The sequence below is a fragment of the Symsagittifera roscoffensis genome, chromosome 4 (assembly GCF_963678635.1).
Source record: "Symsagittifera roscoffensis chromosome 4, txSymRosc1.1, whole genome shotgun sequence".
Lineage (NCBI taxonomy): Eukaryota > Metazoa > Xenacoelomorpha > Acoela > Convolutidae > Symsagittifera > Symsagittifera roscoffensis.
In genome coordinates, this window is record NC_087065.1 from 3,972,004 (window position 1) to 4,073,219 (window position 101,216).

Sequence of the window (101,216 nt, forward strand, 5' to 3'; positions counted from 1 at the left end):
GACCCATCTGATCATGTGAACGAAAGAGCAATTCGGTCTGGTACAACTGTGGTAACACTATTGAATTGTATTTATAAAGGACCTTGTCCTCCTCTTTTCGTTTGCAGGCTACGATTCCGTCCTTGTTCAGGTACAACAAGTTGTTTCGCTTCAGGTAGAATTGCTTCAGGATTTTGTAGCTGTCTTCTTCCAAATCTCCCTTGTCTGGTGCTCCATTCTCGATCCATCTCTTCAGACTGCTCGTCATTCTGTCATTTCGTTGAGCCCTTAGGAGAACCGACAGCCTGTACCTGGCTTTCAAATACGTCTTCACCACGTTCATTTGCCCACTCATTATCTCCGGAGCATGAGCATCGTCCATCAGCTTGACACACCATATCTTTTTCAAAGGCGTCGCTTCCTGCACAGATGGTTCCAGATTGGTACGGACGACCATACCATGTGGCAGCAATCTGGTTGGGCGTTTCGAAACTGCTATCAGCTCGAGCTCGTCCGCGGCATTATCTACCACAGTGCCCTCTTCATCTGAGGTGTATCTGTCCCTGTCTGGATCCTGATGTGTTTCCCGGTCCAGCCCACGCTGCTTCCAGTCTACCAATAAGGAGTGGATTGCGATTTCTGACATATCGGAATTGGAAGTTGTTTCAGACGTGTTGTCCCAGGACTGGGGTCCCGAGTCAACACTTGAGTCGACTGATTCTCCAACATCATACTCCAAGTTGTTTGAGATGTTTCTCGACTCCCCGGACAAAACTCTGTCCATCGGTCGCTTTGAACCCGACTCCCCGGACAAAATGTTGCCCCTAGGTGGTCTAGTCAACCTCTCCCCGGACAAGTCGTCCTGCACGGGCTCAAAGGTGTCCGACTCCTCAGCCGAGTCGTCCTTGACTGGCTCGAAGGTATCAGACTCCCCGGACATTGTCTCGTCCACGGACGAACAATCTGGGCTCGGCTCGTATTCCTCTTTTGCATCCGTGAAGTGCACTCTCCTCGTGAAGCTAGATTTCGACCTGATCCTGACTTTCTCAGTAGTTTGGTTCTGATTCAGTGTTCCATATTCAGTGAACGAAGTTCTCAACAAGACTTCTTTCGGCATCGAGCTCACCAGCTGGTTGACGATCGACCTGCAATCCCGTTCAACGCCTCGGCTGCGAATGGACACTGGCCTCTTCTCTGTTCTCTCGGTGACAGTCAACCGCTGCATTGTCTCCATCCATTCACGATCATGCCTATCCACTTCCTTGTCCAACAAGTCACGGAGTTTTCCCATGACGTCCGGCGCCACGTTCACCGTCCTGTTCAATAGAGCCATGCTGTTTATACCCAGCCTGGTTAGTTCTTGCTGTACCAAATTGGATCGGACTAGCAGATCCAGCGGAACGGGCTCGCCTCTAGCTAAAAGCTTTATCTCCGCGGCCGTCTCCACTGGAAGGTCAGGGTGTCCAGGTATAGGATGTCCTGATTTGTCTAACCACCTAGTAAGTGGCAGCTTGTCCTAGGTTTCTTTGTCCAGGAAGGAAAACCCGTCTTTGATCTCTGATTGGTTAGCCTGCTTCTCCTCGAGGCGCTCAAAAAATTCTGTCTTTTTACTGAGGCTATCTGCGTTCTGGTGCTTGTCACGGGTACGGTGCTCTATGATCATGTGGTATCCATCCAGGCGCACAATCCAACGACCAATATAGCTTTGGTCCATCGAATAGGTTTTCAGCCAGGCAAGGGCACGATTATCCACACGTAACTTGAAGGGAGCACTCCCCAAGTAGGCCCTGTATTTTTCCACGAAAGTGATCACCGCAAACATCTCCGCTTTTGGTGCGCCGTACTTCATTTCACTATCACTCAGGACTTTACTCCCGTAGGCTATCGGACGAAGAACCGTTCTCCCGTTCCACTCCTGCTCCTGGTGAAGTATGCCCGATATCGCAACCACTGATGCATCCGTGTCCAGCATGAACATCCCCTTCTCTGTTGGCATGCCGAGGACCGGTGCCTCGCAAAGTTCACGCTTGATGTTTTCAAATGAAACTTGTGCCTCATCAGTCCAGGTGAACTTTTTGCCCTTGTTTCTCATCAACCTCTGCATGGGGTATATTTTGTCAGCATACCCCTTGATGAAATCTCGATAATAATTTGCGAATCCCAGAAAACTCATCAGCTGTGTATCTGTTTTAGGTGCCTTCCAGGTCAGCACCGCTTCAACCGCTTCGGGATCTGGTCTCACTCCATGTTTGTCAACCAGGCGGCCCAGATACTTTATGGAATCCCTGAGGATTTCACACTTAGAGGGTTTACATTTAAGACCCGCCTGCTTCATGCAAGAAAACACCTCCTCCAACCTCTCTATGTGGTCTTCCAAGGTTGGTGTTGCAATCACGACATCATCGACATAACACATGATGAGATTCCCGTATTTCTTAGTGACGCTCGTGAGTGCCTGGGCCATCAGTCGCTGGAATATGGCCGTCGCGTTGCACAATCCGAATGGCATCCTCTTCCACTGGAACAGTCCCAGCTCACACGCGAAACCTGTTTTCTCTCGATCTTGCTTTCTGAGTGGCACTTGCCAGAATGCAGAGCCCAAATCCAACGTCGTGAAGAACTTCGCGTCTCCCAGCTTGGATAGGCTCTCATCGATGCGGGGAATCGGGTATGCGTCCTTTATAGTCACTGCGTTCAGATAACGGAAATCACAACAAAATCTGAGTTGTCCCCCTTTCTTTTTCGCCATGACCACACCACAAGCCCATGGAGACTTCGACGGCTCGATCATGTCGTACTCCATTAACATCTCGATTTCCTTCCTACACGCTTCTGACTTGTTTGGGGTCATTCTTCTCGCCCCTTCCCTATGAGGTACCGAGCCCTCTTCTATCTCAATCTCGTGCTCTACAAAATTGAAACAACCTATGTCGGCCTTATGCTTTGAAAAAACGTCTGCGTTCCGATTTAGCACCGCTCTGAGCGAATCTAATTCCTTATCTGATATTTTACCCTTCAGGTGTTCTATCTCAGGTAGGACAGGCTTATTCGCTGCTAACTCTGCTTCCGTCGGCCGCTCAGGAAAGTTGGAACCACTAGACAGCCCATCATCTGTTTCCGACTTCATTGAAAACAATTTCCTAGAAGATTTCAATTCATTCACTCTTTTCATTATACATTCTTGGTTCGCATGCAATGGACATTTAGTTACATCAAACTTTTTCAAGTTCTCCACACTCTGAAAGTCTGTTTTCAGAGGAAAAGCGTAGCCAAGTTTCTTTCCCCTCTGTATTGTCACTGTTGTTGCTTCTGTGTTCAATAACACACTCACACACAGTCCGCTCTGAGTGAGTGAGAAGCTTCTTCCTAAAATAGCCGAGCTTTTACTGTTTGGATTCGGTACCAGACACACCTGTCTGTCATTGCTGAGTTCATTCAAGTTCCTCATCCTAAACGTCGCTACTACGGCTTGGTTTGGTTTTAATCTAACTTTTCGATCCAGAAAAATCGGCACCTTGGCCTGATTAATTAAGATCTTATTAAGGGGTTTTTTCTCATACTTTCTCTCAGGATCCTTGATCCTAATCAATCCGTCATTGAGATCGATCGTGACGTCAAAGTTGCGAACGAAATCCCTTCCTAAGATGAACTGATCGGATTCGTCCAAATTCTCTACTACTAGGAAGCTCATCCAAAGATGTCTTCCTCCGAGCTGCAGTGAAATGATCGGGGTTCGTCCGGTAACATAGATCGCTCCCTGATTGGCAGCTGCCAACCTGATGTTTGTCGGTATGAGATCCGACCTTTCGAAACCCATGTCAGTCCAAGTTTTGACTGGCATGACACTAACCACTGCTCCCGTGTCTAGCAGTCCCTTTACTGAAAGTTGTCTGCCTTGCACGTCCAGAACGTGTGCGGCCAGATCGGCCTCACAACCAATATGCACCACATCTTGTTCGAGCATCGCGTTGTGTCCGATTCGTCTAACCTTCAGCTCCTCTTGACCAATGTATATCCGGCCAATCTGGTCGTTCGCATCAGTTATGTGAGCTTTCGTGTAGATATTGATGCCATCTACATTCATCAGGATCGGGTAAGGGCCATGGACATCGATATAATGTCCGTCCAATTTCATCAGCCTCGGACCTCCCGTTGTGAGCAGCGCTCGCACTGCCCTGGAGTCCAGTTTGGGATCCTTTTCCTTCAGGTAGTCGGCATAGATGTCCAGGTGGACTAGTGTAATCTCGGATGGCTCACTCAAGTTCTTGACCACCTGGTGCCCTGCGACTGAGATGATGGACATTATTTTGGTCCCCGCCTTCGTCATGCCGAAAGTCTTACCAAATATAACGTTCAGTTTTAGTCCCTGTTTCTTGGGTTCCTCTTTGTCTTCTGCTTCTGTCGTTTTACCCAGGACATTAAGATTTTCCCGAAGATCTGTGCTCTCCAGCTCCGACCTTACCCATTGCTCCACTTCTTTCGTGGCTAGGTCCTGTTTGACATTCTGCAGCGCTGTCCTTGCCGCCAGGCCGTAATCCACCTTGAGTGGGCTAGACGACTCTGCTTCGAGGTTCGAGGCTACCACCTCGTCAGGCCATGTCTTAACCTTCTTGGTCGTGAAGGTGCTCGGTGTCGTCTCCTTTCTCCGAGATTCAGCCTCGTTCATCAGACGTGCTCGACTGGCCTTGACACCCGAAAGCGCCTCTTCGTGGCTGGGATGTTTCGCGTCCGCTACTGCGTCCCAAAATTGAGTACAATCCGACTTGAAATGTCCCTCCAAATTACAGAAGAAACACCTCGGACCATATTTCATGATGAGCCCTCTGACGTACTCCTCATGATCCTCGTCGGTCGCGTCGGCGTCCTCGAGAAAGTAGCCTATGGCCTTCATGTTCTGTTTGTATGGTCCATCGAACCACAATTCGCACACGACCTCCTCTTGTCCATGTCATCGCGAGGTTTGTACCAACTGGAATTCGCACCAGTGTTTGTCCCGCTATAGTTGCCATAATTGCTGTAACGGTTTTGCGCCCTCGGTTTTATGAGTAAATACTCGCGTGACTTCATACGCAAGTCGTCAGGCGTGGGTACCTGGTCAAGCGACAGGGTGGAGTGAGTGGCCAACATCGTCTTCAACTCCTCACTCCTTACTCCATCCATGAACTTCGAAGCAATCGCCAAGTTTCGCTCGGATATTCTCTCATCCGGGTTGCTTCTCCTCCTGAGCAATTCAAGGTCGTCCAAGAATTTATCTATTGATTCTTCATCTCTCTGACGCCTCTTCTCGAACTTCACCATAGCCTGGTGCCCTTGTACTCCAGAGCCGAAACGATTCAGCAGGATGTCGAATATCTTGCGAGCGCTGTCTCTCTCATTGGCTCTTTTCGCCATTACACAACTTAATGCAGTACCCTCCAGGTTGCTCGTCAGCGCGCTGCACTCTTGTTTCTTGGAGAGATTCTCTTCCTCAAAGTGTAACTTCATCACCTCTATCCAAGTATCAATGCAGCCGTCTGACTCGTCTTTATATGACTTCGGCTTTTTCAGTGTTCTTCTTGACCTCTCTCCTCTCTCGGTTGACTTCGAGAGCTTGGTGATGAATGTTTCGAGAGATCTGTTCAGAGGCTCAAACATCGAGGCATACATCGTTGTGTCCTGTGAGACTATAGTCAGATCTGGTACTGAACTGACTTGTGGCACGGTTGGCAATCTTGTCTCCGGGGTGGCATCTGCCTCCGGTGGGACTGGATTCGTCCAGCCAGGCCTCTGCGGGGCTGCCCTTGGCCGCTCCTTGTTTCTATGTTCGTAGTTCGTTCTCGAGCCTTGCTGGGCTCTGGCACTGTTGCCCGTACCATCTCCAACATTCGCATGGCGTGAGCGCTCCCTTGAGTTGGAATGCTCCTGCCAACTACTCCCATTCAGGATCGCGTCAAGCTTCCGCATCATCAAGTCAGATTTGGCGTCCAACCTCCTTTCCAGACCAGTCATCGTTTGGGCGTAGGTATTATCATGATCATTCAACAATCGCTCGATCTCTCTTGTCATCGTAGCCTCTCTTTGCTCTGACTCTTTGTTTGCCTGTGCCAGGCTCTCGGCCAGGCATTGATCGGTGTTACGAATCAATTGAGCCTGATCAAACCTCGCCTGCGACTTCACGTGCGTTAGCTCATCTTTCAAACTCTCTCGACCATGGTGAGCTCTCTCGTCAACTTGATCTATCCTCTTAGTCATGTCCCGCCTCAATTCATCCAGGCCATTCATCACACCAGCGAACATATCACTTATGTCACCAGCTGCCCCCAATGGCGGGGTTAGCCCCAGAGAAGACGAGGTCAACTGTGGCTGTAGCCTAGTACTCGATGACGCACCGCCCTTTTGCTTGTGCATTGACGTCATCAGTCTGTCAAACGTTGATGATGCTCCCATCGTTATCCCATCTGACATAGGCCTGGTCGGCGAGGCAGAAGACGCCTCCCTGCTCATGTCGTTTCTTGGGCACGGTGTGAAGTTCACATCCGGATGGGTTATTTCCGGTTGGTCGTAACTAGAGCATAGACCTCCGGCTTGTAGCGACGTCACGCGCTCATCGTACAAAGACTTCCAACTTTTCTTTGCCTTCGAGAACGTCTGCTCTTCACCCGGACTCATACTCGACATCATCGCATTGTTGCTCTGTTTGGCCAAAGATGAGTGTGCACTTGTCAGATGTGAAGGTTCCTTTCTCCATTTATAGCTCTTAGTCTCTGATTTGGACATTCCCCTGTACAACACTTCCTCCCGAGGCTCGACCTCGGGACGCTCCGAGGTCTCCTCTGTCCTCTCGGCTTCCTCCCGTTCGAGGACCTCATCTGGCTCAAAGTCGGGTCGAATGAGCGTTCGCTCCCCTTCGTCGAAAGGATCCACCAGCGTTTCGCTCGCAGGCTCGACCTCGGCGCTCCGCCTTTGATTGCCATCGAGGTTTTTCTCGCTCCTTAGTTTCATTTCGCTCACTGAAAGATCAGGTTGACCTTTAGTCGATTCGTCTTCAGCAAACGCGTCGGAAGCGCTGCTAAACGAGGTTTGGCTACGCCTAGTTCTAAACTTCCGCGTGCTTCCCTTGCTTAGCCTGGGAATTTTAGTAGTCGATCCTAGCGAGTCCCTGCGCTGCATAGTTTTTAACAAAATGAAAGTATTCGTAATTTGATGGCAATGCAAACGTACCACAAACAAGATTTAGTTAAATCACTTAACGCTGCCTACTCGATTCCGTCAGTATCAAAATGTCTCTTAGATCTCTCACGACTAAACTAGTGACTCAGCTAAAGTTACACACAGGGTCTACCCAGTATTGATATAATGCTAACTCAACCCGGTTGTATAGTATAACAGTATCACTAAGTTTCCACAAGATATAATCGACACACAAAACACAATCGATAATCAGATAAGAATATCCTACAGGTGACAGCGACCTTTTGTCAGTATCAATTTATCGCCACATAATTTATCAAGTCACTGCTTTGTTAAAATTAAACAATCTTTGATAAAAAGCAGTGATGATTCAGAAATAGATAAATAAAACTTAGTCTTAAAGAAAAAGACTTCCCCCAATCGGAACGATCCGAAAGAACGAAGCCCAGGACACATTCTTCTCAAGTGGGTGTGTATCTGCCTAATACACCCACCGAGGTCTTCTTTTGGGTGTCCCGCGATTGCCCGAGCTGTCCTACTAAGTAGCTCAAGGCAACCTCTGATCGAAAATTCGTCAAATCTATGAAAAAGCTCTCCCACACTCGGACTGCTCCAAGTGCACGAGAGTAGGGAACAATTTTTCTTCTCAAGTGGGTGTGTATTTGCCTAATACACCCACCACCGAGGTCTTCCTTTATTTGTTCCCGGATTGCCCGAACTTTCCTATTAAGTAGCTCAAGGCAACCACACAACCAAATCTAATACACCCAATGTAGAATCCAAAGTTGATCACGAATTTCCGGGTCAAAATGGGTTCTTATGATCCTGATAAGCACGCCTAATATCCTAATATGATCCTAATTAAATGGATATTTTCCGTTGCCCAAATTGCCACAGAAAGTTTACTCAAGTCTCTAACAAGGAAGATCGTTAGAAGGTTTAAGACAGTCCGGAGGGTTACCTCAGAGGGTACCTTGATCACCCAAGTTACTTCGGAGGGTACCCTAATCACCCAAGTTACCTCGGAGGGTCCCCCTAAATTTACTAAGGAGGGTCAATAAGATGCTTAATATGCTCCGGAGGGTTACTTCGGAGGGTACCTCCAAAATTTTCAAATTTTTTGATCTCACTTAGAAGGTTCTCCCCCTAGCTTCAAAAAGCGTCAAAACAAGCTAGGAGCTCTAAGGGGAGCTGTTTTAACTTCTTAGGGTGATCTCGTGGAAATTTTCCACTAAGGAGGGTTGCTGAAGGGTTTAGCTGACTCCGGAGGGTCACTTCGGAGGGTCCCCCCAAAATCAAGAAAAAGGGTTATCTCACCGCAGTAAAGCCTCTGAAAGCGGTCTACCTGACTTAAAACTAGGTTGGCTGACACGGTCAACCTTCCCAGTTGAATAAAAAAGATGTTTTGATAAAATTTTCTGCCGCTCGGAGGGTTGCCCGTGATTTGGACCCTCCGAACCAACAAATCCTAAAAAAATTTTCTTTTCCGAAATAATCAACCCAAAAACTAGTCTTTGAGAAATCGCCAAAAACGCGTTCGTCAAAATGGCCTTTTTTCACCACCTATATAGATTCTGAAAGACTTTTTCCGCAATTCCGGTCGAAAGTGCCTAAAAATACTTGAAATGAGCGTAGTAGCCCTGTACGGCACTGGAATAATGCAAAACACCGGACCAAAATTGGTTTAGAAACAAAAATTTGGCCAAAAACTATCAAATTTGGACCCTCCGATTCCTTCCTTTTCCAAACCTTAAGTCGTTAGCTCTATCCACGGAGCTACTCGGAGGGTTACCCAAAAATTTCTCTAGTAACCGAGCACGTTATGCTAGCACGCTCCTAACGCAAAAATTTTTATTGCTCTAACTCTAAAAACTCAAAAACTCGATCCCCAAAACAGATTGACAAAATACAGAAAATTATCAAAATTTTGATCGAAAAATTTTCGTTTTTCTAACTTCTACTGAGTCTTTGCTCACGCGGTTTCTTTAGTGAAGGGGATCGAACTACGTAGCTACTCTCTATATAAAAGCTTTTTGCCTAACGGAAAAGCTCGGATATCCGAAAATTTGGGGGCCTACGGTTTGGTCGAAAATTGATAATTTTCGACAAAAATTGGGTGTTTCTTGGGTCTAAATAGGAGATAAGTAATATATAATAAGGTTAATGAATAGTACTATACCCTCCTTTGCACCAAAATATCCGAATTAAGACCCTTAACTCGGAAATTTGTAATCGATGGAGGGTACAATCGGACCGCGCCAATCGTGCCCCCACCACTTAAGTTTTAAAGAAATAGTACCCGAACGATACTAAAATTGCTTCAACGATACCCAAAAGTCGTTGCGGATGTTGTCCTTGATGTCCCTGTTGAGTGTGGAACACGTTGATCAGCTTGCCACTCTACCCTCCGGCCACCGGCAAAATTACCATTAACGTGCTTAAACACTCAAATTACACTCGAGGGAGGGTATCCAACCCTTCACCAAAACACACAATCTTTCTATCAGAAACGATATAAATCAATCTGAAACAACAACAAATAGCAAGGTCAAATCACGTCTCGTCCGGAAATAACATATAAACTGTCACTTTATGTTTTTTACTGTTTTTGGTCTTTTTTAGATTTTTTTTACTGTTTTTTGTACTTTTTTGTTTTCAAATAAATTTATTTTTGGCTTTTTCTTGGTTATACACTATTTTTGTTTGGTTTTACGCTTTCTCTTTAATTGTTTTTGGTCCCGGGACCTCGGGACAAGCGGGTTCATTACTTCCCACCTAACCCTCCGGCCCCCGGAATTTTCGGTGTCAACTGAGTTAAAAAGCTAAATTGTACTAGACGGAGGGTACGCACCTTCCCCCTAGTACAACAACGGTCATTAAGGCCTCTAACTCGGGCATACGCCCGGAGCGGAGGGTACGTCGCTGAAACGCTTGCTGATCATGATGGTTTCATGCCTTTAACAGGCCCACCCAGGAGCGCCATAAAAACGTCTATGTAACATTCGCCCAAACACTACACAGCGACGGAGCGTAGAAAAAGTACCTATTAACGACTGGCAGGCGTCAGTTACCTTAATTCTACTCGTTTTTCACCGTCTCGACCTTGCCAGTTGATTTTCTGGTCTGTCTAGGGCAAAGTAAAAAGTTACCCTTTTTAGGCCATCAGTCAAACGACTTTTGATCAGCTTTCGTTTACATGCGAACACAACCACATAGCTGAGCCTCGGATCCTCAGACTACGTGATTATCATTAAAAACACGGCTCGAACAACCTATTTTAACATGTTTTTGTGTGACAGTTCTATATTAAATCCATTAGAGATGGATTGACCCTTTCCTTTTTCTAGCTACTCATGCTCTGAAATATTAAATAATAACGGTGTTAATTAAGATCTATGACATTATAGCAGCTATACAGTCAGTCTATACAGTCCCTTCACACAGACAGTCTCTGGGGGACCAAGCCTCCGCTCCCGTAATATTCTTGAGATAACACTCTTATCTCTTATTTTTCGTGTCCCGGGAGGGTCCCGTGGTATATTTCTTCCCCCACTGAAGCCTCCTTCTCCACAAATATCCGTCGCTAAGGTTCTTATCGTGTGTTATTGCCACGATAAGAGGCTTCGTAATTTTCTTGTCTCTGGTACGACTGTTCTTCACAATATATGGCGTCGTTCTGTCTTTCGTCTTTTTTATTCAAAATGGCCGTCTTTTTTCTATTTCTCAGAAATGTTCATTCTTCAATCGTAATTTTAAAAATAAAAATTCTAGAACATTCTGACCCTCCTTCGCAACACTTTTTTGTTCATAAGGCCTTTAGCCGTCCTTTTTTATGTCGCCGGAAGGTTGTGCTGTGTCATCTGGCAGAATGGCACACACAATCTCAATCTGCTGTCGTTTTACCGTTGTTGTCTCGACCTTGCCAGTTGATTTTCTGGTCTGTTTAGGGCTAAGTAAAAAGTTACTATTTTTAGGCCATCAGTCAAACGACTTTTGATCAGCTTTCGCTTACATGCAAACACAACCACATAGCTGAGTCTCGGATCCTCATACTACGTGATTGCTATTAAAAACACGGCTCGAATACCCTATTTTAAAATGTTTTTGGTGACAGTTCTATATTAAATCCATTGGAGATGGATTGACCCTTTCCTCTTCCTAGCTACTCATTTTCTAAAATATCAAGTAATACCGGTGTTAATTTAAAGTTCTATGGCATCAGAGTAGCTAAAAAAACAAGTTACTACAGTCTTTCACCATGTATCAGTCTCTGGGGGACCAAGCCTCCGCTTCCGTGTTCTCCTCGAGATAACGTTGTTATCACTCCCAATTCGTGGCACGGGAGGGTACTGCTTTCCACCACTTCCCCACCGAAGCCTCCTTTCCCACTAATTTCTTCCACTAAGGGTCTTATCGTGCGTGATTGTCACGATAAGAGGCTTCGTTTTTCTGTCGTTTTCGTGTGACTGTTTTTCACTAGATTTGTGGTTGTTCTGTTTTTCTCAGCTTTTTTGGTCAAAATGGCCGTTTTTTGTATTTCTTTTCGACTTTTTCCACTTGACGATCGAAATTTTGAAAATAGAAAATTTCAGAATACTTCGACCATCCTTTCAAGCACTTTTTCGCTGTTAAGGCCTTTTCTCTCTAATTCGTGCTTCGTCGGAAGGTTGCGCTGGGCCAATCTGGCAGAATGGCACAAATCTGAGCGGTTTCTGACAATTTTTAGTCACAATCTCAATCTGCTGTCGTTTTACCGTTGTTGTTTTCTCTGAGAATCTTGTTCTGATTTCGCAGTATCAATGTGTGCAAAAAAATAAAAGGTTACGTGTCGTTCGAGTCCAAATCGAAAATTTAAAAATTAGCTTTTCAGTCAAAACTAACCCTTTCCGATTTGTCTGATCGTTCAATTAAAGTCACTAATTCATAAAAACCATCAATTTTTTTGGTTAGATGTTCCAATGAAAATTCGAATGCGAAATTGCATTTTGTCCATTCTGGTCGAATGTCACAACTAACACATGCACAGAATATACCGGAATTGAGGTATTTTTGATAAAAATTAAATTTCCAACATTTTCGCATCTACGTGCAGCTTCAATTTTTTTTACAAGGGGTTGATTTAAATGACGATAAAACACCTATTTCAAAAACTGTTATTTACAGTCCTTATCAAAAAATAAAATTCGGTTCTGAACAATCATACAAGAACGATTAATTTGTTTCAAAATTGTCAGTTACAGTTGACCTATAAAACTTAGCAGTTAGATTATAAGAAATTTCAACCACTTAATTAAGCTAACTTGTCTGTAAACTTCTGAGTCACACTATCTAAATGTTTTTTGAACAAAACAAAAAAATTTTGGAACTAATTGTTCAGTGTCCGCTCAGTGTTTCGAAACTCATCGCTCGTGTTCAAGCCCGGCTCATCTTTCCTATTATTAATTGCCTATTGTGTTAAAAATTTGGCTTATTTTTTCGATTTGGCTACGTTTGTCACAATCGCCCAGACCTTTAAAGCGACGAAAAAATCCGAATTTGTCACGGCTGTTGTCAGTTAACCTAATCCCACTCGTTTATACTCGTCATGACCTAGCCAGTTGTTTTCTGGTCTGCTAAAGGGCTGACTTTAAGTTACCACTTAATGGTCATCAGCCAAACGACTTTTGAGCAGCTTTCGTTCGCATGCGAAAATAACATATTTGGGTCTCGGTTTCCCAGACAGCTTGATTATTTTTAAAAGCACGGCTAGAACACCAACATTAAAAATTTCAAATGACAGTTATATGTTAGATCCATTAGAGATGGATTACCTCTTTCCTCGCCCCTTACTATTCATGCTCTGAATTATTCAAATGACACTGAATTAAATAAAATCCGTTCAGAGCATTACAGTATCTAAAAGATGGTGACTGTTTCTTACATTGGTTTCTGGCACAAAGCCTCCAATTCCAACCTCTCCAAGGAATAACGTCCTTATATCTCAATTTCCTCTGCTCGAGAGAGTTCGAACCTGTCCTGAAAGTTCCACTGGACCTTCCAGTTCCACACGTTCTCACGACACGACTACGCTTCTTATAGTGTCTACGTGTTACGTCCGGAAGCTTCAATTGTATCTGTTAGTCCAATAATAGGTGTATTTTTTTCTTCATCTCTTTTAACGACTGTGTTTGTGTGTTATCCGGCTGTTGTCTGTATGACATGTTGTCACAATAACAATGGCAGCTTTTTTGTATTTCTGAGAAACATTTCGGCTCAAATCGAAGTTTTGAAAACATCAACTTCTAGAATATTTCAGCTTTTCTTCTCAATTTGACTTCAGCTATGAGGCCTTTAACGCTTTTCATTCATGCGATAGAAGGTTCCGCTGTGCCATCCGCCATCCGGAGTAATGGCACATACTCCCCGGACAACCCCAACAGTATCTCCATTGAACGCATAACTCCGGGCTATCACGAAGTGGTGATCCAGTGTTATAATATAAATTTACAAATCACATCAAAAATAACGCTTGTCTACATTACCTAAATTGGTGTCATTAATGGTATCGGATCATATTTCCACTGCCTTCCAAAATTTTCACAAACTATGCACCACGAGGAGTGTCCGAGGTAAAATTCTTTTTCTGACTACTTATTTCCTTTAAATATAATTTTTTTTGCTCTTGCTTCTTCGAAAAAGAATTGGGACGTGGCATGGCCACGCACCCGTTAAAATTAACTTAAATTTACTCACCGAGTATAATTGTTTAAACATCCTGTTGCTCTATATTAAAACAATAAAAGAATCTGTGGCTAAGAAAAGTAATGAGGTACTCATCTTTTTCGAGCGAGTGTACCCACCTCTATCAGACTGCCACAAAAAAAGTTTCCCCCTAACAGGCTTAGTACTCTCATTCATGTTTAAATTAAATAATATATTTGCTTATTTACCTGTTTACACATATAATAACAACCAAACTTTCATTGTAAGTCAACAAAAATGAAATAACAAGTAACAATAAATTCAACATCTGGTCTGACCAGTTTCTTAAAAAAACAAAAAAAGTTTAAAGCTTTAATAATTAAGCTTAGTTAGCTCGGTCAAGTTTTCCTACTCAACTTCATTTCATAGTTTCTATTCTCTTCTAACTCCCATCTTCATAAAATCTTATCAGTCCTCACTGCTCCATGCACTCCAGTGAGAACATAAACCGATAAAAAGAGCTAGATGACTCCTGTCTCGACCAGGAAACCCCTGAGTTGAGTCAGTGCTAGTACTAAGCTTTCGAGACTCGCATGTTGCCTATCGGTGGCTTTGGTGATCAAAACACACAATTATTTTCCCGGAACTTGTGATGCAACAGGGGCAGCGCTATCATCCCGTCTACACCAGGTCTTTGTTTCCCCAAAAACTCAATATTCTTAAACTCTCTTCTAGAGTCGGCCGCCAGTGGTGTTTTGAAACCTACATCCGCAGTTTTTTCTATGGGGCACATGCGTTTATTGAGTATAAAGTCACAGTCAGTCACAACGATGTTGTTAGAGTACTGAATCGATAAGTCAAAATATGACCCAAAATTTTGTCCAAAAGCCGGTTTTTTAGGGGTTTCTCCCTCAATTTCCAGTTCTCCTGTTTCTCTTGCCGTATTTTTTGATCATAAGATTTTCTTATTGGGTGAGCAGATCGAGGTTTGATTCGGGAACGCACAAAGGTCCAATTGGAGCGACCCAGCTAAACTCAGTGTTGTCGTGGCTGATGTACTTGATGCTGGACATCCTGAATTGTCAGGTTTGTCTCCTTTGGATCTCAAGGCATATCATGGAGCCATTCGAGCACTACAAATTTATAAACTCTTGCTCATGCATTTGTTCCGCTTCAGGCTCGAACTCCGTTTCCGGTTCTGATCGATCGCCGATCTAGTCCATCTCTGTATGGTCGAAAAAATTGATGCCCTGGGAGACCATTATCTTATTCAGCCCCATTAATGAGTCCGCTATCTCGTCCAGGGCAATTTTGTCAACGAAAAAATCCTCACCGTACGGGTTGTATTGCTTCTTCTCTATTCCCTTCTTGCTTTGTCGCGTCTTTATAGTCAGGCTCTTTTCCTTTGTCGACTTCAGTCTGCTCTGGATCATTCTAGTACTCCTCGGCATAAATTAGGTTTGCGTCATTGACCCCTACTCTCTCAGTTAACTCTAAGTCTAATTGTAAATCACAGTCATTCACCGCCACATTTCTGTCGTTCTTATTGCGTGGGCCTCATAATCGGGATCCACTATCGGCACCGTCGTTCATAATCGGGATCCACTATCAAGTAGTCTTCATGCATGTCAGGCGGGTTGCACCATTCTTCCGATGAGGCCTTGTGTGGTTTGATGTTCTCGTAATGAGCAGCTCGTCCGTTTCTCAACCGATGAAAGCGACCATCTTGTGTACTTCAGTTATCTGAAGTGGACCACCCCAATTCTTCAGCAGTTTTTTGGTTCATTTTGGGGGAACCGCCTCCTGGAAGACCCAATAATAGTCTCCCACCGAGTATGCTTAGACGTCAGCGGCCCTCATGCAGAACTTTCCCTTTTGCCTATTTTGGGCCTGCTGCGCGTTTCGTCGGCACAAATCACTCAATTATTGTTGCCCTTTTATCACGTCACGTACGTATGTTTGCGGTGCCGTGGTTCTTCCCTCGTGTTCAGGTTAAACGAACGTTAACGCGAGAGCTAGTGTTTTGTCGTGGTCTGATATTATCATGTGTGGGCTGATTCCCGTGGTGGAATGTTCAGTACTATTGTACGCGCCCATCACCTGCCGCAAGTGCTTGTCCCAATCGTCCATATATAGTGAGCAATAAACTAGTGTGCGATTTTTCCTCTTAATTAGGTCATTCGTCTGCCGGTGACAAGTGGTTCAGTGGGCCTGTGTCACTCGTGACCTTTTCATCAACTCCTTTGTGAGGCCACCGACAAATGCTCTTCCATTGTCTGGCTGGATCCTGATTGGACAGCCGTGAATAGCAATCCAGACATTTTTTAAATATTCACAGGTTTCTGATGCCACCACTGCAAGGAACACCTTCTACATATTTCTTGGAATGATCGATCATTACCAGCACCTATTTATAGCACGTGGCCGTCATGCATATTTTTTGATAATCTTTCTGAACTACTTCATTGAACCCTGACAATTCTGTTGATTGCAGAGGAAATATCCGCTTCCTGGGGTCCTTCGTCCGTTGACATGACATAACTGCAGAAATCTGCTTCTCACAGGTCTTCTTCAGGACAGGCCTTTTAAACCGCTTCTGTAACTGTTTATACATCTTGTCCATGCTTTGATGACCCATCTGGTCGTGTGAACTAAGCAAAAACTTATTTTGATACAGCTGTGGTAGGACTATAGAATTATATTTGTTAAGGACTTTGTCTTCTTCTTTGCGCTTGCAGACCACAATCCCGTCTTTGTTCAAGTACAAAAAATCCTTTTTCCTCATGTAAAAGTGCTTCAGGACCTTATAGCTATCCTCTCCTAGGTCACTTTTGTCGTGCACTCCGTCTTCTATCCATCTCTTTAACTGGCTCGTCATCCTATCATTTCTCTGAGCCCTTAAAAGATGCGACAGTCAAATCTGGCCTTCAATTATGTCCTCCTGCTGTCTGCTGATTATTTCCGAAGCTTGGGCATCGTCCATCAATTTTAAGGAACCATATGTTTTCAACGGTGTCGTCTCTTGCTCCAAGGGTTCCAGATTGGTACTGACGACCGTAGCATACTGAAGTAACCTAGTGGGACGCGTCGACATTATTATCAGTTCAAATTCGTCTGCGGCAAGATCGGCTACAGTGCCTTCCTCGTCGGAGGTATATCTGTCTCTGTGTGGGTCTTGATGCATCTCTTTATCCAACAGACGCTATTTCCATTAAACTAGTTAAAACTGAATTGTTATTTTTAACGCGCTCAATTCGTTTCAGACACGTTCCCCGAGGTTTAAGATTAAAAATTGTCACTCGAGCTGATGGAATTTTTGCATACTCTTCAAATTTCTCGACTCTCCGGACCAAATTCTGCTGCTCCTCGATCGCTCTGCCCCAACAATTTATCCTGGCCGGGCTTGACAGAACCGGTTTACCTGACAATTCCGCGTCTGTATCACTTTCCTGAGTGGAATCCCCGGACAAAGTCTCATCTCCGCAAGAAAAGTTCGAGCAAGGCTCCTACTCCTTTTCTCTATCAACGAATATAACCGTTTTGCCACATTGAATTTCAATTCATTACTGATTCCTTGAGCGGACAGAGTGATGATCAATTGTTGATGTTCAACGTATGATGGTCTAAACAGGACATCTTTCAGTATCGAGTACACCAGCTGGTTTACTACTGATCGGCAATCCCGTTCAACGCACCGACCTATTTTCTCTGTTTTCTCCATGATGGTCATTTTCCGCATCGTTTCCAACCATTCATGACTCTGCCTTCCAACTTCTCTATGATTTAGATTGCGGAGCTCCCGCATGACATCCAGTGCTTTGCTCACTGTTTTGTTCAGCAGCGCTATGCTATTGATGCCCAGCCTGGTAAGTTCTTGTTGAATCAGGTTGGAGCGCACTAACAAGCCCAACGGAACTTTGTCACCTTGTGCCAACTTCTTTATCTCTGCAGCCCTTTCAGTGGCCAACTCAGGGTGTCGAGCCATCTATTGAGTGACAGCTTGTCATAGGTGTCTTTGTTCAAAAGGAAAAACCGTCCTTAATTTCTGCCTGGTTAGCCTGCTTCTCTTCAAATCTCTCATAAAACTCCGTCTTCTTACTGAGGCTGCCGGTGTTCTAGAGTTTGTCAGGGATTCGGTTCTCTATAATCATGTGGTAGCCACCAAGGCGTACTATCCAGCGACCGATACAGCTCTGGTGCATCGAAAAAACTTTCACCCAAAAGAGAGCTCGTGTTAACTGCGTGTTGGTCTTTGGTGCTTTCCGCGGTTTAAGTAGTTGTCAGCACTGCTTCAACCGCTTCAGGGTCTGGTCTATCTCCGTGTTTATCTACAAGGCGACCTAAATACTGTATGGAGTCCCTCAAGATCTTGCATTTGGACGGTTTGCATTTAAGGCCGGCCTCCTTCATGTAGGAAGCGTCTAGTCTCTCTGTATGATCTTCCAGGGTTGGTGTCGCGATTACGACGTCATCAACGTAGCACATTATGAGACTTCCATACTTCTTTGTTACAATGCTGAGTGCTTGGGCCATCAATCGTTGAAACGTTGCTGTCGCGTTGCATAGTCCAAATGGCAACCTCTTCTACTGGAACAGTCCCAGTTCACATGCAAAGCCCGTTTTTTCTCGTTCCTGCTTCCTGAGGGGCACTTGCCAGAACGCAGAGCCCAAATGCAACGTCGTTAAGAATTTTGCGTCTAGCAATTTTGAGAGACTTTCATCAATGCGAGGGATAGAGTAGGGTCTTTTTTTTGTTACTGCGTTTAAATAGCGGAGATTGCAACAAAACCTAAGCTACCAACATTTCTTCTTGTCCATGATTATGCCAAAAGCCCATGGAGACTATGACGGCTCTATCATTTCATATTCCTGACTTGCGTGGGATCAATCTCCTAGCTCCTTCCCAGTAAGGCACCGAGCCCTCCTCTATTTCTATTTCATGTTCCACAAAATTTCAAAAACCTATGTCGGCTTTAATTTTAGAAAAAACGTAAACGTCTGCGTTCCGATTTAACACTTCCCTAACGGATATTTTGCATTTAAGGTGCTCTATCTCAGGTAGGATTGGTTTGTTTACTGCTATTTCTGTGTCTGTCGATCTTTCAGGGAAACTCGAACAATTGGACAGCCCATCGTCTGTCTCTGATTTCATAGAAAAGAGTTTTTTAAAGGATTTCATTCCATTTAGACTCTTCAAAATAAATTCTTTGTTAGCTTGTAACGGACACCAGTCAATTTCAACTTCTTCAAGCTCTCCATACTCTGATATTCTGTGTTCAGGGACAACGGAAAGCCAAGAACACACTCACACATAGTCCGTTCTGAGTGAGTGAGTGAGAAGCTTCTTCCTAAAATAGCTGAGCACTTAGTTTGATCGATTTATCACCCTTGCTCGGCACCTTTGCTTGATTTATCAAGATCTTATTAACAGGTTTCTTTTCATACTTCCTCTCTGGTTCCTTGATGTATTCGTCGTTGAGGCTAATCGTCAAGTCAAACTTTCTCAGAAAGTCGCGTCCTAAGATGAACAGGTCGGACTCGTCAAGGTTTTCGACGACCAAAAAGCTCACCCGCTGCAACTGAGGTACCTTACCCTCAGTTGCAGCGAGATGATGGATATCCTTCCGGCACATAAATTGCTCTCCGGTTTGCGGCGGCCAGTCGGGTATTGGTCGATATAAAGTCCAACCTATCAAAACCCATGTCGGTACAAGTGCTAATTGGCATGACACTGACCATCGCGCGCGTGTCAAGCAGTCCGTTTACGGAAAATTGCCTGCCCTTTGCAGCCGATGTGGACTGCGTCCTTTTCAAGCACGGCATTAAGTCCAATTCGTCTTTGAGTTCCTCTTATGTACTCTGTGTAAATATCCAGGTGAACGAGGGTAATTTCACACGGCTCACTCAAGTTTTTCACAACATGATGGCCCGCAACCGAGATGACTGACATTATCTTGATTCCCTCTCTTTCCGAAGTTCTTTCCCGAGATGACATTTGATTTCAAAACTCGGCTCTTAGGTATCTCCTTTTTCTTCTGTTTTTACGGTTTTCTCCAAGGTATCCAATTTCTCGCGCAACGTTGTATTTTCTAGTTCAAACCTCACCCATTGTTCAATTTTTTTTGTGGCTAACTCTTGTTGAGCCTTTTGTAATGCGGACCGAGTCGCTAGGCCATAATTTTCTGGCAATGTATACACCTTCTTGGTCGCGAAGGTGCCTTGTGACAATTCTTTCTTTCGCGATTCATCTTTATTCATTAGCCGTGGTGGACTGGCATTCACTCCGGATAGCGCCTCTTCCTGGCGGGGCTGCTTCGAGTTTGCTAACGCATCCCAAAACTGAGTGCAGTCTGATTTGAAGTGCCCTTCAAGAATGCAAAAGAAACATCTCGGTCCATATTTCTTCATAAGCCCTCTCACTTATTCCTCGTGATCCTCACTCCTCGGGTCCATATTGTCAAGGAAGTAACAAATTGCCTTCATGCTTTGTTTGTAAGTTTAACAAGCTGACACGTGGTGATCCAGCGAACCGCAACTCGCGCAACAACTCCTTTTGGCCATATCATCACGAGGCTTAAATCAACTGGAACCCGTGCCGGTATCCATCCTACTATCTTTGCCGTAATTGTTGTAGCGAGTCTGAGTTCTCGGTTTTATGAGCAGGTATTCGCGCGATTTCATGCGCAAATCGTCGGGCGAGGGCACACAGTCCCTTGACATGGTAAATTGTGTGGCCAACATGGTTTTCAGCTCCTCACTCCTCACCCTGTCCATGAACTTCGAGTTTATGGCTATGTTGGTTTCTGAGATTCTTTTATCAGAGTTACTCTTCCTTCTCAGCAGCTTGAGGTCATCCAAAAACATCTCCTGATACCCGTGCACACCCGAGTCAAAACGATTCGGCACAATATTGAAGATCTTACGAGCACTCGCACGTTCTTTTGTTTTTTTATCCATAACACAGTTCAGGGCCGTGCCTTCTAGATAGCTCGTTAGAGCAGTACCTTCTTGCTTTTTCGAAAAGTTTTCTTGCTCAAAGTGCAAACTCATCCCTTCTATCCAGGTATCAAGGCAGCCATCTGATTCATCTTTGTACGACTCCGGCTTCTTGAGTGTTCTTCGAGACCTCTCTCCTCCCTCAGTAGACTTCGGGAGTTTAGTGATGAACGTCTCAAGGGACTTATTAAGCGGCTCAAACATTGGCGCATATATCGTGAAGTCATGTGAGACGGTTGTTGGCAAACTTGTCTCCGATGAGGCTTCCGCCTCTGGCGGGACTGGATCCGTCCAAAATGGCATTAACGGGGCTGCCCTGGATCTCTGCATATTCTTAGACTCTAAACTTGTTCTCGAGCTGGGGGAGCTCTGTGTATCTGGAGGCTCGAAACCCATCAGAAGTGAATTCTTCCTCGGATCTGGGCGACTTTCTCGATTGTTGCTACTTAAAAGTTCATCAAGCTTCCGCATCAGAAGATCAGCTTTAGCGTGCAATCTACTCGCCAACTTAGGTATCATTTGAGCATAGTTGTTGTTATGATCTTTCAGTGATTACTCGATCGCTCGTATCATTCTGCAGTCTCTTTCTTCATATTCCTTTGTGGCTAAAGCTTAACTTTACGAAAAGCACTGAACGGTGTTCTGAAGCAGCTATACATGATCACGTTTGCCCTGTGATTTCATATCTGTCAGCTCATCTCCTAGCCTCCCGTGGCCTTTTTAGGCCTTTTCATTTACCCGGTCGATTCTTTTCGTCATATCATACCGCAGTTCCTCAAGACCCGTCCTCCCATTGGCAAACATGCCTCTCACATCAATGTCCACGCCCAATACGGGGGTCAGACCTAGAGACCAGGATGTTAATTGAGTTTGCAGCCTAGTGCTCGATGATGCACCACCTCTCTAAGTACCCATCGACGTCATTAGCCTATCGAACGCTGAGGAAGTTCCTATCGTTATTCCATCCGAGAACGGTCTTGATGGTGAAAGAGTGGAGATCGCTTTCTTGTTCTTCTCCTTCTTCGGGCTAGGAATGAAATCCGTGTCCGATTCCATTAGTCCCAGATTGTCAAAGCCAGATGACAATCCACTAGCTTGGAGCGATGTCATTCGTTCATCATATAACGTCTAGAAACTCTTTTTCGCTTTCGAACATGATTCTTCCTCCCTGGGGTTCATGCTCGACATCATCTCGTTCTCACTCTGCTTTGCCAGAGAGGATTGTTCCTTTCTCCGACTATCACTCTTGGTCTTCGACCTAGCCTAGACTTGCCCTCGAATAGCAGTTCCTCTCCGGCATTAACCTCCGAACGCTCCGAGGTCCTCCCAGATCCTTCAACTCTTTCCTGCTCCAAGTCGTAGCCAGATCCTTCAAAATCGCCACGATTGTGGGGTCGGATTTGTTGTCACGGTTGTTTGTTCCCCTTCGACAGAATCGGGTTCGTTTACCGTCGCCACCCCGGCCTCGGCGTTTTGCCCTATTTAGTAGGCTGTTGGTTTTGTCTACTTCGCCTTTACGTGTAACTCTTGTCAAAGCAAAATTCCCTCATATGTTGTCCAAAAAAAGCCTAAGTGCATCACTTCACCAATGTTCCTTATCTCTAGTGGCCAGGTGTCGTAGTAGCAAGATGGATTGGAAGGAGTTTCAAACAGAACGGTTTTGAAAAAGGAAAAAAGCATCAATTTTACACACATGAAAAGTGCCATGAGACTACAGCATGCTGAAATGAAACTGAGTACACAGCATGCTGAAATGAAAAATCCGTGTCTGAGTCCATTAGTCCCAGATGGTCAAAGCCAGATGGCAATCCACTAGCTTGGTTCCATGTCACTCCTTCATCATTTAACGTCTTGAAACTCTTTTTCGCTTTCGAACTTGAAAATGAAAAACAAAGTGAAAAAAAATTAAAAATTCATCAAATCAAAAAATTCAAGTTTTCAGGACTATATTGGTCTTTCTTGCCTAAAACAGGCCTATTTTAGTCTAACTTACTTTCAATATTGTATAGATTGAGTGTTTTACTAATAACGCCTTATTGTATATATCGAAAGAATATCTAATACTCAAAACTACACCTAATCAGTGTTCTTAGCCCTTCGCTTATCCTCCTCAAAAATGTCTTCACGGGCTTTAAACCTTTTTTCTTTACTTTCACCTGAATTAAAACCCTGAAGCACTGCTAAACAGTCACTCAAGCTAATAATTTTTCCAACATGTACAAAACTATAAGCAAAGAGCAACATTTAACTGTTTAAGGATATGAACATTTGAAGACAGATGTCTAATGAAAAATGGTCTGTAGACCTGTTCCTGTGAACACATGCGGGGACGCGTAACAGCTCGATATTTTTGTGCTCATTTAATCTTTCGAAGAAAATTGCAGACAATTTAATTCAAATGTATTCAGTAGTTTCAAACCGATCAAAAAAGAAAAAAGGGGAAAAACCTTCAGCTCGATCATCTGGGATTTGAACTGCCTTCACTGGTATTTTTTTCAAATGCTCTACCAATTCACCACCTGTTTCTGTTAAAGACTCACTCAAAAGTGAAACAGTTCAAATTTAAAATCACTGAAATGATAGACAAAACTTGAACATCACATTGAGCAGTCTCGAAATGGTTCTTATAAAAAAAAAACAGAATAAATACGTGATATCACTGAAAGTCGTTTGTCCTCAACTTTATTAGTTAAGAAGATAAAAAATTTCGTTGTAAATAAATGGGAATATATGTTGTGTTAAAAGAAAAAACCATCATTTTCATTCCCCCGCGACCAACGAGCAAAGCATGCGTGTCAGATACACACGACTAACGATCTTTGTGATCAGATGAACATTTCAAAACACTTTTCGCTTCTAGAAAATAAGCGAGCTGAGAAAAGATAAAATAAGCAAAAAAAAATTCTTCGATTGGGATTTGAACCTAGCCATCCATCCTGTGGGACCAAAAAATATACGCTCGGCTATGGTGATAGTTAAATTACAAAGCATAAAATTTTTTCAGCAACTAATTCATTTTTCCTTTAATTCCTCAGGTCTCCTTGGAAAAGTTTGGATGTTTCCCAGGGAAGTGAAAGACAAATGAAATTCCAATTTTGTCTTTTCCTTAGCTTAGGAAGTCAAAATGGGGAAAAAACGAGGAAAATTTCGCGTTAACTTTGCAGATAGTCATTTTCCGGGTAAAAAGCCGTGCATTAAAATCTTGCGGTGGATCGTTAAAAATGGACTGAACCCGCGCGCTGAGCGTGCTCGAAAGTAAGGGTGGCGGAAAATAAGGTGGCATAAATGCAATAATAAAAAAAAACGAAAAACCATTAAATTTAAACTCTACCAACTCCCACTGAAAAAACAACAGGATTTGAAAGCTTAGGCATCAATTATTTCGCTGGCGTTTTTCAGTGAAGCCTGGAAATGACCTTCAACTTAGTATTTTGCCTACTATTTGACGAGCATGAAATATTAAGAGTTTTCCATATTTTGTTTGTTAGATCGCGTATAAAAAGAAGATCAAAAGCTCAGGCTATTATTTTGAGAAATTGCCTTTTTTGACACTTTAGCTCTCAAAAGAAAGTTTCAGTAAAACCTTGAAACTAACCGTAGTTTATTATTTGTCTTCTTTGAGAATTATAAAATAATGACATTTGCCTATCTTAAGTTTTTTCTACCGCAATCTATTTAAATTAAACTATCCCGAATCCCATTCATAGCCTTTTCCTTTACAATTTTGAACTAACTGGGGACCCACGCTGGTATCGATTTAAATTGCTGACATCGATTTTTAAAAAAGTTTCGTAATTGCTGAAGCTCCTGAATCACATTCTAACTTTTTCGCGTGTGAGAAAAATTTCATACGAATTCGTCGAAAATTGCGAGATTCGTGGAAGTTTTTTTTCAAAAGTCATGCTGCTTTTAAATTGATCCATTGGCTGAAAAATACAATCCTTGCTCTACTGCTACAACGCACAATGCGATTCCGTGTTTCTGATTGAAGAAAAAGAAACAATTTCAAGAAAAAAGACAGAAAAAAAAGTTACTTGGAAAATTAGACTGCGTGAGTGGATTTCTGAAATTTTGTTGACAATTTTTCCGGATCGCGCGAAGCAAAAGTATCAGACTTGGAGATCTGGTACTACCTACTCACCAAGTTTGCAACCCACTCAAAGAAGTCAGAAACCTGTAAAAAGAAGATTCATTAGCTTTAACAACTTAACAATTAACGGTTTGATATCACCGAAAATATTGATAGGGAATTTGAGCGGTGACTTAGCTATTGCGATGCGCACTGGGTGTTTCAGGACCCTCATGGTACATTTTGAGAACTGTAAGCGGATTCCGCAACAAGGACACTTTGTTTTTTTCTCTTGTTTTTTTCTATTTCTTTTCTTTGATCGTTGGGACAAAATTTTAGCTTGTTTAAAGACTTGTCTCTGGATTCCAGAGACATACAAGCATCAAATTTTGCGCCTATCCAATCCAGTACACAGTTCGTCCTCATACAGACATCTACGTTTTATGCAGGTCAACTCAGTTGTCTGCCATGTTTCTTTATCAGGTTATTGTAATCTAAACAACTTTTTACGTTCCTTGTTGCAGAAAAAAAGGGTTTTCGTGAAGATTTTCGCATTAACTTTTCTGTTACTCATATTTTTCTGCCCAGCCTGTAAATTTCAAGTAAAGACTATGGCTTGAGTTTCAAAACCAAAGCAATTTTGATTTCTCTTAGTGACTTCATATTTGAAGCAAATTGTGATTTTACTTCATTTATCTCATATTTTGATACAAAGTATGATTTTGACAGTGAAGAGTCAATTGATGTTTAACAAAGATAACTCAAAATAGTCGTTTATTCTTTTCTTTCTGTAGGCAGGTTAATAATAGCGAGATTCAAATGAAAATTATTTTCATGTTTTACGCAATTAATTGAGATAAAATTTCATAAATTGAGCTGCACTGATTTTCGATTTTTCAAAAATAGTAATTTGTTCCCCAAACATTGAATTTTTTTCCAAATAATTGATTTTTTTCGCCATATCTCTCTCAATTTAATTTAACTGAATTTTAGCTTTTGTGTTATACTTTCTAGTCTTTTAGTTACACTCTGCGTTCTTTCAACCAACGTGATCCGAAAGATTACACAGCATGTTTGATAATCTGCACAAAAGTGAAGTAAGTATAGATATGAGACTGATTATAGAAACAGTGTATAAATTACTGTCGCTATATCTTTTTTGAGCTCTGATGCGCTCTACAAGAACACATGGGCCTGTTTTTTTTCAGAAATCAATTTGATTGAACTGAAAAATTAAACGAAACCTTCAACATTTATGGAAAAACCGTCCTTGCCTCAAAAAAAAATCTTATAGAATGGCAAAATGCGCCGACGGCAAAATCCCATAAGTTGATTTCTAATAAACTTTTCAAAAACTATACAAAAAATGAAATCTTGAAACATTTGCAAGTTTCAAACATCTCCATTGTACAGAACTTTGCGGGCAAAATAACTTTTTTGTTTCCGTCTGCCGAATAAGTTGACGGCTTATTTCAGCTCAGTTTCGTTTTTTGCTCCGAAAAATTTGATTTTTTAAATATATAATTTTTTGATTCTATTAAATATATAATTTTTTAAATATAATTATAATTAATTCGATTGTTTGAAAAAAGGATTTTCTAATTATATTATATCAACTAAAACTTTAATACCATGTAGAAGATGAGAAGATACCTTTTTGTAACTAAAGCTATCTTCACTAAATAAACTATCTTCACTTCGTAACTAAAGTAAATAAATTTCACTATATTTAACCTTAACTAAAATGACAATTTTTTTTTAATTTTTAGGTGAGCTACTTGGAATGCGTGCTTGCCGAGGTTGAATATGAACTCACAAAGTGCGTGAGTTTCTGGCTCCACAAAGCGGTTGATTCAAAAAATGGGTAAATTATTTGAGTACTATTCTTTGTTCTTCCACTAACACGTGACCAGTTCGTTTTTCAGGAACAAACTTCAACAAACACGAAATTATCTGATGTTTATTTTTGACGCGTCCGCCGATTGTTATGATTTTTTTCTGTTTCTTGCGAGTCTTAGTTGATCCTGCAGAGGCGTGCGCAGAAATTTCTCTTGAGGGGGGGGGCGATTTTTAAAATTTTGCCACCTTTTTTTTCGATCAAGTTGATTTTTGTCGGCCCTTTTTTGGACCAAGGTCGGCCAAGTTGCTGAAAATGCTAAAAGGCCCTATTATTAAAAAGATGTTCTGCTCCGCAGGCAAGATTTTAAAAAAAGCCAAAAAGCAATTTTAGGCCTTTTTTGGAAAATTTTGACCAAAAAACTCGCTGTTTTTTCGGCACACGCTCCCCCCTAAAATTAATTATATTGGCGTTCAAGGCGCATTTAGAAGAATGTTTAGTCTGGTCAGACAAAAATGGATGTCGTTAATTTAAAACAAAACTTTGGAAAAATTCGTCAGCCAGAATTGAGGGGGGAAGGGGTTTGAAATGACTTCCCTGGTTTAGAAAAAATTATTGTATCATGAAACCATATCAAAACCATTTCTTACCCTCGCTGAATTTACATGAATAATAATCAATAAAACCGTTATTTTGTTGTCAGTATCCACAAAAGTGCAAAAGTAATTGATTAGAATCCATTAAAAAGATATTATAATCCTAAAGTTTTTAAATCAATAAAAACTCATTATAATTAATTATAATAGGTTATAATCCATTAGAAATAGATTATAATCAATTATAATGGACATTTTGAAAAATTATTGGCAAATTTAGCAAATTTTACAAGCTATCTCACTTCCTGTTTAGTGCAGTTGCTACGGATTACGTTTCTTAAATTTAAAATTTTCACCTAAGCGTTTATACATTTAAATTTTTCTACTTTTTGAATTAAGCAGCTCAAAATTTTTTATAACTGTTATTTTTTTCCCATACTAAAAAAACTACCATTCGTCCACTGCCCCCCACCGTGTGTGCGTGGGGGGGGGGCGATTGCTGGTAACTGGACTGTTTATTCACACAAGCATCTCTCCACATCGGTTTTCTTGACTCAGCCAAACATGAAAATGGATTTTTAGGGGATTATAGATGATTATTTTTAAAAAAAAACTCAAATTTTTTAAATAAGACTTTATACATTTAGGTTTCAAACATTTAAGATTTTAATAAGCCTTATACAGTTTTCTGCAGAAAAAAAACTGATTTTCACCAACTTTTGCGCCCTAAAAAATCAATTACATTGTCAAAACAATGGGTTATAGTGCATTTCATACATTTTTTACTCTCCCAATAAAATATAATGATAAAATTTTTCATATCAATATGATACAAAACAATCGGTTTTAACAGGCGGGAGGGGGGAGTGGCGGGGTTTGGGAGTGGAGGAGGTCGAAACCTGGGGGTGTGCGTGTGCTTGTGTGTGTCTGTGGGGGGGGGGGGGGGGGGGGGTAGATGAGGTGGTGAAGGCAGGTTAGGTGGTCGGGTAGTAGAGGTGGTGGGGGTAAAATGTGGTGAGATAAATTATGGGTGGGGGTGCTAAACTTGGAATGGGGGATGGGTGGAGAAGGGAGTACAATTTTTTTTGAGTTTTTTTCTATAGATCAACATGTTTTTTCGGGTTCTAAATTTGCATTTTTAACAAGTTGGTATATTTTTGATGCAATTCTACAACTTTCTTATTCAAATGCTTCAAGAGTTTAATTAGCTGTAAACAGTTTTCATGGATTTTTCTGCCCTCAAAAAATCATGATATTGTCAAAATTATGGATTAAAATGGATTTTTAAATATTGAAAATAATCGATTAGAATCTTTTCGAGGCTAAACTGGGCAGTGGATAGACGCACAATTTTAAGTCTGTATGTTTCTGGATTCTAGAGACAAATCTTTAAATATGTTCCAAAAAGTAAGTGGGTTCCACTTACAAAATTTTTGTGGATTTCGCGAACAAAAAGCTGTAACGTGAATTTTGTCGGCACAGTTTTTTTGTTGCGGAATCCGCAACAAGTGAATATAGCTAGTTGTTCTGGATTCTGCAATTGCAAGTATATTCCACAAATTGTAAGTGGAATCCGCAAAATGTAAGTAGAATCCACAGAAAAAAATGTAATAAATATGGAATGAATTCATTATTTGGAGTCATTAGGTTGAGAATGATTGGAAACCCAGCGCATAGCAAACCATCGAATTAGTTCAGTATTTGGGATTCCATTATAACCAAACACTGATCTAATAAAATCCTATTCTAGTGAAATCAAATCATGCAAATAAAAAATATAATTTTAAACGCAACTACATACATACATATATGTAAACGGAATCCGCAAACAAAATGCGGAATCCACCTACAATTTGCGGATTCCACTTACAATTTGCGGATTCCGCTCATAGGTGCGGACTACGCAACAGCTCAACGTAACCATGCACATGTCGTATTATTTGTTTAAGGATTCCCCAAGCTGTTCTGGATTCCGCAAATACAGTTGTGGATTCCACAAATTTGCCTATTTTTGGAGCAATTTTGAGCGGTACAATGTTGGAAGTATTTGTTTGTGGAATCCAAAACAGCAAAGAAGACCAAAACAGCAAAGAAGACCATCTGATTTTAGCCTGTTGCGGAATCCATTTACAAAGCACAGAGTGCACAGTTTGGACTCGTAATAGTCCCCTAAAAATCCATTTTCATGTTCGGATGGGTCATAAAAATTGGTTATATGGGTTAATTTTTTTGCCGATATAATCCATATAATCGATTATTATTTCCCATGAAACTCCAGTTCGGGTAAAACCATAAATAACCACCATCATAACAAACATTTTTTTTTCGATTTTTTTCAAGTTATCGAAAAAAGTTTTGTTACGCATTGTGTCTTAGTCAAAAATAGTTATTTTCGCTTAAATTTGCTAAATTGTTTTTTAAAAAGTTGTTTCATTTATGTAAGCATAAAAAATTAGGTTCTCTGAGTCATTTTTGCTTTGAACGATTTTTTTTGTTAGCGTATTAAAAGTATGCATTAAAAACTGAATGCATAGGTTTTAGAACGCATCAAGTTTTCGAATGCATTAAAAATTGAGATTAGAAGGCGTTCTTCTCAAAAATCTGGCGACTTGATGAAGTGTGAAAAAAACTCAGAAGGCACAACAATGAAGTGTTACAAGAGGAGGAAATTTTTGACCAGCTTTGTGACCACTGATAACAAATATCAGAGGTCCTTATTGTTTAGACTCAACACATAGTATACTAGTATATAGGCAGTTTAAGTTAATCAAAAACAGAATAATTCGGACTTTAAAATCATAAGAAGTTTTATACGTGAAAAAATTATATTGTTACGTGACCAAAAAATTATTTCTGTCAGGTAATCGTTTGATTTGATCATTATGACAGGTCGCCTTTTTTGAGTTTTTATGCCCAACCGATGACTTATACTTAGAAGAATTATGGGTAAAACCGATCAGAAAATAAATTTCATTAAACGTTTCTACTCGCTTTACACAATCAGCATGATATATACTAGGGAAAGTTTCAACATCAAGAAGAACTCTATGTTGGATTTCCCCGTCTGGTTTCTTTTTCAAACCAATAATTTTTCAAGCTGGCTTCCAAAAGTCTCTTTCCAGGGGACTGTTCAATATGCTGGATGAAGTGGGCGGAGTCTACGATGGGAGGAAGAACTCATGGCTCATGGGCAGGGCAGTATGGACACTGTGTCAGTTATACTGTGACCACACTCAATACAGAACTGAAGAGATTCTCAGTACAGCTATTTCGGGTAAAAGAGAGGGAGGGGGCGAGAGTAAATAAACCAGCCGAAGTTTAAACCAACCGAAAATGCGCGAGTATGTAACCCAGCGAGTATATGAATGAAGTTGCTTAAGTTTTGTAACCGTTACAAAATTGTTAGATAACTATTATATGAAAATTACGTTTTTTTCGGCTTGTTACTTCGGTTTGTTTTTACTTCGGCTTGTTGTTACTTCGGCTAGTTTGTATACCACCGAGGGGGCGTTGGGAGGAGAGTAATTGTTGGTAGATGGTGATTGAACGAGAGCCATATCTAATATATTACTGACATAGCTTGATGGCGTTTTCGCATACCTTTTAAATGTAGAGATTATATATTTTCTCAGAGATATTTTTGAAGTAATTTTTTTAGAATGATTTTGGCTATTTCAGAACCTTTTTTTTTAAAAACTTCAAGTTGAAATGAAGCAATTTGTTCCAGCCTTCTCAGAGTTTTGCAATAATTTAATTTCATGTCATTTATAATGATTGATTTTTAAATAACTCACTTTAGTTTTCTTTTTCTTCCAAAGATGTAACTTAGATCTTATTTAGCTGTATGAAAAGAAGGAAAATTGCCATGCACACTTTTGAAAAAAAATTATTTGTCTATGACTTAGAAATTTTTTCATGACTCGTCGCAAAACTCGTCAGTGATCATCAAATAAAACAAGATTTCTTTTCCAGCTTTGACCTTTATCGAGACCCACATGCTGGTGAAAGACGGATCTGGACGCATGTTTTTCTCCGTGTCAGCCGATGGCACTCAACCACTCTCAATCCAGAGGAAACTGTTCGGGGAAGTGTTCTACTGTCTGGCTCTACTGGGCATGACCAGGGCTACAAAGGAGCAGAAATATCTGGTAGGTTCACACCACGCATGTGCAATTCTTACTTCCTCTCCAAGTTCTTTTTTCGCGGTTAGAAAACTGAAAGTCTAGAAGAATTAATTTGTTGGTAAATTTCAAGTTGAACAGCGACTATAAAGCAAACAACTGATATCAAATCGACATCCCACATATCACATAGTCGCTTTTCTATCAAGGTCACAATAGCAAACACACGCTGGATAATAACTATTACATTAAGATTAAGACCATTTATCATCCGGGAAAAGGACCAACACAATAGCTGTACAGCTCATCATGGTGAACCGCTGTTGTGCCCCTGTTTAAGAACTACATGCTATTTTTTGGTGTTATTTACTACATGCCGTTATTTACATTTTTTAGCGCATTTAGTCAAGATTTTAGCGCATCAAATTTACCCTATCCAAATCAACAAAATCTTCATATGCATGTCTCGAAAAATCCAGACATTTTTAACAATTAAATTGTCTTCCTAGTCGTTCAGATATTTATTTTATGATTTTGGCTCATCCATATCGCTACTTAGTTCATCGTGCAAAAATGTTCGTCGATGTTAAAGGAAACAATATACCCGCATTGGAGTTCCATCAATAAAAATCGATTATAATTGAGTTTCCTTGTCAGTGTCCACAAAAGTGAAAACAAATCGATTATATTCAATTAAAATTGGATTATAATATAACTATTTTTCGAGGCAACAAAATCCTTTTTTCATCCATTATAACAGATTTTTTTTCATTTTTCTTAAATGCGGGTACTATATCCAGGAAAAGTGAAACTGTGGATTTGATGTTAGGTTTATTTTCTCCGACCACTGAAAGTCGGGAGGAATTCTGTTTTGGGATTTAATTAAACAATCGGGTACCACGAAGCCCTTAAAGTCGTAATTCAACAAAAATTTCAAAAAAAAATTCTGTTGAGGAAAACCGCTTTCAGATTTCGCTTTTCAGCCTAGTTTCGGGCAAGCACAATTCGCTTTTGTGTTATATAGAAGAAACGAAGACAAATGTTGTAAAAGCTGGAAAAAAAATGTTTTTTTTTTTTGTTTCAGGAAAATTTTTTCGAAGCTTAATTTTTTCCGTGGTAATAAAAAATTTTTTCCGTGGCAAAAATAACTTATAATTAAAATGACTAAAAAATCCAAGCTCATTCGTTTATCAAACCAACTTTCCTCACGTTATTCAAATTTGATCTCAAAATGGTTTTTTATTATTGCAAATTGATACTTCATATCATTAATAGAAATTTGTCTTTTTGTTATTATTAGTAATTTTTTTGGTCAACACAAAAAATTAGACAAAGTTTAGGACAGAGCAATGACTCTTCTGGCCACACTGGAAACCTGGTCACGTGGTACGGGCGAGGCGCTAGGACTTCCAGTTGAGACGTTGGGACCCCAATACATCCGAGGAGCTCTATCTGTCAAGATGATGATTCTCAGTCTGTGCATTGAGGCGGCGAAAGTGAAGCAAAGCAGCCTGCAACTGAATGCCGATTTGGAAGAGATCAGTCGGGTAGCAGAAACTGCAGTTGAGGAAATCAAACAACATTCAGTAAGTAGAGTACATCGAAAACAAAGATGGCAGGTTGCTGGACAAATAGCACAGACTGTTCCAACCATAACTCTGAAAAATACATTAGATTTTTTCATTTTTTTTCACATTTTCACATTTCACGTCTTCTGTGCGTGGCTAGATATGACGAAAGCCTCATACGACAGCCACAGTAAATTTGGCAATTGGGCAACATTTTTTTTTGTCAAAAAATGAAAAGAAAAACAAAAAAAACATGAAAAAGTTCAAAAACAATTATAAAAAATCAGTTTGTCTGCAGATTGTTTTTGAACTTTTGAAGTTTTTTTGTTCCAGCGCAAAAAAAAATATATTTTTTTACAATCTTAAAGTGAAGTTTAACTTTGTTTCCTTCGAAAATAAGCCTGCTCGCTCGCTTAACTTGCTCAACATTGAGGTTAAACTCAAAAGTTTAGAAGAAGTTATTAGTTTAATTTCGTTCGGGAATCTTTTCAGGGCTGAAGGGATTATAATATATATCACTTCAACCATTTTGATGCTTACTCGTGATAACTGTTTTTGCTCGAAAAACAAAAAACCTATTCGCGCTTTTTTATTTGCTCGAAATTAGATCAAAACTCACACGGGTTTTTCTCAACACCGAAAATTTTGATTTTCTAAGTTTTATATAATCACTACTGAAAAGGTGTGAAAGTGATATACTTTTCGACCCATTCCGGTGATTTATTGTGGCACCTGATTTTGCGTGTAAAACAAAAAAACTAAAACACATCCGAATGCAAAGTTCTTCCCCATTTTCAATGGTAGGAACAATAACTACATGAACCAGTTAGTATGGGCTAGTGCATATATCTAAACCGGATTTGTGAAAAAATAATAGATCAAGTCTTGGTGATTTTTAGATATTTGCCTTGTTCAGCAAAATTGCATAATTTTTACTTTTTCTGCATAACTAAATTGTATTTTAAAAGATGGCTCTATTTGTCCTGTCCTTGATAGTTTTGCTTTAGCGAATGTCATCGCACTGAAATTTTTTTATTATTGAACAATGATATTGGACATTATAGTGTGTCTTTCTAAAATTTGAAATCTTATGACCATAACTGATTACCAGGAATTATAATTACCTTATTTTTAGGGCAAGAAAATGCATTCTTATTCGCTGATAATTGATTTTTTCTTCAGTTTATTTCATCGCTTTTTAGTGAAACTTAATCGCTTTTATTCTATTAAAAGGGCTATGAGTAATAATTGCATTATTTATCTGTTTTTTAGAACATTTTTTATTTTTTCATAATTATACTAAACCTAAGTTAGTTATATTTTTTCTCGCAATAAATTGTTGTCTCTCTTGTTTTCTTTTTCCTTGAATGAACTTTTTTTAAAAAAAAAATGCCCCTCATCCATTGTACAGAGGTTGCGGTAAATAGATGACGCAGTGTGGAAGCGCGTGGTGGGGGGACGTAGGGGGGCATAAATGGAGACGGGGGGAGGCGTAACGTAGTGGGCGGGGGTTGGTTTACTAGGTAAGGGTGGACGTGGTGAGTAGGATTTGTTTGAGTTGTGTTTGCTTCAAGGTTTGCAGAAAGATTTTAAAAAATTGAATAAACATTTCGCATCTGCGAAATTTGTTCAATTTGAATTGATATTATGAACAAAAATGCAAGAGTATGAACAAAAATGGCTTTTTTCGAATATAATAGTTTATATTGGGTTCAAAATCCCTAAGGTTGCGTCGCTAATCGATTCTAATGACAGAACTTAAACAGGGGCGAAAACATAAACAGTCGAAAGTCATTTATTAAAAAGAATGAATTGCTGTTCAACTAGAAGAATTTAAAGAATTTAATTGAAGCAATGTTTTGCTTATTTTGTATCAAAACAGATCAAATATAAAATTTCTTCCTATTCGCCGGCGGTCAAGGACAATCTGAATATTTCAATCTGATAATTCTCATTACGAGGCCAAACTGTAAATTTTGTGAGTTGTAAGCGAATTCCGCAACCAGGAGGCTCCCTTTGTTCTTTTTTTTCTTTGATCGTTCCGCCAAAATTTCAACATGTTTTATGATTTGTCCCTGGAATCCAGGAACATACAGACACAAAACTGTGCGCCTATCTAGTGCACAGTTTGGCGTCGTAATGCTGCCGTTTCTTTATTCGGCCAAAATTATTATTAAGTCCATGGAAAGGTTTACTTTCTTTGAGATTTTGACGCTTTCGTTTCAAATTTTGGAATACTGAAATTTGATTGGCTGATTTATGCTTTCACCCATTCGGTCCTTCGCCTATGAGGGATTCCACCCAAGATGAGTTTAACTGAGATAACAATTTAACGGAAATCAGGCATGGTAAGGTTTAAACAAAATGCTTGCCGCCTAATTGTCCAGTTTTCCCGCCAGACTGCATTTGTTTTCACAATTACCCGCAAAATTTTGCATTTTATAATGATTGTTTGTTTGTTTGTCTGTTTGTTTGTTTTTTTTCCAATTGTCTGTTTTTCTAATCGCTTAACATTTAGCTTGTTTTTCTTGATCAGACTCGTCTGCTTGTTTTTTTATAGTAGATAAAGGACAAAAATCATTCTTCACCGGATTTTTCCATGGAAGTTCATCGGAAACACGAAAATATTCAGATTGTTTTTGTAACCAGGACATCTTTTACAAAATCCAAAGCCGAGCCAAACGAATTAGATAAAAAGTTAACCTATAGATGAGATATTTTTTATTAGTAATCTTGGATTATAATAAGATATATTGGAAAACTTCAGACATAATTTGTTTATATTGAAGTTACTTTTGGCATAAAAAAAACGCATGATCAAAGTAAAACAGGGCTGCAACAATAAAAGTAAAAAAAATGGATTGATACACTATGAAAGCGAGATTTGATGGCCACCCGATAAAATGAAATCAAAAGTTTTTTTGCTTATTTTCATGAAATTATTATAAAGCTATGTTCGGTGGATAACAGGCAGAAAAATTTGATTGATACAGCAAATTTAAGTTGAATCGCTGAATTTTTCGACTGTTTCATTTTTATAGAACAAAAATCAAATGAGAAAAACGTGAGTAAATTTTTTGAGTCATCAATAAAAAGTAAATAATGATCGATTGTGCATTAGTAACATTAAAATAACATTAGTATCCGTAACCAAGGCCATGGTGCTATTCTTGCAGTCTAAGTTATTACTGGTAACTGACACCTGTCAACGATAGTCAATGATTCACATTTTAGCTCGATACTCTCTCTCACTCTCTGTCTGATCTCCGTTGAAAGTTTACGGTTGTTATGATTGTTTTATTTACGAAACATATTACTAAAACTAGTTCGATATCCATATCCATGAACAAATTATGATAGTTAATGATAGTTCTTAGCTGAGTTTTTTGTAACGTTTCTAGAGATATCCCATGGCGCAGTCAGCAGTCTTACAGTCTGATGATAGAACTGATCTTTTAGGGGTAACACTATTCTGGGGAAAAATATCGACGGAACCTCCGTTCGCGTGGGAAACAGGGATTGGCCCATATTTCTTGGCAAAATCGCTCAAGGATTGTTGTGACCGATTGTTCTATTAATAGAGCCAGACCCAGTATTCGATGATCCATCTCCAAGACCAGAGTCAGTGTCACCAGCAGACGAAATTAGAAACAGAACAGCTCGAGACACAGAAGATATCCGGAGAGTCACAGAAAGTTGTACTGAAAGGAGGAGAAAAGGACCAAAAGTCGGCTCAAAAACGTGTTATCATGAAGCAGACAACCGGGTTAAATCTAGACCTTTCATCGCCCTCGGCAAAATCCTCACACAAACTTGAATACATTAAGCTTCAAAGACTTTCATAATTTATGTGAGTTGCTCTTCAGGAGAGAAAAAAATACATTGTAGAATAAATTCAATGATACATTGCTCATCGAGGCAATAAAGAAGACCCCAAAGCTTTTTGTCTTCGTCTATGAGGACAAACGGTGATATGCTGATGGACACAAGTCATTAAAAAGGAAGTAAGACGTCATTTTTTTGTTGCCAGGAAGAATTTCTCCGATATTCAACGAGAGCTCTGCATTAGATTGTCAATATTCAGTCAGAGACATGTAACTTGGGAGGAAATGAGAGAACAAACAGATCCAAGGCGATACCAAAAGGAGAATCAGATGCACCACCCAAGTTCGGAAAAAGGCAATCAGAAGATAAGAAGATGCTAGTGCTAGAGAATTGAAGTCACGTGAAACGACAGTTGTCACCGTTAGAAGGCTCAGAAACGTTAAAGAGACTGACAAAGCGAGTGCCACATTTTGCAGCTAGCTCGAGTAATGACTTAAGCCAGGGAATCCTCAGATTCGGGACCGAAAAGGACAAGAGTCGTAAGATCTCATTAGTCTAGAGTTCGATCTCATCAATTATCCGATTAGAGTGAATGTGTTCCGTAAAGTAATAGGTCATTACTCAGGACGACCGTTATTCAATTTTTTCAAGGGGAAAATTGTCAAAATAACAGAAGATCACTCTTACATCAATGATAAAGGCAAAGTGATAAGAAACAATCTTATCGCGTTAAAACCGAACAAAGTTAGATATAATCTGTCTGATTTAGATCATAGCAAGAAAGGAAGCCCACTGACACCAGCAGCAAATCAGCTGAATGTAGCCTCATCAAGTCCAGTGCCTGGGAATATTAAGTCGAAACATGTACATATTAACCAGAGACGTTTTATCATCGGTTTCAGCGTCGTCCGAGGAATTAGAAGCAGGACCATCGACCAAAAGATTTAAAGAGTCAGGCCGATACGTATTGGACGTAACCAGGTTCATCAAGGAGGAAGTTCAAGAAGAGTCGGCTGATAGATTTGGCAGTCACTAGTCCTGCGAAAGAACCAATAGTGAATCTTACCTTGTCTTCGGCGAGTTCTTCAGTAAAGGGGGTAGAAGTGTTACCAGAGGCGAGGCAGGTTGAGGTTAGCTCACCGGCAATCCAGGAGCTTTTTGAGGCAATAGCTTCGGGAAATGCCAAGAACAGATCAGCAAAAATCACTAAAAAGACTCTTCCTACATCTGTTTCGCCATCAGCCGCTGTTCCGGTTACGAAGTAACGGAGCAAAGTCACTCAAAAATAGTATTCAAGTTGAAGTAACCACTAACCAGGAAAATAAAGGGTCGATTGACCACACAAAAGAAGAGTTGCAAGCACAGAAATTAACAACAGTATCCATATTCAGAGTCATGGTGCTAATCTTGCAGTCTGAAATATTACTGCTAGCTGATACCGGTGAGCGATAGTGAAGGATTCACGTTTTAGTTCGACACTCTCTCTCTAATTTCTATTTAACCTCCGTTGAAAGATTACTGTTAAAATAATTGCTTTGTTCACGTAACTATTTGCTGAAACTAATTTGATATCGATATCTATGTTCAATTTACGATTGTTATTGATAGTTCTTAACTGAGTTTTTTGTAGCGTTTCTAGGGACGAATAGTCTGCCTCAATTTCGTTTGGAACCTTTTTGAGAGGAACTAAATCGCTGCTTACGCGTTAAGGGAACGAACTATTTTGTGCGATAACTGTCCCGAACTCGCCAAGTTAGCATTTTTAAATACGCCTGTATTTCACAAAAAATGATCACAGAAAATCATATTTTTGAGCTCCTGAAATCAATACATTTCATATCGTTTGAACAAATACCGCCATTAAAAGATATTTGAAAAATCGAATTCTACCATGAAAAAAAAACCACCAGAATTTTTGCTTTTCTTTATAGATAGAACTATTTTTGTAACATATAGCGGCGCAATTTTCTCAAATCTTGCTCAAAAACTGCTCAACTTGCCCAGATTTTTAGCGGTTTTTGAGCGTAGTTTTTACCAGGGTTAAGAAGCCTGTTCATATAAAGGGCAAAGCCTGCCTCTTGATAATCCATTTCGAATAATTTTTGGGATAAGAAAAGGTTGTAAAACAATAAACTTCGAACAATATCAAAGATCCGGTGTGAAAATTTGAGTCGTACAAAATTAATGCAACTGATTGGCTAGCCTTAGTCCAATTTTATTGCGCGCGATGATTCGCTACGTTTTAATAATCGGGGCTACGTTTTCAGCATTTTGAATAAAAGCTTCAAAGCGCACATAACATAGTCCAGAGCATGACCAAATTGGCAGTTTTCAAACTCTCATAACTTTGCAAAAATTAATTGGAGATAAAATATTTTTTGCAATTGATTTCAGGGAGTCGATATCTTCAATGGATTTTTAAAAAATTTTGATTAAAACTATTAGTTTGGCCGAAAATTGACTGAATAAAAAAAAGCACACCAAGGACCAAGCATAAATACTCCGTTTTCGTCGAAAGCCGGAACAAATGAAATAAATTTTTGCTTTCAAAAACTTTTGGTCACATATTTTTAAGGGTCTTAGTGTCATAAAAACAAAACTAAGCCCTTAAATCTACTTATCTGTACAAGCTACTTACATAAAGGTCTGATCACTAAATTATTTTACAATGCTGGTCTCAAAACAGAGTTGTCATAAAAAATGCATAAAGCTGCCAAATACGAAAAATGGAGCATAAAAGATTTCATGCGGTGGTAAGAAAAAACATCAGATTAACCAGCCATTGAACACTTTCAGATTAAATTGGATAAAATTGCAAACGTGCGTTTTACCAAATCACAGCGTTTTTTTATTATATCTAGCTTTTAACAAATTGTCAAGTATTACATTATTTAAGATATCAAAAAGAATCAAAATACGCTCTAGTTTCTAATCAGAATATTTTTCCAAACATTTTCCAGAGCCTTTAGTAGATTTTTAGTTGTCTTTTTGTCGATATCAAAAAGCAATAATGTTATTCAACTTCTACTAAATTTGTTTTAATTAAATTGAAATGGAGACGGTTATCAATATAGTCCCTCCCGAAATCCACGAGGACCGACTGGAAGACTACCTGGCCACTGACGAGCTATTCGTTTCACAGCTGAACAAATACCTGTCGTTGCCGACCTTCAAAGAGAAATACCGATTCAACGCGACTGATTGTGCGTTTGAGTTGATCGATGACGCACAGGAGAATTTGATGAAGACGATTGAGAAGGCGGCTGCCAAAGTGAAGAAGCCGGATGTTTCATTCTTGCCAGTAAGACAGGTCGCGGTCTCCACCCAGGACTACTTCAGGTATGATTTCGGAACATTAATTTTTGTTTTCATTTTGCCCGAAAACTTAGAATCAGAACATGAGTCCAAAATTTTGAGACTAAATTGTTTCCAAATTGAGCAGTCAAATTGCGCAAAACGAAATAAAATTGACGTTTCAATTGTGTTTCAAAAATTCAACGGCGCCATTCTATTTCGGTCAGCCTTTTTAAAAACAGAGTGTTAAACTCATGTGAGATAAAAGTAAATACAAAGAAAATTTTTTTCTTCATATAATTGGTTCTATCTAAGACAACCTTAGACACTTTAATTGATTTTCAAAGCTGCTTTAAAGACTAAATTGCACCTGTCAGGTCAAGTGATTTTTTCTTTGCAAGTTTGAAGAAGAAAAAAAGATACAACTTTTTTGGGTCTATTTTAGGTAGATATTGAAAAATGACAAAAATTAAACGTTTTTAGGTGCAACTTGCCAGTCTTTAAAATTTGTTCACTCCGACTTAATATGCTTTCAGAACACTCTTTTGTCGACTACTCAAAATTGAGCAAAAACAATTCACTTGTTTGTGCTAAAACGGGTTAAAAATTTAGAACATGATGTCGGGTTCGTGTAGATTTTATTATCAACAACCGTTCAGCACAGGGTAATTAATGTTTAGAAACTTTATTCACCCTGATGAGCCGAGCAAAAACGAACTGGTTACGACTTACGACGTCCAGTGTCTCAACACCGAACAGGGACTGCACTGGACGCGAGAGACGAAGATGCCTCGTTTCCTCACGAGTACTTTATACAGCCAGTACCGAATCCTAAAAATACTCAACCAAGTCTCGGTCGGAACTCCGAAGCGGGTAAAAATAGTCGACGCAGATCCGCTTCAAACTCCTCGTTCTATAATGTCAGCTAGAGGTAAAAGAGCCCAAATTAGAGACAAAATCGAAAAAGAACAGAGAGAAAAAGAGGAAAAAGCGAGAGAGGAACAAATTATGAGGGAGCAAAAACAAACAGAAGCTTTGGCGGCGGTCGCGAAACTGAGAAAAGCCGCCGATCCGACGTTACCTGGTCAGGACGAGATCGAAATTTTAAAAGTTTCAGTCGGCGATACTCCTTCGGAAGACTTGAGGGAATGGTACAAACATTTGAAAAAAGCCCAAGAAAAGCAGGAAAAAATATACGGACCAGCGCCCAAACGACCAACCAGTGCTTCTTCGGGAATCGTCCGTCCCGGATCCAGACTAACGAGACGCCGAGAATCCCAAGAGAAGCCAGACGTTATTACTGAGACTCCGACTCTGGCATTAGAAAGCGACCGGTCTACGCCGATGCCATCCGAAAGCGATGTAAAACCCGAACAAGAATCGGATCTAACAGCTTCGGATCCGGTAGTCAATCGGCCACGGTCGGGATATATCTGCCAAATTGACGAATCGGAAACGAAGGTGGGAATGCTCCGTGAAAACCGAACGGTCCAAGAGGAAGCCAATGAAATTGAAGACGATGAAGAAGATTCTGCAGCGTCGAGTCCAAGATTGAACGAAGCTATTATTCACGACAGCAAAGCCGGAAGCTCTCAGGACACGAAAAGTGACAAAAGCGCAGGCAAGGAAAAATCTAAACAAAAAAGACGCACAAAATCCAAACCCGATTTATTCTTCAAAGGAGTTGAGGATTTTGATGGTTTTGTCAAATTCCTCCAAAACACGCCTGGTCTTCAAATGTTTGATTTCTGGCTTCAGTTAGATAAATGCAATTTCACTGACAGCGAACAAGATTTAAAAAGCTCTTTGATTGAAATAAAGGACAAATATTGCTCAATTAGCAGTCCGCACGTTCTGCCGAACACTTTCCGGACAATGAACAACTTGCGACATATTACGTCATTCACCAAACCTCAAGTTCGAGAGCTTCAAAATAAGGTTATCACGCCGCTAGTTAACTACTGGGTGCCTAAGTATCTCAATGAAAAGAAACAAAAGTTTTCAAAAGTTTTGAGCGAAAACGTTGCCTACTCTAATCATCACAAAGTTACGAAGTCTGCACAAGTTCTGAGCTATCCGGAACCAAAGACTCCTTCGGCCATTCCGCTCCGACCACGCACTTGCCTCCCGTCGATTGACATCTCGGCAGATTACGAGAACATTACGGGACCTCTTGAAGTTCCGGAGAAACGAAATCGGGCTAAATCGGCTGCTGTTGTTGCGCAAAACACCGCGAAAGAGAACAGAGAACCACCGCCGTCGTCGACCCGAACTAAGTCGGCTCAACCTTCGCGACGAGATATGGAGTCGGGTTTTGGCACTTTGACAACTTCTTTTGTTGACGATCTGGAAATTTTTGACGACAACGGAGACCAAGGTGACGACTTGTCCGAAAACGAATCCATCTCGGGTTACGCACCCGACTCGGGTCTAGGCTTCTCGGCTAAATCATCCCGTCCGACGACTGGAAAAGTTTCATCTCGAATGGCTAGTAGCGCTCGGAAGTCGGGAGAAATCCGGTTCGAAGATCTAAGCGACGAAGATACCGAATCTTTGCAGTCGTATGGGAGCTCAGTTCGCGACTTCAGGAATTTTATTGGCAGTGCAAAAATGGAAACTTTGCTGCAGACTCTAAAGAACGAGTTCAACACGTCGGGGGGAGTTTTTAGAAACTTTCTTCAGAACAGTAGTAACAAAAATTGGATCAATTGTCTCGCATTCTGGAATGATTTGCAAAATTATCACTCGCTGTTTTATAAAGATTGCATTAGCACGGAAGATATTTTGCGCAAAGCTAAAGCAATTTTCGCCCTTTATATTGTGCTTACTGCTCCGAAGTCAATCAATTGTTCATCTGAAGTTCGGAGAACCGTTTCGGGTCAAATTACAAACCCCACCGAAGAACTTTTTGATTCTGCAGAGGAGTTTTCTCTCCAGAAACTAAGAGAACCCTGGTTGAAAATGCTTGAAGTTGAGGATTATGAGTACAAAAAAGTAGAACAATATTCAGTCAAACGACCTTTGGACATTGACCCCGAATACCTGAAGTTCCTGAACAAACAAGGAGTCGTGAAGGTTCACATGGACGTCGAGGACCAAGAAGAAGAAATCGACGAAGAAAAGGAGCGTGAAGAACTGTACAAGAAGCTGGAGTTCGAAGTTCCTGAGGAGTTCAGATGGTGGAAGTTTGACGACTTGCTTAAGAACCGAATCGAGTTCGAGTGTTACCGAAGATTCATTGCCGAGAATTACGGCACGACTGATTTGGCGTGCTGGGTCGATATCGAAGGTTTTAAACGAATGTCGCACGAGGAAGAAGAAATTCGCGACACTAAGGCGACAGAAATAAAATCGAAGTACTTGAACAAGAAGTACTTTTTTGGACCTAATTCGCCAGCTACGACTAAAGAGCAAGAGATGGTTCTGGCGTTAGCCGGAGGATGGGGCAAACAAATCGTACCTGAGCGACCGCCGAATGTAATGATAACCGAAGTTGGTCATTACACGAGAGCGCGACTGGAGAGGAAATGGTTGGCGATGTTTCTTGCGACGCCGGCCTTCGCGACTCGCCAGGTTAGCCGAGAGAAAAACGGAGACGCGACCGACGATGTAATAATGCAGAAGAAGAGAAAACAACTTCAGTTGAGTAAAATCATGGAGAGCAAATGGGTTTCATCTTCTAAAGAAGTGATTCAGTTTAGAAGAGCTCTTTTGAACCCTGTAACTTCAGAACAGTTTAAGAAATACGTGAGAATAGTGACAAAAGAAAACTATCTGGAAAACGATATCATTTTCTGGCAGGAGGTCCAGAAGTTCAAAGACTTGTTCCAGCCGCATGCCGACGACAATCTCGCCCTGGCTAAAGTCCAGATGATTGTTGCATGTTTCCTGGAGTCCATCATCCATCCGGCTGTCCAAGTTGATTTACCACCTGAACAAGTTCAGGATATTCTGGATAAAAGAAAGAAACCGACCGCTTACATGTTTCGTGAAGCACAACTGACCGTATTCAGGGTGTTGTATCCGCACTGGACTGAATTCTGCAGATTCAGACACAAGATGAAAAGCGCGAACAAAATTGACTCAAAGCTGGATAAGAAATCGGACCGGCAGAAAATTAGACAGAAAAAAGCGTTCCAGAAAGGTCTGGACGCAGCGGGGGGAACCGGGAGCTCCACCAGCGACGGTGGACAGGAGGGATTCGCGGCGAGTAACGTAATGGATGACATAATAATGTCGCAAGGTGATAATGTTACGTCATGGAAGTACTCGGCGTATATCGATGCTCTCAAAAAGCAACATCAGACGTTGCTAGACGAAGTTTCATCTCGTGTTTCGGATTTAAGCGACAATAGTTCCATCATTGGGCCAATGTATCCCTCGGAAAACGGTGTAAAATAAATAGATAGCTGAGTTATAAATTGAAGTAAAATCTAAAACAATGTTCTCAGATGTATTAATTTGTTTGTCATCAATTATAAAGCAAAGATAATTTTCCAGTTTAATACAAAAAAAATGTTATACCGATCCGAGGTTACAAAAATGGTAAACACTACTACTGTTTTATGTTTAGTAGCAAAATTTCGGGACCCAAATTTTTATCCTAAAAACTCACAAGTAAATTTCTTGCAAATTGAACTTACATGAAAATTTTAGGACGAAAATTAAGGCAAAGGATCTATAACAGTTGAGTACAGTAGTTTGCCTTGTTAAATTTGTTCCAAGTTCTGCCATTGATGTTTTTTTTTTCTGTCTCCGTTTTTCTTAAGAATGCAAAAATATTTTATTGTTTCGACTTTCGAAAAAAGTTTACTTGTTGTCAAAAAACTTATACTTGGGGTGGTTTTTTACTCTTTCAAAGTTCGGCGATTGCAATAATTGTTTTACCAAAAAACTTTATACCTCATTGAAGTTATCCCACTTTAAAAGCTATTTTACCATTGTTTGTTGTTTTTGTAAAAACCTGGGGGCTTGGAAAAATTTCAATTTGGCTATGCTCGTGACAAATTTATGCACGTTACGAAGATTTTATTTATCATGATGATACAGTAGGGCGGTTTGTTTATGCGTGATGATTAATCCCATCCTGAAATATCCTTCCAAATTGAATTTAGGTCATAAATCGTAATGCTCAATTTTTTAAACGTGTCGTTTGATGTTGTCCAATATTTACATTTTTTGAAAATTTTTCTGCGCAACAACTATCCGCTTCCGATTAAGGGGTAGTCGGAAAATTTAGGTTTTAGCCCTGATATACCACCAGTTTTGTTTAGTATGAAAGTTTGGCGCATATATATCCTTTCTCCCCCAATGGGTTGTGAATTATTGTTGCCCAGATAAATTTCGTCAACTTGTAATTACCATTCAAAAGTTGGATAATTACCCTAAAAATGTATAACTTTATGGTATGATATTCGGTTTAAAATTCCTAAAAGGAAATATTAGGCGTTGAAGGTACTAAAGTTTCAAGCAACCATTGTTTTTAATCGTGAACTAAAGCGTTTTTAAAGGTGTCGTTTGATGTTGTCCAATATTTATATTTTTTGAAATTTTTTCTGCGCAACAACTATCCGCTTCCGATTAAGGGGTAGTCGGAAAATTTAGGTTTTAGCCCTGATATACCACCATCTTTGTTTAGTATGAAAATTTGGCGCATATATATCCTTTCTCCCCCAATGGGTTGTGAATTATTGTTGCCCAGATAAATTTCGTCAACTTGTAATTACCATTCAAAAGTTGGATAATTACCCTAAAAATGTATAACTTTATGGTATGATATTCGGTTTAAAATTCCTAAAAGGAAATATTAGGCGTTGAAGGTACTAAAGTTTCAAGCAACCATTGTTTTTAATCGTGAACTAAAGCGTTTTTAAAGGTGTCGTTTGATGTTGTCCAATATTTATATTTTTTGAAATTTTTTCTGCGCAACAACTATCCGCTTCCGATTAAGGGGTAGTCGGAAAATTTAGGTTTTAGCCCTGATATACCACCATCTTTGTTTAGTATGAAAATTTGGCGCATATATATCCTTTCTCCCCCAATGGGTTGTGAATTATTGTTGCCCAGATAAATTTCGTCAACTTGTAATTACCATTCAAAAGTTGGATAATTACCCTAAAAATGTATAACTTTATGGTATGATATTCGGTTTAAAATTCCTAAAAGGAAATATTAGGCGTTGAAGGTACTAAAGTTTCAAGCAACCATTGTTTTTAATCGTGAACTAAAGCGTTTTTAAAGGTGTCGTTTGATGTTGTCCAATATTTATATTTTTTGAAATTTTTTCTGCGCAACAACTATCCGCTTCCGATTAAGGGGTAGTCGGAAAATTTAGGTTTTAGCCCTGATATACCACCATCTTTGTTTAGTATGAAAATTTGGCGCATATATATCCTTTCTCCCCCAATGGGTTGTGAATTATTGTTGCCCAGATGAATTTCGTCAACTTGTAATTACCATTCAAAAGTTGGATAATTACCCTAAAAATGTAAAACTTTAGGGTATGATATCCGGTTCGAAATTCCTAAAAGCTTCAAGCAACCATCGTTTTTAATCGTTATTCGAAATTGAATTAAAGTGTTTTTAGTCAAAGTTAATCTTGTTGATGTTGTTGGTGCTGTGGTTGTTGACTTGAAGGTAGGTTACTTAGTGAAGTGTTTCTTTTTGTTTGTTTTTCAGTTTTGAAGACAACTGTGCTGTTGAGCATGAATTATTCACTTATTTTCTACGAAGGCTGCAAATTGAAGCTTCTAAAAATATATCTCAAAATAAACAACATAAGCAACACGAAGTCGAAAGGTAGGAAAAAAAGTCTTCTTAAATTTTTATTATGAATGAGGTTGAAATATTCTGTGCTACTTGCACAACAGCCGGCTATCTTTGTTTTTTTTTTACAATCGATGTTAAAAGCAAGCGCAAGAATTAAAACAATTAGATAGATATCTGATTCAAAGTGGTTCCTCAATCTATGTCACACCATACACTTTTTTGCAGTAGCTTGATTTTCTGTAAAATTTTCTTAGATTCTTTTTCATTTCTTTTTTGTAGGTTGCAAAGTTAACAGCCAATCATTGCAAACTCAACGGTTTAATCTTCCTTGAAACAACTTTAAACCTATTAAATACTTTACTATAACGGCAATTCTTAGGATGTATTTTTTTCCAAGTGTATTTTTTTGTTGTGCAAGTTTCACAGATGATCTTGGCTATGAAGTATCTATATACGTTTTTTGATTTTAAAATTTGTGTTTCATCCTAAAGACACTAACCAAGGTATTCTATCTTAAGAAAACCTTATGTGTAAGTGGCATTTACCACGGAAACAAATTGCGTTTGGTGATTTTAACCATGTGATTTAATGTAAACAAGTTCACTAAATTTATAAACCAAATTATAGTATTTTTTGTATATGGCCAGAAAGTTTTGGTTTTGAAAATTTTGGTGATTTAAAAGAGGCTTTTCAACGAAGATAATTTTAGCTTATGGAATATAAAAATCATAATTGTGTTTTTAAAAAAAAACATTCGCTTGTCATGTATTGAGTTTTTGGGTGAAAACTCAACCTGGACTATGTTATAGACTCAAAATATCAAATCATGCGAGCAAAAATTTTTTCGTAATTTTTTTTATTTGCGCACAGAAGCGAGTTTTCAATCAAACAAAAAAGATGAAACATTTTTCACATCAAGTTGTATTTTTTCTATGGAAAAAAGGTCTATCATACAATTTTCATATATGAAGTTGTATGATGAACATTATTTTGGTTAAATTTTTTTTTGATGCCAAAGTTGCTTTCCTGCAATTAAAACTGCCACTGGTTTGTATTGTATGGCTTTTAAACCAAATTAGGATAATATTGAGAACAAAAAATTTGATTGAAAAAAAAATGATTATCATACATTTTTCTTCCATGCATTTTTCATAGACACAATATATGAAACTGTATAACAAGCGTTTTTTTTGTATGGTCGTCAACCCGGGCAGAGATCTCAAGTCATTTAATAAAATTGAGGCCGCTATTCAGAAAATATTCAGTCATTTTCAACCAAATAATTTGTTGGTTATTTCATAACACTTCCCCTCTCACTAATTTCAGGTGGAAAATTCAAAAAATGGCCAAATTTGAAGTTTTATGACAAATAAATTAACCCAATTATAGTTTTTGTTTCGTAAAGTGAAGCGAGCTTTTTTCATGACAATATTTTGACCACAATTTTAAAACTGGAAAGTTTCTGACTCAGCATATTTGGCTAGTTTTTTTGAATGAATAATTCATCTACAACTTAGTTTTAAAAATTTGACATGCTAAATGCAGACAGAATATAATGTAACTGTGACACCGTATTTTTCAGAAGTGGAGTGATCATTTTCAAAAGCAAGTGATAGTCGAAAATGTGGGATCGGACGGAGAGCAAATTGAAAATATGGAAGGCAACGTCATCAACCCCGGGCATGCCATCGAACTAGGCTGGTTTCTTCTTGATTACCTGGAAAATTTTGGAAAAACTGACAGCGAGCTTCATAAACTGGCATTGGAAGTTTGCATCAAAAACTTCTTCGAAATTGGGTGGGATAAAACATGCGGCGGTCTTTTCTATTTTCTTGATTGTCGGGGATTCGATCCGGAGCCATTGGAATGGAACATGAAATTGTGGTGGCCTCATTGCGAGGCTTTGATTGCATCTTTGCATGCTTGGCGGGTATCGAATGACAACCAGTTCCTGGATTATTTCAAACTGACGTGGAAATACTGCAAAGAACATGTAAGTTTAATTTCGAAATTTCATTAAACACAATCGAGAACGCGCATTTTATAATCATAGTAATTTTGTGGAAAAAAATTATGTGGATAAGTATATTCTGCAGATGCAGCCGCTCTTTTGAAAAAATTAACCTGAATTGAAGTTATGATTTTTGCGCGCATCAAAAAAGTTATTACAAAACATTAAATTTGAATGATGCAATTTTATTAATGTTTTTTTTTCTGTTGATGTTCCGACCATTTGAAAAATAGTTTAAGTGTGTTTTTAGTTTTTATTCTTTTTGTTTTGTTCTCCACGCAAAATCAGCTACCACAAATAATCATCGAAGAGAGTTGAGTGATAGACAATATTAAAGCCTTTACCATTGTGATTTGAACGATATTTAAATTTTCAAAAAGCTTTTACTAAGGCTACCCGAGTAAAACTTTTAACCTATTTTAGCGCCTTTTGGGAATCAAAAATTCAAAAAAAAAACTGCAAAAAAATGGGAAAAAAATTGTCTTTCTTCTAACTTTACTTCAAAAAATGTTTTTCAATTTGCTGTTTTTAGTATGAATGTCGAATATGCTTCAGTCTCTAGTTTTTTGTTCAGCTCCTTCGCCGAAAAAAACGACACTAATTTTTTTTAAAAAAACTTTTTTTAAATAATTTGGTTGGAACATTCTGTGCTGCTTGCACTGTAGCCGGCTAGCCTTGTTTCTTCTTGTTTTTATTAGCATGGATTGCTTACCTTTTCAGTTTGTGGACGGAGTTAATGGAGAATGGTATGGCTATCTCGACAGATCTGGAACTGTGGTCAAGCGACAGAAGGGTTGCCAGTACAAAGGTATGTAAATGGTGATAAAGAGAAACAAGTGTCATTCTCTAAGTCACAAAGAGCCGCTGGTTCTTTGACCTGTCTAGCTTTTTTCTAGAAGGTAAGACAACGTATCTCAATCCAAAAAAAATTAAGGTAGCTCCGAATCAGAGACAGAAGTAGTTCTCAGTAATAAACTAATTGTAAACAATTTACCGTTGCCTGAAAATGTAAAACAAAAGTACACTAGACGAAAAATGATGAATTTAAGTAAAACATTAAAATCTGAAAAAAAAACTCTAAGAAAACATTCCCGCAAAACTTACGCCGTTTTGTGTCTGGTGCGTTTGTCGCGGAAAAAAGTTTATCTGGTTCTCAAACGCTGGAAATACTTAGTTTTGATCATCGCAGGTTTAAAAAAATGGTCGAGATATTACGGAATTGTCAGAGCTTACTCGTTCTTTTTTTTGCTGTGTAGCTGCCAGCTTACTTGTTTTAGGTGGTTGAAACAACGAATTTGCTCAATTACTTCTAACACTCAATGATGCTAATATAATAAAATCGTGCTATCTCCTGTAAGTTTTTTTTAACTTGATCTGAAACCCGAAAAAAGTGTTTACAAGCCAAAAAAACGGCATCATTGATATCATATAGAAAAAATTTTGCCCACATAAACTTCAAAAACAGGAAACATTTAGTTTCGATTGCGATGGTCTTGATATTTTGAAAAAATCTCAACTTTTTTCTGCTGTTTAAACAAAAGGAGATGATGGTTAAAAAATTCGACTGTGTTTAAGTATTTCAAACACTCAGTGATGCATGTGCCAATAAAAAAACGTCCGCTATAATTTTTTTTAAAACTAATTTGACTTCAAATTGCAATCCAAATAGGTATTTCGTGCTTGGTAAAACTGAATCTAATAGTAAGACTTGAACTGAATCTAAACTTTTCTGACATTCTTAGCAATTATCCTAAATCTGGCAAAATTCTTTTTTTAACTTAGATCTTGCCTACGAAACAAAAAATTGACGAACCAATTTGTCTATGCACAAACTGTTTATACACATTTCCCAGCAACAAACTTTATCCAAAAGATCACATTTTTCGGATGTTTTTTTGTTGATCCTGCTTTTGGTGAAAAATTGTAATTGTTTCCATACTAACTTGAAAAAGTTCAATTTTAGGCGTACAAAATAATTAGTGAATTAATTTTTTAAAACTGTATTTCAAAAAATTGTATTACTTCAAAAACATTCTTTGGTAGTTTAGACTTTTTTCAGCACAGAAAAAGCAATAGTTCACATTTCAGGTCAATGAGTAAGTTAATATTTTTCAGCACTAAACTCAACAGAATGAAATTGATCATTATCGGTTTTGCCAAAACACAGTTCTGAATCCAATATTGAGTTTTATATGAGAAACAAAAAAACAATTCAGGAGAATCGCGGGCTTTTTTGTGCAAATAAACATATTTTTAAAAAAAAATTCACGACCAGTATTCTAGTCTCTTGATTTAAAAGCATCTGAGTTTGAGTTGAGCACGTTCTTTAAATCTAAGTAAGTAAACTTTATTCATCTAGTCGATTAAAACGCTAAACTATTGCACAGGTGTTTTGACAGTAGCTTAGTTTTTTTTGCCATGGCGACATCCTTATTTCCCCCATCAGGCGACTACCGGGCGAAATTTTACGAAGTGTCTAACTAATTGTCCCGATAAAACCATAAACGTTGCGGAGTGAGCGACGTTGTCCTTGACGTAATTCGGCATATTTAATCGGCCTAGAAGTGAGTGCCTACTGAGACCGGCGGATTCCTCGCTCCAAACAAGAGCATCAGTCTTCAACTTATAGTCGAATTGGCATGTCACTCCGAGTGCTTGTTCATGAAAAGGACAAACCCTGTAGCCAACACTGCCAACATCTTTTGCGCAGGCATGTGAGTTCACATAGAGCTTACATAGGTTGCTGCTTTCATCGAATTCAGCAACGGAAAAGAACCGAATGTTTAACTAAAAGACAAAATCTCGGTGCTAACGTTTCCAATGTGCTAAATTTGGCAATAACATGCGTTGTTTGACGGGAACTTAACGATTGATTCACTAAATAAAACGTTGTCGCCAACACTTCATCCGTTAGCTTGATTTACTGACCGATTTGGTTCTTTAATAGCTAACACCCTTAAGCAGTATCAAAGATGGAACCTGTTTGTTCCTGATTTCTAAAAAATCAGAAGTTCAATTTCTTCTCCAATAAAATCAATCCCGCTCTCTGAATACACAAACTTGTACAATTAAATTAGGCAAGGAGAATTTGAATATCTTTATATGCGGAATCGGCTCGCAATTCCTAAAATACACAGTGTGGCCTCGTAATGTAGTACATTTAGAGTGCGACGCGAAAAAGACACCATCGATTGAGATCAAAAAGGGAGACACGAAACTTAGACAGTTCTTAGCGCAAATTCTTATTCTTAGCGCAAGTAGAATATTCTTAGCGACAGTTCTTATTTTTCGCACAAGTAGAAATATAATGTGAAACAATTGAGAAGAAATATGTCAACAAATTAGGATAAAATTGTGCTTTATGCGAAGCTTCCGCGTCGTAACTCGGGGACGAAAGCGACCATGACTATTCCGAGGCAGACTCGGCTTTCATACAGATAGCTAACGGCAACCAAAACAAAAAAAGCTAAAGTGGTAGCGCGCGGAGGTGATTACACGGCAGTACCAAGTCTCGAACAGACGAGAACTAGTCACTAAGACACTTCAAAGTTAGATCTTCTTGGAGCTTTAAATGCAGACATGCAAAATCCTACAGAATTTAGCATTAAGAAGCCAACCTGTGCATTGGAAAGGCGCACATTTTGGTGTCTGTCGACTTCTGGATTCCAGAGACAAGTCTTTAAACATGTTTATAAAATTTTGACCAAAAAAAGGCGAAAGAACAAAAGAAGACAAAGAGAAAGCCCTTGCTGCGGAACCCGCTTACAACTCACAAAATGCACAGTTTGACCGCTCGTGATGATATTTTCTTTGTCAGGGTTCTTACACGTTCTCAGATGCACATTGATGATCCTTACGCAACTGGAGAAAAAAACATAAGATCGAAAAACTGATAGTAGTTCTAGTACAATCTATACAAACGCTGCTCTTTTACAGTTTCCCACCTTCTTCTAAAAGCTCAAAATAAAGCGGTTCGAAAATTGTTCACACGATAATTTGCACGTAAGAAATGTTGCAAAAGTTTGTTCACCTGTTCATGGTGAAACGTTTTAACGCAGTTTATGACAAAAAAAAATTAATTTTAAGTACAATTTTTTATACTGAATTTCTGAAAAAATCAAAGGGGGACTAGAACAGAGTCCACAAAGCAGAGCGTCAGAAAAGAGTAGCCAGTCCCAAATTGGTAGGGTTGATTATTCAAAAACTCTTTGGGAGGGGCGATGATTCAAAGGGGCGAGGATTCAAAAATGCATCTCAAGAGGAAAGGGCGACTATTCAAAGGGACGATGGTTCAGAAATTCATCTCTAAATGGGAGAGGCGACTATTCAAAGGGGCGAGGGTTCAAAAATGCATCTCAAAATGGAAGGGGCGTTGATTCAAAGGGGACGAGGGTTCAGAAATATATCTCAAAATGGAAGCGGCGATGATTCAAAGGGGACGAGGGTTCAGAAATATATCTCAAAATGAAAGGGGCGATGATTCAAAGGGGCGAGGGTTCGGAAATATATCTCAAAATGGAAGAGGCGATGATTCAAAGGGGCAAGGAATCAGAAATATATCTCAAAAAGGAAGGGGCGATGATTCAAAGGGGCGAAGGTTCGGAAATATATCTCAAAATGGAAGCGGCGATGATTCAAAGGGCCGAGGGTTCAGAAATATATCTCAAAATGGAAGGGGCTATGATTCAAAGGGGCGAGGGTTCAGAAATATATCTCAAAACGGAAGGGGCGATGATTCAAAGGGACGAGGAATCAGAAATATATCTCAAACTGGAAGGGGCGATTAATCAAAGGGGCGACGGTTCAGAAATGTATCTTAAAATGGACGGGGCGATGACTCAAAGGGGCGAGGAATCAGAAATAGATCTCAAAAAGGAAGGGGCGATGATTCAAAGGGGACGAGGGTTCAGAAAAATATCTCAAAATGGAAGGGGCGATGATTCAAAGGGGCGAGGAATCAGAAATATATCTTAAAATGGAAGTGGCGATGATTCAAAGGGGCGAGGAATCAGAAATTTATCTCAAAATGGAAGGGGCTATGATTCAAAGGGGCGAGGAATCAGAAATATATCTCAAAAAGGAAGGGGTGATGATTCAAAGGGGCGAAGAATCAGAAATATATCTCAAAATGGAAGGGGCGATGATTCAAAGCGGCGAGGAATCAGAAAAATATCTCAAAATGGAAGGGGTGATGATTCAAAGAGGCGAGGATTTAAAAATATATCTCAAAATGGAATGGGCGATGATTCAAAGGGGCGAGGAATCAGAAATATATCTCAAAATGGAAGGGGCGATGATTCAAAGGGGCGAGGGTTCAGAAATATATCTCAAAATGGAAGGGGCGATGATTGAAAGGGTCGAGGGTTTAGAAATATATCTCAAAATGGAAGGGACGATGATTCAAAGGGGCGAGGAATCAAAAATATATCTCAAAATGGAAGGGCGATGATTCAAAGGGGCGAGGAATCAGAAATATATATCAAAATGGACGGGGCGATGACTCAAAGGGGCGAGGAATCAGAAATAACTCTCAAAATGGAAGGGGCGATGATTGAAAGGGGCGAGGAATCAGAAATTTATCTCAAAATGGAAGGGGCCATGATTCAAAGGGGCGAGGAATCAGAAATTTATCTCAAAATGGAAGGGGCCATGATTCAAAGGGGCGAGGAATCAGAAATATATCTCAAAAAGGAAGGAGTGATGATTCAAAGGGGCGAGGAATCAGAAATTTATCTCAAAATGGAAGGGGCTATGTTTCAAAGGGGCGAGGAATCAGAATATATCTCAAAAAGGAAGGAGTGATGATTCAAAGGGGCGAAGAATTAGAAATATATCTCAAAATGGAAGGGGCGATGATTCAAAGCGGCGAGGAATCAGAAAAATATCTCAAAATGGAAGGCGCGATGATTCAAAGGGGCGAGGATTTAAAAATGTATCTCAAAATGGAAGGGGCGATAATTCAAAGGGGCGAGGAATCAGAAATATATCTCAAAATGGAAGTGGCGATAATTCAAAGGGGCGAGGAATCAGAAATATATCTCAAAATGGAACGGGCGATGATTCAAAGGGGCGAGGGTTCAGAAATATATCTCAAAATGGAAGGGGCGATGATTGAAAGGGTCGAGGGTTTAGAAATATATCTCAAAATGGAAGGGACGATGATTCAAAGGGGCGAGGAATCAAAAATATATCTCAAAATGGAAGGGCGATGATTCAAAGGGGCGAGGAATCAGAAATATATCTCAAAATGGAAGGGGCGATGATTCAAAGGGGCGAGGAATCAGAAATATATCTAAATATGGAAGTGGCGATGATTCAAAGGGGCGAGGGTTCAGAAATATATCTCAAAACTGAAGGGGCGATGATTCAAAGGGGCGAGGAATCAGAAATATATCTCAAAATGGAAGAGGCGATGATTCAAAGGGGCGAGGAATCAGAAATATATCTCAAAATGGAAGGGGCGATGATTCAAAGGGGCGAGGGTTCAGAAATATATCTCCAAATGGAAGGAGCGATGATTCAAAGGGGCGAGGGTTCAGAAATATATCCCAATTGGAAGGGGCGATGATTCACAGGGGCGAGTAATCAGAAAAATATCTCAAAATGGAAGGAGCGATGATTCAAAGGGGCGAGGAATCAGAAATAAATCTCAAAATGGAAGGGGCAATGATTCAAAGGGGCGAGGTTTCAGAAATATATCTCAAAATGGATGGTACGATGATTCAAAGGGGCGAGGAATCCGAAATATATCTCAAAATGGAAGGGGCGATGATTCAAAGGGGCGAGGAATCAGAAATATATCTCAAAATTGAAGGGGCGATGATTCAAAGGGGCGAGGGTTCAGAAAGATATCTCAAAATTGAAGGGGCGATGATTCAAAGGGGCGAGGGTTCAGAAATATATCTCAAAATGGAAGGGGCGATGATTCAAAGGGGCGAGGAATCAAAAATGCATCTGAAAATGGAAGGAGCGATGATTGATTCAAAGGGGGGTGGGTTCAGAAATATATCTCAAAATGGAAAAGGCGATGATTCACAGGGGCGAGGAATCAGAAAAATATCTCAAAATGGAAGGAGCGATGATTCAAAGGGGCGAAGAATCAGAAATATATCTCAAAATGGAAGGGGCGATGATTCAAAGGGGCGAGGAATCAGAAATATATCTCAAAATGGAAGAGGCGATGATTCAAAGGGGCGAGGAATCAGAAATATATCTCAAAATGGAAGGAGCGATGATTCAAAGGGGCGAGGAATCAGAAATATATCTCAAAATGGAAGGGGCGAAGATTCAAAGGGGCGAGGGTTCAGAAATATATCTCCAAATGGAAGGAGCGATGATTCAAAGGGGCGAGGGTTCAGAAATACATCCCAATTGGAAGGGGCGATGATTCACAGGGGCGAGGAATCAGAAAAATATCTCAAAATGGAAGGAGCGATGATTCAAAGGGGCGAGGAATCAGAAATATATCTCAAAATGGAAGGGGCGATGATTCAAAGGGGCGAGGTTTCAGAAATATATCTCAAAATGGATGGTACGATGATTCAAAGGGGCGAGGAATCAGAAATATATCTCAAAATGGAAGGGGCGATGATTCAAAGGGGCGAGGAATCAGAAATATATCTCAAAATTGAAGGGGCGATGATTCAAAGGGGCGAGGGTTCAGAAATATATCTAAAAATGGAAGTGGCGATGATTCAAAGGGGCGAGGGTTCAGAAATATATCTCAAAATGGAAGGGGCGATGATTCAAAGGGGCGAGGAATCAGAAATATATCTCAAAATTGAAGGGGCGATGATTCAAAGGGGCGAGGGTTCAGAAATATATCTCAAAATGGAAGGGGCGATGATTCAAAGGGGCGAGGAATCAGAAATATGTCTCAAAATGGAAGGGGCGATGATTCAAAGGGGCGAGGGATCAGAAATATATCTCAAAATGGAAGAGGCGATGATTCAAAGGGGCGAAGAATCAGACATATATCTCAAAATGGAAGGAGCGATGATTCAAAGGGGCGAGGAATCAGAAATATATCTCAAAATGGAAGGGGCGATGATTCAAAGGGGCGAGGGTTCAGAAATATATCTCCAAATGGAAGGAGCGATGATTCAAAGGGGCGAGGGTTCAGAAATATATCCCAATTGGAAGGGTCGATGATTCAAAGGGGCGAGGAATCAGAAATATATCTCAAAAAGGAAGGGGCGATGATTCAAATGGGCGAGGAATCAGAAATATATCTCAAAATAGAAGGGCGATGATTCAAAGGGGCGAGGGTTCAGAAATATATCTCAAAATGGAAGGGGCGATGATTCAAAGGGGCGAGGAATCAGAAATATATCTCAAAATGGAAGGGGTGATGATTCAAAGGGGCGAGGAATCAGAAATATATCTCAAAATGGAAGGGGCGATGATTCAAAGAGGCGAGGAATCAGAAAAATATCTCAAAATGGAAGGGGCGATGATTCAAAGGGGCGAGGGTTTAGAAATATATCTCAAAATGGAAGGGGCGATGATTCAAAGGGGCGAGGAATCAGAAATATATCTCAAAATGGAAGGGGCGATGATTCAAAGGGGAGAGGGCTCAGAAATATATCTCAAAATGGAAGGGGCGATGATTGAAAGGGGCGAGGAATCAGAAATATATCTCAAAATGGAAGGGGCGATGATTCAAAGGGGCGAGGAATCAGAAACATATCTCAAAATGGAAGGGACGAAGATTCAAAGGGGCGAGGAAACAAAAATATATCTCAAAATGGAAGGGCGATAATTCAAAGGGGCGAGGAATCAGAAATATATCTCAAAATGGAAGGGGCGATGATTCAAAGGGGCGAGGAATCAGAAATATATCTCAAAATCAAAGGGGCGATGATTCAAAGGGGCGAGGGTTCAGAAATATATCTCAAAATGGAAGTGGCGATGATTCAAAGGGGCGAGGGTTCAGAAATATATCTCAAAATTCAAGGGGCGATAATTCAAAGGGGCGAGGGTTCAGAAATATATCTCAAAATGGAAGGGGCGATGATTCAAAGGGGCGAGGAATCAGAAATGCATCTGAAAATGGAAGGGGCGATGATTCAAAGGGGCGTGGGTTCAGAAATATATCTCAAAATGGAGGGGGCGATGATTCACAGGTGCGAGGAATCAAAAAAATATCTCAAAATGGAAAGAGCGACGATTCAAAGGGGCGAGAAATCAGAAATATATCTCAAAATGGAAGGTGCGATGATTCAAAGGGGCGAGGTTTCAGAAATATATCTCAAAATGGAAGGGACGATGATTCAAAGGGGCGAGGAATCAGAAATATATCTCAAAATGGAAGAGGCGATGATTCAAAGGGACGAAGAATCAGAAATATATCTCAAAATGAAAGGAGCGATGATTCAAAGGGGCGAGGAATCAAAAATATATCTCAAAATGGAAGGGGCGATGATTCAAAGGGCGAGGGTTCAGAAATATATCTCCAAATAGAAGGAGCGATGATTCAAAGGGGCGAGGGTTCAGAAGTATATCTCAAAATGGAAGGGGCGATGATTCAAAGGGGCGAGGAATTAGAAAAAATCTCAAAATTGAAGGGGCGATGATTCAAAGAGGCGCGGGTTCAGAAATATATCTCAAAATGGAAAGGGCGATGATTCAAAGGGGCGAGGAATCAGAAATGCAACTGAAAATGGAAGGGGCGATGATTCAAAGGGGCGTGGGTTCAGAAATACATCTCAAAAGGAAGTGGCGATGATTCAAAGGGGCGAGGAATCAGAATTATATCTCAAAATGGAAGAGGCGATGATTCAAAGGGGCGAGGGTTCAGAAATATATCCCAATTGGAAGGGTCGATGATTCAAAGGGGCGAGGAATCAGAAATATATCTCAAAATGGAAGGAGCGATGATTCAAAGGGGCGAGGAATCAGAAATATATCTCAAAATGGAAGGGGCGTGATTCAAAGGGGCGGGGTTTCAGAAATATATCTCAAAATGAAAGGGACGATGATTCAAAGGGGCGAGGAATCAGAAATATATCTCAAAATGGAAGAAGCGATGATTCAAAGGGGCGAGGAATCAGAAATATATCTCAAAATGGAAGGAGCGATGATTCAAAGGGGCGAGGAATCAGAAATATATCTCAAAATGGAAGGGGCGATGATGCAAAGGGCGAGGGTTCAGAAATAAATCTCAAAATGGAAGGGGCGATGATTGAAAGGGGCGAGGGTTCAGAAATATATCTCCAAATGGAAGGAGCGATGATTCAAAGGGGCGAGAGTTTAGAAATATATCCCAATTGGAAGGGTCGATGATTCAAAGGGGCGAGGAATCAGAAATATATCTCAAAATGAAAGGGACGATGATTCAAAGGGGCGAGGAATCAGAAATATATCTCAAAATGGAAGAAGCGATGATTCAAAGGGGCGAGGAATCAGAAATATATCTCAAAATGGAAGGAGCGATGATTCAAAGGGGCGAGGAATCAGAAATATATCTCAAAATGGAAGGGGCGATGATTCAAAGGGGCGAGGAATCAGAAATGCAACTGAAAATGGAAGGGGCGATGATTCAAAGGGGCGTGGGTTCAGAAATACATCTCAAAAGGAAGTGGCGATGATTCAAAGGGGCGAGGAATCAGAAATATATCTCAAAATGGAAGAGGCGATGATTCAAAGGGGCGAGGGTTCAGAAATATATCCCAATTGGAAGGGTCGATGATTCAAAGGGGCGAGGAATCAGAAATATATCTCAAAATGGAAGGAGCGATGATTCAAAGGGGCGAGGAATCAGAAATATATCTCAAAATGGAAGGGGCGTGATTCAAAGGGGCGAGGAATCAGAAATATATCTCAAAATGAAAGGGACGATGATTCAAAGGGGCGAGGAATCAGAAATATATCTCAAAATGGAAGAAGCGATGATTCAAAGGGGCGAGGAATCAGAAATATATCTCAAAATGGAAGGAGCGATGATTCAAAGGGGCGAGGAATCAGAAATATATCTCAAAATGGAAGGGGCGATGATGCAAAGGGCGAGGGTTCAGAAATAAATCTCAAAATGGAAGGGGCGATGATTGAAAGGGGCGAGGGTTCAGAAATATATCTCCAAATGGAAGGAGCGATGATTCAAAGGGGCGAGAGTTTAGAAATATATCCCAATTGGAAGGGTCGATGATTCAAAGGGGCGAGGAATCAGAAATATATCTCAAAATGAAAGGGACGATGATTCAAAGGGGCGAGGAATCAGAAATATATCTCAAAATGGAAGAAGCGATGATTCAAAGGGGCGAGGAATCAGAAATATATCTCAAAATGGAAGGAGCGATGATTCAAAGGGGCGAGGAATCAGAAATATATCTCAAAATGGAAGGGGCGATGATTCAAAGGGGCGAGGAATCAGAAATGCAACTGAAAATGGAAGGGGCGATGATTCAAAGGGGCGTGGTTCAGAAATACATCTCAAAAGGAAGTGGCGATGATTCAAAGGGGCGAGGAATCAGAAATATATCTCAAAATGGAAGAGGCGATGATTCAAAGGGGCGAGGGTTCAGAAATATATCCCAATTGGAAGGGTCGATGATTCAAAGGGGCGAGAAATCAGAAATATATCTCAAAATGGAAGGAGCGATGATTCAAAGGGGCGAGGAATCAGAAATATATCTCAAAATGGAAGGGGCGTGATTCAAAGGGGCGAGGAATCAGAAATATATCTCAAAATGAAAGGGACGATGATTCAAAGGGGCGAGGAATCAGAAATATATCTCAAAATGGAAGAAGCGATGATTCAAAGGGGCGAGGAATCAGAAATATATCTCAAAATGGAAGGAGCGATGATTCAAAGGGGCGAGGAATCAGAAAAATATCTCAAAATGGAAGGGGCGATGATGCAAAGGGCGAGGGTTCAGAAATAAATCTCAAAATGGAAGGGGCGATGATTGAAAGGGGCGAGGGTTCAGAAATATATCTCCAATTGGAAGGGTCGATGATTCAAAGGGGCGAGGAATCAGAAATATATCTCAAAAAGGAAAGGGCGATGATTCAAAGGGGCGAGGAATCAGAAATATATCTCAAAATGGAAGGGCGATGATTCAAAGGGGCGAGGGTTCAGAAATATATCTCGAAATGGAAGAGGCGATGATTCAAAGGGGCGAGGAATCAGAAATTTATCTCAAAATGGAAGGGGTGATGATTCAAAGGAGCGACGAATCAGAAATATATCTCAAAATGGAAGGGGCGATGATTAAAAGCGGCGAGGAATCTGAAAAATATCTCAAAATGGAAGGGGCGATGATTCAAAGGGGCGAGGGTTGAGAAATATATCTCAAAATGTAAGGGGCGATGATTCAAAGCAGCAAGGAATCAGAAATATATCTCAAAATGGAAGGGATAATGATTCAAAGGGGCGAGGGTTCAGAAATATATCTCAAAATGGAAGGGGCGATGATTGAAAGGGTCAAGAGTTTAGAAATATATCTCAAAATGGAAGGAGCGATGATTCAAAGGGGCGAGGAATCAGAAATATATCTCAAAATGGAAGGGGCGATGATTCAAAGGGCGAGGGTTCAGAAATATATCTCCAAATGGAAGGAGCGATGATTCAAAGGGGCGAGGGTTCAGAAGTATATCTCAAAATGGAAGGGGCGATGATTCAAAGGGGCGAGGAATTAGAAAAAATCTCAAAATTGAAGGGGCGATGATTCAAAGAGGCGCGGGTTCAGAAATATATCTCAAAATGGAAAGGGCGATGATTCAAAGGGGCGAGGAATCAGAAATGCATCTGAAAATGGAAGGGGCGATGATTCAAAGGGGCGTGGGTTCAGAAATACATCTCAAAAGGAAGGGGCGATGATTCAAAGGTGCGAGGAATCAGAAATATATCTCAAAATGGAAGAGGCGATGATTCAAAGGGGCGAGGGTTCAGAAATATATCCCAATTGGAAGGGTCGATGATTCAAAGGGGCGAGGAATCAGAAATATATCTCAAAATGGAAGGAGCGATGATTCAAAGGGGCGAGGAATCAGAAATATATCTCAAAATGGAAAGGGCGATGATTCAAAGGGGCGAGGTTTCAGAAATATATCTCAAAATGCAAGGGACGATGATTCAAAGGGGCGAGGAATCAGAAATATATCTCAAAATGGAAGAAGCGATGATTCAAAGGGGCGAGGAATCAGAAATATATCTCAAAATGGAAGGAGCGATGATTCAAAGGGGCGAGGAATCAAAAATATATCTCAAAAATGAAGGAGCGATGATTCAATGGGGCGAGCAATCAGAAATAAATCTCAAAATGGAAGGGGCGATGATTGAAAGGGGCGAGGGTTCAGAAATATATCTCCAAATGGAAGGAGCGATGATTCAAAGGGGCGAGAGTTTAGAAATATATCCCAATTGGAAGGGTCGATGATTCAAAGGGGCGAGGAATCAGAAATATATCTCAAAAAGGAAAGGGCGATGATTCAAAGGGGCGAGGAATCAGAAATATATCTCAAAATGGAAGGGCGATGATTCAAAGGGGCGAGGGTTCAGAAATATATCTCGAAATGGAAGGGGCGATGATTCAAAGGGGCAAGGAATCAGAAATATATCTCAAAATGGAAGGGGCGATGATTCAAAGGGGCGAGGAATCAGAAATATATCTCAAAATGGAAGAGGCGATGATTCAAAGGGGCGAGGAATCAGAAATATATCTCAAAATGGAAGGAGCGATGATTCAAAGGAGCGAGGAATCAGAAATATATCTCAAAATGGAAGGGGCGATGATTAAAAGCGGCGAGAAGTCTGAAAAATATCTCAAAATGGAAGGGGCGATGATTCAAAGGGGGCGAGGGTTGAGAAATATATCTCAAAATGTAAGGGGCGATGATTCAAAGCAGCAAGGAATCAGAAATATATCTCAAAATGGAAGGGATAATGATTCAAAGGGGCGAGGGTTCAGAAATATATCTCAAAATGGAAGGGGCGATGATTGAAAGGGTCAAGAGTTTAGAAATATATCTCAAAATGGAAGGGACGATGATTCAAAGGGGCGAGGAATCGAAAACATATCTCAAAATGGAAGGGGCGATGATTCAAAGGGGCGAGGAATCAGAAATATATCTCAAAATCAAAGGGGCGATGATTCAAAGGGGCGAGGGTTCAGAAATATATCTCAAAATGGAAGTGGCGATGATTCAAAGGGGCGAGGGTTCAGAAATATATCTCAAAATGGAAGAGGTGATGATTCAAAGGGGCGACGAATCAGAAATATATCTCAAAATTGAAGGGGCGATGATTCAAAGGGGCGAGGGTTCAGAAATATATCTCAAAATGGAAGGGGCGATGCTTCAAAGGGGCGAGGAATCAGAAATGCATCTGAAAATGGAAGGGGCGATGATTCAAAGGGGCGTGGGTTCAGAAATATATCTGAAAATGGAAGGGGCGATGATTCACAGGGGCGAGGAATCAGAAAAATATCTCAAAATGGAAGAAGCGATGATTCAAAGGGTCGAGGGTTCAGAAATATATCTCCAAATGGAAGGAGCGATGATTCAAAGGGGCGAGAGTTTAGAAATATATCCCAATTGGAAGGGTCGATGATTCAAAGGGGCGAGGAATCAGAAATATATCTCAAAAAGGAAAGGGCGATGATTCAAAGGGGCGAGGAATCAGAAATATATCTCAAAATGGAAGGGCGATGATTCAAAGGGAAGAGGGTTCAGAAATATATCTCGAAATGGAAGGGGCGATGATTCAAAGGGGCGAGTAATCAGAAATATATCTCAAAATGGAAGGGGTGATGATTCAAAGGAGCGAGGAATCAGAAATATATCTCAAAATGGAAGGGGCGATGATTAAAAGCGGCGAGGAATCTGAAAAATATCTCAAAATGGAAGGGGCGATGATTCAAAGGGGCGAGGGTTGAGAAATATATCTCAAAATGTAAGGGGCGATGATTCAAAGCAGCAAGGAATCAGAAATATATCTCAAAATGGAAGGGATAATGATTCAAAGCGGCGAGGGTTCAGAAATATATCTCAAAATGGAAGGGGCGATGATTGAAAGGGTCAAGAGTTTAGAAATATATCTCAAAATGGAAGGCACGATGATTCAAAGGGGCGAGGAATCGAAAACATATCTCAAAATGGAAGGGGCGATGATTCAAAGGGGCGAGGAATCAGAAATATATCTCCAAATCAAAGGGGCGATGATTCAAAGGGGCGAGGGTTCAGAAATATATCTCAAAATGGAAGTGGCGATGATTCAAAGGGGCGAGGGTTCAGAAATATATCTCAAAATGGAAGAGGTGATGATTCAAAGGGGCGACGAATCAGAAATATATCTCAAAATTGAAGGGGCGATGATTCAAAGGGGCGAGGGTTCAGAAATATATCTCAAAATGGAAGGGGCGATGCTTCAAAGGGGCGAGGAATCAGAAATGCATCTGAAAATGGAAGGGGCGATGATTCAAAGGGGCGTGGGTTCAGAAATATATCTGAAAATGGAAGGGGCGATGATTCACAGGGGCGAGGAATCAGAAAAATATCTCAAAATGGAAGGAGCGATGATTCAAAGGGTCGAGGAATCAGAAATATATCTCAAAATGGAAGGGGCGATGATTCAAAGGGGCGAGGTTTCAGAAATTTATCTCAAAATGGAAGGGACGATGATTCAAAGGGGCGAGGAATCAGAAATATATCTCAAAATGGAAGGGGCGATGATTCAAAGGGGACGAGGGTTCAGAATTATATCTCAAAATGGAAGGGGTGATGATTCAAAGGGGCGGGCGAGGAATCAGAAATATATATCAAAATGGAAGGGGCGATGATTCAAAGAGGCGCGGAATCAGAAATAAATCTCAAAAAGGAAGGGGCGATGATTCAAAGGGGCGAGGAATCAGAAATATATCTCAAAATGGAAGGTGCGATGATTCAAAGGGTCGAGGAATCAGAAATATATCTCAAAATGGAAGGGGCGATGATTCAAAGGGGCGAGGTTTCAGAAATTTAACTCAAAATGGAAGGGACGATGATTCAAAGGGCGAGGAATCAGAAATGCATCTGAAAATGGAAGGGGCGATGATTCAAAGGGGCGTGGGTTCAGAAATATATCTGAAAATGGAAGGGGCGATGATTCACAGGGGCGAGGAATCAGAAAAATATCTCAAAATGGAAGGAGCGATGATTCAAAGGGTCGAGGAATCAGAAATATATCTCAAAATGGAAGGGGCGATGATTCAAAGGGGCGAGGTTTCAGAAATTTATCTCAAAATGGAAGGTGCGATGATTCAAAGGGTCGAGGAATCAGAAATATATCTCAAAATGGAAGGGGCGATGATTCAAAGGGGCGAGGTTTCAGAAATTTATCTCAAAATGGAAGGGACGATGATTCAAAGGGGCGAGGAATCAGAAATGCATCTGAAAATGGAAGGGGCGATGATTCAAAGGGGCGTGGGTTCAGAAATATATCTGAAAATGGAAGGGGCGATGATTCACAGGGGCGAGGAATCAGAAAAATATCTCAAAATGGAAGGAGCGATGATTCAAAGGGTCGAGGAATCAGAAATATATCTCAAAATGGAAGGGGCGATGATTCAAAGGGGCGAGGTTTCAGAAATTTATCTCAAAATGGAAGGGACGATGATTCAAAGGGGCGAGGAATCAGAAATATATCTCAAAATGGAAGGAGCGATGATTCAAAGGGGCGAGGAATCAGAAATATATCTCAAAATGGAAGGGGCGATGATTCAAAGGGGCGAGGGTTCAGAAATATATCTCCAAATGGAAGGAGCGATGATTCAAAGGGGCGAGGGTTCAGAAATATATCTCAAAATGGAAGGGGCGATGATTCAAAGGGGCGAGGAATCAGAAAAATATCTCAAAGTTGAAGGGGCGATGATTCAAAGGGGCGAGGTTTCAGAAATTTATCTCAAAATGGAAGGGACGATAATTCAAAGGGGCGAAGAATCAGAAATATATCTCAAAATGGAAGGGGCGATGATTCAAAGGGGCGAGGAATCAGAAATATATCTCAAAATGGAAGGGGCGATGATTCAAAGGGGACGAGGGTTCAGAATTATATCTCAAAATGGAAGGGGTGATGATTCAAAGGGGCGGGCGAGGAATCAGAAATATATCTCGAAATGGAAGGGGCGATGATTCAAAGAGGCGCGGAATCAGAAATAAATCTCAAAAAGGAAGGGGCGATGATTCAAAGGGGCGAGGAATCAGAAATATATCTCAAAATGGAAGGTGCGATGATTCAAAGGGGCGAGGGTTCAGAAATAAATCTCAAAATGGAAGGGGCGATGATTCAAAGGGGCGAGTAATCAGAAACATATCTCAAAATGGAAGGGGCGATGATTCAAAGGGGCGAGGGTTCAGAATTATATCTCAAATAGGAAGGGGCGATGATTCAGAGGGGCGAGGGTTTAGAAATATATCTCAAAATGGAAGGGGCGATGATTCAAAGGGGCGAGGAATCAGAAATATATCTCAAAATGGAAGGGGCGACGATTCAAAGGGGCGAGGGTTCAGAAATATACCTCAAAATGGAAGGGAAGATGATTCAAAGGGGCGAGGAATCAGTAACATATCTCAAAGTGGAAGGGGCGATGATTCAGAGGGGCGAGGAATCAGAAAAATACCTCAAAATGGAAGGAGCGATGATTCAAAGGGGCGAGGAATCAGAAATATATCTCAAAATGAAAGGGACGATGATTCAAAGGGGCGAGGATTCAGAAATATATCTCCAAATGGAAGGAGCGATGATTCAAAGGGGCGAGGAATCAGTAATGCATCTGAAAATGGAAGGGGCGATGATTCAAAGGGGCGTGGGTTCAGAAATACATCTCAAAATGAAGGGGCGATGATTCAAAGGGGCGAGGAATCAGAAATATATCTCAAAATGGAAGGGGCGATGATTCAAAGGGGCGAGGGTTCAGAAATATATCCCAATTGGAAGGGTCGATGATTCAAAGGGGCGAGGAATCAGAAATTTATCTCAAAATGGAAGGGGCGATGATTCAAAGGGGCGAGGAATCAGAAATATATCTCAAAATGGAAGAGGCGATGATTCAAAGGGGCGAGGAATCAGAAATTTATCTCAAAATGGAAGGGGCGATGATTCAAAGGGGCGAGGAATCAGAAATATATCTCAAAATGGAAGGGGCGATGATTCAAAGGGGACGAGGGTTCAGAATTATATCTCTAAATGGAAGGGGTGATGATTCAAAGGGGCGGGCGAGGAATCAGAAATATATCTCAAAATGGAAGGGGCGATGATTCAAAGAGGCGCGGAATTAGACATATATCTCAAAAAGGAAGGGGCGATGATTCAAAGGGGCGAGGAATCAGAAATATATCTCAAAATGGAAGGGGCGATGATTCAAAGGGTTGAGGGTTCAGAAATAAACCTCAAAATGGAAGGGGCGATGATTCAAAGGGGCGAGTAATCAGAAATATATCTCAAAATGGAAGGGGCGATGATTCAAAGGGGCGAGGGTTCAGAATTATATCTCAAATAGGAAGGGGCGATGATTCAAAGGGGCGAGGGTTTAGAAATATATCTCAAAATGGAAGGGGCGATGATTCAAAGGGGCGAGGAATCAGAAATATATCTCAAAATGGAAGGGGCGACGATTTAAAGGGGCGAGGGTTCAGAAATATACCTCAAAATGGAGGGAAAGACGATTCAAAGGGGCGAGGAATCAGTAATATATCTCAAAATGGAAGAGGCGATGATTCAAAGGGGCGAGGAATCAGAAATATATCTCAAAATGGAAGGGGCGATGATTCAAAGGGGCGAGGAATCGGAAATTCATCTCAAAATGGAAGGGGCGATGATTCAAAGTGGCGAGAGTTCAGAAATATATCTCAAAATGGAAGAGGCGATGATTCAAAGGGGCGAGGGTTCAGAAATATATCTCAAAATTGATGGGGCGATGATTCAAAGGGGCGAAGAATCATAAATGCATCTGAAAATGGACGGGGCGATAATTCAAAGGGGCGTGGGTTCAGAAATATATCTCAAAATGGAAGGGGCGATGATTCAAAGGGGCGAGGAATCAGAAATATATCTCAAAATGGAAGGGGCGATGATTCAAAGGGGCGAGGGTTCAAAAATATATCCCAATTGGAAGGGTCGATGATTCAAAGGGGCGAAGAATCAGAAATACATCTCAAAATGGACGGGGCGATGATTCAAAGGGGCGAGGGTTCAAAAATATATCTCAAAATGGAAGGGATGATGATTCAAAGGGGCGAGGAATTAGAAATATATCTCAAAATGGAAGGGGCGATGATTCAAAGGGGCGAGGAATCAGAAATATATCTCAAAATCGAAGGGGCGATACTTCAAGGGGGCGAGGAATCAGAAATATATCTCAAAATGGAAGGAGTGATGATTCAAAGGGGCGAGGAATCAGAAACAAATCTCAAAATGGAAGGGGCGATGATTCAAAGGGGACGAGGGTTCAGAAATATATCTCAAAATGGAAGGGGCAATAATTCAAAGGGCGAGGGTTCAGAAATATATCTCAAAATGGAAAGGGCGATAATTCAAAGGGGCGAGGAATCAGAAATATATCTCAAAATGGAAGGGGCGATGATTCAAAGGGGCAAGGAATCAGAAATATATCTCAAAATGGAAGGGGCGATAGTTCAAGGGGGCGAGGAATCAGAAATATATCTCAAAATGGAAGGAGTGATGATTCAAAGGGGTGAGGAATCAGTAATATATCTCAAAATGGAAGAGGCGATGATTCAAAGGGGCGAGGAATCAGAAATATATCTCAAAATGGAAGGGGCGATGATTCAAAGGGGCGAGGAATCAGAAATATATCTCAAAATGGAAGGGGCGATGATTCAAAGTGGCGAGAATTCAGAAATATATCTCAAAAGGGAAGGGGCGATGATTCAAAGGGGCGAGGGTTCAGAAATATATCTCAAAATGGATGGGGCGATGATTCAAAGGGGCGGGGAATCAGAAATGCATCTGAAAATGGACGGGGCGATGATTCAAAGGGGCGTGGGTTCAGAAATATATCTCAAAATGGAAGGGGCGATGATTCAAAGGGGCGAGGAATCAGAAATATATCTCAAAATGGAAGGGGCGATGATTCAAAGGGGCGAGGGTTCAAAAATATATCCCAATTGGAAGGGTCGATGATTCAAAGGGGTGAGGAATCAGAAATACATCTCAAAATGGACGGGGCGATGATTCAAAGGGGCGAGGATTCAGAAATATATCTCAAAATGGAAGGGATGATGATTCAAAGGGGCGAGGAATTAGAAATATATCTCAAAATGGAAGGGGCGATGATTCAAAGGGGCGAGGAATCAGAAATATATCTCAAAATGGAAGGGGCGATACTTCAAGGGGGCGAGGAATCAGAAATATATCTCAAAATGGAAGGAGTGATGATTCAAAGGGGCGAGGAATCGGAAACAAATCTCAAAGTGGAAGGGGCGATGATTCAAAGGGGACGAGGGTTGAGAAATATATCTCAAAATGGAACGGGCGATGATTCAAAGGGTGAGGGTTCAGAAATATATCTCAAAATGGAAGGGGCAATAATTCAAAGGGCGAGGGTTCAGAAATATATCTCAAAATGGAAAGGGCGATAATTCAAAGGGGCGAGGAATCAGAAATATATCTCAAAATGGAAGGGGCGATGATTCAAAGGGGCAAGGAATCAGAAATATATCTCAAAATGGAAGGGGCGATAGTTCAAGGGGGCGAGGAATCAGAAATATATCTCAAAATGGAAGGAGTGATGATTCAAAGGGGTGAGGAATCAGTAATATATCTCAAAATGGAAGAGGCGATGATTCAAAGGGGCGAGGAATCAGAAATATATCTCAAAATGGAAGGGGCGATGATTCAAAGGGGCGAGGAATCAGAAATATATCTCAAAATGGAAGGGGCGATGATTCAAAGTGGCGAGAATTCAGAAATATATCTCAAAAGGGAAGGGGCGATGATTCAAAGGGGCGAGGGTTCAGAAATATATCTCAAAATGGATGGGGCGATGATTCAAAGGGGCGGGGAATCAGAAATGCATCTGAAAATGGACGGGGCGATGATTCAAAGGGGCGTGGGTTCAGAAATATATCTCAAAATGGAAGGGGCGATGATTCAAAGGGGCGAGGAATCAGAAATATATCTCAAAATGGAAGGGGCGATGATTCAAAGGGGCGAGGGTTCAAAAATATATCCCAATTGGAAGGGTCGATGATTCAAAGGGGTGAGGAATCAGAAATACATCTCAAAATGGACGGGGCGATGATTCAAAGGGGCGAGGATTCAGAAATATATCTCAAAATGGAAGGGATGATGATTCAAAGGGGCGAGGAATTAGAAATATATCTCAAAATGGAAGGGGCGATGATTCAAAGGGGCGAGGAATCAGAAATATATCTCAAAATGGAAGGGGCGATACTTCAAGGGGGCGAGGAATCAGAAATATATCTCAAAATGGAAGGAGTGATGATTCAAAGGGGCGAGGAATCGGAAACAAATCTCAAAGTGGAAGGGGCGATGATTCATAGGGGACGAGGGTTGAGAAATATATCTCAAAATGGAACGGGCGATGATTCAAAGGGTGAGGGTTCAGAAATATATCTCAAAATGGAAAGGGCGATAATTAAAAGGGGCGAGGAATCAGAAATATATCTCAAAATGGAAGGGGCGATGATTCAAAGGGGCGAGGAATCAGAAATATATCTCAAAATGGAAGGGGCGATAGTTCAAGGGGGCGAGGAAACAGAAATATATCTGAAAATGGAAGGAGTGATGATTCAAAGGGGCGAGGAATCAGAAACAAATCTCAAAATGGAAGGGGCGATGATTCAAAGGGGCGAGGGTTCAAAAATATATCCCAATTGGAAGGGTCGATGATTCAAAGGGACAAGGAATCAGAAATACATCTCAAAATGGACGTGGCGATGATTCAAAGGGGTGAGGGTTCAGAAATATATCTCAAAATGGAAGGGATGATGATTGAAAGGGTCGAGGAATTAGAATTATATCTCAAAATGGAAAGGGCGATGATTCAAAGGGGCGAAGAATCAGAAATATATCTCAAAATGGAAGGGGCGATGATTCAAAGGGGCGAAGAATCAGAAATATATCTCAAATTGGAAGGGCCGATAGTTCAAGGGGGCGAGGAATCAGAAATATATCTCAAAATGGAAGGGCGATGATTCAAAGGGGTGAGGGTACAGAAATTTATCTCAAAATGGAAAGGGCGATGATTCAAAGGGGCGAGGAATCAGAAATATATCTCAAAATGGAAGGGGCGATGATTCAAAGGGGCGAGGAATCAGAAATATATCTCAAAAAGGAAGGGGCGATTTTTCAAAGGGGCGAGGAATCAGAATTATATCTCAAATAGGAAGGGGCGATGGTTCAAAGGGCGAGGGTTCAGAAATATATCTCAAAATGGAAGGGGCGATGATTCAAAGGCGCGAGGAATCAGAATTATATCTCAAATAGGAAGGGGCGATGATTCAAAGGGGCGAGGGTTCAGAAATATATCTCAAAATGGAAGGGGCGATGATTCAAAGGGGCAAGGAATCAGAAATATATCTCAAAATGGAAGGGGCGATGATTCAAAGGGGCGAGGGTTCAGAAATATATCTCAAAATGGAAGGGATGGTGATTGAAACGGTCGAGGAATTAGAAATATATCTCAAAATGGAAGGGGCGATGATTCAAAGGGGCGAAGAATCAGAAATATATCTCAAAATGGAAGGGGCGATGATTCAAAGGGGCGAAGAATCAGAAATATATCTCAAAATGGAAGGGGCGATAGTTCAAGGGGGCGAGGAATCAGAAATATATCTCAAAATGGAAGGGCGATGATTCAAAGGGGTGAGGGTACAGAAATATATATTTCAAAATGGAAGGGGCGATGATTCAAAGGGGCGAGGAATCAGAAATATATCTCAAAATGGAAGGGGCGATGATTCAAAGGGGCGAGGAATCAGAAATATATCTCAAAAAGGAACGGGCGATTTTTCAAAGGGACGAGGAATCAGAATTATATCTCAAATAGGAAGGGGCGATGGTTCAAAGGGCGAGGGTTCAGAAATATATCTCAAAATGGAAGGGGCGATGATTCAAAGGCGCGAGGAATCAGAATTATATCTCAAATAGGAAGGGGCGATGATTCAAAGGGGCGAGGGTTCAGAAATATATCTCAAAATGGAAGGGGCGATGATTCAAAGGGGCAAGGAATCAGAAATATATCTCAAAATGGAAGGGGCGATAACTCAAAGGCGCGAGGAATCAGAATTATATCTCAAATAGGAAGGGGCGATGATTCAAAGGGGCGAGGGTTCAGAAATATATCTCAAAATGGATGGGGCGATGATTCAAAGGCGCGAGGAATCAGAATTATATCTCAAATAGGAAGGGGCGATGATTCAAAGGGGGCGAGGTATCAGAAATATATCTCAAAATGGAAGGGGCGATGATTCAAAGGCGCGAGGAATCAGAAATGCATCTGAAAAAGGAAGGTGCGATGATTCAAAGCGGTGAGGATTCAGAAACGCACCTCAACATGGGAGGGGCGATGATTCACAGGGACGAGGATTCAGAAATGCATCTCAAAATGGAAGGGGCGATGATTCAAAGGGGACGAGGGTTCAGAAATTATCTCAAAATGGAAGGGGTGATGATTCAAAGGGGCAAGGAATCAGAAATATATCTCAAAATGGAAGGAGCGATGATTCAAAGGCGCGAGGAATCAGAATTATATCTCAAAATGGAAGGGGCGATGATTCAAAGGGGCGAGGAATCAGAAACATATTTCAAAATGGAAGGGGGCGATGATTCAAAGGGGCAAGGGTTCAGAAATATATCTCAAAATGGAAGGGGCAATGATTCAAAGGGGACGAGGGTTCAGAAATATATCTCAAAATGGAAGGGGCGATGATTCAAAGGGGCGAGGAATCAGAAATATATCTCAAAATGGAAGGGGCGATGATTCAAAGGGGCGAGGGTTCAGAATTATATCTCAAATAGAAAGGGGCGATGACTCAAAGGGGCGAGGGTTCGGAAATATATCTCAAAATGGAAGGGGCGATGATTCAAAGGCGCGAGGAATCAGATGTGCATCTGAAAAAGGAAGGTGCGATGATTCAAAGCGGCGAGGATTCAGAAACGCATCTCAACATGGGAGGGGCGATGATTCACAGGGGCGAGGATTCAGATATGCATCTCAAAATGTGAGGGGCAATGAGTCACAGGGGCGAGGATTCAGAAACGCAGCTCAACATGGGAGGGGCGATGATTCACAGGGGCGAGGGTTCAGAAATGGATCTCAAAATGTGAGGGGCGATGATTCAGAAATGCATCTCATCATGGGAGGGGCGATGATTCACAGGGGCGAGGATTCAGAAATGCATCTCAAAATGGAAGGGGCAATGATTCAAAGGGGACGAGGGTTCAGAAATATATCTCAAAATGGAAGGGGCGATTATTCAAAGGGGCAAGGAATCAGAAATTTATCTCAAAATGGAAGGAGCGATGATTCAAAGGCGCGTGGAATCAGAATTATATCTCAAAATGGAAGGGGTGATGATTCAAAGGGGACGAGGGTTCAGAAATATATCTCAAAATGGAAGGGGCGATGATACAAAGGGGCGAGGAATCAGAAATATATCTCAAAATGGAAGGGGCGATGATTCAAAGGGGCGAGGGTTCAGAATTATATCTCAAATAGGAAGGGGCGATGACTCAAAGGGGCGAGGGTTCGGAAATATATCTCAAAATGGAAGGGGCGATGGTTCAAAGGCGCGAGGAATCAGAAATGCATCTGAAAAAGGAAGGTGCGATGATTCAAAGCGGCGAGGATTCAGAAACGCATCTCAACATGGGAGGGGCGAGGATTCAGAAATGCATCTCAAAATGTGAGGGGCGATGATTCACAGGGGCGAGGATTCAGAAACGCATCTTAACATGGGAGGGGCGATGATTCACAGGGGCGAGGATTCAGAAATTGATCTCAAAATGTGAGGAGCGATGATTCAGAAATGCATCTCAACATGGGAGGGGCGATGATTCACAGGGGCGAGGATTCAGAAATGCATCTCAAAATGGAAGGGGCGATGATTCAAAGGGGTCGAGGGTTCAGAAATATATCTCAAAATGGAAAGGGGCGATGATTCAAAGGGGCAAGGAATCAGAAATATATCTCAAAATGGAAGGGGCGATGATTCAAAGGCGCGAGGAATCAAAATTATATCTCAAAATCGAAGGGGCGATGATTCAAAGGGGCGAGGACTCAGAAATATATCTCAAAATGGAAGGGCGATGATTCAAAGGGGCGAGGGTTCAGAAATATATCTCAAAATGGAAGGGGCGATGATTCAAAGGGGACGAGGGTTCAGAAATATATCTCAAAATGGAAGGGCGATGATACAAAGGGGCGAAGAATCAGAAATATATCTCAAAATGGAAGGGACGATGATTCAAAGGGGCGAGGGTTCAGAATTATATCTCAAATAGGAAGGGGCGATGACTCAAAGGGGCGAGGGTTCAGAAATATATCTCAAAATGGAAGGGGCGATGATTCAAAGGCGCGAGGAATCAGAAATGCATCTGAAAAAGGAAGGTGCGATGATTCAAAGCGGCGAGGATTCAGAAACGCATCTCAACATGGGAGGGGCGATGATTCACAGGGGCGAGGATTCAGACATGCATCTCAAAATGTGAGGGGCGATGATTCACAGGAGCGAGGATTCAGAAACGCTTCTCAACATGGGAGGGGCGATGATTCACAGGGGCGAAGATTCAGAAATGCATCTCAAAATGTGAGGGGCGATGATTCAGAAATGCATCTCAACATGGGAGGGGCGATGATTCACAGGGGCGAGGATTCAGAAATGCATCTCAAAATGGAAGGGGCGATGATTCAAAGGGGAAGAGGGTTCAGAAATATATCTCAAAATGGAAGGGACGATTAATCAAAGGGGCAATGAATCAGAAATATATCTCAAAATGGAAGGAGCGATGATTCAAAGGCGCGAGGAATCGGAATTATATCTCAAAATGGAAGGGGCGTTGATTCAAAGGGGCGAGGAATCAGAAATATATCTCAAAATGGAAGGGGCGATGATTCAAAGGGGCGAGGGTTCAGAAATATTTCTCAAAATAGAAGGGGCGATGATTCAAAGGAGACGAGGGTTCAGAAATATATCTCTAAATGGAAGGGGTGATGATTCAAAGGGGCGGGCGAGGAATCAGAAACATATCTTAAAATGGAAGGGGCGATGATTCAAAGAGGCGCGGAATTAGACATATATCTCAAAAAGGAAGGGGCGATGATTCAAAGGCGCGAGGAATCAGAAATGCATCTGAAAAAGGAAGGTGCGATGATTCAAAGCGGCAAGGATTCAGAAACGCATCTCAACATGGGAGGGGCGATGATTCACAGGGGCGAGGATTCAGAAACGCATCTCAAAAGGTGAGGGGCGATGATTCACAGGGGCGAGGATTCAGAAACGCATCTCAACATGGGAGGGGCGATGATTCACAGGGGCGAGGATTCAGAAATGCAACTCAAAATGTGAGGGGCGATGATTCAGAAATGCATCTCAACATGGGAGGGGCGATGATTCACAGGGGCGAGGATTCAGTAATGCATCTCAAAATGGAAGGGGCGATGATTCAAAGGGGCAAGGAATCAGAAATATATCTCAAAATGGAAGGGGCGATGATTCAAAGGCGCGAAGAATCAAAATTATATCTCAAAATGGAAGGGGCGATGATTCAAAGGGGACGAGGGTTCAGAAATATATCTCAAAATGGAAGGGACGATTAATCAAAGGGGCAATGAATCAGAAATATATCTCAAACTGGAAGGAGCGATGATTCAAAGGCGCGAGGAATCAGAATTATATCTCAAAATCGAAGGGGCGTTGATTCAAAGGGGCGAGGAATCAGGAATATATCTCAAAATGGAAGGGGCGAGGGTTCAGAAATATTTCTCAAAATGGAAGGGGCGATGATTCAAAGGAGACGAGGGTTCAGAAATATATCTCAAAATGGAAGGGGCGATGATACAAAGGGGCGAGGAATCAGAAATATATCTCAAAATGGAGGGGGCGATGATTCAAAGGGGCGAGGGTTCAGAATTATATCTCAAAATGGAAGGGGCGATGATTCAAAGGCGCGAGGAATCAGAAATGCATCTGAAAAAGGAAGGTGCGATGATTCAAAGCGGCAAGGATTCAGAAACGCATCTCAACATGGGAGGGGCGATGATTCACAGGGGCGAGGATTCAGAAATGCATCTCAAAATGTGAGGGGCGATGATTCACAGGGGCGAGGATTCAGAAACGCATCTCAACATGGGAGGGGCGATGATTCACAGGGGCGAGGATTCAGAAATGCATCTCAAAATGTGAGGGGCGATGATTCAGAAATGCATCTCAACATGGGAGGGGCGATGATTCACAGGGGCGAGGATTCAGAAATGCATCTCAAAATGGAAGGGGCGATGATTCAAAGGGGACGAGGGTTCAGAAATATATCTCAAAATGGAAGGGGCGATGATTCAAAGGCGCGAAGAATCAAAATTATATCTCAAAATGGAAGGGGCGATGATTCAAAGGGGCGAGGAATCAGAAATATATCTCAAAATGGAAGGGGCGATGATTCAAAGGGGCGAGGGTTCAGAAATATATCTCAAAATGGAAGGGGCGATGATTCAAAGGGGACGAAGCTTCAGAAGTATATCTCAAAATGGAAGAAGCGATGATTCAAAGGGGCGAGGAATCAGAAATATATCTCAAAATGGAAGGGGCGATGATTCAAAGGGGCGAGGGTTCAGAATTATATCTCAAATAGGAAGGGGCGATGACTCAAAGGGGCGAGGGTTCAGAAATATATCTCAAAATGGAAGGGGCGATGATTCAAAGGCGCGAGGAATCAGAAATGCATCTGAAAAAGGAAGATGCGATGATTCAAAGCGGCGAGGATTCAGAAACGCATCTCAACATGGGAGGGGCGATGATTCACAGGGGCGAGGATTCAGAAATGCACCTCAAAATGTGAGGGGCGATGGTTTACAGGGGTGAGGATTCAGAAACGCATCTCAACATGGGAGGGGCGATGATTCACAGTGGAGATGAATCAGAATTTCATCTGAAAACGAGGAGCGATGATTGAAAAGCCTGTCGAAAATTTGACAGCAAATTTTATCCCAAAAACTAAACTTTCTTTGTATGTACCGTTTCTACATTCAAAAAGACTAGTGCCGTGTCTTTAGCGCTGCGGAATCTTTGAGAATTGAGACTTTTTTGTATGAAACTCGACTGGAGATGCCACCCGACAGGCTGATTCCCTTTTGGTATTCTCCTAAGCCAAGCTAAATTGTAAGCGTACCCTTTCATAGAAATTAAGTGAATAATTTTCTTGCTTGAAAATGAAATTTTCATTATAAACGGTTAGCATTCTGTCGGTTTTAATATATCAAGACAGTCATTTTAAAACATTGTTTTTGTTATGCAAACATTTTTATAGAAAATTTTAACCTTCGCTTTCTATTTAAAATTGCGATGAACCCAATTGACTGAAATTGAAACTTGAACAAATTCTTTTTTTCTCTGTTTCAGGATTCTTTCACGTTCCCAGATGTCTATTGATGACCCATAAACAACTGGAGAAAATAAAGAACAATCTCGAAAATCGGATATTGGTTCAAATATAAATTGATTTTCTGTTATAGAACTCATTTTTGCTTGTTAGAGTCTGGGCTTCTATAAGCTTTATTAGCCAAAAAGAAGACCAAACTCCTGCAAACTTGTTTTATTGGCCTTCATTGTTACAACCAATGAATTTTTGAACAATTTGTATCATCAGAAATAAAAAAAAAACAGTTTTTCTTCAAAATTATCAGAGTTTATTTGATTGCTTAAAAATCGAGTTACGCAAGTTTTCAAATTAGATCAACACATATAATCATCCCCAAACTCATTCATCTAGAATGGGCAGACAAATTAAATGTCCATAAATGGCGCATCTGGTTTTCAACTCGAATCTGATGCAAAAGCGAAAAGTATACTAACATACAACGACCAAGAAAAATTCGATTGAGAAGTAGAAATGGATTAAAAGTATTGTGTTTTTAAAACACTGCAACAGATTTAAAATGTTCTACAGAGGAGTACGCTGATTAGCGCCACAACTTTCTTGAGAACATTCGCAATCTCTTTTTTTTGAAGAAGAAGAATTTGAAATTGTTGTCAAAAACATTAAAAATTGAAGGTTTTTGAACTTTTTTTAGGTCAACCAAAATGATTTTCCGAGCTCTCTCAAATCACTACAAAGACCCTGCTCTGGCAAAAATTTCTCCGCCGCAGGCAAAGTTTTGAAAAAATAGGCCAAAAGTAGCGTTCTTAGGCACTTTTTGGAAAATTTTAACCAAAACATCGTGTTTTTATGTAGCGCGGTCCCCCCTAAAATTAGTGCATATTGGCACCGAAGGCGCCTTTAGAAAAAATTTTGAATTCGTCAGCCAAAATTGATATACCAAAATAGTACAAAGGGGCACCCTTTGGGTCGGCAGGGGGTCAAATCCCTGAGGGAGGGCGCCCACCCCGCCCCCATAATATCACCCATGATTCTACAATTATCTGTTTTTTTTGCATCTCAAATACAAACCTGAAAACTTTTTTGCGTAATTGAAAAAATTGTGAGCTTTATAAATATTTTACAATATAGGAAAACTGTTTGTAAAATCAAAACAAAAAGTATTACAAAAATTTAGAGAAAAACTTTGCTCTAGGTTGTTGTGCAGAATGATATAGTAGTGCTGTGGAAAATAGGTGAAGAAATTAACTATATAATAGTGCTGAATGATATTTTTTCTCAAATAAACAGGTTTTCTACGCTAACTTTTATGAAGTTTATTAAGCAAGTGGAAACGTAATTGCCCTAAACTCAATTCTTAAACGAATTGTTATTTGCTATTTTTTGTAAATCTATGAGGTTTAGAAGGTTGCTGATTCAGTCATTTAACTGGGATAATTAGTTCGAACAAAGCTGCAATTTACCATTGATAAAAATAAATGCGCTGTCAGAAGAAAAACTAGACTGCTCGAATATCAAAGCCCGATATTTTCAGACTACCACCAAATTGGTATCAAATAGTTGTGGGTGAAGAAATTCATAAAATTAGGACAATAAAAAACATTGAGGGTGAAAATTGAGAACGAAACAAAAATGACCAATTACCTTGCATCAATTCAATTTGGAACAGTTTCGTAGTGCGGGATAATCTACCACGCATAAATAATTCGAATTGCATTTTCAGAATCATAAAACAGAATCTTGACAGCGCGAATAACCTAATCCAGAGCATGCCCAAGTTGGCTATTTTAAAGCGTCTAAATCTTTACAAAATTGCAGGTGAACTATCGTGAACTATCCTTTTTAAAATGAAATCCGGTAGCGGATTTCTTCAATGGAGTGTAAAAATTTATTCGAAAAAACGGTTAATTTGAAAGCCAAAATTTATACAAATGAAAAAGCACTCGAAGCATAAATTTTCCGCATTTCGTTGAAAATCAGCACAATTGGTTTTTTTTGTGCTTGACATTAGTTGAGAAGTTTAAGTATTGTTTTTTTTTTAATTTCTTCAGAATTGATAGCAGCCAAATAAGTAACTAGTAACAATACCTTGATACACTTATTTTTTTCCTGATTTTGGTTTTTCGAGTTTGCTTCGTTGTTGATCTATGTTATTTGAAACTCTTTAGGGATGAGTCGACAGCAATTTTGTTTTATTTTTGTTTTCCTGGCCTTAGTTTTTTTTGTTTACTTTGATGATGAACTACAGTGCTGATCTGTTGAAAACTGTGATGAAAACAAAAGCTGCTTGAAATTTCATCAAAATTATTATGGTAAAATTTTTTCTCCGAAATTCTCAATCAAAATTCTACCCCAAAAATGGGTCATTTTGCCTTTTTCAATTAATCAAGAAATACGCTGAAACTACTTTGTTAATTGATAAGAATTATATAGTGCAACACAGCGCAACAAAGTTCTACAAAATTTAAACCTCCAAAAACCTGCATGAGAGAAAAAAACTTTGCTGGATTTTCAAGAAGTCTGATTTTTACTATATAAAACTCAAACTATTTGCTTAAAAACAAATTGTTAACAATTTACTCAAGTTTTTGGACATTTAACCCCCGTAGAACTATGTTGGGCCGTGTAAGAGGCTTCTTTGTGCATATATTTTTTTATCAATAAACACAGTAGTTTCAGCGTAATTCTTGATTAATTGAATAAACCAAAATGACCCATTTTTGAGGTAAAATTTTGTTTGAGAATTTCGGAGAAAAAATTGCACCATATTATTTCTGATGAAATTCTTAGCAAACTTTGTTGCCTTGGCTCTTCTAATCTTAACCCAAGTTGAGAAAAACGTATACAACATTGAACACTACTTGAGGGTGAGACGTTAAAAATATCGCCTTGAGATGATTAACGGTTTGGGACAAGTGGCTTGGGACAATTAACGCTTCCGTGGTTTCTAGTTCTGACTTTCAAAGAAAAGCGGAACTTTCATGATTGATGGTTGTGTTTTTTGGTCAGTAAAAATTGGCGTGCAATATATCCGTTTTTACAAAATGGTTTCTTACTCCATTAAGGGTTTTGGAGAATATTTTGAAGGTTTTGGAGATTATATGATTCACAAAATACACAGGTTGGCCTCGTAATTCTGAAAACATTGATGCCGACATTATGGTTTTATTGTTCTTTGAGTCAGAGGCTCACTTTGAGGCCAGAAAAAAGGCAAAATTATTCTCAATTTCTCAAAATATGTATTGAAGAATTTTTATGCTGGGTTTTGACTGTTCATCTTTCAAATAAGTTTTTTGGGCAAAAGGATCTTTCAAAATATCAATGTCAAAACGTTGATTATATTTCGTTCGATTGAAAACGGCTGAGATATCACTCCAACTTGAATTGAAGAATTGCAATGAAAAAAATGTTGTTAGTTACAAAGCGTGTGTTTTTAGGAATTGTGTTTGTGTGTGTGGTGTGTGGGGGGAGGTGATTAAAAAATGAAAAAAAAAATTGAAATCCAAGTTGCATTCAAAACAATTATGGCCATTATTTTAAATCTAAATCAGCAATTGAAGCGCTCAGGGCATCGCTTTGACACGATCAGTCTTGTGAAAAAATAACGGCGTCTGAAAGTGTTTATCTGAGATTATTGGAACCTGATCTAAACTACATTTTATGATTGGATAAATTAGATATTTTACCAATGTAAAGTATTTAATATTAACCAATCATGATCCATCTAATTAACAAGCCACTTATTTGTAAGTGCTGAAATTACTTGTAATTTCAGCACCAGAGAGATTTGAATTTAACTTAGAAATTAGTTGACTCTCCAAGAAGACTTCAGCAACCGCAATAAACCAGTATACCCTAGATCTATTGAGCCTAGCAGAGACTAGTTAAACAACCTGAGACTAGATAGTATAAGAGTAAGATTAGGATTGGTATTAGACTAAGAAGTTGCACGAATCTATCCGGCCGAAAATAAGATAGCGTGACGACCAGACGGTGTACCCTATCCGAAATTACTCTATGAGTTATACACCTCGGTCATAACTCATCTGGTGCGACCATAAGTCTCGAACAAGACCTTAATAGCTTAGATTTAACCAAAAATAGATTAGAATTTAGACAAAACATTTTTAAAATGTTACACGACGATAATTTAATCGAAATGTCTCTACGACTCAATAGATCAAAGCCAATATTCCGAACGATAAGAGAACTACCCCGAATTGCAAGAAGACCTCGAACCAGAGACGACATACGACAAAGTAGAAACTTACCATATAGTTATATGATAGTTCGGCAAAAGCCAACACAAACTTTTGTATTTAGAATACTACTAGCAATGAATTTAGATTTTCATTTGCAAACATAAAATCTTGAAGTCAATCTTCAAAATCATTTCAGGCGCTAAACCAAATTATTAATATACAATAACGATTGATAAGGAGATCTCAGATCGTTTTCCTAAATTCTGCAGTAATATACAAAACATGTTTGAAAAATATTTATTGAAAAATCAAAATAAAAATTAGTAGCATGACAATAAATGGTTAGTAATTATAAATCATCCTGTTGTTCCAGCTTCATCACCTAAACATAACAGCATTCATAAGCTCACTAATATCATAAAAACAATAAATCTTTTCTTTACACAAATTTAAATCATTTTAAACTTGAATTCACTTAAATTTAAAATCAGATCATCAAGGCTCATCCTTGGATCTTAAATCATTTTCTATTTAATTAAATTTAAAACTTGATCATCAAGGCCTCTCCTTGGATCAAAAAGAACAATTTTGTTCTCCCCCACCCACTTAACTAGTGTATAACGACCTCAAACGTCGATTCACTACCCAACCCTTTCTAAAAACCCAGGACTAACAGAAATTTTTGAACAAAACTAATCATTCAACTTAGGATAAACAGTGAAGAACTTCGGTTTTTCATCCTTCACTTGATCCCCCCTCTTACCAGACCCAGGATAAATCTTAGACTTAGTAAGTTTAAAATAGTACCTAACGAACTACTCGCGTTCTAATTATACCTGAACCTTGTGGATCGATTTACTATTCTCCAACCCTGAACACAATCACTACCCTTAAGTAAGATTAAGTAAGTTAACACCTTAGCTTATACTAGCCACGAGAAAGTATAAAATCATTCTTCGGAATCGACATACTTTTCTCCCCAACCCTGAACAAATAGACCCAGGTTAGGCTAACCAAAAAATCGTAAGGACTAACAGTCTAAGTAATAGAAATCATTTAACAACCTTTTGCATCCGTCATCCTAAACCTTATGTCATTTAAAAACCTAGGAAATAAACAAACAATCGTTTTACACAATTGTGAAATAGATAACAAAAAATACGATCTTGTAATCACACCACACACACAAACAGTTGGATATATCAGAACAAAACGACAAACACTAAAAAGAAAAATAATAACCAAACAAAGACAAATTACACGAAAAAGATTTTCCAAAAACCGCAACGCATTTTCAGAATCAGAAACCAGCAGTTTAGACAAACTTTGAAAATTAAAAGAATCTATAGATAAAAATTGCCCCATTCACGATCAATTATATTTTTCCGACTCAGAAACAACTTCAAATTCATCAAAAAGAGGAAAAAGAAGAATAAAAAAGCAATATAAACACAAACCAGTACATTTATACAATTGGAATCAACCAATTAGACACATTGATAATTACATATTAACAGTCATCAAACGAAAAAATGAGCTCAACACACACCCCAGGTGAAGAAAGTCCAGATGATGATGATATCTTCCCCTTTATCGTAGATGCAACCACTGATAGAGGACAGCATATATTTTGCAAAAATTTACTCTTAAATTTGTTTGAACCCGGAATCAGTCCATGTAAAACAGAGTTCCCAGATGTAAAAATCAAAAGACAAATTATCGACCACTATTTGAAAGATATATGTAACTTAACACAACAATACGGAATCTACTCCATAGAATTCAACTCACCAAACCAGAATCACAGCAAATATGTAATTCAAACAGACGACCTTGATTTAGAATTCTCAAAGACAGAGACATCCAAACATATAAAGGTACGACATGAAATCATACTAATTTCAACTTTCCTACATATAATTAAAGAAAATTTGACTAAAGATGATGTTTCACAACATACAAAACATGACTTACAAAAAATTTTGGCATGGTTTATAATAGATTATTTCACACATAATATTGATTTAATTTCACAAGCAAGAAAAAATTTTAGACCCCAAAACTCAAACGATGATACTGCCATCACAGAACAATCAGACTATGTTTGGGACCCCGAATGGTCTCATCCCGCATTCATAAACTTCCCACAATCAATCTCAAGTCAAGCAATAAGTACGATATCTTATGTAAGAGATTATGTAAGAGTAATACCATTAACCATTGAAGCAACACCATTAAACTATAATACATTTTTACCTGATATGCAAAATAATAGTTTAAACTCCACAGTCATACACAATGAAAACCTCAATGGAACTAGAAATCTCACTCAACAAGATATCCAGACACCATCACACTTCATAAATGAAGAAATCGTACACACAACAACTACACAACAAAGTATTTCACCAATACGTCCAAATTTAACAACACCAAGAAATACAAACCCTTCACAAACACAAGTTACCTTACAATCAACCGTTAAACCTTCGGTTGCCCCAAAATATTCACACATGGATTATCAAACATACAGACCCATGACAATACCGTCAAAAACACGTAAAACGTTCACTAGAAACAATTTTGCAGAACATAATTATAATTACACACATCCATCAAAAACAAATTGTCCCCCACAAAAAAATTTTAATAATTATACAAGATCTCGAAACTAGGATAACCCAATGGCACAAACTAATTCAGTAATATTTCAAACAAATTTACATCCTTCACAGGATCGTAGTGAAAACTATCCATTTTTCAACAAAATAAAAATAAAATACAAACATCTTATCAAATGGATTACTTATCCTCAGATGATGATTTTTTACAACCAGATATATTTGCACCGTATAATCAAGAATATCGTGGACAAGGAGTACAGAAACCACATACAAATCATAGAATTTTTTCTCCACAACCGATAGATACACAAAATCAACAACCAATTCAGCAACAAAACCCAATTAAAACACAATATTTTCAACCAATTCAGCAACAAAACCCAATGATCACACACTCGTATCAACCGACACAAATGCAAAATGAAATACCACTCCCATATTATCTTCAACAACACGAAATAACAAGAAATCAACTTTCAAATTTTTCTCAAATGCCAAATGCAGCAGAATCATTACAAATGACAATGAATCCATACCTTATGGGTGGATCATCAATAACATCAAATAAACCTTTAATGGTATTCACAGGAACAGACCCTGAATATTCTGTAGAAGACTATTTAAATGCAGTAACAGCAAATTTGATTTTAAATATAGGACCTGAACCAATTAATACGCCACTACATCAAAACTGGATACATCGACGCACAGCGTTGATACAAACAACTTTAGACGGCGCAGCCCAAAAATGGTTTTCAGTATTGCCTATAGAAATAAAATCAAATTGGAAAAGGTTTACACAAGAATTTTCAAAAATGTTTGACTCCGAAAGAAACAAACAACAACAAAGAATTTTATGTAATGAAATTCGCAGATTACCAAATGAAACCATCAAGCAATTAGCAGTACGCATCGAAACACTAGTTCGAAAAGCATATTCATTAAATACACACGACTATAAAAACACAAAGATGACAGAAATCTTAATGATGACCTTAACACCGCAATTAAGAAAAATAGCAATAAAAAAAGAGACCATCCCATCCTTCTTCAATTCGAGAACCCGATTTAGATTTTCGAAAACTAGTAGACAAACTAGAACAAGCAGAAATCACAATGAAACTCGAAGAAACAGAAAATCTGAAATTACAATATGTTAACCGAATCGAAACAAATACAACAAGTATCAACAATATACAGGAATCAGATACAGACCTCGTTGAAAAAATCACTGAAATACTCAATATTTACGAAAAACACCCAAATTTTAAAGGCAAACCATCTTTCAAAAAATGGTGTAATTATTGCCGACGATACGGACATAGTATTTCTGAATGTAGACAAAAACAGCAAGACAATCAAAATAAACCTCAAAAATATAAAGAAACAAATAAATCATTCTATCAATACATGAAAAAAGATCAAAATCTACCGAACAAAACTGTGTACAGCAACAACAATTCAGGAAAACCACTCCCGAACAATACAATTTATACAAGAAATCAATCACCATTTAACTCAAGTTATAGAGGAAGATCACCAGAACGAAGAAATACGCAAAATTCATCACAAAATCCTTACAATAGACCAAATAGTCGAAATAACTACTCCAGATCAAATTCAAATACAACACGATTTGTTCCTAGATCTAATTCCTAATCAAGAAATAATTACTATCCAAACAATCAATCACGAAAATCATCATACAATAGAAATAGAAACTACTCCAATAATCGGAATAGAAGTTATTCAAACAACCGAAACCAGAATTACCCGAACAATCGATCAAGGAATAACTCATATAATAGATCGAACTATAACAGAACAAACAATAATTACCAAAACAGATCACGAAATAATTCACAAAATCGACATTCAAGTTATAATAATCGTTATAGAAATTATTCCCAATCACCACACAGGAATAATAACCATTATAATAATTCTAATAATCGCCATAGAAGTAGTACACCCAAACATCAAAGGAATATAAATCAAGTACAATCAAATCCAGAAACAACATCAGACCCTCCAGGTATTGACGACACAGTAAATGATATGTTACAACTCAATCAAATAAACTGTGAATCATCAGACTCAGAAAGTGAAACAGAAAACACTATCTCCATCAATATGATAGCAGTCGAAAATGACTATGAACCTATTATATATGAACAACCATTTTCATCACACATATATGAAAATCAATCAGAACTCCTTCACAATTATTATATTGAACCCATCCATTCCACACCGACGACGCAAAAAACTAATGAAATTAACACTACAAATCAACCCAATGAGAATGACAAAACAAAATGCTTGAATACAAATCACATCTATCAAAACATACAAAAAGAACAACCCAAAGAAAAAATTTGGACAATACCATTTCTTTTAGAAAGTCCAAAAAGCAAAGAATTTCAACCACCAGATCTTGAAATTGATTTTCTAATTGATTCAGGAGCAGAATCAAATATAATAAACATTCCCACATGGAATGAAATAAAAACCTTACACCCAAAGCTAACACCTCTTGAAACCTCCAGTAAACTAGCAACAGCAAAAGGATCAACATTGGTAAACTATGGAAAAATTCAATTATTTCTTCTCCCCACAAGAACAATGGAGCAAAATAAAATTTTAACTAAACCATTTAAACAAATATTCCATATCACTGATATTAAACACAATATCATTGGAATACCATTTATCTCTAAATATATACCAACAATCAACATATTAAACAGTAAAATACTAATCAAAGATAAATACACAAAAGCAAAAGACACATCCCTAACATTTTTTCAAAGAATAAACAAACAACCACCATTCTTTTCAAAATTTTATCCAATATATAACCAACAAAGAAAACACCTGAAACCACTATCAGGAAACATATATAATTTTTCAATAAAACAAGTTCACCAATATGATAAAAAACAAAACAAACAACAACTCTATATGTCAGATTTTGAATTCAAACCTATCCATAAGTTTTTCAAAATCACAATTTCATCCATAAAATATTTGAAAAACTCGAATTCAGATATTATTTATCTACATGTATACAACAATACACCCTATCAAGTAACACTACCTTTAGGACTTTTAGGCTATTGCGAAACCAACGCTACAATATCACCAATATACGAAAAAGCATATCGCGTAAATAATATACTCCAATTATTAGATATTTGTCAATCCACAATTCTTAATGAAGAATTATCCATAAATAATATAATAAGTAACGAAAAAAGAAATACGGATTATTTCACAAAAACCCCATATTTCAAACCGACATTCAACATAAATAACTACACAGAGAATCAACAGAAATTTTTAACAATGTTTAATTTCCAACATTCACAAATAACACAAGACGAATTTGAAAAATTAGCCAAACAGCTAATTAAATATTCATCAGTCTATGCAACATCCAAATTTGATGTTGGCAAAATCAGCTCATCACTACATCTCCCATTAAAACCAGACGCAGTTTTCAAAAAACAAAGAGCAAGTAAAGTACCAATTCATTTACACGATAAAGTGAACAGATTACTTGATATTTTAGAACAATACAATATAATCTCACCAGTAAATAAAGAAGAACAACCAAAAGGTAACACATTTATCAACCCTGTTATCATTCTAGCCAAAGGAGAATCATTAAAAATCGTTCTCGACGCTAGATACCTCAACTCACTCATAGATGAATCAAAGTGTAATTGGCCTATTGAACCAATACAAGTTATTTTAACAAAAATAAACGAAAAATACTTTACAACCGCAGATATGAATAGTGCATACAATCAAATGCCATTAGATGAACAATCGCGACGTTTAACACAATTTGTTATTGGAAACCAACAGTATGAATTCAACCGCTTATTCTATGGAATATCCATAGGACCAGCAGCATTTTCAGCTTTTATGAGCAAAATTTTTCGACCACTAATACTCAAGAAAAACGCAATCACCTATTTAGACGATGTTTTTATGCAATCACAGACTAAAGAAGAAATGTTCAATGTTTTAGAACAATATCACCAAATACTTCAGAACGAAAATCTGAAGGCCGCCCCCGATAAATCACACTTCTTTTTGACAAGAGTAAAATTCTTAGGACATAATATAGAAAGAAAATCAATCACCCCATTAAAATCACGCATTGACGCTATTCAAAAACTTCAACCACCAACAAACAAAAAGAAAATCCAAGAATTCCTTGGAATGTTGAATTTTTTAAGTAAATATGTCTATAAAATGCAATTATACCTAAGACCATTTTATAATATACTTAGACAACAAAATAATTTTGAATGGAACACAGAACATCAAGCACGATTTGAAGAAATTAAAAAACTTCTAACTGAACAAATTTCAAACACAATTCCAGATTCAAATCAACCATTTTATGCAATGTGCGATGCTTCGAACTTTGGCATCGGCGCAGCGTTATTACAATCACATAATGGTACAAACAAAATGAACCTTATATCAGCAAACTCTCGATTATTCACTCAAGCAGAGCTAAGACTCTCAACCCTAATGAGAGAATGTACAGCCATAATCTATACACTTACAGAATATGAATTTCTGATACTTGGATCAAAACATCCAACAGTTCTATTCACCGATCACAAACCAATCATTTTTCTCTTTACACAAAAATCTAATCCAAATCACCGAGTTTATAGATTTCAACTAATTCTAATGAAATTCCCAAACTTACATATAGTTTGGACAGCAGGAAAGAATCTTGCATTACCAGATACATTAAGTCGAAATACGCCACCGGAATTACTTACACGTAAAACCACAGTTGAAATACCCAAAAATATAAAATTCTACCTTGCAAAAAACGAAACATCACCCCGACTAGAATGCAAATATGCAGTAAAAACTGACGTTGAACAATCACAGATAAACAATCTACAACACTTCCCACTTTATTTAGATTGTCAAAATAATCACTATGAAGTTGACCTACTTGGAACATCAACTTTTAAACCAATCCCATATTCACAATGGATAAAACAACACTCGCATAAAAAAGACCTTTTTCCACTAATTGAAAAAGAAAACTTAACTGATAAAATAAATTTATCAGGACCACAAACAAACGATTCAAAATTCACAATAAATCAAATATTTGACCTTCATGACCCACTTGATACAATCCCTTTATCTAAATTAGAAATAGAAAACATTTTTCTCCCCCCAACAAAAACAATTACAATTTCAACATTGAAACAATACCAAAATCTTGACCCAGTAATTAGACAACTAAAATCATGGCACAAATATAAAACTAAACCCGTCAAGGCAGATACAACTATTTTAGGAAATAAATCACTCCTCCGATATTTTCGAAAATTCAATAATACAACAATTAACGAAAACACAGACCTTCTAGAATACAAATTAAATGAATCTACAGTTCCCTGTCTCCCTCTAAGTATGATTCTCATAGCTTTTAATATTTCACATACACAAAATATTAAAGGACACTCTGGATCAGAGAAAACATATTCAAATTTCATACAAAACTTTTATTTCCCAAATGCACCAATTTGGATAAAAGTACTATGCAATGATTGTATAGTATGTCAACTAAATAAACCTTATCCAAATCAAAAACAAATAGCACAAAAACAAGACTTTAAAGGACAAAGTTTGTACTTTAACCACCGTATCTCCTTTGATACAAAAGGACCAATTTCACCCTCATCCGAAGGAAACTCCTACATTATGGTAATTGTTGACGCGTTTACACATTATGTAGCACTTAACCCAGTACCACATTGTAACGCTTATTACGCTTACACAACACTCTATGAACACTGGATAGCAAAATTCGGACTACCAGAAATTTTAGTTACAGACAACGGTACAGAATTCATAAATAATGAAATCATCACACTATGTCGTTTATATAACATTAAACACAAACCACGTACATCTCACGCACCTTGGACAAACGGCTTAGTCAAAGGTATGAACCGTTCATTACAAGAATATCTCAGATGTATCATCAATGGAAATGATACAAGATATACCGAATGGTCAGCAGATGTAAAATTATTTCCCTTAGCATATAATTCACAAATTACGACAACTCTAGGAATGTCACCATATGAAATGGTTTTTAACCAAAAGCCTCGCAAACCAATAATGTTTACAGCAAACTCTCATAAAAACGCACAAGGTTATTGTCAAACAAATAAAGACTCAATATGTTATAACCTACCTTTACATACACACGATGAAGATCATTTTCATCACCCACAAATTCTTAAATTAGCCTCCGGTACACACACCGAATGGATTTTAAACAGAGATAAAAAACACAATGAAATTTACCAAAAAGTAACAAAAAAGTTGTTACAAAGGCAAAACATTAATGAACAAATAAATTCACGCTTTACACCAGCCTCCGATTTAAAAATTGGAACATTTGTTTTAATACCCAATTTTAATACTCAAAAAGGAATTTCAAAAAAATTACAACCCCTTCGTAAAGGACCATACCAAATAATTGCAAAACCCACTGATGTCACATATAAAATCACCGACTCAGACGAAAAAGAAATCGTTCAACACCGAAATAACCTATTACCTTATTATCCAAAAGAATACGCACTCCGCGAACTAACTCAATTATATTCTTTTACAGGTTTACAAGTTATTCAAAATGACCCACATACGGAAAATACAACAAAGGAACAAAAAGATTTTCACCTCAAAAACCAAATAACAAAATCAACCACCACAAAAAACAATACAAAAAATCTAGATCAAAATACATCTCAAAAAGAAAGAAAAAATAGAAAAATGACAGAACAAATAATACCCCAAGAACAAATCGACAAATCAGAACATAGAGAGTCTTCACGACTTAGAAATCAACCACGTAAAAATTATAAATTATTCATCCCACAATCTAAAATATTAAAGAAAGTCGAATTCCAAAAACAACTTTAATTTTGTATTTCACAATCTTAGACCTTTGAAACATTTTGAATTTTCATTTTTCAAAATAACATGCTGAAAAACACGCAGCGATTCTAGTTCATAATTAGCCAATAGGATTAATCCAATCCGTCACCTTCTCTGACTCTAACACAAACCAACTAGACGAACGATATTAAACTCCAGGCATATCTATAACTATAACTTTACGACCTCCAGGTCAAAAATAAGCAAACCACTCCAACTTGACAACTAAAATAAATATCACCATAATATCATAACCCTCCCTTATCTAATAAACCAAAGATCAACAATATTTCCCCAACTCAGCCCTCAAATACCCTCAAACAAATATGTTAAATTAGCCTAAAGTAAAAGAACGACCATTTTAATTAGCCTAAAGTATAAAAATCTCAAAAATACCCCAGATCATTTGACAAATGAAAATAAAGACAAAGAAGACCTCCCGATCACCATAAAAATTGCCCCCAACAATTTTTCACAAAACTCAACCCACTTGTCAAAAAACCAATAAATAATCCGACCACACTTGAAAATTGCCCCAAACAACAAAAATTATTCGATCAAGAAGATACTTAAAACTTTTATAATATTTCTTTTTGATATCATTGAATCTTTTGTAATAATCTTAATCATTTTTTGCAATATTTTTTTAATTTTCTATTCCCTATTTGAACTATACCTCCAACTTTCAAAAACTATTGACTATATCCACAGGTACGATTCACAAAAACTTATCTAAATGATACGAACCATTTTTAGTAGAACCGATATTTTTTTACTATTTGTCATTTTTATAACATTTCTCTCATCCCTCATCTTGACAATATGCAAATGTATAAAAAAAGCAATCATCACATTCGCCCTAGCAACAATTCTCCTAATTCTTTTTTTAGAAGAATACTATAATAAACATAAACTTTTTCACTAAAAGAATAGACCAAAAAAGCTATCAAAAATTGCTACCCAACAGTCACATAGTCAGTCTTCACCGACATCATCCCAAGATAACCCAACAACACCTTTAACTACCCAAAATCCTCAAACATCTACACGAATTTCCTTTCAAGATAACCCATATACCTTTGAAGAACGACACGCTCGCTTATCAGAACCACTAGAACCAGTTCAACGACAAGCACCTCTAAGCGAACCAACATATAACTTATACCCAACACTACCACAAGAATTAAGTAGAATAAGAAATCCTAGTCAAAACCAAAATACAGTCGAAATAAATAGACAAATTATACATCCTCGACGAAACAGAAATTTTCAAACTCCCCGAGTTCATTTTGATATACCTCAATCCCCATCACAAAACACTCCAGAAAACCCCATTGGTATATTACCAGAAACCCCTACGCTTCTTTCACAACGTAGCACCTCAAGCCTACCATCAGATTACTTAGGTTCAACACCAACATCTGAACAAATACGTGAAAATCCCTTTAACCCCCCAAACCAGGCATCACGACTACCATATTGGACAACACATTCATTTACACAAGGTGAACTAAATTTAGTCAATGATCCAATAGATATTTCTACGGATACAACAACATCCTCATCACTACCAGAAACATTATCACTACCATCAACACCATCAATAAGCCAGATTTCACCACCACCTTTTAACTTAAATTTCCCAAATAACCTCGACGCTAGATATCGAGAACAATCATCAACAAATATTCCTTTAAGACTAGACTGGAATACATTCACAGCACCTCCACCATTATTTGGACAACACCTAGAAAGTAACCGACTCCACAATTGGGCACTAAATAGACTACAATATAAACAAGACATTCACGAAGACATTCGTGCTCAAAACATCCAAATACTCCAACAGAATAGTCTACAATTAAAATTTGAAATCACGGTTAAATTAAACAACATTACTCAACATCCCTATCCATTAAATCCACCAAATATAACAGCTCAATCCCTACCACCACCATTTATAACAACTGAAGTAATATACAAATACGACAGATATACCAAAAAGACAATTGGTTACATCACATTTTATAACCCATACTCAGGATTGTCATACACATGTATATTCTAAAAATTTTAATTTTTCTCCAACTCTTTTTTCTAATAACCTCAAATCAAAACATAAACCCTTCCCCCCGCACAGGACTACAAGATTTATTAGTAACACATTACGATTGTGAAGAAAACGAACAAAAAACACTACACAAATATGCAATAAATCAAGTATCACAATGCGAAACAGAACCACAAGCCATAGAAACAACAAATGTAATAGCGACACTCTATTCAAAAGCCCGAGCAACTACAGTTATAGGATATAAATTCACAGCAACATTTTCTGAAAAGAAAGTACATTGTTCACAAGTCTCAAACGGAAATAAAAACCGACTTGACCATGAATCATTCTACCAGAGTAATATAGAACGACTTTTACATCTCAATCCCGAAGATTGTAAAAACGAGTTACTCCGACTAAACATCACAAAAAATAAAAACACAGATAGAAAGTTAGTATATTTCCAAGTTTTTTCAGATTCTGTACATCAAGCAGAACTTGAAAGATATCAAGGACATATAAAATTAGATGAAAAGTATCCATATAACGGCGCACACGGACGATTAACCTATGACATGCACGATAAACACTGGATACCACACATTGGTATAAATAACCCATCAAACTGCAAAGCAGACACAAAAAATAAAGGATACCAAGAAATAATGTTTTTCGATTGGAAAATACAACTCGAAAAAATTCAACTCACACGAGATTTATCAGACAACACAATGATCTATCAAGGAATTAGATTACCTTGTAAAAACGACCAAGGCTATTGTGACCCTACAACAAGAACACAAGCAACAATTGTTTGGTTCCCCGAAGACACATGTACAACATTTCAAATAGCAAAAATACACGCTCGTATGATAAAATTTCACGAAAAATATTTTATACAATCAATACCATATGAACAAGTAAATCCATTACGAAAAATAAGTTCTAATTTTAGAAACATTCATAATATAGAAAATAAATTAACACGTTTTCAAATATATCAAGAAACAGAACTTGCATGTAAATACAGAAACCCACTTCACAAAACACAATACTCCGAAATACTAGTTGAATACGAAAAAGGATTCGACATGACCACTGGAAAAACAAAAGTCGACCCATACGCCACAAGTCATCCTCCAAATGAAGGAACATCATACATACCAGTTCATTTTCAAAAAAATACAGATCAACCTGGTGGACATTTAAAGCCCCAAGACGATCAAAGCACACGTTTACAAGAACTATCACTAATGAATAGTACATATTTCGGTAATATCCACTATGATATTCATTTAGATATGAAACTAGACTACACGATTAGCCGAATTTTTCAAGAAATGTCACTCTCTGAATTAGAAACACTACACCAACTATGCGAATTAGAAAGAACACAAATATTACAATCACTTGCACTAGCAGTATTAAAAATACCCTACGCAGGATATTTACTATCAGGAAATAGATCAAATTTTTTAGACTATGAAGGAAACATTTTATGGTTTTATACTTGTACCAAAAAAGTATCACCACTATACGTTTTTGAAGACAAACGATGCTATAAAAGAATCCCTATCTTTTATAAGAACAAAGTACATTTCGTTGACACACTTTCAAGAAGAACCTATTTCTGGGATACCGCAGTCCCATGTGGATCAGAAAATAGCCACAATGTAGTACAACTAAACCCTGATGAAGATAAATATTACCTTCTCACCCCATATCCCACATTAATGCAATCACTCAAAAAATTTTCACCAGAAAGCATTCGCGCTATCGCTCGAAACCCAAATATAGACTTACAATCAATAGGAATATACTCAAAATCAGATATTCAACATCACATTAGAACACAACAATTCCAAGAATTATTAACACAAATGGACACAATACAAAGACAATCAATTGACCAAACTTACGCAAACTTGCCGAAACCGCAGGATTTGCAGACATCTATACGCAAGACTATAGCGGATATTTTAAAGACATTAAAGATTATATATATCTAAACGGTGAAAAATACCGTCCCCAAGATATATCACCTATCAATATTTTTAGCTTTGTTACACTCAAGAATGAAATTCTTGATTTTCTAGGATGGCCCTACTACATCTTAGAAAAACTGACTATTTTATACGCAATGTTTAACTTTATTGGATTTCTTTTTTCACTCTTAAAAGGAATCTATAACACATGTACTATACACACACAAGTCAATAGACAAGCAAGTGTAGCACGCATACTATTTGCAGGATTTTTTGGAATTTTTTCTACATCAATAAACAAAATTCTTTTAGATGCACAAATAAAAGAATACTACACAAAAATAGCAACGAGATAGAACACATACGACGAAGAACATAACAATGTAGACACAACGCCAACAGCACCACAGTTACCACCCCTACCACATAACCATCCATTATCCCTAGTCCCACGTAATTTTCGAAACTTAGCAATAACACATAATCCAAATTTTAGACCAACCATATCACAAAGTCCCATCCAACATATAATGACACGCCACTCACAAGATGAAAATACTTATGAACAAATTATAGAACAACCCCATACCACCGCTTTTCAGTCTCAAAATAATAATTTTTTTAGCCCACGATGAGCCGACAACTTGGATCCCTACACCGTTCAAATTCCCACCCAACCAACCTCACTACTCCAATTACAATAATACCACTTTTTGCTTTCCCGCCACCCGATTTCCCAACCAGTAATGTAACATCAGGCATGAATTCCGATACTAATTCACACATCTCAGTTTTATATTGCACATCACAACTCAATAACCCGAATATTGAAACCCCCGATGAATTTGCCGACTCTGAACCATCTCCATCCAATAATTTTCACACCAACCCCTCAAATTTTTCCCACCCCCTTTTCAACCAATGCTACCAAATAACCCCGTCCCCACCAATTCTACACCCTCTTATGCTTCCCAAGTCACTCCAACCTATTCTTCACATCATTCAGACCGATCATCCAATTCTCCAGATACCCCCCAAATCTCCCCAGAACTAGATAATTTTATTACATTACAACAACAACCCTACCACCTTGATACCCCCACCATAAACCATATTTCATCCACAATAGATTCATCCAACCCTCCTACCCCTACACCCTCTTCAATTTATACCGAATCATTAGCACCATCATCCACATCTACTGAATCTTCACTCAGCACTAATAGAGCTTACCGCACTTTTAAAAGAAAGTTCCCCAACCATCCTTTCCCAGCAAAACCAGGAACAGTCCGTGAATATATAAATCACCCAAATCACACTAATACAAAAGAATTTTTAGCTGTCACCTTACCCTCATTTCCACAATACACCTTAAACACCCCTCACGACACTAACGAGACACGTAACTTTGTAGACGAACACGTTTTAATGCCTACCCTTCCTTGGACCTCATATTATCATTTTACTAATCCCCTTTGCTTACCCTTATCTAACACTCACATCGATATAGAACGAAATAAGGACATGCTATATCGACTCACTACACCACTAACACCTAGACAATTTACTTACATCGGATATAAAAAATCACTAAAAACATACACTGCACCCCGAGCTAACGAATATACGCTAGAATATTACGATCATAACATCATCAGAACTAACCAAGATCAATTCGTAGACGACGATCGCTTCGCTAACCCACAAATCACAGAAAATTTTTTCATTAAAACACCATTTGTATTTACACTCAATATATTTGACCGCAAATTTGACCACATCATTTCAGAAGCACTAACAGACACACAAGCTTACGAAAGTTTTAAAGAACGCTTCCAAATATTTTCACTAACCTTTCATTTCCTTGCACCACATGAAAGAGATTTGCACTGCTCACACGATATTATGTTGTGCACTAAACAAACTCACACATATACATATTATCGTTTTATCCAAAATCACTTCGACCTACACACTCCCTCCAGACAACCACACCACCGTTTTCAATTCATCAATTCCAAATACATCTCACCATTCTTTCTTAACTTCACATATTGCATTAAAGATACTAACCTTCATGGTATTCTTCGAAATTATGATCCCATAACCCAAATGTATATTTTTTGTCCCATCACCAAGACCTTCAACGCAGAAGAATCCCGACCCTTTCTTCTCCCACACGAATTTGTTCAGCCTATAGAAATCCCCATTTTAGAATTCATCCACAACACTAAATTCAATCACAAATTATATAATCTAATCCAAAACACACCTTATGAGTTTGCAGTTGGCACTGAAGAACTAACCACCATTAAAGCACTTCAATTGCTTTGGCCACTGCTTCAAACTAAAAATATCATCCGCATCTTAGCTAAATTACTAACAACTTCAGACATCATCCACGACATCTTCCCCCACGGTTTCTTCCCCGACGACTAACAGGTAAGTATGAACTATACATATTAGTAACTAGTTATTAAAATTAGAAACTAACCATTCTTTATTCATGTCTTCTTTAGAATTTTAGCCTTCATCCAACGATCATCTGAAAAATTCACAAAAGAAAATAAAAATTGAAAACTTCTTCAAACTGATTAAAACTCTATTAATTTTTTGCACCAAATAATTAAATAAAAATAATACCAATGCAATAATTTAATTTATAAATTTTTTCCCAAATGCAGTAAATCTAATAATGATGAAAATTTGTAACTTAACTTTCCCCAACAACTAGCAGTAAAATTGAAATTCTATGAAGTAAATTAATAAGAAGCAAATGCAGTACTAACCTTTTGATATTTTCATTCACTCGAACAAGAATTCTATCCAAATTCGCACAGCTCGCCCACGAAGAATTGTTTAAATAATGAATTTCAGTTTCAAGCTTTCACACTCAACAACTCTAACACACGATAACAAGTTTCAAACTTTCCTTTAACCCGGTTGGAAAGGAATTATATACTAAGCAAAACTAACCAATGCAGCTTACTAAATACCACAACACATAGGATAACAGCATGACTAAGAAAAGGAAACCAACGGTACCCAAACCGGATTAACCCAGTTTAAAACTGGATAATTTATTCTTTTGAAGACTATTATAAAGTCTAAGAAAGAAATAATAAAACACAAAAAAGTCGAAAGACAAACCCATACCACAAACAATTTGATTTTTGAAAAAGGACACAACCAACAAAACATAAGAAAAACTACAACAAACCCAACATAAAACGTTGTCACATAACAGGACCTCTCACAAAAACCGCATGCAATCATACTCCCACTCCTGGCCTAACCCACCAGGAAGGACGTCCTGAGCATGCTCTATAGCCGGCCTAACCCACCGCGCTACATCCACGCTTTGTGACCATACTCCTATTTTTAATGAGAGCTACTCAAGGGTGAGTAACTCTTCAAAATAACTGAAATAAAACAAAAAGCTTTTGTGAAAACAACTAACTAAAATCATAATTAAAAAATATTAAACTAATAAAAGTTTTATAAAATGTAAATTACATTATGCAATACATAGATCAGAATACAACACCAAGGACGAACATCCAAAGACAAAATGAACCCACTACACTCGAAAAAGAATGGCCAACCACAATCAATATGCCGCCCACAATCACAACTCAAAGGATTTAGAGTACGACTTGACTTCGCAGAAAAGGACTTCATTGAACTAGAACAATGACCACCTCGATGTTCAAGTATACGTACAGATCCGAGTAACCAGGCATCCCCTCCACACACAATCTCCACTCCATTCCCAGACAGGGTCAAACACAAAGAAGTTCTCATCAATGAAACAGAAAAACCTGACATAGCCAACCATTCTGAAATCAGATTTGAGTTTGTTGCGAAAACCCAGTCGTTGTCTTGAGAAGACACAACGATTAAATCTGGGACTTCTCTAATAAGAAAACCCAGAAGAAATAAGATGTTCGCCAAATACCAACGTCCATCATCCATCCTTTGAATTGCAGAAAGACTATTCTAAAAAACTCTGTAAAACCCGGATGGGTGGAACCTGATCTAAACTACATTTTATGATTGGATAAATTAGATATTTTACCAACGTAAAGTATTTAATATTAACCAATCATGATCCATCTAACTAACAACCCACTTATTTGTAAGTGCTGAAATTACTTGTAATTTCAGCACCAGAGAGATTTGAATTTAACTTAGAAATTAGTTGACTCTCCAAGAAGACTTCAGCAACCGCAATAAACCAGTATACCCTAGATCTATTGAGCCTAGCAGAGACTAGTTAAACAACCTGAGACTAGATAGTATAAGAGTAAGATTAGGATTGGTATTAGACTAAGAAGTTGCACGAATCTATCCGGCCGAAAATAAGATAGCGTGACGAGCAGACGGTGTACCCTATCCGAAATTACTCTATGAGTTATACACCTCGGTCATAACTCATTATTAACGCGCAGCATAAATTTTTTTACTGGACACGTACGCAAAGATATAATGCGGCTGATTGATTTTCGGCTAGTTGAAATGAGGCCAGCTGATTAGTCTCAAGAATGCGTTTCCAAATTACTTGATATTGTATGCGACATTTTGTTTGTGAAAAAAGGTGGTATTTTCCACTATACTTTCCAAAATTACAAGTTTTCAAATTTGTCGACGCTCTAAATAGTTTAAAGTTTTCAAGATTTCGTTATAATAACCGAAAATTATTTTAGTTATACCATATCGAGCAATCAGAACATCGGAACAATCAGAGCTTCTACATAATAGGAGCAGACTTGTTCACTTTTTATAGCCCAACAGAAGTACAAAAATTCATGTTTTTAAGCTTTATCTGAAAAAAAACTGTATAGTTTCAGCTTATCGAATAGTAAAAAGCCGTGTTCGTTGAAAGCAGCGTAAAATTAAAATCAAGCACAGATATGCGTTTTATAGACTAGAAATAAGTTCACATATTATTGATGGTACGTTTTAAGTTCATTGCTGTTAATTTTTAAGTACGTTTTAAATTCAGCTTCATCAGTCTTTAGTTCGTTCTGCACAAAAGTGAGTTACAGTCGTTTTTGGATTACATTTTAACAAAGAGGAGGTTTCATTTTAAGAAGAAAAATTGATTAAAATCGATTATATAGGGACTCTATTGCTCACAAAAAGTAGCATTATCATCAGTTTTTAATCGATTATGGTCGATTAATTATGTAATTTTTTAAAAACGGTTTATAGAATTACAATATAATCCTGTATTACCCCTTGAAACACGAAAGCGGAATCTCTTTTCTGTTAATTCGCTCTTGTTTGCCTGATTTTTTGTAGCCTAATTACATAAACCGCGGATTTTAACTTAGGTTCTGGTTATTATAACATTAACATTAATCGCTATCTGCAGTCGTAGTGGTTTAAACTTACTCCCATCAAAATTGATCTGAAGAACTTCCACCAAATAAGCCCGATAAGCCTCGATTGTCAAATTTCTGAAAAACAACGAACTTTTTGAAAACGACCCTTTTAAGGAATATTGTGAAAAAAATAAGTCGTTAATTGATTAATCTCAAGTTCTTGACTCTATTGTCATTCTTACCTTTACATCCAAATGCCAACTTTCTGCCCAGCAGGTCAAAAACTTTGGCCTCTTTTTGACCACATCTACGGCAGTTTTTCGCCATGTTCTGTGAATTTCTTATTCCCAATTTTACTATTCATTATCGCCATCATTTCTTTGGCTATTACTGGTTTTGCCAAAAAGTCTGCTGGAGCCGCTGCCAATAAAAGTCAGACATTGGCGAAAAATCCACTTCTGAACGTTATCTTCGTTTGGCTTAGTGTTCTTTATCCTCTCAATTACGCTCTGCTATTGGGAGCTAATTGGAGCATCACAGGTGAACTTGATTGGCT

At 38.9% G+C, this 101,216-nt stretch overlaps 2 protein-coding genes across 2 annotated transcripts; both read left to right on the forward strand.

Annotated features, from left to right (window-relative positions):
* The first annotated feature begins 25,877 nt into the window (after positions 1-25,877).
* On the forward strand, positions 25,878-77,724 carry LOC134843652 (N-acylglucosamine 2-epimerase-like). The gene is made up of 8 exons (XM_063859847.1): positions 25,878-25,992; positions 26,665-26,759; positions 30,451-30,602; positions 31,301-31,476; positions 32,790-33,035; positions 48,487-48,897; positions 49,636-49,723; positions 77,491-77,724. Exons 1-8 carry the CDS (start codon positions 25,966-25,968, stop codon positions 77,583-77,585), a joined length of 1,290 nt encoding a protein of 429 aa, XP_063715917.1. The 5' UTR covers positions 25,878-25,965; the 3' UTR covers positions 77,586-77,724.
* LOC134843651 (regulator of G-protein signaling 22-like) lies at positions 39,658-44,636 on the forward strand. The gene is made up of 2 exons (XM_063859846.1): positions 39,658-40,181; positions 40,817-44,636. Exons 1-2 carry the CDS (start codon positions 39,895-39,897, stop codon positions 44,535-44,537), a joined length of 4,008 nt encoding a protein of 1,335 aa, XP_063715916.1. The 5' UTR covers positions 39,658-39,894; the 3' UTR covers positions 44,538-44,636.
* Positions 77,725-101,216: the final 23,492 nt, after the last annotated feature.

What these genes read in the sequence shown, in the direction of transcription:
- LOC134843651 (XM_063859846.1), top strand. Translation starts at nt 39,895, where the DNA reads ATGGAGACGGTTATCAATATAGTCCCTCCCGAAATCCACGAGGACCGA. An exon ending in TCCACCCAGGACTACTTCAG is followed by an intron (nt 40,182 to 40,816) that starts GTATGATTTCGG and finishes ATTAATGTTTAG; the next exon opens with AAACTTTATTCACCCTGATG.
- LOC134843652 (XM_063859847.1), top strand. Translation starts at nt 25,966, where the DNA reads ATGTTTGATAATCTGCACAAAAGTGAA. An exon ending in TCTCAGTACAGCTATTTCGG is followed by an intron (nt 30,603 to 31,300) that starts GTAAAAGAGAGG and finishes TTTCTTTTCCAG; the next exon opens with CTTTGACCTTTATCGAGACC. An exon ending in GGAAATACTGCAAAGAACAT is followed by an intron (nt 48,898 to 49,635) that starts GTAAGTTTAATT and finishes TTACCTTTTCAG; the next exon opens with TTTGTGGACGGAGTTAATGG.